This window comes from Armigeres subalbatus, chromosome 1 (genome assembly GCF_024139115.2).
Source record: "Armigeres subalbatus isolate Guangzhou_Male chromosome 1, GZ_Asu_2, whole genome shotgun sequence".
NCBI classification, from domain to species: Eukaryota; Metazoa; Arthropoda; class Insecta; order Diptera; family Culicidae; genus Armigeres; species Armigeres subalbatus.
In genome coordinates, this window is record NC_085139.1 from 91,359,287 (window position 1) to 91,503,465 (window position 144,179).

General features: G+C 42.8%; 6 protein-coding genes and 1 long non-coding RNA gene across 8 annotated transcripts; 2 read left to right on the forward strand and 5 right to left on the reverse strand.

The window, feature by feature from the left end:
- Positions 1 to 3,748: 3,748 nt before the first annotated feature.
- On the reverse strand, positions 3,749 to 12,785 carry LOC134202287 (muscle M-line assembly protein unc-89-like). Its single transcript, XM_062677320.1, has 3 exons — positions 12,374 to 12,785; positions 11,668 to 12,153; positions 3,749 to 6,314 (listed from the first exon to the last, which is right to left on the reverse strand). Exons 1-3 carry the CDS (start codon positions 12,689 to 12,691, stop codon positions 3,855 to 3,857), a joined length of 3,264 nt encoding a protein of 1,087 aa, XP_062533304.1. The 5' UTR covers positions 12,692 to 12,785; the 3' UTR covers positions 3,749 to 3,854.
- Positions 12,786 to 29,121: 16,336 nt separating this feature from the next.
- Positions 29,122 to 31,563, reverse strand: LOC134202317 (uncharacterized). Of its 2 annotated transcripts, none has more exons than XM_062677348.1 (3): positions 31,440 to 31,563; positions 31,086 to 31,321; positions 29,122 to 30,042 (listed from the first exon to the last, which is right to left on the reverse strand). In XM_062677348.1, exons 2-3 carry the CDS (start codon positions 31,296 to 31,298, stop codon positions 29,365 to 29,367), a joined length of 891 nt encoding a protein of 296 aa, XP_062533332.1. In that variant the 5' UTR covers positions 31,299 to 31,321; positions 31,440 to 31,563; the 3' UTR covers positions 29,122 to 29,364. The 2 variants fall into 2 exon arrangements, with proteins under 2 accessions (XP_062533332.1, XP_062533339.1); XM_062677355.1 differs by having other exon boundaries at positions 31,436 to 31,463.
- A 298-nt stretch (positions 31,564 to 31,861) lies between these two features.
- Positions 31,862 to 52,926, forward strand: LOC134202296 (uncharacterized). The gene is made up of 3 exons (XM_062677328.1): positions 31,862 to 32,080; positions 32,156 to 32,504; positions 51,672 to 52,926. Exons 1-3 carry the CDS (start codon positions 31,974 to 31,976, stop codon positions 52,812 to 52,814), a joined length of 1,599 nt encoding a protein of 532 aa, XP_062533312.1. The 5' UTR covers positions 31,862 to 31,973; the 3' UTR covers positions 52,815 to 52,926.
- A 376-nt stretch (positions 52,927 to 53,302) lies between these two features.
- On the reverse strand, positions 53,303 to 54,661 carry LOC134202306 (zinc finger protein 691-like). Its single transcript, XM_062677338.1, has 3 exons — positions 54,602 to 54,661; positions 54,455 to 54,535; positions 53,303 to 54,397 (listed from the first exon to the last, which is right to left on the reverse strand). Exons 2-3 carry the CDS (start codon positions 54,511 to 54,513, stop codon positions 53,359 to 53,361), a joined length of 1,098 nt encoding a protein of 365 aa, XP_062533322.1. The 5' UTR covers positions 54,514 to 54,535; positions 54,602 to 54,661; the 3' UTR covers positions 53,303 to 53,358.
- A 12,655-nt stretch (positions 54,662 to 67,316) lies between these two features.
- Positions 67,317 to 67,656, reverse strand: LOC134222628 (uncharacterized). The gene is made up of 3 exons (XR_009982433.1): positions 67,567 to 67,656; positions 67,435 to 67,521; positions 67,317 to 67,375 (listed from the first exon to the last, which is right to left on the reverse strand). It is a non-coding gene; the product is annotated as an uncharacterized LOC134222628 (long non-coding RNA).
- Positions 67,657 to 82,594: 14,938 nt separating this feature from the next.
- LOC134222681 (sodium-independent sulfate anion transporter-like) lies at positions 82,595 to 84,944 on the reverse strand. Its single transcript, XM_062701860.1, has 3 exons — positions 84,689 to 84,944; positions 83,966 to 84,621; positions 82,595 to 83,909 (listed from the first exon to the last, which is right to left on the reverse strand). The coding sequence occupies exons 1-3, from the start codon at positions 84,729 to 84,731 to the stop codon at positions 82,779 to 82,781; spliced, it is 1,830 nt and encodes a 609-aa protein (XP_062557844.1). The 5' UTR covers positions 84,732 to 84,944; the 3' UTR covers positions 82,595 to 82,778.
- Positions 84,945 to 100,798: 15,854 nt separating this feature from the next.
- LOC134222742 (sodium-independent sulfate anion transporter-like) lies at positions 100,799 to 141,011 on the forward strand. The gene is made up of 4 exons (XM_062701924.1): positions 100,799 to 101,091; positions 139,051 to 139,706; positions 139,767 to 140,522; positions 140,582 to 141,011. The coding sequence occupies exons 1-4, from the start codon at positions 101,031 to 101,033 to the stop codon at positions 140,939 to 140,941; spliced, it is 1,833 nt and encodes a 610-aa protein (XP_062557908.1). The 5' UTR covers positions 100,799 to 101,030; the 3' UTR covers positions 140,942 to 141,011.
- The last annotated feature ends 3,168 nt before the right edge of the window (positions 141,012 to 144,179 follow it).

Consider the following 144,179-nt stretch of genomic DNA (forward strand, 5'->3'; position numbering starts at 1 on the left):
TGTTAAAAAAAAACATGTAAAATGTGAAATTATACTATGTTCAGACGCTCTGATTAAGATCTTGCATCATTGTTTACTATTCGGATGAATTTTTGTATGATTTTAATAGCATGTAAGTTTATATACGGACAATCCAAAAAATATATACAACGGATTCATTTAGCAGAAGTAGTTTTGATCAATCTAACTAAGTGTTTCTATAATATTGTTGGCGTAGCACCAACTTAGAATTTGGAAGTCTAGACTTCCGAACCGAACTTTCTTCCGATAGTTTTTATCTTTCAAACTAACTGATGCCTTGTTTAACGCATCTTTAGGCGAATCCAGCGCACTACTTCCGAATTTGTGAAATTTGTCTGTATCTGCAGATGGAGAAAAATCCAACAAAAGCGTTCTAACTTTGATCCAGATAGACGATATTTTTCTATCGAAACGCGGAATTAATTTTGAAAAACATCTATTGCGAGAGTAGAGAACGGGAATAATGTAGCGAGTAGGGTTAGAACTAGATTAATGAGTAAACTATTCATAGAGTGCATAATTGAGTTATGGTAATTCGATGATTCATTCTAGAGTGAGTAAACCAGAGACCGATTCGAAGTCTAAGAAAAGAACGAGAAGTTCGAAAAATGTTCATCGGGTCACACAAATTTTGAAATTGAAAATCGAAAGGGAGAGAGGGAATGCTAGTGCTACAGCTATTGTTTAGCGGTAGAAAGAGAAAGAGACGGTTAGAGAAGGGGAATGCTATTCTCCAAGCCGTAAAGAAAGGTCGAAGTCGTCATTCTGTTCACTAAATTCCAAACGAACGCACGTTTTCGACATCGTTGGAAAAAAAATGGTAGGGAAGCGGCCGAAGCACGACACCCCTCTTTCAAATGACTTACTCATATCCACTAAAATCTCTTCCTTAAGACAGACAATATTTGATACAAATTTGGTTCAAATCAGTCATGAGGCTCAAGATTTACATTGAGTTGATCGATTGCTAAATAATACCCCTCCCCCATACTCTCTCTCTTTTGTAAAGAGCATTGCTAACCACCTATCGTCGTCTCCTTATGATAATGAATTTGTGTTCCGAATTTGTTTGAAATCAGCCAAGGGGTTCAGAAGTTACACTGAGTTGATCGATAACTAAGCAATACCTCTCCCCCACACCCTCCATCTTTTTCAAAGAACATGCTTAACCCCCTATCGTCCCCTCTGTAAGATAAAGAATTTGTGTTCCAAATTTAGTTGAAATCGGCAAGGGGTTCAGAATTTACACTGAGTTGATCGATAACTAAGCAATACCCCTCCCCCCATACTCTCCCCCTTTTCCAAAGAGCATACTCAACCCCTCTATCGTCGTCTCCTTAAGATAAAGAATGTGTGTTCCAAATATGGCTAAGATCGGTAAATGGGTTCAGAATTTACACTGAGTTGATCAATAACTAAACAATACACCTCCCCCCATACCCTCCCCTTTTTCAAAAAGCATGCTTAACCCCATATCGTTCCCTCCTTAAGATAAAGAATTTGTGGTCCAAATTTGGTTGAAATCAGCCAAGGGGCTCAGAAGTTGCACTGAGTTGATCGATAACTTTGCAATACCCCTCCCTCTTTTCCAAAGAGCAGGTTCAACCCCCATATCGTTCTGTAAGATAAAGAATTTGTGTTTCATATTTCATTGAAATCGGTCAAGGGGTTCAGAATTTACACTGAGTTGATCGATAACTAAGTAATACACCTCCCCCCACACCCTCCCCCTTTTCCAAAGGACATGCCTAACCCCTCTATCGTCGTCTCCTTAAGATAAAGAATATGTGTTCCAAATTTGGTTAAAATCGGTAAATGGGTTCAGAAGTTATGCTGGAACATACATACAAACATACAAACATTGAGTTTTATATATATATATATATATATATATATATATATATATATATATATATATAGATATAGATATATATATATATATAGATATAGATATAGATAGATATAGATATAGATAGATATAGATATAGATAGATATAGATATAGATAGATAGATAGATAGATTATTTTAGGGCAGTTTGGAAAAATCAATGAAAAAACGGGACAAACCGAGGATTTTCTAGATTACGACGGGACAGCACAATAAGGTCTAAAAAACGGGACTGTCCCGTTAAATACGGTACGTATGGTCAGCCTAGCAGGGATTGACACGAGTGGTACGATTTTCACGGAGTCCGCCCAGTTATTTGGTTTCGCCGACGACATTGATATCATGGCACGTAACTTTGAGAGGATGGAGGAAGCCTACATCAGACTGAAAAGAGAAGCTAAACGGATTGGACTAGTCCTCAACACGTCGAAGATGAAGGAAGGAAGGAATATAGAAAGAGGCTCAACAGAGGACAATGTAAGCCACCCACACTGAGTTTGTATCGGTGGTGACGAAATCGAGATGGTTGAAGAACTCGTGTACTTAGGCTCATTGGTGACCTTCGATAACGATACCAGCAGAGAAATACGGCTGGAAATCGTACGTACTTTGGACTCTGCAAGACACTCCGATCGAAGAGAGTTCGCCGCCGTACCAAACTGGCTATCTACAAAACGCTTATTAGATCGGTCGTTCTCTACGGACACGAGACCTGGACGATGCTCGTGAAGGACCAACGCGCACTAGGAGTTTTCGAAAGGAAAGTGCTGCGTACCATCTATGGTGGGGTGCAGATGACGGACGGTACGTGGAGGAGGCGAATGAACCACGAGTTGCATCAGCTGTTGGGAGAACCATCCATCGTTCACACCGCGAAAATCGGAAGACTGCGGTGGGCCGGGCACGTAGCCAGAATGTCGGACAGTAATCCGGTGAAAATGGTTCTCGACAACGATCCGACGGGAACAAAAAGGCGAGGTGCACAGCGGGCAAGGTGGATCGATCAGGTGGAGGACGACTTGCGGACCCTCCGCAGACTGCGTGGTTGGCGAAGTGCAGCCATGAACCGAGCTGAATGGAGAAGTCTTTTATGTGCAGCACAGGCCACTCCGGCCTTAGTCTGATGATAAATAAAAATAAACACCTGTGCTCACACTCATCGCATGAAAATCCAACTAAAACAAAATCGCCTCCTCAAAATGATGATGAACTTGGATTACTTACACCCCACTGATGAACTGCATGAAGAAGCTGAAATCGAACTTATCGACGACTGATTCTTTTTGTTTGCAAATTGAATATCTTTTGGATGCTTGATTTGTCCAATCGTCATATGTGCTTTAATGTTTTAATGCCCACATTGTAGGTATATTATTGAGAACTTCACACTATATGCCCCCAACAACAGGCTGGGAGGATTTGTATAGAGTGTGAATCAATCACACTCTGCTGTGCCGAAGACTTGCTTGGCTAATTTAGTTTAAAACAGCGAAGGCAAAAAACACACGCATGAAATGGAAGCATGTCGTTGTCGCTGTTTAAAAAGAAGTTAGATATCGGCATCGAAATCAAAGATTAACAGAGAGCGAAGAGGCAAATCAATTGGTCTGGTCCACGTGGAAGATGTCAATCCTGTTTGTTCCGCGCATCGCCTAATACCGTGGTTTTCATAAAAATCAGAACCTGGCTATCACGGACATCACATTATTTGGTGAAATGTTCAAACATAATATATCACCTTATATCGTTAAGGTAAAGTTGTACCTTATACCTCAATGTAATGTTCATAAACTGGAAAACGAAAGCGAAAAGGAAGTCATCATTTAAAACTTCTCAAAACTCAATCGTGGAGCAAAGAACTTGTGCATTTATTTACATTAACCATAGAATAAAAATACTCTAAAAACAAGCAAATTCAAGAACTATTTCTAGCTAAAAAAATTCCCTAGCGCCAATTGCCGCCATAAATTGCCAATCGTTGCCGGACCAAAGCGTAGTCCATGCCGTGTCGCTTGCGCAGATGTTTGACCAGCCGTTTCTTCTCTTCGAACACCTTATTCGGGCAAAACGGACACTTCCAATCTTTGGACGAGACGGGCGTTTTAGCCCGTTCCAGTTCCTGTCTTTTCTTCGGTTTCTTAACCGGCACTGATAGTGTCAACGGATCTAGTGCAATTTTCGCTTCAACAGACGTCGAAGCGGTTGTTTCTTTCCGTTTGTCAGTGGCTTGCACAGCGGCCTGCTTGGCTTTCTGCTGAGGTTGCTCTTTAGCTTTTGGGACCTTCGACGTAGAAGCTTCCTGTACCTTTGTCTTGGGCGAATCTACTCTTGGAGATTTCGACGGAGGCGGTGCATGCGGTTTTGGTTCCGGTTTGTTGTCCGATTTTCGCTTCGCTGCCCTGACTCGTTGCGTGTCTTCTTCAGGCTTTGCAATCGCTACATCCGATCGTCTAGTCACTCGCGGGGGCTCTTTTCTGGGCGGGTCATTTTCTTTAGGTTTGCTCTTCGGCACCGTTTCCTTAGTAGTTTCGGGTTTCTTCGTAACTTTTGGTGTATCAGCGGTGGGTTTTTCATCGATCACGTTTGATCTCCGAGTAACGCGAGGACTCGGTTTTTCCGTTATTTCTTTCGATTCTGCTAGTTTTTTAGATTTTTCCTGGGGTTCTGTTGCTTTTTGAGTTTTTTCCTTGGATTCTTGGGAAGGCACAACGGGCGCAACATCCGGGTCCGGTTTAATGGTTACGACTTTCGGCATGGGGAATCCCACGGTGTTTTTGAACTTGAGCGGAACCTTACGGACGCGTGACGATCGCGGCGAAAGTGATTCTGCAGGAATCGTGCGTGTTGGTGCAGTTTCAGTCACATTATTGTCTTTTTCTTTTGGTTTTGAGACTGGTTTCGATGGTTTGGGCTTTTGGGCAGATGAAGGAGTAGCAAGCCTGGATAGAACAACCGCCAAACGATTGAGTTTAGGGGGACCAACTTTAACGTTGGAGCTATCTTTTAGCTTCGTTTGTACAACTGGCTCCGCGGGTTTAGACACTGGAATAGGGGGAGCAGTTGAAAGCTGATCGCTTAACTTCGCGGTTGGCTTCGGGGAACTGATTGGAACAATCCTAGGAGCAAACGGAGTATCTGAGATACTGTTTTCCTTTTGTTTTTCTTGTGAATCCGTGAGGTTCTTGGATTTCGGAGTTGAAGTGGGAGTGGAAGGCTTCACTCCAAGTTTTTCTTGAACAGGTTGTTGAGTTTCTATCAGCTCCAAATCTGGTGAAGGTGTTGAACTTATTTTTGCAGTGTCAGGTTGCTTAAAGGCTGACGGTGAAGGTGATGTAGATTGCAATTTCTTTGCCCTATGAATCAGATTGTACAGCGATCCTGGGATAGATTTTTGGAACATACGTCCTGCGGTTTGCTTGGGAATGGTTCTTACAAGATTGCTACGCATACTGTGCTCAGCGAAACGACCACTCGTTACCCCTCTCGTCAAGGTGTTGACAGGTTTAAGAGACGATTTCTGGCTGGCAAGGGCTTTGGCTGTAGCAGATGGGAGTAGCTTTACAGCTTGCAGTACGCTTGGAGCATTCTGCTTTTTCCTCTCGATGCTACGTAATAGCTGGTGAAGGGGTTTGGCTCTGATGATGTTTCTTGCCGGAGAAAATCCGACATTAGTATTAACAATTTCAGGTGGCAGTAACTCAGCACTAGGTTCCTCTTCTTTCACTGTTGCATCGTGTAGTTGATCTGTTGCTTTGACACCACCCTGGCCTTCATTGGGTGCTTTAGGTTCTGCGTATTCACCCTCAGATATTTCCTGCTGAACGCGGATCAGTGTGACGGGAACGACACGACCATCCAGTTGAACTCCTGTCGGTGTAGAAGCGCCTTCCGAATCCGACGAAAGCTTCTGTTCGCCTTCGGCACTTGCGAGTGGATCATCAACGGTGGCATTGTCGGTGACGGGTCGTCGGTAAGGAACGGGATACAGAGTGTCTTGTACTCTGTTGGCGCGCAACGGTTGATTTCGTTCGATGGTTTGCTGTCTCCGCTGATATCGTTCAACGTTTTCAACACGTTGAACCTCTAGAAGCGGATCGTCTCGTTGCGGAGTGGCGGGAGATCTTTGAGTTGAACTGGGCGGGGTGGACGTTACTGGTCGAAGTGGTGTCACCTTGAGAGTTGGTCTGTTTGAAACGATGCCTGTAGTTATCTTCCGGATGACACTATTCCGCCTTGGAACCGCCGGTAGGTTTCGGCGGTTAGGGTTGGTTGGTTGCGGCGCTACCAGTACCCCTCGAAGGGATTGGTTATTCAGTTGAACCAGTTTACGGAATTTCACGTAATCCTGCACCTTTGTGTAGCATGCCGTGCATATCGATGAAGGAAAATCGCTCTCAACGGAAATCTGTGGAAAGATGAGGATATTTTTGTAAGTTATTTATATTGATTATAGGACCTAACCTAAATTAGCCTAGTCATGCGCAGGAAGCATACGGAACTCATTCCGATTGGTAAAACCGTTCTTAAGCCTTCATCCAAACCGATTTATGTGAGCCTAACCTAAGTTATATTTTGTGCTTGAATTAAAATGACAATAAACCGGTGTTGTAAATTGCTAAAAGAAAACGACCGCGTGGAGGACGTCTTTAACCGAAAATATTGGGAAGACTTAAAATTCCGTATGTTGGTATAATAACAGAATAACAGAGAGTTAAAATTCCATAAACTTTATCTGGCAAAGTTAAAAAATTATTTTAGTAATTATTGCTGCTATATATCGTAGAGGACTTCCTCCTGCAAAACCCTTGAAAGTTTAACAAGAAATTCCTCCGGAAGTTCCTCCAGAAATTCCTCCGAAAGTTCCTCCACGAATTCCTCCGGAAGTTTCTCCACGAATTCCTCCGGAAGTTTCTCCACAAATTTCTCCGGAAGTTTCTCCACAAATTTCTCCGGAAGTTTCTCCAGGAATTTCTTTGGAAGTTCCTCCAGGAATTCTTCCGGACGTTCCTCCAGAAATTCCTCTGCAAGTTCCTCCAGAAACTCCTCAGGAAGTTTCTCCAGGAATTCTTCCGGACGTTCCTCCAGAAATTCCTCTGCAATTCCTCCGAAAGTTCCTCCAGGAATTCCTCCGGAAGTTCCTCCAGGAATTCCTCCGGAAGTTCCTCCAGGAATTCCTCCGGAAGTTCCTCCAGGAATTCCTCCGGAAGTTCCTCCAGGAATTCCTCCGGAAGTTAATCCAGGAATTCCTCCGGAAGTTCCTCCAGGAATTCCTCCGGAAGTTCCTCCAGGAATTCCTCCGGAAGTTCCTCCAGGAATTCCTCCGGAAGTTCCTCCAGGAATTCCTCCGGAAGTTCCTCCAGGAATTCCTCCGGAAGTTCCTCCAGGAATGAAGTTCCTCCGGAGGTTCCTCTGGAAGTTCCTCCAGGAATTCCTCCAGGTATTCTTCCGGAAGTTCCTCCAGTATTTCCTCCGGAAGTTCCTCCAGGAATTCCTCCGGAAGTTCTTCCAGGAATTCCTCCGAAAGTTCCTCTACGAATTGCTCCGGAAGTTTCTCTACGAATTGCTCCGGAAGTTTCTCCAGGAATTCCTTCGGAAGTTCCTCCGGAAGTTTCTCCAGGAATTCCTTTGGAAGTTCCTCCTCCGGACGTTCCTTCAGAAATTCCTCTGCAAGTTCTTCAAGAAGTTCCTCCAGGAATTCTTCAGGAAGTTCCTTCAGAAATTCCTCAGGAAGTTCCTCCAGGAGTTCCTCAGGAAGTTCCTCCAGGAGTTCCTCAGGAAGTTCCTCCAGGAATTCCTCAGGAAGTTCTTCCAGGAACTCCTCAGGAAGTTCTTCCAGGAACTCCTCAGGAAGTTCCTCCAGGAACTCCTCAGGAAGTTCCTCCAGGAACTCCTCAGCAAGTTCCTCCAGGAGCTCCTCAGGAAGTTCCTCCAGGAACTCCTCAGGAAGTTCCTCCAGGAACTCCTCAGGAAGTTCCTCCAGGAACTCCTCAGCAAGTTCCTCCAGGAACTCCTCAGGAAGTTCCTCCAGGAACTCCTCAGCAAGTTCCTCCAGGAATTCTTCTGGACGTTCCTCCAGAAATCCCTCCAGGAATTCCTCAGGAAGTTCCTCCAGGAATTCCTCAGGAAGTTCCTCCAGGAGTTCCTCAAGAAGTTCCTCCAGGAGTTCCTCAGGAAGTTCCTCCAGGAATTCCTCAGGAAGTTCCTCCAGGAACTCCTCAGGAAGTTCCTCCAGGAACTCCTCAGGAAGTTCCTCCAGGAACTCCTCAGGAAGTTCCTCCAGGAACTCCTCAGGAAGTTCCTCCAGGAACTCCTCAGGAAGTTCCTCCAGGAACTCCTCAGGAAGTTCCTCCAGGAACTCCTCAGGAAGTTCCTTCAGGAACTCCTCAGGAAGTTCCTCCAGGAACTCCTCAGGAAGTTCCTCCAGGAACTCCTCAGGAAGTTCCTCCAGGAACTACTCAGGAAGTTCCTCCAGGAACTACTCAGGAAGTTCCTCCAGGAACTACTCAGGAAGTTCCTCCAGGAACTATTCAGGAAGTTCCTCCAGGAACTACTCAGGAAGTTCCTTCAGGAACTCCTCAGGAAGTTCCTCCAGAAGCTCCTCAGGAAGTTCCACCAGGAACTCCTCTGGAAGTTCCACCAGGAACTCCTCCGGAAGTTCCTCCAGGAACTCCTCCGGAAGTTCCTCCAGGAACTCCTCCGGAAGTTCCTTCAGGAATTCCTCCGGAAGTTCCTTCAGGAATTCCTCCGGAAGTTCCTTCAGGAATTCCTCCGGAAGTTCCTTCAGGAATTCCTCCGGAAGTTCCTTCAGGAATTCCTCCGGAAGTTCCTCCAGGAATTCCTCCGGAAGTTCCTCCAGGAACTCCTCCGGAAGTTCCTCCAGGAATTCCTCCGGAAGCTCCTCCAGGAATTCCTCCGGAAGTTTCTACAAAAATTCCTCCGGAAGTTCCTCCAGGAATTCCTTCGGAAGTTCCTCCAGGAATTCCTTCGGAAGTTCCTCCAGGAATTCCTTCGGAAGTTCCTCCAGGAATTCCTCCGGAAGTTCCTCCAGGAATTCCTCCGGAAGTTCCTCCAGAAATTTCTTCGGAAGTTCCTCCAGGAATTCCCCCGGAAGTTCCTCCGGAAGTTCCTCCGGAAGTTCCTCCAGGAATTCTTTCGGAAGTTCTTCCAGGAATTCCTCCGGACGTTTCTTCACGTATTCTTCCAAAAGTTTCTCCAGTTGGCCAGCAAATCCAATAGGAGTTACTCCAGAAATTCACATGAGAATTACCGAAATGACAGAGCAAAAAAACGTATTTGTACTTTCTATAACCCAATTTAATGGCACATGACCAATGCTGCCTATCTCAATGCCGTCGTAGATAGCATTTCGAAGGATGATGTAAAAATCAGTATGGGCGACTTTAATGCGAAGATCGGATCCGAAAACTCGAACTATGAGCGCATCATCGGAGAATCAGCTTAAACGAGGCTCTGTTCGCAGAATGCTGTGGTAACAACGGCATGGTGATGTGAGGATCTTCCTTCTCCCATCGACCGGTTCATTTTCCGAAGATTAAATCGACCTCATTTGCGTGGTTCGAATCCTGGTTCTTCTCCGTGCTGATTTGAATCATCCCAACGATAACGCAAACTGCTTCCGACAAAATAATTCTGTACGCACTCGAATGGCCATTAGGAAAAGTACGCTGTTATACTTCCTTCAGTTACGTTTCATCTTGGGCGCAGTTCCCTAGACTGGAGGACTGTAATTTAGTATCCAGGATATTGCCGCCAGAAAACACCTACTACTGCATTTCGAGTCAACGACATTTGGCAGGGTCCTAGCAAGCGCACTGATCATTTTAACCGAAAATTCGACATGGATGTAGATATCTCAGAGTACGCTCTGACGGTATATTGTGTCCTCCGACGGTTATCTGCATCTGCTGAATCATTTTGCAGTTGCTGACCAACATCACTTCCGTTTTGTGATGAGCCAGTTGCAGATTGACTCCATTCATCCAGGTTTCAGCCGTGTCGGTCGTCTTTGCCACTGGCATTTTCACCTCTTCCAGCGACTAATCAGTTATTGTTAGGACGACAACGTCCGAGAGCTCGAAGAACTCCACGCCTTGAAGCAACTTCAGCGTCAGCACAGCAACCCGTTATACATCACGTACTACAACGTTGGGCTAAGTATGGAGCCTTGTGGCACGCCCGACGCAATCCTGATTGACTTCTGCCCTGAATTTGTTTCTGGTTATGAAACGGTTATGGACGTAGCTCTTGAGGGTCCTACACAAGTAGTCGCGGACCCGCATTCTGCATAGCACTGCAGCGATGGCCTCACAGCAAGCACTGTTAAACGCGTTTTTGACGTCAATCGTTACAACCGCGCAGAATCTATTGCCGCACCTCTTCTTCTTGGACACCCTCTCTGCGACTTTCACTATTGTCCTGAATGCATCAACCGTCGATCTGCCTATTCGAAAACCGAATTTCTGTTTTGATAAACCGATATCGCTTTCCGTGAACTGCATCAGCCTATTAAGGATAATCCTTTTCAGTGTATCCAGCCGGCATACGATGCTGGATTCCGAGGCGGTTCCCTTGACATCAGTGTCTGGATCTTCTACGTATTCTGAAAGTAACCATCTACTAAACACTTCTGCAACATCATCCTGAACAAATCTGAAAACGCCAGTATCGTGGTTTTTAGAACCACATTCTTCATCTTCAAACCTTTCGTCACAGCTCGGCATTAGAAACTTGCATACTTGCAATGGTTACTTGGTTTTCATCTTCGTACAGAGTAGGCGGCCTCGTTGTAGAACCATGCTGCGGGAAAATTGAATTGCCAGTCGATTGAATGCCGCGAATATTGAACTAAAGACACACAAATTTGCATGATTTTGCGTAGTTTACCCCCTTATAGTGGTAAAATCCAAATAAATGTACGATTTAGGCAGGTACGGCGCTAGTTATTTCTGGATGATGAATATGAAGGGTAATTGTTCTAAGTGTCTATTTGTCCCATAATAAACTGGCTTTCAAGATAAATTTGGCCTTCCGACCAACTTAATAGGAAGTATTGTATAGATATACGAAAAATATCACCCTTATTTTTGTTCACGGACGATAAATTCTTTCGAGTGAATTTGTTCGAAGCATTCGAAGCAGAATGTGCACAAACTTTCGTACAAAAGAGCATTTGAACGTAAACAAGAATAAAGGTGAAACATTACTTCTTGAAGCACCCACTTTTTTCTGCTGTCTTCCAGACGCATTTTGTGATTTTCTAAACCACAAACCATTTTCCGGCAGTCTTCCATACGCGCCTTGTGGTTTTTCAAACCACAAATCTTTCTTCGGTGATCTTGTAAACACGATTTGTAGTTTTCTAAACTTGAAGGATTTACCGGTTTTACCCCATATTTAAGAGGAAAGAAATATTTCTTGAATATAAACTTTATCCTATGTTTTAATGTGTTCAAGGGAAATGTTTGGTTTTTCTTCTTGTAACTTAGATTCGAATGAAATTTATATTTTCATTAAGATTGCTGCCTCTGTTAAATATGAGTACCAGTTTTGGCAGGAAAACAAAAGAATTCACCACACCCCAGGAAACAGAAAGAGAAATCACCGTTTCGTTTCGATCTCACTCGTTAATCTTTCATGGTGGATTAGTGTGAGTGCACTAAATGCCACTCATCTGCATACCTACACTGAACTGTCACAACTTCAACACACTCAATTTAAAAACAAATCCCAAAACTTACCATCACTTCGGTGCATCCATAAATTTTGTCAATCAGATCGGGCTCGATGAGCGTTTGGTCCCCTGTGAAGATCGGTTCCAAATCTTGCTTTTGGAAGCAGAGTCTGCAATACTGCAAACTCGGTGCGATCGTCCGTCCTCCAATGCAGGTTGGCGTTGAATCGGTTTGAACGCCCCGGGAGTGTCTGACCCGGATTGGAGAACCACTTGGCGCCCGTGCCATCTGTTGTGGGTTAAGGTGGGTGGGTCTCATAGGTAGCGGGGGTGGCATACTGCGGTGCGCCATGGCATTATGGCGCAGTTGATCCACTTCCGTCATACCCTCTGGCAGTGTCATTGGCCAACGGTCCGTCAGAGGTGGCAAAGCGGACATATTCAATGGGGGCATATTGAGATGCGGGACCACTCCTTTCTTCACAAGCAACTGTCGTTTGTACCCCGGAGGAGCAGAAATGAACTCCTGAAAGTCTTTAAAATCATCTGGAATCTACAGCAAAAAATAGAAAAACAATCAATCATCCTTATAAAATAGATGAGTCATTCTCAGGTTTGAATATTTTTTAATAATCTTGTTCTGAACACCGTAAAAAGAAAATCACAAAAATATTTCAAAACAACATTATTTCATCGTAAAACTGATTAACCGTGTATCGATCGCCATCTTGAATCGCGATACAAAAAAAAAACAACACATAGGGTAAACTTGCCGTGAAGTGTCGCGAGCAACAGTAACTGCGCTTTTTATCACGCATAGCTTGCATCAATGTCAACCACACGAAGCGCCGTTCGGGATAGTTATGAGTGGGGACGCACACAAACAGCAACTCTGGGTTGCGCAAACTGTCCGAGTTACAATTGCGGACATCGCAAATCTTCGGTCGGATACGGACACCGATTGGTGGCGGAGGTGGCACAGGAACCGTTGGCAGCGATGGTTCAGGTAGCGACGCAACCGTTGATTGCTCATCTGATCCCACTGTGGCCGCCATCGGCAGTGGTTCCATTTTGGTTTCATCAACACTCATTAGAGCAATCAATATTTTTTCCACTCCGATTGACACTACGTTTGACACATCCGAACGAGGGAAATGTACCACCAAGACTGAGGCGAGGTAGCCACTGTGACTGACAGCTTGGTCACGAGTGGGGAATAAACGGCAGCAAATGTGGTGAATTTCTCGACGAATGATTTGGTTATGAAAACGGCCGCTACGAGAAAAATAGATGGCGCAAGTGTGGTTATCGGTAACTGACAGATTGACAGAACAGTAATTTGTAAATGCATTGGAGCAATGAGTGCCGACTGTGCTATATTTACCTTCAATGATGGTAATGTAAAAGAAATTTTATGAAACATGAAAGAGATAGAAAACCCAAAGGCAAACTTTTATTCTGGAGTACTTTGCTGTTTGGGCGTGATTTCTAGATGATTTGTTTCATAATGTCCTTGCAAGAATTTTTCTCATAAATTATATTAAATAGAGAAACATTTGCTTTATTGGTTGAAAATATGAACTGGTTTTCTCATTTGCTGTAGCAAATACTTGTTTTGATAGTAATTTTTTTTTCATTTGGGATGTTAAGCTTGATGTTAAGCAAACGAAGTTCCTAAGCTTAAATAAATCTACGGATAGAATACATTTTTCTGATTTACATTATATTTTCAATTAATTTGTTAAATTTTATTTACAATAAAAAATGAAACCCTAAATCATTTTTATCATAGAATGTCACTATTTAACATTTATAGAAATAAATTGCCCCATGTAGAATAATTCAAAAAGGAAATAAGAAATAGTTCTACGGTTTAAAACAATTTGAAAAAGTTCGAATCGGTTTTTAAGCAGAACAGGGGTCGTACACATATTACGAAAGCACTTATGGGGGGAGTGAGGGTCTGTCGGTTTTTTACGCACCACATAATTAAAAAATCATTTGTATGGGAAAAAACTAACATAGGGGAAGGGGGGGTCGAAAAACCCAGCAAAATTGCTTACGTTATAAGCGTAAAAACATCGATACTCGTAAACGACCTAAAAGTATGTCAAAAACTCATACATAAACCGCAAGCTCCCATGATAAATAACTTCGTCAGTAGTTGCAGAAGAGATAAGCGCGAACGTGAAAAATTCTATATCAGCGCAAAACGTAAACAAACTCATACATAAATCCCAAATGGCTCAATCACGAAATTGACAGATTGGGACATTTGTATGTGTGCCTGAGTGCTGCGCTGCGGAAAGAGTCGCTTTTATGTTCTCAAGCGAGTAAAAGAATGTTTTTGAATCAATCCTATATGCAACATTATTTTGCATTTACTCAACTATCAAACATTTCACGTTCTTTGAATTTCTCTTTTCATTCTGCATGAGGGAACACAAAAAGAGGTTATTAAAACATAATGTTATAGAGAAAGATTCCCAACAAACAATTTAAGCTGAACAAGCTAGTTTTCTAACAGAAGAGGCTTATTTGCCACGAAAAACCTTCCAATGTTTGTTGGTTGTCGCTTCAGCTCCCTTTGTTCTGCTATGTTTGAAACTTTTTGGGTAGACAACTGTCAAACTGAATAGATTTTTCATTGTCTCTATATCACCCAGCGAAAGATGTTCCGAACAGCGACAATCTTTCTCCAAAGGTAGTTTATAACCTCTTTTGGGAGCACAAATGTGCTAGATTTTACATGATTTTACTATGGTTTGCTTACATTCCCGCTTCAATCAGCTGTTGGATCTCGTGACATTTCGCAACAAATGCTTCTTAGAGCTGTATCATTTCCCTAATTAAACGCAAATTAAACTCAAAAGTGACAGTTCAATAATTCGGCACCAACATTTAAGGGTCTGTCTCATTTGGATAATTAAACTGAAATTAAACTTAAAAGTGACATTTCAATAATTATCGAATAACCCTGCTCACAGAGCAAGATTACTTTTGACAGATATCGAATCATTTTGCATCGATGTCTTATTGGAATTGCTGGGTAGCACCAGCCATTCTTATGACCGGGTTATTTGCTAATTTTCGAACTGTCACTTTTAATTTTAATTCTCCAAATGAGACAGACCCTAAAATGGGCGAAACTGTTTTTTGTAAACAAAAGCTGCCCCGCCGCTGATGAGCCATGGTGAGCTAATCTATGCCCAGCGCAATCTAGCGACATTTATTGAAAGAAGAGGATTCGCTGTTTCCATCAGTGGTGTTGCATTTCGTAGATGAGAATCACTTGTTTACAAAAGTAGAATCGCCCTATTGGAAAAGAGGTTATAAACTACAGTCGTGATTTGCTGGTTGGGATTTTTAATCATTTTAATACTGATTGTGCTGATTGTGCTATCGCCCAACTAAAAAGCAACCATTGGGGTCTCGCTGACATTTCTCACCAACACGAACGCACGGTTCGTGGTTGCAAATAAGGGACCGTTCACAAATTACATACCGTTATAGTGGGAGGGAGGGGGTCAAGCCGAGCGTTACGGTTCATATAAATAAATTAAATATTCCATACAAAGTGTTACGAGGGGAGGAAGGGGGTCTCAAATTGCTAAAATTTGCGTTACGTAATTGATGAACGGCCCCGATTCCCATTTCATTTTTCCGTTTGAGCCCTCTCTCGTGGTTGAATAGCGGGCTTGGTAGTCATATGGCTACTGCTTCTGCCTCATACGCAGGAGGTCGTGGGTTCAATCCCAGGTCCGTTCCATTCTCTTACTTTGTATCTTTCTCTTTATTTCTCATGTTCTAGCAATCGCTAGAACTGGAAATGGACTTTCATACCGTTTCCATTACTATTCCTATACCTTCAACTTGAGTATTCTATCAGTAATCTGATAGAATTGGAAATGAACTATAGAGCTCGTTTCCTACATCCAATTAGAAATTCCATCAGTTACCTTCTCCTATCTATCACATTGGCAGCTCGTTAACCAAGACGGACCTCTGCATCTCCAACCTAACCCAGAAATTCCAACAAATTCCGCATGAACTCGTGGCAAATGCAGAGTTATATTCGGCTTGCAGTGGGCGAGTGATTGCATCATGATTTCCTCCCCCTTCCCTATATTGACTTGCATTCTGACGTGGCAGGCGCCAGTATGACCTAACAAATGAGATCACCAGTACTTGTACATTGAAGATGTGTGCTAGTCCCAAGCAAACATCTGTTGGTTCCCTGTGCAAGAACAGCTGATCTGGTCATAATGGAGTAGCAACTACGAGCAGTCAATCAAGCTCAAGCTCAAGCTCAAGCTTGAGCCCTCTCTCGTGGTTGAAAACAAACTGAGTAAAAGTGTGAGTGAAATGTGCTTGTACGTACACGCTCGCAGAAAGCCTAATACAATACGTCAAAATCGAGCCGGTGTCAAGCTCGGTGTCAACATCATCAATAGACATAGACCGCTGTCATCATTGAAATGCAGTATGAAAAACAATTATAGCCCAGGACATCATAAAAACAAATTATATACTTCATATGCGTGCTAGAAAGAGAAAGATAATTAGACATTAGCAAACTTGCATTAGTGTTTGCACTGTCCAAACAAATTTACACACACAAACACTCCATCTCAGTGTTTCTGTGACCCGATGAGGGCGCTTCGAATGTGTTGACTGAAAAAGAGAGGGAGTTGTGTGTCTTGTTATTAGCCACGCTTTCTTGCTCCTGCGGGGTCGTAAGCAAAAACCATCTTTGCAGAGTTGCTTTCCGGCGTTCTTGCAACATGTCCTGCTCATCGTACCCTTCTAGTTTAGGTAAATATCTTCTTGAGGTTCGCCGTAGAGTTGGGCGAGCTCATCCTTCGCCGCCACACACCGTCTTCTTGCACACCGCCAAAGATGATCCTAAGCACCCGTCTCTCAAGTACTCCGAGTGCTTGCAAGTCCTCCCCAAGTATGGTTCAAGTTTCATGTCCGTAGAGTACCTCGTAGAGTACCACCGGTCTTATGAGCGTTCTGTACACGACACATTTAGTGCGGGTGTGATTCTTTTTTGGTGGCAGACATTAAACAGATGATGCGCCTTCGTATTTCACGACTAACATTATTATCAACCATTAGCAAGGATCCAAGGTACACTAGCCGTTGGATAACTGCAACATGTTTACGTTGCAGTTATCGAATGCCGTTCGATAACTACAATGCATTCTAGACGTCAAACAGTTGTCAGTCGACGTCAGATGAAACAAAAGTGCATCAAATTGTGCAGTGCAGTATTGTCATCGACTTTGTCAACGTTTTGAAGTTTAGCGGTCCGATAACTGCAAAACTGTTGCAACTGTCGAATTGCAGTTAAAAAGCATTGCAGTTATTGAACGTCTACTGTAGACGAATTCATCGAACACCTATTTATGAAGAGAAAACCCCCGTTTATCGTAACACTGCTTCCCGGGCGGGCCCTGTCGCCCTCGGTTCCGCCCTCTGGCATGTCCTTTGGCTTCAAGGCATTCACCACCAATCCATTTTTTTTGCTTCTCGTTTCAGGCGAGTGTACAGTTATTCCACCTTTGCAAATGTTCTTTGCAAATATCATCCGCGAAACAAATAAATTGACTGGATCTGTCGAAAATCGTACCCCGACTGTTACACCCGGCTCGCCACATGACACCTCCTAGCCGAATGTTGAACAACAGGTACCAAAGTCCATCCACTTCTTAATCCCTGGCGCGATTAGAACGAACGGTAGTGTTCTTGGTAGTGTTCGTCCGAAATCTTTACACAGTTTTGCACACCATCCACCGTTGCTTTGATCATTCTGGTAAGCTTCCCAGGAAAGCTGTTCTCGTAGCTCTACGCGGGTGCGTTGGGTGCTGGTATTTACGGCATTTTTGGTGAATTTGCCGCACAATAAAGATCTGGTCCGTTGTTGTGCTGCCGTTAACAAAGCCGGCTTGATAACTTTCCACGAACTCATTCACTATTGGTGATAGACAACAGCTCAAGTAACCCAAAGTTCCTTTAAGAATACGTTTTTCGCTTAATCAGATTCACTGAGCTGATTAAGCGAAAAACGCACTCTTTAAGGAACTTTTGGTTACTTGGGAGAAGATGATCTGGGATATCACTTTGTAGGCGGCATTAAGGATGGTGATATGTGATCGCTCGAAAGTTCTCACATTCCAGCTTGTCGCCTTTCTTGTAGTTGGGGCATATGATCCCTTCCTTCCACTCCTTCGGTAGCTGTACTGTATCCCAGATTCTGACTATCAGCCTGTGCAGACAATTGGCCAGCTTTACCAGGCTCATCTTGATCAACTCAGCTCCGATACCGCCCTTAACTTCCCCCATGTTGTAGGCTGGTTGGCTTCCATCGCCCGCTGAATTGACGTAGTCATCTCCTCCGTTGCCTTGACTCTCACTGCATCTACTCTCCTGCTTCCACCTTTCGATCACCACAAGTTCGTCCGGCAAGATGCTCCCATCCTAATCCCTACATATTTTGGTTCACGGCACGAAGCTTTTGCGGGATGCGTTGAGTTTCTGATAGAACACACGCGTTTATTCTCCTGTCTCTGTCTCCGCCTATAGCGTTCCACGTTCTGCCGGGTCCATTGCTGCAACACGATCGCCCGCGCTGCGTCCTCCTCCTCCAGAATCTGTTAGCACTCTTCATCGAACCAATCGTTCTACCTAATTTGTACCACTTACCCGAAGTAGCTGTCCGCTGCGTCGTTAATGGTTGTCTAAACTGTATATTCCAGCAGTCCTGCGCGTATGCAGTGTCGACATCAGGTTGCTCCAGTCGCTCTAGGTCGTACCGCGGTGGTCGTCGGCACCGAACATTGTTGATGACGGATAGTTTTGGTTTCAGTTTCACCATCACCAGATAATGGTCAGAGTCAATGTTAGCGCCACAATATGTCCTGACGCCGATAGTATCGGAGAAGTGCCGTCCATCAATCAGAACGTGGTCGATTTGTGATTCTTTCTGCTGTGGTGATCTCCAGGTGTACGGAAGTCTGAGTTGGAAGTAGCTGCTGCGAATAACCATATTCTTGGAGGCGGCGAAATAAATTAATCGTATGCCGCTTTCGTTCGTCAGCCGATGAGCGCTAAACTTCCCAATAGTCGGTCTAAACTCCTCCTTTTGGCCAACCTGAGCGTTTAAATCTCCTATGATTATTTTGACGTCGTGGCTTGTGCAGCTCACGTTCCAGCTACGCGTAGTTTGCGTTCTTATTATCACCAGTGCTTCCGGAGTGTGGCCTATGTACGTTTTTTATACTTGAGCAAGGGTAAACGGAAATCTGCAAACAGTCACCTGAGGAGGTGAACTCAGGTAGAGTGGGGATGGGCTCACCCAACCCACTAAAACCAAAACCAGTCCGTATCTCCAGGCCCACAATTAAGCAATACATCAGAGGAGGACTATTGAGAATGCTCACAACTTCGACTTCAAGGGTGGTAACCTCACCACCCGTCGATCGCAAGCTATGATAGTAACCTATCGGTCTGTATCATAAACTCGCGAACACCCCGACAACAAACACCGCGCGGTAACCGCAATGACCTCTATATCTACATACGAAGGTCACCACAGACCACCCGCGACGTTTTTGTTGTCGGGGTGAGCATGGTGCTCACTGCATCACAGTAGACTCTACTACAGCTGCTGGTTTTGTTTAAGACGCCACCAGCGCTGTAGTTTCGACATAATCTGTTGAGACGCTGTGTTCATCGCATTCCATATAACCTCTTCCCGACACATCCTCTAAACGAGGTTGTCCGGGGTTGTATCAATGCCGCTGACAAGCAGCATGGCATTGCGTTTAACATCGAATGGCGGGCATGCAAACATTACATGCTCTGCCGATTCTACCTTACCTACACATCCCGAGCACTCCGCAAAATCAGCGAACCCGAACATATGCAGGAACTTTTTAAAGCAGCCTTGTTCAGATAACACCTGTTATAGGTGGAAGTTGACCTGACCATGCTTCCTGCTAATCCAATTCGACACTTCCAAAATCAGTCTGTGGGTCCAACGACCTTTGACTGCAGTGTCCCATGCTCATTGCCATTTGAGCAACGAAGCTGCTCTCTTGACACGTTGCACTTGCACCGAGACCCTGTCGTTGAAGCACTCCACATCTTTCTCTTCATTGCTCCAGAAGTATGTCTATCGGCATCATCCCAGCAATGACGCACACCGCCTCATAAAATATTGCGCGGTATGCGCTTGCAACCCGCAGACACATCAGCTGGTGTATCCTGATTAATTTCTTAACATTGCACCCGGTCTCTAGTGCTTTGCACCATGCTGGTACACCGTATCGGATAATAGACAATGCTACACCCGCTACTGGGGTGAAGCCTTGATGAATGCAACGTACGTACAGAACCGATTGCCATCACGGTCTGTAGATACCACTCCGTTTGAAAAGTGATTTGATGAGAAACCTTCGTTGCAGCATTTAAGAGTATTTGGAAACTCGCACAAAATCACAAAAGCTGGTATTTATCGGATACTGTCGCGATCGCAAGGCATATATATATATATAGGTTTGTGGATCCGACGACGGATAAACTAACAATAACTCGTGACGTTGGATTTATCGAATTATCGAATAGTTCCTATAAGCACCCGAGAACAGAAAGCAAACTCAACAATAGCTTAGTTGAGGTCAATGTCGAGAACGAGAACGCAAGGGGAGCCAGTGATTGTTGATGCTTTAATTCAGGAAGAGCCACACAACAGCAGCGACGACGAGTATTACGATGGAGAGTCTGCTGAAGAGTAACCGGAAGTAGCAGAGAGCTACAAGCGACGTACAAGAAGTGTACTTCCGAAAAGGCTGAATGACTACGTAGTGGATGTAGCGTTGGCCGTTGATGAACCGAAGAATTACGAAGATGCAATTGGTGGTCCTGGGCTGCGAAATGGTGAGTTGACACCCGGGAAGGGGCGCCTAACATAGCTCTGGTCCTCACAAGTTCCAATACTCACGCTTCCATGGGTCTTCCGATGACAATTGACCGCCAGCTAAGGGTTGCGTACTTAGCTGGTAGAGCAGCCTGGGCACTGTTGTCCTTCTGACATCAGCTAGAGTGAGAGGGTGCGTACTGTGGGGTCTGCCTAGGATGTGGTGGGGTTCGACAGTGGGCTCTGTTGAATTTCTATAAAAAGCTGCATGTGTCCCCAAGCAGGCCCTATCAAAGCGACCGTGTGCCGCTCAAAGCGCACTAGCCTAGTCCTGGTGTAGGGTGGGACTTTAAACAAATTTGACCCGACTGATCGAGCGTCTGTTCACCAAGGAGGTGCGGCCCCAACAGCGTCTGTTCTGGCATCCAGCGGCTGAGTATGGAATGCTTTTCCCCGGAAGCTATACCTAAGATGGCAGCCCCATTCCGGTGGATAGGGAACCTTGGGCCAACAACCTACTGTTCCCGAAACATCAATTTGTTCGAGAATCCGATAATGAAAGAATACGGACTGATTTTACGGCGACGACTCTTAGCGCGAAACAACGGACACGAATAGGAACATGGAACGTTTTAACCCTAGCCCAGCAGGGTAAATTGGCACAACTTGCCAATGAGGCACGCCGCATGAAGCTTGAGATCCTGGGACTGAGTGAAGTCCGTTGGCCAAACTTTGGAGAACACAGAACGCCGTCGGGACAAGTTCTGCTATACTCTGGTTTACGAGGTGAACACGCTTCCCGGCATCGCGGAGTTGGCTTCCTACTAAGCGCTCAGGCACACTCTGCGCTTATGAAGTGGGAACCTATAAGTGAAAGGATAATCGTTGCCAGATTTAGAACACGGGTCCGAAACCTTACTATAATCCAATGTTATGCGCCAACCGATGCTGCCGATCTGCAAGACAAAGAGAACTTCTACAGTCAACTCAATGCCGTCGTAGATAGAATTCCGAAGGGTGATATCAAGATCTGTTTGGGCTACTTCAATGCGAAGATCGGATCCGACAACTCGAACCATGAGCGCATTATGGGACGCCATGGTCTCGGAGAAATGAGCGAAAACGGAGAGCTGTTCGCAGAATTTTGTGGTAATAACGACATGGTGATCGGGGGATCGCTCTTCCCTCATCGACCGGTTCACAAGGTCACGTGGGTCACGTGGGTGATGGCTTTACAGAAAATCAAATCGACCACATCTGCATCATCCGAAAATGGAAACGGAGCCTTCTTGATGTACGGAATAAACCGATAGTGCCGACATCGCGTCTGATCATCACCTCCTCATCGGCGAAATACGCCTGCGCAATGCGCGGATTCGTCGGCAGGAGGAAAGAGTTGGACGACCCAGCAAACCAGCAATCGTATATGAATGTACAAAAAAAGTCATATATGTTCGCAGACCAAATCGCAATCATATATGAATCAAACAAATGTCATGGAAAATTGTTCAAAGGTCACATATAATGCAAACTTACGATCAAATTATAATCTACATCATTAGTTGTATGAAAGGTAATTTAAAGTCAAAACAGAATTATATATCACGGATACTTCAACAATTGTATATAATTACAACTGAAGTTATAATGCAATTGAGACTTGATTGTAAAGTACTTCGTAATAATGAATTCATGTATTTTTGAAACCATCAACTCTGCTATTTAAAGTGTTGATTTTTAGCACGATTTTCAATACAATACTTACTTTTATTTGTCGTTGTATCAATGAGCGTATTGATTGTTTATTTTTGAGCATTTACTGAATAAGCAGGAAAAAACAGAGTTGCCAGAGTTCCACTGGTTATCACTAAGTAGAAGCATGATAATCAACAAAAAAAAACTGCCGTGCGATAAAATAGTCTATATAGGATTTCGTTATTGCTAACTAGAATTAACAGCCCATAGTGGACTCCCAACTCGATACGGAGAAAGGTTTAAAGACCCGATTTAACACATCCTAATTTGATCTGACTCCGATTTTGTCCACCCTCATTTTTATTATCTTACATCCCACACCCCTCCACCCATTCCTATTTTTACATTCCCTATGGCGAGATTTGTAAACTTTGAAATAAACCTGTAAACATCTAATGGTTTTCACGACATCATTGTTATCATCTGTTGCTTATTATGAATCATTCCAATATATTAGCCAAAACCATTGACTGTCTAAATGGTAAACAAAAACAAGTACCATTCAAACAATTGCAGATTCAATCTATAAATTGCTTTAAATATATTTGTGAAATGCGAACAAAATTTCAAATCCAAAAAAAATCTATCTGTCCCTCCCTATTTTATCACTCCAAAATTCACCACGATAAACTTCGAGTACTTCTGTGAGTTATATACATACTCGTACAGAACGTAAGGAATTTTCTCACATAATAACAGAAAAATGAAATTCAGTTACAATGTTCACTATCAGTTCTTATACCCTAAAGTTTTTTATGGGTTTTAATCCATAAAATCATAGAGTATACACAGAAAGTTTCAAAAATAAAATATCTATGGTGTAGTGTTTTTGAAAAGGATATTTTTTAGAGAAATTCTCATAGATTGGCAGCATTGAAGTCTACAACTGAGAGATCGTTTAAGCGGTAACATAAAGTTATATATGTGTTCAATCAAATCGCATATGTTCCTTGATGTAACCATCAAAATAAAGTTGAATAAAATGCAATGCGTTGTCTGTTACAGATTATATTCGTAGATCCTATATTACCATCAAGTAAAAGTTATGGATTTACAGCTGCGTGAACGTGGAGAAATGGATAGCGTGTAGACTATAAATTAGAAGGTCCGAGCATCGATACTAGTAGCTGGAGGTCAAGTTTAGAATATTGATATATGCATTATACTTACTAAAACCCACAACATTTTCCATGATGATAGATTTCAGTTCTGATCCAAGAAATATTTTTGATTGCATACAAAATAACATGAATTTCTTTTTTGATAATATGACTGATATATTAGGAAAGCTATTTTCATTAGAGAATATATTCTAGATTTCAAAGTTGTAACAGTCTTGTTATGCAACTGTATGACTGCACATATGCGATCTCTAAGGAAAAACATTATGATTGTATATAGATTCAATTGAAATCAGAATACGTCGTATATCTTGTTTTACCATAATACTAATTTGTACGTATATGGCCTCCACTTTTGTTCACATAGAAGGAATCTATGCATTTTATACAATCAATTTATATCGTGTAAGAGTGCACTTAACAGAACTAAAAGTTGATTATGTGAACCAATTTGTTGGCTGGGGACGATTCAACACACGCCGACTGGAAAATGTCACGGTGAAACGGTCTATCGTTGAAAAACTGGAGACGCGTTCTGCAGATATTCCGGAAGGTGGCAGCGTGGAAGACCAATGGACCGCCATAAAGAATGTCTTCATCGCCACCAGCGAGAATAATCTGGACGAACTGCGCACCCAGAGAAAACAATGGATCACCGATGAGACCTGGAGGAAGATAGAGGAGCGAAGAGAAGTCAAAGCCGCGATAGAGCGATCGAAAACCAGAGGAGCCAAAATCTTAGCCCGTCAACGATACGCGGCTCTTGAGAAGGAAGTAAAACGCTCATGTCGACGGGACAAGCGAGCGTGGGCAGACTCTGGCCGACGAAGGAGAGAGAGCCGCCGCAACCGGAGACATTCGCCTCCTCTACGATATCTCACGAAGCTTAAGCGGGGCGACAATGAATGCAACGATGCCTGTGAAAGACGCGAATGATCAGTTATTGACCGACCCAACTGACCAGCTGAAACGCTGGTTCGAGCACTTCGAACAACTATTTCAAGTGCCAGCCAGGCCATCACCACCTCGGCATGATCTGCCTAGGATCCGACGTATAACACGCGTCAATACCGAAGCTCTATCACTGCTAGAGATTCAAACAGCCATCCAAAGCATGAAATCGAATAAAGCCCCAGGGGTCGACCGCATATCAGCCGAGATGCTCAAAGCTGACCCCATGACATCCGCTCAACTACTGCATCGTTTATTTCGTAATATCTGGGACACCGCAACTTTCCTGGTCGACTGGATGCAAGGTATCTTAGTGAAGGTGCCCAAAAAGGGTGACCTGACTGTATGCGATAACTGGCGAGGCATTATGTTGCAGTGTACCGTTCTCAAAGTTCTGTGCAAAATTATCCTAGCCCGGATTCAGGAGAAGATCGATGCGACTCTCCGGCGGCAGCAAGCCGGATTCCGTACCGGAAGATCCTGTGTGGACCATATTGTCACGCTCCGCATAATTCTGGAGCAGGTCAACGAGTTCCAAGAGTCCCTTTACTTGGTATTCATTGACTACGAAAAAGCTTTCGACCGTCTCAATCACGAGAATATGTGGGGCGCCCTGAGACGCAAGGGGGTTCCTGAGAAAATCATCGGCCTCATCGAAGCACAGTACGAGGCCTTTTCGTGTAGAGTGCTGCACGATGGGGTCCTGTCTGACCCTATCCGGGTCGTAGCTGGTGTGAGGCAAGGATGTATTCTATCACCGTTACTGTTCCTCATCGTAATCGATGAGATTCTGGTAGATGCGATTGACCGTGAACCAAACCGCGGGCTGTTATGGCAGCCTATAACCATGGAGCACCTAAACGACTTCGAATTGGCTAATGACGTTGCACTCCTCGCGCAACGGCGCTCTGATATGCAGAGTAAGCTCAACGACCTTGCCGAGCGCTCCTCTTTGGCAGGTTTAGTCATCAACGTCAACAAAATCAAATCGTTGGATGTAAACACGGTGACCCCTTCCAGTTTCACAGTAGCCGGGCAACCAGTGGAGAATGTTGAAAGCTTCCAATATCTTGGTAGCCAAATGGCGTCAGACGGCGGTACCAAGATCGACATAGGCGCACGGATAAAGAAAGCAAGGGCTGCCTTTGCGAGTTTCAGAAATATCTGGAAAAACAGGCAGATAAGTGAACGCACCAAAATACGAATTTTCAACTCTAACGTGAAATCTGTGCTGTTATACGCTAGCGAAACATGGTGTGTATCAGTGGAGAACACTCAACGGCTGCAGGTGTTCATTAACAGATGCCTGCGGTATATAATTCGGGCCTGGTGGCCTCACAACTGGATCTCAAACAACGAGCTCCATCGTCGTTGTCACCAGAGGGCGATAGCAACAGAAATTCTTGATCGGAAGTGGGGCTGGGCCGGCCACGTAGGGCGGAAACGAAATCTGTAAACAAGCATTAGACTGGAACCCAGCGGGACATCGCAGCAGAGGCAGACCCAGAGGCTCATGGCGGCGAAGCCTCAACAAAGAAATAAAAGAAGTCGACCGAAATCTAACCTGGCAACAGGTTAAAGCGATAGCCGGGCAACGCTCAGGATGGAGATCTTTCAAGTCGGCCCTTTGCACCACCAGAGGTGTACAGGATCCATAAGTAATTGGTGGTCCTGGAAATGAGAAGTGGATAGTGGCTATGAAGGAGGAATACAGTTCGTTGGTTGAGAACGGAGCGTGGTCGCTGGTAAAACTACCAAATGATCGAACACCTATCGGCTGTAAATGGGTGTATCGCAAGAAGGAAGATAAGACTGGGAACGTATCGCGATTTAGAGCCAGGCTCGTTGCTCAGGGGTTCCGACAGCGGCAAGGAATTGATCACGATACCGTATTTGCGCCCGTAGCCACTCACAATACTATTCGGATTCTTCTCACGATAGCGGGATATAAACATATGATGGTGCATGAATGATGATGTACTTAATGATCTACGTCGATGACATGATTGTAGTGAGTCCTGAAGAAAAAGAAATTGCGAAGGTGGTAGCTGCACTACAGCGGTCGCTGAAGATCACGGCACTATAGGCGAAGTGCGATTCTTTCTGGGAATTCGCATTATAATATAAGAACGGTTTCTACAGCATAGATCAAGAAAGCTTCCTGAAGAAGATAGCTACAACCCATGGTTTGTCGGATGCCAAGAGATCCAGAGTGCCACTTGACACTGAATACTATAAAAATCGTATTGAAAGCAAGCCATTACCGGATAACAACCAGTACAGGAGCCTGGTAGGGGCCCTCTGCTATACCTAGCTGTTAATACGCGCCCAGACATTGCAGCAAGCGTGTCTATCCTCAGTAGGCAAGTCAGCAAGCCAACGGATTGTGATGGGACAGAACTCAAGAGAACGGTCAGGTATCTTATGAAAACCTGCGATTACCGTCTGACGTTGATCAGCAGAAGAAGCGAGCATTTGGTTTTGAGCGGATATTGCGATGCCGACTGGAGCGGCGACCCTGCAGATAGGAAGTCTAACTCGGGATATTTGTTCCGGCTCGGTGATGCCACAATTTGTTGGACAAGCCGAAAGCAGTCCAGCGTTTCTTTATCGAGCATGGAGGCAGAATATTTTGCTCTGTCAGAGGCGTGTAAGGAAATTATCTGGTTGCGGCGTTTACTCGAAGAAATGGGATTGAAACTTCTTGACACCACAAAACTATTCGAGGACAACCGTAGCTGCATTGAGTTCATCGGGACCGAGCGCCAATCACGGCGATCAAAACACATCGATACACGTGTGTGTTTCACAAGGGATCTACTGGAGAAAGGAGTGATCCAGCTACTTTACTGCCCCTCAGAGGAAATGACGGCAGATATTCTCACCAAGCCGATTGGTGCCATCATACAATTGAAATTTGAAGGAGCGATTTGGTATCCGTAGTAGAGGAAGATTAGCGTAATATTGAGGAGGACTACCAAACATTATACTGGCCCGTTTGGAGTCATCCAGTGGCACTTGGTCTCAACATTCGTTTTCTTTTTAAATTCTACAACATTTCATCACGCTTGCCCCCCGTATTAGTCATATGTAGTCAACGAATGCTTGACTATTACTATACTAAGTATAGTAAAAGACCGGAAGTAATCATGGAGCCAGCCACCACCAATAAACGCGATGGATAAAATAAATGCAAAAAAAGTAGCCCTTATGCAACGAACAATTCCTATATCCTATGTGGTGGTATGACTGGTGTCATGCCATTAGGCAGGCCGAAGGTCATTAGGCCAAATGAGCAAAAAGAAGCTAAGAGTGAAAAATGAGAAGCTTTTCCTTTAGCTTACTATTTCTTTCTTCTCTCTTCTTGCTTCTTTCTTCTTTTTTCTTCCTTCTTCATTTTTCTTCTTTGCGCTCCCTTCTTTTTTCCTTCTTTGTTACTTATTTCTTCTCCGTTCTTCCTTCTTTCTTCTTTTCTCTTTCTTCTCCCCTCTTCCGTCTTTCTTCTTCATTTTTCTTTCTTCCATAATTCTTCCTTCTCCCTTCTGCCTCTTCCTTCTTTATTTTCCCTTCCTTCTTCTTTCTACTATCTTTTTCTTTCTTCTTTCTTTTTTCTCTTTTCTTTCTTTATTCTTGCCTCTCAATTCTTCTTTCTTTTATCCTTTTTTTGTTCGTTTTTCTTCTTTCTCCTCTCTTCTTCCTTCTCCCTCATTCCTTCTTTTTTTAAACTTCTTCCCTTTTTTCCTTCTTTCTTCTTTCCTCTTTCGTCTTCCTTATTTCTTTTCGTTCTCCCTTCTTTCTTCTTCCTAGTTCTTTCTTCTTTCTCCTTCCTTCTCCCTTCCTCCTTGTTTCTTCTTCCTACTTCTTTTCTCCATCTTCCTTCTTTCTTCTTCCGTTCTACTTCTTCCTCTTCTCGCACTGCTCACTCCCCACTTCTCATTCAGCCTAATGGCCATTCGACCTAATGACCCAGCATCGGTATGGCTATCCAGCTTTCCACGCTCGGTAATGGCGGCTAGTCGATGTGTAAAAATCAATCAGTCACTGTACTTTTTGACACGCGAGCTCGCATACCGCAATTTTTTTTTTCGAAGAGTGATTTACGTTTATCTTTTTTAGAGAAAAGAGAGTTGAGTTAAATATGTTTTTTATCACGTGGAAAAAGGTATACCGAATACCAATAGAGGTACATAACAGTTCGCTTCGCTAACTGAGCGCTTTTTAACTGACTGTTTTTTGACTGGGCGTTCGTTAACTGGGCCAAAGCCCAGTTAAAAAGCAGTTGTCCGTCAACAAACAACCACAAACACTCGGTGACGAAGGGATTCTGAATGGTATCAAGTAGAACTTCATGTAAAACACGATCACAACAATGCATCGCGATTTCACACGTCAGCCCATTTAAAAACGGCGCTCTTTAACTGGGCTGGTGTTTTAGCCCAGTCAGCGAACGGTTGTTGTAATATAGGTAATTAATAAATCATAAGAGAAGAATGTCGCTGCGGTTCTCTTTGTTCTCGTTCCCAGACATGTTGGGTACACAACTATCAAAACGTATACTAATTTTTCGTCTGGTCCTCTGGGACATTTAGCACCTTATCCTCGCCAGCAAACTATGTTTCATTGTTTCACCAGTGACGACATCGACAATCTTCCTCTATTAATATCCCCGAAAATTGTTTGATATCGTCTCATCGAAACGAAAAGTACGATCCCTGCTCATAGTTATTTAAAAAATGAGATTTCGAAGTAAAGTAAACGAATAAACGGAAAATTGCGTTAATATGCTTATTATGCGACAATAATTAAAGAACCCACGACAATCTGGTTTAGTCACAAGAGAATGGCAAAACCCCTCTTCGCACTGTCACATGATGATCACATTTTTATGTACTTACTGATCTAGAAATACATTTTTCGTGGTTATCAATTCAAATCAGAGTTTTCAGTTCAATCTGAAAATGCTGATGGAAGTATCCAGTTAACATTTAAGAAATAAATCTGGTAAATAGTCGAGTTATTCTATCTCTCTCTTTGGCTCTAGCTTAACTCTCCCACCAATAATGTCTGATTGTAGGGTTTGTGGATCATATTTAACATCCTTCTCTTTGTGTTCGTTGGAATTCAGGAATATATGCTCTATTTCTACCAACTTGCGTTTGTACTTTCTCTTTCCGGTTTGCTTCTTCGTCGTATTACTCGCCATGAACAACCGATTGTTAGTTCTCGTCTGTAGCCGAAACTGATAGGCTTGTTCGACTTGTTGCAAGCAATCGCAACAGATACAAGAATCCTCTTCCTGATTGGCGTTGAGCAATAGCCCCACGGTAACATAAATCTTCTCCATGAGGCTTGCGTATACGGGTTGCCGGCTTTCGCTACAGAACATTCGTATTAGGTTGAAATCCGGCGTCTCTTGGAGACACATGCGGCACTGTGGTTTACCCCACGGTGGTAAGGCAGAATCCTGCTCCTCTAGCGGTTCCGTTTCTACGTCATCCGTTTGGGTGGTGACCAGACGATGGTCAAGGGTAGTGGCCGCGTTATTGTGTTTGCAACATTTGCACTCACAAGGCGCAGGTTTTTCGATTTCGTAACCATGGTAGCTGAAGGTACCGGTTCTGAGGTTTCGCCATGGCAGGATTCCTGGGCGGAGTCGAGTTCTCCCAATGTAGTAGCAGAAGTCAAGTTTTAGCTGAAACGTTATATAAATTATGGATTATACTACTTCCGGTATATTTGATGCTTTCTCGTGGAATAAACTTGTAGCGAAATGCTCCAACTCCAACTTACTTAAAAAGCGAACTTGTAAGAGTATCGAAGGCCGGGACACAGCAACACACGTGTTCTTCGGCATTGGCATTACACCCCCACTGGGACATTTCCACCTTGCAGCTTAGTGTTCATTAGGCTCTTCCACAGTTATTAACTGCGAGGTTTCTTAGTCAAGTGACCATTTTTGCATTTGTATATTTCCTAAAATGGATTGGGAATCGAACCCAGCCACCCTCAGCATGGTCTTGCTTTATAATCGCGCATCTTACCGCACGGCTGAGGAGGGCAACACACATGTTGTACCAACCAAATCAACGTGGTATAATCGTCATAATTTTAAATCAAATGTCTGTCTGTCCATGTGTGCATGTGCGTACTAACAAAGAAGATCCGAAAATTATTGGCCAACTTTATAGTACATATTTAATATTTCATAACAGATTTCTTCCGCAATGCAATAAGTTGCATTTGATAGGGTGCAAGTGCCAAGCTTTTTTTGAATTAGTCAAAATTTTCAGTTGTCCCACATTTAACGAAATTTGAATAAACCTCTAAAAAAACAGATGGCAATAAATTTGACGCTGAGTAAATGAGTGTGGGCAATAGTCTCCTGTGTTTAAAAGTTATTATTTCTCAATAACTTTCTAACGTAATGATCTATCGTTATCAAATTAAATAGTGAACTAGGCTTTGTCCCCTGTCGAATGTAACAACCGAGGATTACTGTAGTGTGCTGTTTTACCACGTTTTACTATGCTTTCGAGTGCACACACACACATACACACGGACAGACAGACATTTGCACAGTTTATCGAGCTGAGTCGATTGATATCATTGATATATAACACTATGGGTCTCCGAGCCTTCTAGAAAAAGTTCGTTTTTGCAGTGAAATGGTAGCCTTTCGGCACAACTTTTTTGTACGAGAAAAGCAAAAACAATAAAATTCATATTTGTACTCACATCAAAATGGTTATCGCAAACATAAAAGCGCTTCGATGCCGGAACTGGATCGTTTGGTTTAATGACCCCAATGCGGACAAGCCATTCTTGGCGAGCTTCCGGTTCGACGGGAACGGTTAGAAATTTTCCTTTGTATGTGTCCCGGCTGGCTCCACAGGCCGAGCAGTGAGTCGAAGCACTTGAACTGGCCAGCGGATCGATCAAAGGATTCATCTGAAATCTTAGATCTGAACAATCTTTTTATTGAAGAAGAAAAAAAAGCGTTTAAATTGCGCGAATTTTCACTGAAATTTATATTCTTGTTTACAAAAATAATATTTATGTTTTGAAGGTAGAGTGACATATTCTACCTACACTGACAGTTGTAGTTTTCAAGCTTTAAACATGGCTGACCTAAAGAGACTGATCGGCAAAGATGCGTGATGTCCTCTTTTTTTTCTACGTGGCAAAATGAATAAAAAAGTGCTGCCCAATGAGCAGCTCGAAGTTATTCCCGTCCTGCTCGTTCTTTTTTGTCAACAAATGGGCACGAGAGGGATGCGAATAACTTCGAGATGCTCATTGGACAGAAATTTAAAATCCATTAATATTTAATTAATTTGATAATTCAATTTAGAAATTTATTGCATTAATACGATCAATTTATTTTGGAGAAGTACAGATCATAAAATTTATTATTCGATGTTTTTTAAATATTTCAGTTTATTTTACATGTGAATGACATACGTCAGATATGTCAACGAACTGTCATCTCTAGCTGTCACTGTCATTATGTCAAAATTGAAAATACTGTCAGCGTCACTAACAACTGTCAGCCATTGGTGAAAAGGAAACATCACACGTAAAAGTGAAAAATTTAAGTGTCCACAATCGTTTCGTTTTCAAAAAATGCCGCCCAAAAAGATGCAATGTGAAGTCCGCGGTTGCGAAAAACGTTCGAAAGGGATCGATGCCAACTCGTTAACCCTTCATCGATTTCCGTTGGAAGTCACCGAGTGAGTATTGGACTTTGTTCGTTTCGCACTATGAAATCAATATCAAACAAATCTAATGCATCACCTTATGTCCAGGGCCGAGCAGTGGAGCCGCTTTTCGGGAAGTGCCCATGCGCTGGACCAGTTCCAACAGTTCGGTTCCGTGGGCGTTCGCAAGTTGTGGATGTGTTCGCAACACTTCGAGCCGCACTGCTACAAGGCCATGGGTTCGAAGGCCAATCTTCGGTACGGGGTAGTACCGACACTGAATGGGCCATCGGATGAACCGGAGGAGGACGACACGACGGCGCCAAACGAAACCGTTGGTGGTGACTGCGACGCAGAGGGCGGCAAGAAAAAGACGGCGACCGTTAGCGAAGAGGGCAGGGATTCGTCGGATGCAGGAACCGAACCTCAACAAAGTGCCGCGAAAAGGAAGAAAACGGTAGGTTTTGGGCCTTTATGATGCATGCTTCACAGGTTTAGGACTCGAGACAAATACCTAATCGGCAAAATGCCTATTTTGAAAATTCAGTTAAGCTTTGATCAGATTACCCCAGGTTGTGGGTGTGGTAATGAAAAACTAATTTGAACTAATTTATTTCTATTTATGTTTCTCACAGTTTTAAAAGATTTTCGCAAGAAAAAACAAAAAAAAATGTGGCCATGGCCATGATTAATTAAAATGTAGGTATTATTTAAGAATTCTGTTCCTGTTGTTCCTATTTGCTGAGTTCAGGTTTCCGTAACAACGAACAAAGTTCACATTTTTATACTTCGTATCGTGAAAAGTAGCCAATATAGGTGTTAGACTATTTATAGACACTAAAATAAAAAATCTTGCTTTTGACACATTCCAGCGTAACGCGACACCATGAGGAGCCGACTTTCAGCGAGAAATTCGGTCTACATTCGAAAATTAGCCTCGGGGGCATATGATTAAACAGGTGTAAAATTATCCCCACTAAATCTCCTTTCTGATAGAATATTCATTTTGAGATTTTTCGCTTTGAATATGATAAATATAACGCGCTGCATTTCGTAACGCGACACCATCGCTGAATTGCACTTTTTCGCATTTTAAAATGCAAGTGCGTTTTTAGCTCTGGTATACGGTTTGGAGTCTCGATTTATTCTAAGCATTTCTCGTATACATCAACAGAAATGAGGCTGTGAATTAAAATCGCGGGAAAGAACGGAAATTCTAATGAAAATAACTCAATTGATACGAACACCGCCGCGTTACGCTGATCGAAAAAACAGTGTTTTGCAAATGGTGTCGCGTTACGCAAACGTGTCGTTGATAGAATACGTAATTTCAGCCGATTTCGACGCTACATCTTGTATTCGACACAGAATATTATCACATTTATCTATTGTTGAATGTAGTTCGAGTTGGTGGTCACGATATGGAGTTTCGGCTATTAAAGTTTGAGGCACTAACCGGCACAAATTTAGAGCTGAACCAATTACAATCCTTATCACATATCTAGTTTTAGGAACGAAATAAATGGTAATGGGTTTTCCTATTTTTATATTAATCACACCCAAGTATGATCCGGATCAGTTTTTAAGTACGTGGTCAGACGATCGATTCCCTTGAAGTGAGTTTTTTTACGCTGAAAAGTTATATGTTGCCTTTTTTCTACGTTAACCATTTTGAAATGTGATGATGGTTCAAGAAGCTCAGGAATAATGACGAGGAATATTTCTGTCGTTTTTTACTCTACGTTTCTACTGGAACGTGGTCTGTTTTCAACTTTTTATTTAATTCCGAAAAGATTGGTTTACGTCTCATGTCTCAACCTATGTTTATCACAAGAACGTATGCGTCGTGCCCTGAGTGCACTACTTTCAACTTCATTTTAAATCTTTACGCTCTCATCAACACTACTCAGAAAAAAATACCCAATTTTGATAAATTTTCAATTTATCATTCAGCAACTCTCTGTAAACCTTTTTCGATAGGCCCCTAGGCCGATTTGATAGGCCGTTGTTTCGATGAAGTTTTCTGCCTGATGCTATTCATAATATTTTCGTCTGCCGGCAACCAAAACACTTACATTATTTCACCGATATTGACTGTGAAAATTTCTGTTGAAGTTTTTTTTTTTGGCTAAAATTCAGTTTTATTTTGTCATTATATGTACAGTTATTTACAATTGTAATTCAGCGTTTTCAAATCAATTTAAATCTAATTGGAACATTAAAGCGTCTACATCGATTCTATCGTTACACTCGTTAACAAAGCCGATGTACTTCACAAACAAGCGGAGAGTTTCCACTCGCGCAGCTCTTCCAATTCCTGGCAAAATATGTCTCGTGAGGTCCTCGAACGACAGTCGCCTTCAACCATTCGTGTAGCCGGCTAGCCTCTGCTGTAGGACCGTCCAGGCCGGGCCGACACGAGTGCAGCTACAGAACTTGTGCTAGAGCGTGCTGCGATGAGGAAAGCTCTTTCATCCCAATATTTTGCCACGCGCGTGGCCAAGTCAAGTCAAGCGCTGGACTGTTTTGTTCCACATTTGGCAGTTTGCTTTGCTGGACGAAGTGCCGGTGGATCAGATCGGCGGAAGGGTTTTGTTGGATATGGTGGGGAATTTGGGATAAATTTGATAGGATCGATTTTAGGTCAGGATTGTATATAGAAATTGCGGGGCGGGGAATTGCGTGGAATAGAAGGGATTTATAATAACGAATGGAGTCGATCTCTTTCAAGTGTCTGTTGGTGGCCAGACTACGGCTTTTGCATGCCAAAACATGCAAATATAAACCGCCGTGCTCCTTCTTGCGTATCGACTGCATAATGGGAACGCGCGCAGGTATTCCTCTCCACAGGAACGTCCCTATCGTTGCTGTTATTTTCGCTGTGTGGACACCAAGCGGAGGCAGTACAGACAAAAGCTACCACAGTCTCGATGTGCCAAACGTGTTCAGCATAATCACCCTCTGGTGAAGAGTTAATGTGCGCAAGGACTGCAGCCACATTTGCTGTGAAAACTTGCCCGCCAGCGCATCCCAGTTGAGTATAGTCATCAGCCTAATCGAGTTGGCGAAGGTAACACCCAGAATCTTGACTACGTTGGCTGTTTGTAGCCACTGGGTACAAATTTCGTTACCTTCGAAAACGCCAACGTCCACTGCAACCGTCTTCCGCAAATTCAATTTTGCGCCGGCGGCAAGCCCAATGTGATGAAATATTTCATTCATCGCTTCTATTTGCCATGATGACGTCACAACCACGCTGATATCGTCGGCGTAGGCAACGAGTAGATCATCCCCACACACTTGCTCAAGCCTACACACCAGTGGATGAAGATAGAGCACGAACAGATGCATGGACAACGGGTCGCCTTGCCGCACCGACCGTGTGATCTCAAACGATCGAGAGAGGTGCCCATTGATAAGCAGCCGGGATGTGGACCGACTGGCTATGTTCGAGAGAAGAGAGATGAGTTCCTCGTTGAACCCGAGCGACCGCATGGTTTCGAAAAGGAACGAGTGCCGCACCCGATCGAAGGCGTTCTCCAAATCGAAGCTGATGAGCTTACCAGCGCGACGGTGATGACGGAGACTGGCGATCCGATCTTTCAAAGCGAGAGTGGCCTGGAAGATGTTTCGCTCTGCGTTTGAGCATTTCTGTCCGTTGCTTAGGACGCGGTGGGCCTGCATAATTCGTTCCATCCTGTTTTTCAGGATGCGGGAGAGCAATTTATAATCGCTGTTGAGCAGCGATATCGGGCTGTGTTGTCGCCTCCCTTCTTCTTCACCAACACGATGACGCCCTCCACGAAGGCATGGGGGAGATTTCCGTTGAGTGCTTCATTCATAAGCATGTTCAACTCACGGTGGATGACATCGAACATCCGGAGATAAAATTCTCGTGGAATTCCGTCGGCTCCAGGGGATCGTTTGGGTACGCTGCCCTGATAGCAGACAGAATTTCTGCTGTTTGTATCTCCTCCATGCACGCTTCGTTCAGTGGGTCGTTCGGTGGGATAACACGTTCGCAAACGAAATCGTCCCCGTTGTTGGCATTGCCGTCATTTTCTGCTGTTTCTTCTGAGTAGAGGCTCGAGAAAAAATCAAACAGATTTGTCTCGATCGCTTGAGGCTCGACGATGATTTCGTCTTCTCCCGTCTGTAACTGCGTGATCGTGGTTTTTTCCGTCTTATATCCCCCAATTGGAAGATTGACATTGGCTCCCCTGCCACGTACGTCTCGTTGATGCGGATGAACATGTGGGAGAAACTACGCTGCAGTGCCAACATTTCTCCTTGCCGGCGGTTCGGTCTTTCGATCGCAGCGCGTTTGCTGGCTTTCTGAATATATCAACCAAGACCACTTCAGCGGTCTGTGGTTGTGTGCGCAACGACGACGATGTGCTGCGCGCGATTTGTGTTTGCAACGGGTTGGGAGACACCGTTCGTGCAATGGGCGCAGTCGGCTGGCTTGCAGTTGGGTTTATTGAGCCAGACGGTTCGGTCTTACTCGACGGCTGTGGCATCTCGGGGAAAGCCTCCAGCGATGCTGGTGGTGGAGCAACTGAACGCTGACCGACCGGTTGGGCGCTCGAGGGTTTTGCACCACTCGACTTCTTCGGTGGTTGTCGTGGCTCAGTTTGCTTCGCCACGTTCGCATAGCTCTTCTGGACTAGCAGCTTTTTGTTCTGGACACACGATATGCCAGTATGCGCTTGCTTTTTGCAGTATTTACAAGAGACGATCTGTCCCTTGTAAACAATGTAGGCCTGCTGTCCATCGATCGTTACCCACGAATCGATGTTTCGATGGACTAGCATTCGGGCCGACCAAATGCCGAGCGGTATCCCACCGAACTCGAACCCTTCTCCCCATGTTAGCTCTCGCAGCGAAAACACTTCACCGAACGCACTCAAGAATTCCACGATTTTTTCTTCGGGGACGTTTTCTGGCGGGTCGTGTGCTTTAACCTCTACACATCCATCTTCCATGGTAATGCGAAGCTTTTTTTTTTTTTTTTTTACAAGGGAGAATGCATTTACACACTAACCCAGTACACGTGCATTGTAGTTGCCAAACTACCACACGGAAGTGTACTGGAGTGTCGGACTCGACCATACCGGTAATACCGACTAAACTCCCTTGGGCTCCACCATCGTTTCCCCAGGAACTACCTCGCAGTACTACTTCTGGGGGGACGGCAGTACTAAGCGTACTCGCTCATTATCGCTCACACAGGCACTCGTCCCACGCGAGACTGACTTGGGTGCTCGCTCTATCGCACCCTCAAACACACCCTACATACTCTGTTGCACCTCTGTCATGCCGTGCTGGTCTAACTTGTGTGCCCACCCTTCTCATGCCATGTGGGTCTAACTTGTATGCCCACCCAAACCCTTGATTCATGCTCATACGCTCCATGCTTGCACACACATTAACGCTCCTATGGGTCTGACTTGTGTGCCCACCCTTCTCATGCCGTGCGGGACTAACTTTTGTGCCCACCCTTCTCATGCCGTGCGGGACTAATTCTATGCCCACCTTTATCGTACCATGTGAGACTGCTCACCTCTTTCATTCAGTTCGCGCTGACACATACTACTCGAGTCATTCGACCTAACACTCCCCTGGCATCCCTTGTGGGACTCTTCGCTTAGGTTCCCACTGCTGGCATACCATGTGAGTCTGACCCACCTCATTCATGCCATATGAGACTAGCTCAACACGACTCAACTCATTCCTTTCGTACCATGTGAGACTGACTTGGATGCTCCCCACACTCCTCTGCCACGCCACGGGGTATCAGTAGTCGTAGGAACCAACATTCCTGCGCTACTCCCAGCGCGGCGTGTGCAGTCCATACATACACCTATTCATTCACCCTTCTGCCATGCTTCGAGGTGACGATCTCGGTTGCCACCCGCTGCGCCATTACCTCTGCATGGGCAGACCATTCACACACTTCTTCGCGTTCGGCACTTTCGCTCTAACTTACCAATCATAAGTTAGTCATGCTTGTCGATTGTTGCTCGGCGCGCCAGATTCTCTGCAAGCTGCAGGCAATCTGAGTGGTTGCAGTCGAGACTGCGTTCCACTTCTCCACCGCTTGACACATCCTTTGGATAAGATTATCCGGAGTTGTGTCCCGGCCGCAAACGTCTAGCATTGCTCTTCTTTCGACGTCGAAACGAGGACATACAAACAGTATGTGCTCTGCAGTTTCGTCAACACCTGGGCAGTCAGGGCACACGGGGACCTCCGCGTGTCCAAACCTGTGGTGGTACTGTCGGAAACAGCCATGGCCTGACAGGAATTGTGTCAGATGGAAGTGAACCTCCCCATGGGGTCTCCCCACCCAGCTTGATATGTTAGGAATCAGCCGGTGGGTCCACCTACCTTTCGAGGAGTTATCCCACTCGCGCTGCCATCTGGCAACCGAAGTCACCCTGGTACGCTCGCGGGCTCCTCTGGTGCCACGTAGGTCAAAACACTCCTCGTCCTCCCGGATGACCAGCCCGACTGGCATCATACTCGCTATCACGCAGGATGCGTCGCGCGATACCGTGCGGTAGGCCGATATCACCCTGAGACACATCAAGCGGTAGGTGCTCTCCAGTTTCTGCAGGTAACTGGTTACCCCAGTGCTTTTGCCCAGGACGGGCCGCCGTACCTAAGAATAGATGCGGCAACGCCTGCCAGTAGCCTACGTCTACTGGCGCACACCTTGAGCTGTTGGACATCATCCTCGATAATGCCGCCACAGCAGTCGAAGCCTTCTTGCACGCATATTCGACATGGCTACCGAAGGTAAGCTTGTCGTCTATGATGACCCCAAGAATCTTCAGACTCCGCTTTGAAGTGATCGCGACGTCTCCCACGTGTACAACTGCATGTTGTGCCGACTTACGGTTGCTGACGATAACCACCTCCGTCTTATGTTGAGCGAGCTCAAGGCCTCTCGCACTCATCCAGTCCGCCACAGTGCTGATCGCGTGTTCTGCGGTTAGCTCTACTTCGGGGATTGACTCCCCGTAGACCTCTAGGGTTACATCGTCAGCAAAGCCGACGATCTTCACACCAGGAGGGAACTTTAGCTTCAGAACCCCGTCATACATCAGGTTCCATAGTACCGGACCCAGGATTGACCCTTGCGGGACTCCTGCGGTAATAGGAACACTTTTCTGACCGGCATCGGTCTCGTATAGCAGCACACGGTTCTGGAAGTAGCATTCCAAGATCCGGTACAGTCCCACCGGCAGGCTAAGCCGGTGTAACGAGAGCGCGATGGCATCCCAGCTTGCGCTGTTGAATGCGTTCTTCACGTCCAGTGTCACCAACGCACAGTATCGAATTCCTTTTCCGTTGGATCGCTACCTCTGCAGTCTTGAGGACTGAATTGATAGCGTCCACCGTGGACTTACCCTTCCGAAAACCAAACTGGTTACTCGACAGGCCATCCGTACCCTCTGCATACGGGGTGAGCCTGTTGAGGATGATCCTCTCGAGCAGTTTACCCGTCGTGTCGATCAGGCAAATTGGTCTGTACGCCGATGGGTCACCCGGAGGCTTCCCGGCCTTCGGCAGCAGTACCAACTTCTGCCTTTTCCATCTCTCAGGGAAACAACACTCATCCAGGCATCTCTGCATAGCTAGCCTGAACATGTTCGGGTTCGCTATGATCGCTGCCTTAAGTGCACTGTTTGGAACTCCATCGGGGCCTGGAGCTTTGTTCATCGCAAGGGTGTTAGCCACTGCGAGTAACTCTTCGTTCGTCACCGGAGCCACCATTTCGGCCACACTCCCAGCGCCTTGCAGCGCAGGAGGAGGCCAGGGACTTGTGGCTCGGGACGGGAAGAGTACTTCGATAATCCTCGCCAACCGGTCCGGTGACCGTTCGGGGGGTGAAGAGCCCCTTTGGTCTTGGCCATCACGATCCTATAGGCGTCACCCCACGGATTCGCATTGGCACCCTCGCACAGGTTGTCGAAGCACGCTCTCTTGCTGCTCTTGATGGCCTTGTTAAGGGCCAGTCTCGCAGCTTGAAACACTTCCCGGCGGACCGCACTTACCTCCTCGTTGCGGGCTCGTCGCGTCCTACGTCTAGCCTTGAGGCAGGCTGATCGTAGGGCTGCAGTTTCGGCACTCCACCAGTATACCGGGCGTCTGCCATTTCTTGGCAGGGCTTTCCTCGGCATAGTAGCGTCGCACGCGCGTGATAAGACAGCTATCAGCGCATCCCCGCTTAGACTGTCGGTGTTGGCCTCCAGTCCCAGGGCCGCGGTGAAAACTTCGCTGTCGAAGTGAGTGGTCTTCCACCCACGGACCTGACAGGGATCACCCGCCCTCGGACGCTGCACACCATAATTGATCTTGAAGCGAATTGCTAGGTGATCACTATGGGTGTAGCCCTCGTCTACCCTCCAGTCCAGGTCCGAGACCAGACTAGGGCTGACAAACGTTACATCTATCCATGACTCGACCCCATTCCTACGGAATGTGCTACTGGCTCCGTCATTGACAAGCACTGCGTCGAGTTTTGCAAGTGCCTCGAGTAACGCTTGTCCCCTCTGATTGGTGCAGCGGCTGCCCCATTCCACTGCCCAAGCATTAAAGTCTCCCGCTATAACGAACGGGCTCCGACCTACTAGGTCGGCCGATAGCCTGTCGATCATCTGGTTGAACTGTTCCATTGGCCACCTTGGTGGGGCGTAGCAGCTACAATAGAACACCCCGTTGATCTTGGCTATCGCGACACCCTCCGCGGAGGAGTGTACAACCTCTTGAACGGGGTACCTGCCCGTTGTGCAAATTGTCGCCGACCTAGACCCGTCCGCCACCCAGTTGCCGTTGCCGGCAGGGACGTTGTACGGGTCGGACAGGAGGGCGACATCGATCCTCGACTCCGAGACCGCCTGCCACAGCAGCTGCTGGGCAGGTGCACAGTGATTCAGATTCAGCTGTGTTACTTGCACGGCTTTTTCCGATTGGCTTCTCCGAAGGGACACGCAGGCCCGCCCATAGCATGGTTCCGGGCCTGCTTCTTACTGGCGCAGATAAGGCACCTAGGTGCCTTGTCGCATTCCTGTGCTTTGTGTCCCTCCTCGCCGCAGCGACGACACATCTTGCTTCGGTCTGGGCCCTTGCAGTCATAAGACTTGTGCCCGGACTCAAGGCACCGGTAGCACCTGTCCACTGAAGGTGGCTGGAGCACGCTTACTGGGCATACTGACCAGCCGATCTTCAGCTTCTTTTCTCGATGACCTTTTGGCGTCAGCCACCGGTAGTCTGAGATAGGCTACCTGCGTACCAAAGAATCCCCTCTTAGACGTACAGAGGACCGCTCAACCTCTGTGCCGCACTGCTCTTTGACGGCAGAGACGACGTCTTCCGCGGTCGTGACCTCATCCAGCTGCTTACACTGGAGGGTCACTTCCGCACCCAACGACCTAACCTGAGCGCCGTCACCCAAGACCTCCTGGGCAAGCTTTTTGTAAGCCACCCCGCTGGATTGCGCGCCACGCTTCAGTACCAAGATCATTTCACCGTTCTTGGTACGTCTAACGCTGCGCACGTCCTGGCCCAGGGCCGATAGGCTATCGGCCGCTCGCAGCGATTTAAGGACATCGGCGTATTTGTCCTTGTCGGTTTTCACCAACAAGGCCTCGCCTCTGTCTCTCACTTTCTTCATTGGTCGAGGGTGTTCGACTTCCGCCCCCTACTGACCAGTTGCCAAGGATTCGCATCCCCTTCGGCGGGTACCGATGGCTGGCTGGGGCCAGCTTGTGGCTCAGCAACTTGTGCCTGTTTAGTGCCTTTCGCCTTCTTGGGCATACGCCCTTCAGGCTCCGGTGCACCATCCAGGCGACGCTTCGCCTTAATGGTAGCGCGTTTGGGTCGCTTCTTACTTGGCGTTTTCTTGCCCTCACTGGCCGTAAGGGCGGTCGCCTCATTCGCCGCAGTAACACCGCTAGGGGAGGAGAGGGCCTTGGTCTGCGTACCTTTGGCTATCCTCTCTGCTTCCGCTACACGCCTGATGTAAGCGACCTGTTCTTGTCTTGCGACACGAACAGCTCGCCGGAGCACCAACAGGCTCTGCTTAAGCTCCTTGTTGGTGTTCTGCCTGCCGCTTACGAACTCGATGATCTCATCGAGTTGCTCGGCCACCACCCGTATCCCGGGTAGTGGCTCGTCAGGCGTGCAGGCAGGGCTACTCCCCACCACCGCTGGAGACTCTTCGGTGCTGCCAATAGCAGCAGCCGTCACTCCACTTGCCCCCTCTTTAATAGGGGACCTCGCTAGGCCCCTTTTGGCAAAGGGGTCCGTCACCTCCAACTCCAAAGATAGGTTTCGTTCAGTACTCATTTCTTATGGGTCCCCCTTGCGGCTGCCGCCGAATCCTACTGGAGTAGTCGCCTTTAGTGATCCCATGGTTATCTATGCCTGCCTTGCGGCAAGCAGGGAGGCCATGCGAGGGTTGACACTTGCGTGTTCAGAGCCAGATCAGCGCAAGTCAGGAAAGGGCATCTGAGCCTACTCCCACCCAGTAGGCAAAACTGGATGGCAGGATTGGGCAGCGTGCTACAAGGCCCGCCACGGTTTTATGGGACGGAAGACAGCCTAGCCATTAGCCCACTCGCCGTTTCGAGTCAGTGTCACCTGACCCTACTAAGAGAGTAGAATGTCAGACTGCCAGCCCTCACTTCACAATATAACAATATCCAAATACGAAACCAGTACACGCAACCAGTATGCCATAATCAGGGTCTTACTGATATCAACCCTGATGTGCCAGTGGCACTCTCTGGGCTTGTGCTTTTGAAGCGGCACACAGTCGCTTTGATAGAGTCTGCTTACGGGCACTTGTGGTTTTTGGGAGGGATTTTAGCAGAGCCCACTGCTAAATCCCACCACGCCCTAGGCAGTTCTCCTGACTCACAGACAGCTGGGGAGGGGTCGTCAAGCCCTTGGACATGGTCCCTGCTGCCCCACATTAGAGGCCTTCTAGAATAAAATCATAGTGGACCATATATCAAAAAGCGAGATTCAAATGAAATTGTGGCCTGACCCCTTTGATAAGTATCGATAGGAACCGATTTTAAAGAAATGGCCATATCTCACTTGATTCTGATCCGATTCAAAATCTCTATATATGGTTCTGTTCAGCAAGAGCCCTACTTCATTTGTGGTTACTAATATGATTCAATTTTAAACCACATCTAATCCTAATATCCACCTTAAATCTACGGTTTTGAACCTACCTCCAAAAAACCCGGAATATCTCCGGAATCCGGTGGCCGTAGTCGGTTCCATGGATATAACGTGAAACTGCATTAGTTTTCTAGTTCAGGCATGTCTGAATTGTCAAAATCGGATGATAACTGACATAGTTACAACATCAAATTTTACTCAAAATTTGCCTATCCTAATTATTTTTCCATCCCCTGTATGATTAAACAGGTGTAAAATTATCCCCACTAAATCTCCTTTCTGATAGAATATTCATTTTGAGATTTTTCGCCTTGAATATGATAAATATAACGCGCTGCATTTCGTAACGCGACACCATCGCTGAATTGCACTTTCTCGCATTTTAAAATGCAAGTGCGTTTTTAGCTCTGGTATACGGTTTGGAGTCTCGATTTATTCTAAGCATTTATCGTATACATCAACAGAAATGAGGCTGTGAATTAAAATCGCGGGAAAGAACGATATGGAGTTTCGGCTATTCAAGTTTGAGGCACTAACCGGCACAAATTTAGAGCTGAACCAATTCCAATCCTTATCACATATCTAGTTTTAAGAACGAAATAAATGGTAATGGGTTTTCCTATTTTTATATTAATCACACCCATGTATGATCCGGATCAGTTTTTAAGTACGTGGTCAGACGATCGAGTGAGTTTTTTTACACTTAAAATTTCTATGTTGCCTTTTTTCTACGTTAACCATTTTGAAAGGTGATGATGGCTCGAGAAGCTCAGCAATAATGACGAGGAATATTTCTGTCGTGTTTTACTCTACGTTTCTACTTGGACATGGCCTGTTTTCAACTTTTTATTTAATTCCGTAAAGATTGGTTTACGTCTCATGTCTCAACCTATGTTTATCACAAGAATGTATGCGTCGTGCCCTGAGTGCACTATTTTTAACTTAATTTTAAATCTTTACGCTCTCATCAACACTACTCAGAAAAAATGCCCAATTTTGATAAATTTTCAGTTTATTATTCAGCAACTCTCTGTAAACCTTTTTCGATAGGCCCCTAGGCCGATTTGATAGGCCGTTGTTTTGATGAAGTTTTCTGCCTGATGCTATTCATAATATTTTCGTCTGCCGGCAACCAAAACACTTACATTATTTCACCGATATTGACTGTGAAAATTTCCGTTAAAGTTTTTTTGCTAAAATTCAGTTTTATTTTGTCATTATATGTACAGTTATTTACAATTGTAGTTCAGCGTTTTCAAAGCAATTTAAATCTAATTGGAACATTAAAGCGTCTACATCAATTCTATCGTATCACTCGTTAACAAAGCCGATGTACTTCACAAACAAGCGGAGAGTTTCCACTCGCGCAGCTCTTCCAATTCCTGGCAAACATGTCTCGTGAGGTCCTCGAACGACAGTCGCCTCAACTATTCGTGTAGCCAGCTAGCCTCTGCTGTAGGACCGTCCAGGCCTGGCCGACTCGAGTGCAGCTACAGAGCTTGTGCTGGAGCGTTTCAGGTGCCTTTATGTCACAGTGTTGACAGTTCTCGTCCGCCACCCGTTGCATCACGTGCAGAAGCTTCCGATGTTCGATTTTCCCATTCACCAGCGATAAAGTTGAGATCGCTGCGATGAGGAAAGCTCTTTCTTCCCAATATTTTGCCACGCGCGTGGCCAAGTCAAGTCAAGCGCTGGACTGTTTTGTTCCACATTTGGCAGTTCGCTTTGCTGGACGAAGTGCCGGTGGATCAGATCGGCGGAAGGGTTTTGTTGGATATGGTGGGGAATTTGGGATAAATTTGATAGGATCGATTTTAGGTCAGGATTGTATATAGAAATTGCGGGGCGGGGAATTGCGTGGAATAGAAGGGATTTATAATAAGGAATGGGGTCGATCTCTTTCAAGTGTCTGTTGGTGGCCAGACTACGGCTTTTGCATGCCAAAACATGCAAATATAAACCGCCGTGCTCCTTCTTGCGTATCAACTGCATAATGGGAACGCGCCAGGTATTCCTCTTCACAGGAACGTCCCTATCGTTGCTGTTATTTTCGCTGTGTGGACACCAAGCGGAGGCAGTACAGACAAAAGGTACCACAGTCTCGATGTGCCAAACGTGTTCAGCATAATCACCCTCTGGTGAAGAGTTAGTGTGCGCAAGGACTGCAGCCACATTTGCTGTGAAAACTTGCCCGCCAGCGCATCCCAGTTGAGTGTAGTCATCAGCCTAATCGAGTTGGCGAAGGTAACACCCAGAATCTTGACTACGTTGGCTGTTTGTAGCCACTGGGTACAAATTTCGTTACCTTCGAAAACGCCAACGTTCACTGCAACCGTCTTCCGCAAATTCAATTTTGCGCCGGCGGCAAGCCCAAAGCGAGGAAATATTTCATTCATCGCTTCTATTTGCCACGATGACGTCACATCCACGCTGATATCGTCGGCGTAGGCAACAAGTAGATCATCCCCACACACTTGCTCAAGCCTACACACCAGTGGATGAAGATAGAGCACGAACAGATGTATGGACAACGGGTCGCCTTGCCGCACCGACCGTGTGATCTCAAACGATCGAGAGAGGTGCCCATTGATAAGCAGTCGGGATGTGGACCGACTGGCTATGTTAGAGAAGAGAGATGAGTTCCTCGTTGAACCCGAGCGACCGCATGGTTTCGAAAAGGAACGAGTGCCGCACCCGATCGAAGGCGTTCTCAAAATCGAAGCTGATGAGCTTACCAGCGCACATAGGAGTACGTAGTGTAAAAGCGTGGCCAAAACTATGTCAATCATTTGTCCTCTTTAAATGCTTACAATAAGCAGTAAAGCATATTCTTTTTTATTTTTGTGCTCTTTGTATTGATGTAGCAGTGATATATGACCACTGGCGGGATCAGTTATTGTTATTTGATAGAGCACCACTTGGCACAAGTACGCTGCCTTTGAGAACTACAGCGTGCTTGCGACGAGTGGTGCCTACCTCTGACTCCCCCAACGAGTATGATTTTTATGATAATCTTCATTCATCATTTATTACTCACTAAATTTCCCGAAAAGATGTACTTTGTTTGTTCACTTCGAGTATATAAATTTGTCATCGGCTAATGTTACAGTCCCTGGATAATGCATCGATATTACACTGGAGCAGATCAAATAAATTCGAAGTGGGGACGTTTTCTGGCAGGTCGTGTGCTTTAACCTCTACACATCCATCTTCCATGGTAATGCGAAGCTTGTATTTTTCCCCGCGTGCTCCACTTCATGCTTCTCGTCATGTTCTTGCACTATTAGTTGTGCGAGCGCCAGGTTGTCAACCTTGACGAACGCACATTGTTCACCTCTGTGGCACTGTTGTCTCAACACTTCTTCTTTCTTCAGGTCGAGTACCGTGCGGCAAAAGTCGTGAACCTTTTCGAATGACGGCTTCACCGGGAAACTCGAATAGTCAATACGAAAAGTATTTTCTCGCCTCATCGCGGATCACTAAAACATGGCACAGACGGAATCGAACTTTAACCACTGTAATCGATCACTTGACTTTCCAAGAGCGCAATCGGAAACACGTCTGCACGTCTCAGAAGCTGAGCGGTAACTGAAGTTCTTAAGCTGAAATATCGACTAAATTGACGTATGTTTACGGCAGCTTCTTTGAGCGCTGTAATAAACAAACATTTTTTCAGCTGGGATATCAGCAAAAAATTACGGACCGAGACTCGGCTGTGACGATCTCGGTCAAAGAATAAAAAATGCCGAGCTAGTGAGTGCGAACGAAAAGAAAATTAACTAATCAAATAAAATAGAGAAAAAACTTAATTCACCGAGTGATGATATTACTTTTCTCGCATTTAGTCAAGACACCAACCTTATATGTCGCTTATATGGCTCGGTTCGATGTACCATTTTCTTTATAACTTTTAAACGCAACGGTCGATCGTTATCAAATTCAATAGTGATCAACTAGGCTTTGCCCTCTGTGGAATAAAACTTGGCATACACAACACCAAACATTTGTAATTTCCCACCACTTCGTAAAATTTTTTGTATGGTAACCCATTTTTTGTATTATGGACAGTTACCAAATGACACACCCCGTTACACCCCCCATTTTGTTACGCTATTCATGTACAAGCCCTTATTTACTTAAAAGAAACTTTTTTCTGAATTTCTAAGCCATTATGATACTGTATCAATAAACCGAAAGCTTTTTATCCCTTATTTCAGAAGCACATTCAATTCGCGTAACGCGACACCATATTTTTGTACCTAGTGTTACTTCATGAAAAATGCTCCGATTTTGGATCTTAATACACGAAAAGAAGGCTCTTGACGAGTACTAAGAGAATCCGTAGTAATTCTTTTCCAATGGATGTATAGTATCAATTATACCACTATTTTCGTAACGCGACACCATTTCAATGTCACTGTTTTTAAAATACAAATATTTCATGAAAACTAAAATCTTCGAAGCAATAAAATGTGCCCACGAAAAGGTAATTAAAAACTGTATTTAATTACGTATTCACCAATACATTTGCACCCAAATAGGTACGATGGAGCACATTTGTAAAAATTTGATTAGGGAGTCTTTTTTTCGTACTAAAAGTCTGCTACTTTAATTGGGTTTTAAACAATGTTCCCATTATTAAATGGAAAAACCAGATTAATCCACCTAGCAGTGATGATGCCTTTTTCGTGCATTATAAAATATATTGAAAGAATCACATTAGAAAGGTCAAAAAAGCTCTTTAGGAGAATAGATCACATTTTTTTAATAATTTTGCATGTTTTTGCATTAGTTAAAATGTATTGCCACCATTTTCGGAAAAAAAAAATGTTTTCGGTTTTGAATTTTTTTTCCATGGTGGTACCCTTGGGAAAAACAATGATTTTCAATAATTCCGAAATGCAATGTCCGATCGAGCCAATTTTCAATGGCAAACAATGGAACCACGTTCCCTGTCGAATGCAGCTTGTTGCGAGTAAATCGGATAATGCTAAGTTCCAAAAGTGTGTCTACAAAATCTGTACACATACACACATACACACATACAGACATCACCTCACAGATATTGGATCCCAATTTTCAGTTTGAAATTTGGATCCCTTGTCTTTTATCAAAGGAGGCGTATCACTAACAGTCACAGCCGGTGATGGAGCTTATTATTATTATTACTTCGCGGGCGCAAAACATGTTCTTCATGAACGCTTGCAACCAAGATAATCTTGATATGATCAGGTAGGTGAAATGACGGCTTCGGCAGGTTTTCTTCTATTATTGTCAGGGGGTTTTCTATAACTTATTATGCTCAAATTTGCATATCAAAGAATATTGTTGCCAAATTTAATAAAATTTGGTCAACAAAACCCCCCTGATAATAATAGAACAAAACCTTCGAAGCCGTACTTGGGACGTCGACATTGTAAATTTTCTTTTTTGAATTTAATTTATAAAAATTCAATTTGAATTTTGAAATCGTCACTTCTTAGCTTACGGGCACGATTCAGCTGTTGTTCAAGTTTTACCGATTAAAACTAACTGATTAGATTAGTGTTCAAATTATGTTCTTACCAATTCACTGCCGCAAGAACAAAAAACAGTTCAGTATTCTCTCAATTGGAAACTAATTAATAGATTTTTTATAGAGGGATGAACGCAAATTTACAAACAGACACCTGAAATTGTCACTCAGGGAGTGGGGTTGACAGAAGGCCGACCCTGGCAGAGTATCTTAATTCTCTTGTATACATGGATGAGACAGTGTGCCATGAGCTACAAAAGCTCACGTAGCACCGATTCAGTGCGACGAGAGAAGCTAGCGCGCATAAAATAACTGAGTGAGCGTGTCTCAATGTACGTCTCATGAGACTCATCTCATGCGCTAGGAATGCATAGCTGGCATAGCTGCATAGCGTTACTTAGGCGACGATTTTATTGAATGAAAATTTCCCGCCCAACCTGTTTTACGCACCTTCGCTGTTGTTTGGAAAGGTTTGCCATGGCATATAGCGCATGAGCTGATCGCATTGAGATATCTCAATGCGACTCACCAATGTTAATGTGAGGTACACAAACTTCGTGAGACTCGCGTGCGTTAAATTTTATGTGCGCGTAGCAGTCGTTGCTCAATCTCATCATTTTTTGTACGCGTGCATGATGTCTGCACCCTGGCACTCCTCCAAGCTCTGACACACCATGTGGGACTTACTTGGGTTCTCACTTCTGACATACCACGTGAGGCTGAATTGGATGCTCACTCTCCTCTGCCATGCCTCGAGGAATCTATTACGACTTCAAGGAGCTTCAAACTTTGCTTTGATGCGATCGCGACTTTATCCACATGTATCACTGTCTGTAGAACCGACTTGCGGTTGTTGAACCACCTCCGTCTTATGTTGAGCGAGCTCCAGGCCTCTAGCGCTCATCAAATCCACCACCGTGCTGATCGCGTGTGCTGCAGTCAATTTTACCTCGAGAATTGATCCCCCGTAGACCTCCAAGGTTACGTCATCGGCGAAGCCGACGATCTTAACACCAGAAGGGAACTTTAGCTTCAGATCAGTTCTTGTCTTACGACTCGAACAGCCTGGCGGAGCTTCCGAAGGCTTTGCTTCAATTCCTTACTAAAGTTCTGCCTTGCCTTCGCGAACTCGCGATATCGTCGAGTTGGCCCGACGAGCGTGCTGATAGGACTATACCCCATCACTGCTGGAGAGACTCGGGTGCTGCTAGCTGCAGCCTCCGCCACTCCGCTCTCCGCCTCCCTGAGAAGAGACCTCGACAAACCCCCCTTGGCAAAGGGGTTTACCACCTCAATGCTTTACGCATCGTCAAAAAATGTTTTTTGCTTCACTCATTGTGGTTGGGTCCCCCTTGAGGCTGCCGTCGAATCCTACTGGAGTAGTCGCCTTTAATGATCCCATGGTTATCTTTGCATGCCTTGCGGCAGCATTGGACAGCGTGCTACAAGGCCCGCCACGGTTTTAGGGGACGGAAGACAGCCCAGCCATTACCCCACTCGCCGTTTTGAGTCAGTGTCACCCGGCTCTACTAAAAGAGTGGAATGTCTGCCAGCCCTCGCTTTCACAATATTACGATATCCAAGACAAGGTCCGTTAACACGCGGCCAGAATGCCATAATCAGGATCTCGCTGACATTGAGCCTAATGTGCCAATTGGCACTCCCTGGGCTCCTGTGCGCTCTGAGCGGCACACGGTCGCTTTGATAGGGCCTACTTCTGAACACATGCAGCTTTTTTGTAGAGGTTTAACAGAGCCTACTGCAAAGCTCCACCACGTCCTAGACAGGCCCCTTAACTCGCAAAGGCCGTGGGGAGGAATCGTAAAGCCCTTGGAAATAGTCCTTGCTGCCCGTATCCTCAACACACGGATCCGCCCACTAATGGACCATCCTTTCCTTTTTCACCGCTGCTGTTTAATAGATGTTGTACTTAAATGCAATTTTGGTCGTGGGATTAAATCTGCAGTTCACAGGCAGACGCTGTTTGAGTCGCACCTCGCACCTTCGCCGCTCGAGACGTACCTTTAAACTCTAGCTGATGTCCGAAGGATAACAGTGCCCAGGCGGCACTAGCAGCTAAGTACGCAACCCAAGCAACGCAACCCAAGCGTGACATAGGAGCTTATGGGGGATCAGAGCTGCATTGAACGCTGCTTGTCTGATGTCAATTTATATTCGAATGCTCTTTCGAACATAAATTGATGCGCCAGCAAAATCAAATGGGAAAATCATTCTGAACGAATTGGATTCGTTAGAAAGTTACGTTCGCCTCTAAATAAACATATGGGACAACTGGCCTTGAACTTCGACCAGCTCGTGTTTTCTCCGTTAAACAATGAAATCGGGCTTTTTAGGAGCTGCTGTTGAAAAATGGCTTGCGGTGGTTTGGCTTGATCGGACTCGATGCGGATGTTCATGCGTATAGTCCCTCGAGTCTTACATACTTCACTTCTTGCTCTTCGAGTTGCTCTTTTCAGCGTATTCCAATGCTTCGGCCTTTATCTTTACCTGAGATATTGTCGGCGTAGCACCAAATTAGAATTCGGAAGGAGTACTTCCGAACCGAACTTTCTTCAGAAGTTTTATCTGTCAAACTAATTGATGCGTTGTTTGGCGCACCTGGCGAATCTACAGCACTACTTCCGAAGTTGGGTAAGTTGCATGTATCTGGAGAAAAATCCAACTTCGGCATAAAAAGCGCACTAACTTTGATCCGGATGGACAATCGATCAACTCCGGCGTCCTTCATGCTTGTAAATTATAGGGAGGGTGTCCCTTAAGAACAATAAAAATTGCTTTAATTTAACAAATTCTCAAAACAAATTTGATTCAGAATCAATTCACATAGCCATGGAACACAATTTCAACAGATTTTCAACTGCAACCCTTTAACGTTTATCTTTCCAGTATCTCGACGATCCATTTTTCGACTTCCTCAAAGACAATGACGGCGACTCGAGTGGCAGTGAGCAACCGCTGGTGCAGCAAATACCAAGCAAACCTCCCGCAGATAAACCGTCGTCGACCGTGCCTTCCAAGCCTAAAATCCGGCGAACTCACGCGCCTTTTTGCGTTTGCAACATCTGCCGCACTAACCGCGCCGCCAAAGCCATGGGCCAGGGTTTCTCGCCGAACAAAGCCATCCAAACCATAGACAGCGGCCCGCAACCGGATGCATCGCCGGTCCCGGTGGGCACTAGCCAGGATTCGTGTCGACTGTGCTTCAGCAACGAACAGCTGGAACCGCTTTGCTCCGGAATGATCGTGGTGCGGGACGAGATGCTGGACAAAATCTACGTTTGCACCGGAATATTGATCATACCTCGCCCGAAAGTGTCGATGTTCATCTGTACGCCATGTGCACAGCTCATCAACAGTTTTCATGCCTATCGACAGCAGGTTTGCAGCAATAATCGCGCCCTTTTGAAGACGATTGAATTGAAAGCCTCTGCGACGACGAAGGCTGCCCCCAAGATCCAAAAAGTTTCACCGCTTCCGCCTTCCACAACCCCACTAGTCAAGCCAGTATTAAAACCCGTTGTGATCAAGCGAAAACCTCCGGTGGGACTTGCACCGGTGATTGACGTATTCAGCAGTCCTTCGCCAGCACAATTTCGTAAGATTGCTCCCAAGATACCCATGGTGGTGCAACCGGAAATACAGGTTAATACGCCTATCAAGGATGAAGCGGATGACCCCCTGGAAGGATGTGGCAGAATGACTCCGATTCCGTCGGTTGTGATGTCGCCCGTAGCAAGAAAATCGAACATACTGATAAACTTTCAACCAAAGCCCATAGCCACTACGAGTAAACCTCTGGCGGTGCCTACACAGCTGTACATGGAGGCGGAAGAGGGCCAGGAAGGATTGCCGGAGGGAGAGCGTTGGAAATGCTGGCACTGCGAAAATTCTTTCCCGTTCCAGTTCGAGTGTGCGAAGCATCTGCTGCAGGTGCACGAGGAGAATGTGGGCTCGATCAAGCGGCGCTTGAACTTGGACGAGCTGAATGCCAACATGCTGCAAATGATGAGTATGAATCAGAAGAAGTAGGGCGGCAATGAAGGAATTATAAGATTATTGATAAGGTTAAACTATGATTCAAAGCACTGATTTAAAATTTTGAAATTTAATAATTATCACAAATAAAGAAGTTCAGGACATATTTTCTTTCATTTCTTTTGGCTTTCTGCTGATCTGTGTAAAACTGTACTCGAGAAAATATCGACACTTAGTGCAGCTAGAGACTGAATAAAAATGTGTTTTGTTCAATATGAAACTTTTTCAACTTTTGTGTGCATAGATAGAATATTTATCCATTATGTAGGTACCTACCTGTATTCCTGGTTGGTTACGCGTCGTTACACACATACAGAGCTTGTTCCTTTTAGGTATCCTATATTAAATAGGATTTCTAGTTCCTTTCACAATAACTTTTGACATGTTAATCTTGCCATTTTTTTTTCTGAAATCATAATTCGATACTGTTCCACAGCTAAGGGATTGGCTTTTCTCTTCAATAATGTTTGGCAAGCTTCGACTATCTTCCGAATGCTTTATTTCCTCACAAAAAGTGCCTAGTGTTCTAAATCGCAGTTCAGCGCGGATCCAATTGTGGCAGATTGGCCAACTGATGCTTGGCCAAGCTGTCCAAATTCAGATTCTCGGCATTATGGCTCGGTGCGTGCCGTCGGTAGTCCTGTAACCGGGAGAAAACGCGCGGGCAAAATTCACACTTGATAGAGGAGTCCTCTGTGACGATACCGGTCCGGGTGGCGATCAGTAGCTGTTCCGGGCGAAGTTGATGCTTCGCCTGGTGTCGCTTCCACTGGATGTGCTGCGAGAAACTTTCCTGACATAAATCACACACATATGGCCGCTCACCAGTGTGAGTTCGGATGTGATACCGTAAATGATGGCTGTACTTGAATGACTTGGGACAGTGAGGACACTTTCGGTCTCGCACTTCTTCGTGGACGGCTTTCATGTGCCTGGCGAGCGATCGCTTTTCTCGGAACTGAGCGAAACACTCTAAACATTGGTAGGGCCTTTCCTCGGCATGATCTCCCAGATGAATTATCCAAGTCTCCCGATCAGGGAACACCTGACTGCACACCATGCAACGGTGTTCTTTGTTAGCGTTTGCCGCTATCGATGCCTCCATCTTGGGGAACACCATTTGATCCATGGTGCCCGAAAATGATCCCATCAGTTCTCCAATTCCGTTAAGACTAGCTGTAATGGCGTCTGCTATAATACTATTCCCTGTTAGACAATCCGCCTGGGGATACTCCTGTTGCGGCATTCCTTCCATTACTATTGGTCTGTCTGTTCCGTCGTCCTCCCTCATCTCCACCTTAACATGTATCTGCGGTTCCAGAACATTTCGTTTCGCTTGGATCACTTCGTCACAGTGTTTACTTCGGTTCTGGAACTGTTGAATTTCCTCGAGAAATGCCACACAAGACTGACAGATTCCGGAAGGGTAATCATCGCGTATGGAGATCTGCACTCCAGCACAGGACTGGATCTTTTCAGTTAATTCGCGGATGTAGCTGCCATCCGCCGGGAATAGAGGAACGATGTTTTCCTCAGAAAAACATAACCGACAGAATGATTCCGGATTTTCGTTGGGACTGGAATGGAATGGAATTATGTTTAGATGGATAAGGTAAACAAAACTTCGTACTCACACGTCATCAAGTAGTTCTCCTGTTGGGGACGATTTCTGTGGTGATAAAGTTGCATCCATGCTCAGCTTGATGTTAAACTTTCTTCAAATTAAATAAAGCGCAAGTACAGGTAAAAATAACAATAAATTAAAGTAGTTATTTGTATACTCAGACGCTGATCAGATTTTATTTCCAAACACTCCACTCCCTCACTTTTCAAACCCCTGATGACCCTGATGACAGTGGATGTCAGCAAGGAATGGTGAGTTTCTTCCCTCTAAGAAATCTGAGTCCGACAGGAGCTTGACATCAAAGGCCCGATCAGTGAGACAGAGCCTGATCTGAGAGTGAGCAGAGCAAGAGGATCCGCCTTACATCTCGCGATTCTGCACCGTTTGCGTCGAGCCCGTCTGACTTCGAACATGCGAAATGGGTTTGACGTTTCAGTCTGACGTGGGTGCGATGTCTTGCTATGGAACCTCAAGCCATGTCGAGCTCCTGATTTGGGGTTCTTCTTGTTTTTATTTTTCTCTCATCAATTGAGCTTGCTGACATCTAATCATCTTTCTCTTTTAGCACATAGATCGGATAGGATTTGTTTTCACCTGGAATCGCGATGGAAACAAATCCTGTCCTACATCGTAAAAATAACCTTATATGTTATGGCAAAAAACCATTCGAAAATACTTATACTCTCCATTATGCCACCTAATGAATGATACCATATCAAAAAGCTAATAACATTCATAAGTTAATGAAAAGTATAAGTTTCCGAATGTATGTGACTAATGCGATGTATAAGTTTTTTCTTATACATGTCATTAAGCGCCTGCTTTGGCAAAAAGTATTAGAAATATTAATAATAAACAACATTAGTTTTTTTACGTGTACCTAGATGCATGAAAGAGAAAGATGATTAGACGTCCGCAAGCTGTGTTTTTGTTTATACAATGTTTTTGACTCTGTTTTATTTATATTTTTATTCATTAGATATTTTATAAACATGTTTTTCTTTACGAAACGTATTTTCGTTCGTATACGCAATGTGTTTAATATAAATGTAAAGGCCCAATTTATAAGGCTCTTCCGGGATCTGAACCAAGGAAAAGGAAACTTGAACCATGCCAAAATAATCTAACGGGAACGGTTCTTCCGTCGGGAGAAGGCTGAAAATATGTGACAAGCTTTTCGGTGACGCACTGGAGATCCGGACCAAGAAGATGATAGAGCCTTTCTTCTAACTGATCCAGCGTAGAATTGTTTCACGAATGCTGAAAAAAAATATAAATTCAAGATGATAAGTCATAGATTGGGAAATATAAATTTAATGTAGAACATACAATGAAAAATCAACATTCTTAAGGAAAAGTTTTACTTTGATTAAGTACTCTGTAATACTTCTTATTGTGTAAGTATATCTCGAATATTTCTTAAGAAGAATCTGAGCATTTTATTGTTGAGTTGATGTATTACTGCTTAGAATCTCTGATAATCCCAGGATTATTTTTGCAAATATAATCATTTCATATGGGAATCGGGGGATTCCTTTTGGAAATCTTTGAATTGCTTTTGGGATTTCAAAGGTTGCTCCTGAGATACTGAAACTTTTCTGAAGATGTTGGAGTTTCTTTTACAATTCTTGGGGATACTGCTGAGGATGTGTGGATCTCCTCTGCTACTCTGATATTTAAAAATTTTGGGATTATTTTTGGAAACCTTTAGCATGCTCATTCGGAATTTTCAGAACCTTCGTATTTCTTCTGGACATCCTAGAATTCATTATGGGAATCTTGAGATTCCTTCTAAGAATCGTGAGATTCTTTCTCCTTCTGAGAATCTTGGAAATCCTTCTGTATATCTTGGAATCATGGTGTTCCTTCTGCGGGGATTTTTCCGAAAAAAAATCTAAGATAATATCCGGAGGAACACTCCCAATGATTTCCGTAAGAATTCCTGACAAAATTCCTGGATTTTTTTAAAGAATTCCCGTAGGATATTTCAAAACTATTCCAAAAGTATATTCTGAAGCTCCCAGAAGAATTTCCGATGGTATTTCTACAGCAGATCCTTCCAAAAATATCTAACTATATATCCTACACTATTCTATTCTTAAATCCTATTCAGGGATTAACTACAGGAATTCCTTCGGGAATTGCTTCAAACATTTTCCCGGAAGTTTCATTAAAAATTCCTTCCTTCAGAAACTTCTCAGAGAATCCCTCCGGGAATTCCGTCATGAATTCTTCCGGAATTCATTTATTTATTTAGCTTACATCTAAACAGATAACACTGGCCGCAACTCTCTATCCTCGCGAGCGCGCCACGATCACCAAGTTGTTCTGTACCTGGTCGCTCCACGCCGTCTTGTACCTGCCGGATCGTAAGCGAACACCATCTTTGCAGGGTTGCTCTCCGGCATTTTGCAAGAATGCCATGCCCATTGTACCCTTCCGGCTTTAGCTACCTTCTGGTTGTTGGGTTCGCCATAGAGCTGAGCGAGCTCGTGGTTCATCCTTCGCCGCCACACACCGTCAAAGATGGTCCTGAGCACCCGTCTCTGGAATACTCCGAGTGCTTCCAAGCATGGGCCAAGTTGCATGTTCGTAGAGGACTACCAGTCTTATGAGCTTTTTGTACATGACACATTTTGTGCGTTGAGAATCTTTTTTGACTTTCCTCCGGTGACTTTAATACGAACTTTTACAGAATTTACTTTGGGAATTACTTCGTAAATTCCTACAAGAATTACTTCGAGAATTCCTCCGGAGTTGTTTCGTAAATTTCTTGGGAACTCTTTCGGGAAATCCTCCAAGAATTGCTTCAGGATTCCCTCTGAGAACTCATTCAGGAATTCCTTCGAGAAATCCTCCAAGAATTGCTTCAGGAATTTTGCAGAAAATTTTTTTCGAGACTTCCTCCGAAATTTCTAGGGAAATTACTTTTGAAATTGTTCAGGGAATTCCTATGGTAATTTCTCCGGGAACCCCATCAGAATTCTTCTGGGAATACTTTCTGGAAATCCCACAAAAAATCTTCGGGAAATTCTTCAAAAGTTCCTTTGAGAACTCCTCCAGGAATAACTTCGGGAATCTACCATTCTACAGGGAGTTACTTCAGGAACTCCTTCCAAAATTCTTTCTGGAAATCCTTAGTTAATTCCTCCGGAATCTCCTCCAGGAATTCCTCCAAAAGTTCCTCCAAGAACGCCTCCTGTAGTTCCTCCAGAAATTCCTCCGGAAGTTCCTCCAGGAATTCCTCCGGAAGCTCCTCCAGGAATACCTCCGGAAGCTCCTCCAGGAATTCCTCCTGAAGCTCCTCCAGTAATTCCTCCGGAAGCTCCTCCAGGAATTCCTCCGAAAGCTCCTCCAGAAATTCCTCCGGAAGCTCCTCCAGGAATTTCTCCGGAAGTTTCTTCAGGAATTCCTCCGGAAGTTTATCTTGGAATTCCTCAAGAATTTCCTCCGAAAGTTTCTCCAGAAATTCCTCCGAAAGTTTTTCCAGGAATTCCTCCAGAAGTTTCTCCAGCAATTCCTCTGAAAGTTCCACCGGGAATTTCTCCGGAAGTTCCTCCAGGAATTTCTCCGGAAGTTTCTTCAGGAATTCATCCGCAAGTTCCTCCAGGATTTTCTCCAAACGTTCCTCCAAGAACGCCTCCGGAAGTTTTTCCAGGAATTCCTCCGGAAGCTCCTCCTTCGGAAGTTTCTTCAGGAATTCATCTGGAAGTTTCACTTGGAATTCCTCAAGAAGTTCGTCCAGTAATTCCTCAAGAAATTCTTCCGTTCGTTTCTCTCGGAATTCTAAAGGAAGTTCCTACAGGAATTCCTGCTGAAGTTCATCCAGGAATTCCTCCGAAAAATTCTCCAGGAATTCCTCCGAAAGTTTTTCCAGGAATTCCTCCAGAAGTTTCTCCAGCAATTCCTCTGAAAGTTCCAGCGGAATTTTCTCCGGAAGTTTCTCCAGAAAGTCCTCCGGAAGTTCCTCCAAGAATTCCTCCAAACGTTCCTACAAGAACGCCTCCGGAAGCTCCTCCAGGAATTTCTCCGGAAGTTTCTTCAGGAATTCCTCCGGAAGTTTATCCTGGAATTCCTCAAGAATTTCCTCTGGAAGGTCGTCCAGGAATTCCTCAAGAAATTCCGCCGGAAGCTCCTCCAGGAATTCCTCCGGAAGCTTCTCCAGGAATTCCTCCGGAAGCTCCTCCAGGAATTACTCCGGAAGTTTCACTTGGAATTCCTCAAGAATTTCCTCCGAAAGTTTCTCCAGGAATTCCTCCGAAAGTTTTTCCACGAATTCCTCCGAAAGTTTTTCCAGGAATTCCTCCAGAAGCTTCTCCAGCAATTCCTCTGAAAGTTCCAGCGGAATTTTCTCCGGAAGTTCCTCCAAGAATTCCTCCAAACGTTCCTCCAAGAACGCCTCCAGAAGTTGCTCCAGGAATTCCTCCGGAAGCTCCTCCAGGAATTCCTCCGGAAGTTTCTCCTGGAATTCCCAAGAATTTCCTCTTGAAGTTCGTCCAGGAATTCCTCCAGAATTTCTTTCAAAAGTTCTTCTCGGAATTCCAAAAGAAGTTCCTACAGGAATTCCTCCGGAAGTTTATCCAGGAATTCCTCCGGAAGTTCATCCAGGAATTCCTCCGAAAATTTTTCCAGGAATTCCTCCTGATGTTTCTCCAGCAATTTCTCTGGAAGTTCCACGGAAATTTCTCCGAAGTTCCTCCAGAAAATCCTCCGGAAGTTCCTCTACACGTAAAAAAATAACCTTATATGTTATGGCAAAAAACCATTCGAAAATACTTATACTCTTCATTATTTTAAGTTTTTATTATTAAGTTTTTCCTTATACATATCATTAAGCGCCTGCTTTGGCAAAAAAGTATTAGAAATCTTAATAATATATAACATTAAATTTTTTTACGTGTAGGAATTCCTCCAAACGTTCCTCCAAGAACGCCTCCAGAAGTTCCTCCAGGAATTCCTCCGAAAGTTCCTCCAGGAATTCCACCGCAAGCTTCTCCAGGAATTCCTCCAAACGATCCTCAAATAACGCCTGCAGAAGTTCCTCCAGGAATTCATCCGGATGTTCCTCCAGGAATTCCTCCGAAAATTCCTCCAGGAATTCCTCCGGAAGTTCCTCCAGGAATTCCTTGGGAAGTTCCTCCAGGAATTCCTCCGGAAGTTCCTCCAGGAATTCCCCCGGAAGTATCTCCAGAAATTTCTCCGGAAGTTCCTCCAGGAATTCCTCCGGAACATCATCCAGGAATTCCTCCGGAAGTTCCTCCAGGAATTCCTCCGAAAGTTCCTCCAGGAATTCCACCGCAAACTTCTCCAGAAATTCCTCCAAACGATCCTCAAATAACGCCTGCAGAAGTTCCTCCAGGAATTCATCCGGATGTTCCTCCAGAAATTCCTCCGGAAGTTCCTCCAGGAATTCCTCCGAAAATTCCTCCAGGAATTCCTCGGGAAGTTCCTCCAGGAATTCCCCCGGAAGTTTCTCCAGAAATTTCTCCGGAAGTTCCTCCAGGAATTCCTCCGGAACATCATCCAGGAATTCCTCCGGAAGTTCCTCCAGGAATTTCTCCGGAAGTTTCTTCAGGAATTCCTCCGCAAGTTCCTCCAGGAATTTCTCCAAACGTTCCTCCAAGAACGCCTTCGGAAGTTTTTCCAGGAATTCCTCCGGAAGCTCCTCCTTCGGAAGTTTCTTCAGGAATTCCTCCGGAAGTTTCACTTGGAATTCCTCAAGAATTTCCTCCGGAAGTTCGTCCAGGAATTCCTCAAGAAATTCTTCCGTTCGTTCCTCTCGGAATTCTAAAGGAAGTTCCTACAGGAATTCCTGCTGAAGTTCATCCAGGAATTCCTCCGAAAGTTTCTCCAGGAATTCCTCCGAAAGTTTTTACAGGAATTCCTCCAGAAGTTTCTCCAGCAATTCCTCTGAAAGTTTCAGCGGAATTTTCTCTGGAAGTTCCTCCAGAAAGTCCTCTGGAAGTTCCTCCTGGAATTCCTCCGGAAGTTCCTCCAAGAATTCTTCCAAACGTTCCTCCAAGAACGCCTCCGGAAGTTCCTCCAGGAATTCCTCCGAAGCTCCTCCAGGAATTCCTCCGGCAGTTTGTTCAGGAATTTCTCTGGAAGTTTCTTCAGGAATTCCTTCGGAAGTTTCACCTGGAATTCCTCAAGAATTTCCTCAGGAAGTTCGTCCAGGAATTCCTCAAGAAATTCTTCCGTTAGTTCCTCTCGGAATTCTAAAGGAAGTTCCTACAGGAATTCCTGCTGTTCATCCAGGAATTCCGCCGAAAGTTTCTCCAGGAATTCCTTCGAAAGTTTTTTCAGGAATTCCTCCAGAAGTTTCTCCAGCAATTCCTCTGAAAGTTCCAGCGGAATTTTCTCCGGAAGTACCTCCAGAAAGTGCTCCGGAAGTTCCTCCAAGAATTCCTCCAAACGTTCCTCCAAGAACGCCTCCGGAAGTTCCTCCAGGAATTCCTCCGGAAGCTCCTCCAGGAATTCTTCCGGAAGGTCCTCCAGGAATTTCTCCGGCAGTTTGTTCAGGAATTCTAAGGAAGTTCCTCCAGGAATTCCTCAAAACGTTCCTCCAGGAACTTCTCCGGCAATTCCTCCAGGAACGCCTCCGTAATTTCCTCCAGCAATTCCTCCGGAAGTTCTTCGAGGAAGTCCTCCGGAAGTTTCTTTATGAATTCCTCCGGAAGATTCTTCAGGAATTTCTCCGGAAGATTCTTCAGGAATTTCTCCGGAAGTTTCTACCGGAATTCCAAAGAAAGTTCCTGCGGAAGTTTCTCCGCAAGTTCCTCCAGGAATTCCTTCAAACGTTCCTCCAGGCACGCCTCCGGAAGTTCCTCCAGGAATTCCTCCAAAGTTCCTCAAGAAATTCCTCCGGAAGTTTCTACAGGAATTCTTCCGGAAGTTCCTCCAGGAATTCTTCCGAAAGTTCCACCAGGAATTCCTCCGGAAGTTCTTCCAGGAAATCCTCCAGGAAATCTTCCGGAAGTTTCTCCAAGAATTCCTTCGGAAATTTCTCCAGAAATTCCTCCGGAAGTTCCTTCAAAAGTTCCTCCGGGAAATTCGGAAATTTCTTCGGGAATTCTTCCGGGAGTTCCTCCGGAGGAATTCTCAGAGGAATTCCAGAAGCAATTCGCAGAGGAATTTTCAGAGGAATTCTAAGAAGAATTCCCAGACAGATTTCTAGAGGGTGTTCGTTAGAGATGTTTTCCGGGAGTTCTTTCGGAAATTCCTTCGATTTTTCTTCCACGGAAAAAGGGGAAGAAGAGTCCCCCTCGATTTTTTTTTTAGCTTTCCTTCCGGAGTTCCTCCTAGAATTCCTACGAGAATTCCTCGGAGATCTTTTTGCGAATACTTCCGGGAAGTCCTCTAAGAACTCCTCTGGGAATTGCTTTAGGAGTTCCACCGGGGATTCCTCTGGGTATTCTACGAAAATTCCTCTGGGAGTTTCCGCAGAAATTCCTCTGGCAATTTTTCCGAGAATTCTTCAAGTTCTTCCTGGAAGTTTCTCCAGGAATTTTCCGGAAGTTCCTTCAGGAATCCTTCGGAAGCTCCTCCGGAAGTTCTTACGGAAAATCTTACAGGAGTTCCTTTGAGTATTCCTGCGAGAGTTCCTATAAAAATTCTTCCAGGAATTCCTTCGACCAATGCTCCGTTAGTTCCTCCGGGAGTTCCATCAGAAATTCCTCCGTGAAGGAAGTTTCTCCAGGAATCCCTCCAGAAGTTCCTCCGAGAGCTCCTCCTGGAGTTTCTCCGGCAGTTCTTCCATGAGTTCTCATGGAACCTCCGTGAATTTTTCCAGGTTTTCTTCCTGATATTCCTTTTGAAGTTTCTCCAAAAATTTCTCTTGTAGTTCTTTTGAAAATTGATTCGTGAGTTCGTCCGAGAATTCGAAATTTTCTGAAAATTCTTGCGGAAAATTCGACGAAAATTTCTCCAGGAATCCTTACGCTTCCCAAAGGAATTTCCGGAAGAATGTCCGAAGGAACTCCTGGAAATATTCTTGAACGAACTACCGAAGGACTTCTCAAAGAAATTTGCGGAAAAGTTCTTTAGGGAATTTTCGGCTGAATTCCAGAAGGTGCTCCCGTAGAATCGACGAGATTCTGGTAGGTGCGATTGACCGTGAACCAAAACGCGGGCTGCTATAGCAGCGTATAACCATGGAGCACCTAAACGACTTCGAATTGGCTGATGACGTTGCACTCCTCGCTCAACGGCGCTCTGATATGCAGAGTGAGCTCAACGACCTTGTCGAGTGGTCCTCTTCGACAGGTTTAGTCATCAACGTCAACAAAACCAAATCGTTGGATGCAGTGGCGTAGCCAGAAAATTGGTCTGGGGGGGGTTTTCTGAACATTTTTTTTTTCGAAAAAAAAATTTCTTCTAAAAATGTTGTCTCTGGGGGCGGGTTTATGCCCAAAACCACCCCCCTGGCTACGCCACTGGTTGGATGTAAACACGGTGACCCCTTCTTCGAGAAACTCCCGGTGTATCTCTTCGCTCTCCATAAATTACATTGGCACTTCATCTTTGAATTCCTGACTTAAGAGAGAGAAATTCACTAAGAAAATCCGTTGATATTGGCTGTGTTTAGTCAAATAAGTAAATTTGGTAAATATCAATCGTATGTCGAATATCGAATATATATATGCTTAATTGCAGAATGGATTTAAAATTAGACTCAACATAAGTTTAAATAAATAACTAATTGATAATAAATAAATTGATAAAATTTAAGCTAAAGCTAAATAAAAGCATATAAAATGGAATAAAAAATAAAAATAAAATAAAAATTTACTTGCCCGGTCTACACCAGCTGTTCCAGCAATGTCCTTGCGGTCAGAATTTTCTTAGAGCGTGACATCCGTGTAGCCTATGTATCAGTTGGAAATAGGCATAGTACCTACATCATTTTTATCTTTGAAGCATCTTTTTTGCCGCTGGTGGAAAACATGCATTCTGCGGACTGCTTCTGCACCGTCACATCGTCCAATTTGAACTTTCATTTCCTTGAACCAGCCAGCAATCAGCTTTGCGAAGAATCAGCTGTAAGATAAAGAGTGTTCTTTAAATTTGTAGAAATTCATGTAAACCAACCAATTTTCTAACTTGAGCACCGTCCATCATTATACTCAATCAAGTTGAAAACCGGAATGGGGGACTAGTGATATTGAATTTTCCCCGGAATCCGTTCGTCAAATCTTACTTCCCTAGCGTTGCGCTAATATAATTAGTCTGGCGCACTTAGCGAAGTTATGTCGGTTTAATGTACGGATTTCGAGAATAATCAAGTCTGACAAGTCTGCTTGTTCCCGATAGCCAACACTATTTAACTGCCGATAAATGCATAATTGTCCTATATTTGCTTGCTACGACATAATGGATTTTAGGCAGTTAATTTTACAATGAAAAATCATTCATTCGGGACACTATTGATTTTGTACTTACAATGATTTAAGTAGGCGGTCCAACATTCATCAGCACTAATCAGCAGCATTATTTACACAAAGTTTCAACTTTAGATGTAAAACTGAATGATGTCCGGACACTATAGCCGCAGCCAAAGTATGAGGTTCAATATGGGTGTGTTGATTTTTTCGACGGGTCGTTGTTTCTCCTGTTTGAAGGTTTGAAGGCAATATTGTTATAAAACGAACCGTTGGAAACTTAGTACAATACATACTTGACCAACTATTACAATACCGGTTCCAACGATGCCACGTAGTTTTTACCGGGATATTCGTCATTTCGCTTCCGCTCGCACTCCGTTGTTGAATCTTTGTCCGGGCCGGTTTTATGAGGGTTAGCCTTTCCGTCCGCGAAGGTGTAGTTTTCCGTCGTTTTTTTTTTAATTTTAATCATATTATAGATCCAGTGCGACAATAATGTTGGGATGATTCCGAAGAGTTGAAAGGAGAAGTGGGTGGGCACTACAGTGGTAGCGCTCTCTGCCCGACGATGAAGAGGCAGATGCTGTCGATGTTGTTCACGGTGCATGCTGCAGAATGGTACAAATAATATTATGGTCTTTCTCCAGATATTACAATGAATCGTTTTGACTTACCTTCAGTAGGAGTAAATAAATTAATAACGCCAAAATGGCAACGAATAAAGGCACTTAAATACTATTTTAACTAACCGAAATAAAAATAAGAAATTACTCCAACACGCAAGCAACAACAGTTTCAACAAAAGTTTGTCGAAGTTGCAGTGTCAAGAGCCAGAGCGAGAAGTAAATTTCGAAATCGCGCATTTTCAAAACTCTGTTGTTTTGTTTCTTTTACTCTTGTAAGCATAATACAAACGTCAAAACACGGCGACCTGATTTTCGATAAAGAAAAAAGTTTCATTTCGCCCAGGCTTGACTCATCGAGGGCGACGCTGAGAGGGTTTATGGGGTGGTGAATTTTGAAATACACGCCAATTTTGTTTCTGTGCTTTACATCGGATTTACCCTGCTTGCTTGATTTTGAAAAAAAGAATTGAAAGTTGAGTACGTTCCAGGGGGAGTAAGCCTGTCATCCACGAACAAATCAAGCCTACCTAAGATGTATTATCCGGGCCTCGCCGCTTGGGAAAGGCAGGTCACCCTGGGCCACCCTGCCTTGGCAAGTGTAACATTTTCGAACTGGAATCTTGTAGGATATTGGTTAACCTACAGTACTGCTGACTAACGAAAAAAATATGGGATTGCTTATTTACATTTGCTTCATTCTAACGAGCCTGGATTAAAAATAAAGAGACGCAATACTCCTACCTTTAACAACCTTGTGCTCGATTGGAACAACTGATTTGACAGCAAATGCGTTGTTCCAATTTTGACACTTCATCTCTTTGTTATGAGTGCAGCCTCTTTACTTCATTCTACATGCAGAGGAGGCGCGATGCACCGCATATTACCCCCCTGGTACGTTCAGATTATGACCTATATCGCCTATATCACTTGATATAGCGAATCTTGACATGAGATGCCATATGCATTATTTCCTGTGAAAACTAGTTGTACAAACACTGATGTCAAGATGCTCTATCAAGTGATATAGCTCATAATCTGAACGTAGTCTAATAGTACGTTCAGATTATGAGCTATATCACTTGATATAGAGCATCTTGACATCAGTGTTTGTACATCTAGTTTTCACTGGAAATAATGCATATGGCATCTCATGTCAAGATTCGCTATATCAAGTGATATAGGTCATAATCTGAACGTAGTCTGAACGTACTATAACGGGGGAGTTTTGGAGTTGGAACCGTTCACGTAAAAAAATTTAATGTTATTTATTATTAAGATTTCTAATACTTTTTTGCCAAAGCAGGCGCTTAATGATAAGTATAAGAAAAAACTCATACATCGCATTAGTCACATACATTCCAAAACTTATACTTTTCATTAACTAATTAATGTTATTAGCTTTTTGATATGGGATCATTCATTAGGTGGCATAATAAAGAGTATAAGTATTTTCGAATGGTTTTTTGCCATAACATATAAGGTTATTTTTTTGCGTGTTCTTTGATTTCCGTTTGGCTTCACTTCACTTAACTACACTGAAAACAGCTTTGCGGTTAAAATTACCATTCTGATGGTTTAAATTAAATGCACAACGCCACTTGATTTGTGCAGACCAGGGTTGTTAATCGTTAATTTATCGTTATCGCCGATAAAGATGATTATGATCAACGTTATCGGTTGCTACGATAACGATGAATCAACTGAATTGTTATCGTAGTTCGATAATTTAACGTAAGTTGACTCGATAATTTTGCGATAATGTGGTTATTAGATTACGCGAATAAAGTTGGTGTAAAATTTTGACTGAAACCGAGAATGGAACAAATTGTTTGCAGCTGGTTGACCATAGTTAATTTTGATTTAAGCGGGGCACTCCAAAATTATTGCTTAATGCATGCTGCTCTACGAAACCATGAGAAGTGAGGTGCTCTGTTGGTGGTTAGCGTTTTTTTAGATGTCATCGACAATATATTCGGATCCAAGTACTAAAAATTTATTTGATGCAGCGATCTGTAGTGCTGCATTCCAGGCAGCACCAGTACCAAGTGAACATTCTCTCAACAGATTGGTGGACTAACCTCGTCACCTATGATTTGGTTAGACTAAGGAGTTTAGTCTAAACTGTGAGTCATAAAATATTCATATAACTGGGTGCTCCGGATCTTCAAAACAGAAGTTTTGTTAATAATGCTAGATTAAACATAAGTATAGGTAGACATTAAAAATGCTCTCAGATTCTCTACTATGGAGAACTACGACTGTCTAAGAACTTTAATGATTGAATCCCAATTTAATTCCAGGATTTAAAGGCGTTCTCGAATATTGTAAGGCGATACAATACTTTTAAAATAGATATTGCAAATCTAGCTTGTGAATATTTGCACTTCAAACTGTAGTACATGTTACAGTTAACTCGATAATTATCGATAAATCAACGAATACTCGATAACGATAACGTTAATTCAACGCTCATTTTATCGTCAACGAAGCATTATCGTAAAAGTGTTATCGTTATCGAAGTTGGCGTTAAATTAACGATGATAATTTATCGATTAACAACCCTGGTGCAGACTACATAGTTCAGTTATTTCAAACGAAAGAAGTTGTAAATTTTACTATGGATGCAGATAATGGGATGACAGCGAAAATACCATGACCATGGTCAGCGGAACTATACTGTATGGTGAAATTGACAATTATCGCGTGTTTATATTGACGATTATTGTGTGGTCAATAGAGAACCAAAACAACCAACTATAAAGTAAAAACCAAAATCCAACCAAATTACGATCTGTTTAAATTTCTTTATTTTTAACAATTACATCTAAATTGCAGTTAATAAATTTGACTGTTGACGAGTTGCGTTCACAATAAGCATTCTGAATATTCCTCAAGCTTAGACCTTCTGTGGTATTCTCAAAACTGCAAATAAATAATAAAAATAGTTATCTCTGGTAAACATAACAGAGGCAATAACCTACCAACTGATTTTTCCGGAGACTTGAGGGTGCGAATCGAAGAATTTTTTTTCTTCAATGATGGTATCGACTGCAATGGAAGAGTATTTTCTGCCTTTATTATTAGCGTAAACAGCGTGATAAGAAACCACTTACCTCAATTCGAGTTACAGAAATCGGATTTTGGATGTGAAAAGCAAAAATATTTTCCTTCTCGAGAGCGCCAGCACCAGCGAAGTGAATGAACTTTTTTTTAGGTCTCTACGACAGCGGCACTATTAATTGTTGTTAAGAATACCATGCATCATCGACAGCATAGTATATTTAACAAATAAGTAGGTAATTTGATCGTTATTTGAGTCGAAATAAATACATTGCAAAATAGTTGCTTTAAAAGCAGCTCCATAGTTACAATTACTACAATATTCATTTCAGTGTAGCTTCACTTAAGCGCCAAGCAAGACGACCTAAATCTCTTGCTTGTGAAGCAGCAAGATAAGATACCCGGCGAGACTCAGGGCGAGTCCTTTAAAATCGTGGAAAAACAGTAGAATGAACCGACCAATCACTCACAACCTTTATGATTTAATCCTCAGTTCACTTCCCATACAATGAATTCTAAAAAACAATCAATCAATCATTCCTTCGCCTAAAACAATCTCCGAGTTAGTTAATAGGAATTTAATTTTCGTTACCAGTCCTATCAATCCTACTTGCATGCAAGTTCCTCTATGGACATGTGCATTCGCACGGCCGTGCTTCTCTCAGTCCCTCAGTCAGTCGGAATATAATAAAATCGACGGCCTGACTGTTTTTTCTAAATTTCTTATTTTCAACATGTATTGGTTACCGAAATAAAATGTATCTAACCTGTCGTGTGGCTCCGGCTCGAGCTCAGGCGCGATGTCCAGCGGTGGATGAGGCGATGGTGTTGGTGAGGCTTAGCTTCGTGGATGGCAGTAGATGGTGCAAACGTTGCGTACGGTGGTGTTGGTGCAGTCTTCGCATATGCGGAATTCCAATGGTGTGCTGATGCTGTCAGTTGGTGACCCAAGCAACCAAAAGTACGGATAAGATGGGATGTTTTGGCTTAATCAGCTCGCATTTTAAGTAACTTTTTGTATGGTGGGAGCGCAGAAGTGAACTTTGAAGTTCCGTTAAGTAGCTTGGAACTCAATATGAACCAAAAGTGAACCAATTGGTTCGGTTAGGAACAAATTTAAGTAAAATCTGAACTTTTGGTTGCTTGGGGAGTCTTCGCTGACCGGTGCTAACCCACGCTATCCGAGCAGTTTCGTTGCCCAAATAGTCAGCTTATATTGCGCTTTTTGCACTTCATAAGAGTTTTGCGAGATTTTTTTCTCACAGTCATCTTTTTCTCACACTCAATACACTCAAAAAAGTTTGATTTTCCGTGTATAATATTTGTGTGTGAGTGCTCAATCTGAAAACAAATAGACGTCAAATCATGGCGGGAATCGATTTAGTGTACACGCTTACATGTGACAAACGAGTAATGGGTTATAATTGGGTAAATTTCAGTAACAAAAATTGATCAACCCGAAATGAGAGTGGGTGTGAGAAAAAGAAGCGGGCAAAACACAATCTACACATAACTCTTCAAATTGGTGAAATCGGCAATACTATCGACAGACATATGATTTCTGTACAGTGATACACGTACCAAGTTGTACGCGTACAACAGCAGGATGACACATATTTTTTTACCATTCGCAGCGTTACTATAGTATTATTTGCGTTACATATATATTTTTCTTACAAAATAATAAAAAATATATTTTCCATTTTTACATGACCTGTAAAAATATTATTAAAATGTAAATAGGGGGAATGACGGCTTTGGCAGGTTTTGTTATATTATTGGCAGGGGTTTTTTATGACTGACAATGCTCAAATTAGGCCTAAACATTCTTTGCATATCAAAGAACATTTTGGCCAAATTTCATAAATTTGGTCGACAAAAAACCCTGACAATAATAGAACAAAACCTGCCAAAGCCGTCTTTCGCCCTACATACTTTATTAAAATCCGGCATTTTGCTGATTATTTTAAACATTTTTATTGTTGTTCAAAGCACACTTGGTGAATTTTTTAATGATGTAAAGAAACACTACTATCTGTAAAATTGCTAAAAAGTAAATTTGTCGTTATCAAAATTATTATATTACAATGTGTACAGCTTTTTTGATTATTGGGATTGACAAAAAACGTAAAATTCCTATTTACGCCCAAACAAAATCCCTATTAAAACTGTTCCCCTATTAAAACTCCAATCGTAGCAACTACCCCGCAATTACATTGCTGAACGCCGCCTACAAGGTACTCTCCCAAATTTTAGGCCGCCGACTAACACCAATTGCAAGGGAGTTCGTGGGGCAGTACCAGGCGGGATTTATGGGTGAACGCTCTACCACAGACCAGGTGTTTGCCGTACGTCAGGTTTTGCAGAAATGCGGCGAATACAGCGTGCAAACACATCATCTATTTAACGACTTCAAAGCCGCATATGATACAATCGATCGGGACCAGCTATGCCAGCTAATGCACGAAAACGGATTTCCGGATAAACTGATACGGTTGATCAAGGCGACGATGGATCGGGTGATGTGCGTAGTTCGAGTTACAGGGGCATTCTCGAGTCCCTTCGAAACGCGCAGAGGGTTACGGTGATGGTCTTTCGTGTCTGCTGTTCAACATCGCTTTGGAGGGCGTAATACCAAGGGCAGGGATTGACACGAGTGGACCGATTTTCACGAAGTCCGTTCAACTATTTGGGATCGCCGACGACACTGATATTATGGCCCGTAACTTTGAGAAGCTGGAGGAAGCCTACATCAGACTGAAAAGGGAAGCTAATCGAATTGGACTAGTCATCATCATCAACACGTCAAAGACTAAGTACATGATAGGAAGGGACTCAAGAGAGGACAATGTAAGCCACCCACCACGAGTTTGTATCGGTTGGTGACGAAATCGAGGTGGTTGAAGAATTCGTGTACTTGGGCTCACTGGAGACCTACGATAACGATACCAGCAGAGACATTCGTAGACGCATCATGGCAAGAAATCGTACGTACTTTAAACTCCGTAAAACGACGCTCCAATCGAATAGAGTTCGCCGCCGTACCAAACTGACTATCTACAAAACGCTTATAAGACCGGTAGTTCTCTACGGACACGAGATCTGGACGATGCTCGTGGAGGACCAACGCGCACTGGGAGTTTTTGAAAGGAAAGTGTTGCGTACCATCTATGGTGGGGTGCAGATGGCGGACGGTACGTGGAGGAGGCGAATAAACCACGAGTTGCATCAGCTGTTGGGAGAACCATCCATCGTTCACACCACGAAAATCGGAAGACTGCGGTGGGCCGGGCACGTAGCCAGAATGTCGGACAGTAATCCGGTGAAAATAGTTCTCGACAACGATCCGACGGGAACAAGAAGGCGAGGTGCACAGCGGGCAAGGTGGATCGATCAGGTGGAGGACGATTTGCGGACCCTCCGCAGACTACGTGGTTGGCGAAGTGCAGCCATGGACCGAGCTGAATGGAGAAGACTTTTATGTGCAGCACAGGCCACTCCGGCCTTAGCCTGATAATAATAAAAAAATGCGGGACATTCTCCGGTCAATTCGGATCAATCAGGCGGAATCAGTGAATCCAGGACTGTATTATTAAAATTAGTAAAAGGATTGATGGAGATATCCGTGCTGTTAAGTATTACTTATTGTAGGCGATGAAATATTCATTTAATTGTTGAGAAATAATTAGTTCAAATATAAATAGAAAATATGTTGACGTTTCATTTTTATAAGAAATATTTACAAGAAACTAAGAAAAAAGATCAGCGTTCCAGACTTGTCTGGAACTCAGAATTCAAAAAAGCTGATAATAGCAAAAGAAAATTATTTAAGGTCATCAAGTATAACCAGGACAAACAGTTACAATATTTTTATAAATATATGCCTACTGAACAAATCATTTAGTAAATTCAGTGATATGATGTGGCATATAAATTTGTAAAATAAGTAGTTTGAACTAAAATGGAATATACAAATATATCGCCGACGAACACGTTCATTGGTCGTTTTCATATTCCAACAAGAAAAAACTCATTTTTCTTATTATGTTTTAACGTCAGTGATGGGTAGTGACCGCAACCAGATGGCGCCATTGTATGCGTTACTAGCATTGCTTGCATTCAAATTTGCTTTGCGCTGTACCTGTAACGTTGTATACAACGGGCGCAGAGCAGGGTACGTATCAGCGTAGAATCATCATTGCTTGGGTAATACCAACGTGATTCTGGGTGACAGATATATGATTTTATGCTGTACAGTGATTTTCGCATCATATATCTGTCACAAGTATTATACTTGTGACAGATATATGATGCGAAAATCACTGTACAGCATAAAATCATATATCTGTCACCCAGAATCACGGTGGTATTACGATAGCACGATGATTTCCGTACCGACCGTTGTATTGTACGAAACAGAACATAATTTGTTATTTGAAATGTCAGCCACGCCGATTGACATATGAAATAAAAACAAACATTTGCAAAGTAATGGAGCAAAATTCGTTTTTTCTGCAATTCCCAGCCTATTGACATCCTATTGTTTAGCCCATCGCCAGATCGTAGCCAGGATGTCCCGGGCTATAATTTTTTTTCATACTGCGTTTCAATGATGACAGCGGTCTATGTCTATTGATGATGATGACCCCGCGCTTGTCACCGGCTCGGCAATTCCGGATTATATTTTTCACAATATTGGCAAAATAACGACTCTGAGAAGTGGGAAATGAAAAGTGAGTAGTACGCAGTACTATTTCAGGATGATGTATGCTTATGCCTTTTTAAGCGTCATTATGTCCTACTCGTCTCCGAAAGGTCAAGGGGGAATAAATACAAAATAAATATAAAAATAAAAAAAAAACAAAAAACTCCTCGGATTTGTTAAAGAATGTTTTGAAGATCCTCTAAATTATTATCCTATTTTCATTTTGTTGCCCCCTCAAAATATTATTTTTTGGCAAAAAAACGCGAAGGGGGGGAAGCAAGGGGTGACCAACTCTAAATTTTCGTTAGTATCCAGAAATACTAACACATACTAGCGAAAAACTTTGTCGTTTATGGTAAGTTGATCGAAGAAGCCTGATTGAAACACAACGCCACCCAGTCAATACAGTTCACCCCGTTTTAGGCAACACATAATTTTCATCTCTTTTAAATTCTTAAAAAATCCCTGTGCAACTGTTTCTATTACTAATATTTTCTGAACAATCTTTGGGGCTTCCGTTTTGGTTTCATGGCATAAAAAATGTAAAATGCGGTTCGAAAGTTTTCTAGAATTTGTAGGAGTTAGAAATCAAATGTTTCCAAAACGGGGGAGCACTGTGTTTCAACAACTTACTGACAAACGCCATAACAACCGAACTAGCAACCGAATCTTTGTTTGAGGAAAATCATGGATACTAGAAACATTACGAAATACTATTGCGGGACAATGAGTAATACTGTCGCAAAGTTTAGAGTTTCTTGCCCCTTGGGGGGAAGTTAAAACTGTTTTTAAATATTTGTATCGGCCTACTTAGTTTAGTTCAATATTTTCGTTAAGCTCATTGGAATTTAAATTAATTAGTTCAATATTTTCATTAAGCGGAATTGTCCGTACAATACTCTAAATATTGTTTTAAAAGTCTAATACTTCATATTAATTATTCGTAATCCCATTTTTTGCTACAATTACGCTCTGAAGATGTATTTTCATTGATTTGCCAGTTTTTGGGTTGTTTCCGGGAAGATCTTCCGTCACTTTTTCAATATAACCTTCTTAGAGGTTTAAGTTCTGTATCGTATGATTTCGATCTTTGTTCAGGGATCCCATGGATTTTAAATGAATTTGAGTTCTGGGGATTGGTGAGAATGCGGGAGCTTTGATTTGACATTGGTCAGCAGCTACTTTTTGAGATGGGAAGAATGTTTTGTATCATTGTTTTGGACAAATTCAAAATTGGATCTATAACCCAATTGAACGGTGCATGCTTTATCCTTCAAAATGTTCAAATGAATGAAGCGATCAATAGAACTACTGATAAACGTTAGTGTGGGGTTCGAGTAAGTTACCATCAGTGTTGATTATAGTGTTAAGGCTCAAATTACCTTTATTCAGTCATTGACGAGAAAAACAGCCACGTGCTCGTACCATCCCCCAGTAATTAAACCACCCACCGAGGAGAAAAAGCAGTCTCCAGCTGGATAAGGGAAGTATTTTTGTTTCAAAACTGCATCATCCAATACCGAAGACATAATTATATCCTGTGGATGCTTCATTTTGTTGTATTTCGCATTAGTTTTCAAAAAAACTGCATTTTGCAACATTTTTTCCTAAGAGGGGACCCGGATAAAAATTTACAGTAACTTGAATGACATAACCCATTAAAATACAATAAATTGTGTGGTAAACAATATAAACTATTGTACGCTTATTGTAAAATGTACACGGTTGTAAAAGATCTTTATTGTACTTACATTAACATATCAATATATTTAAATGTTACCAATACATTCTATTATATTTTTATTGTTCGCTTATGTTTGGTATTGCACATCCAAAAACTAAACAAATTATGAAAGTTTTCGGTTTGGATGATCTGGAAATTCGTCTAATGTAATTGAATTAATATAATTTTGGAATATTTCATGGGTTTATTATATTGTTGAAATAACAATTGAAAACAATAAAATTACAAAGCTTTGCTTATAAAATGAAAAAAAAATGTTATACCGATTCTCAAGTAATATATTTTCATATTGCAAGTCTAGAAATGTTATGCAATAAAAATTGGAATTAAAAAAAAAATAGAGGGAACAAAACTTTTGCTTATCATTTTACTCGGAGAATGGCTGGATTCATTTGAGCGTGTACAGTTTTGTTTATAATTAGTGAAGAGATGAAATTAATAAAACTGTAAGGTGCAGAAAGTGTCTTTTTCATTACAGTTTCTGGTGTTGGGCAACGGTAGATCACTATGGCTTCTGTAGCGTGGTAAGTATCTAAAGTGTTAGAGCGCGTTAGTGCATCATTACTGGGCCTGAGCGCGAGTATTTTGAACACACTCGCCGTGCTGTCATTTTAGATTAGTCAAACTTTTTCGCATTGGTTACTATTTTCGGTTATCATTTTGGAGGCTGCATTCCGTACCGGTAACGTTTGACATTTGGTAGTTCATCAAATAGCAGCGGTGTTATCGCGCTGCCAAATTTGGTTTAGCGCGTTTAGTAGCGACCTGGGAGGGAGCTCTCGATACTACACATCAAATAAACAAATACTGTCGTCAGGCAACAAGAAAATTTTCTACAAGAATAAACAATCAACGTAGGCGCACCTAAAAAGACCAAATTTTGTTTTGTGTGTTATTGTTGTTATATTGCCTTAGAAAATTTTCTTGTCGAGAGTTTTGTTCTCGGCTCGCACTGACATTTCATGACAGCTAGATTTCGGCTCGGCTTGACACATACATTTTTTGAATCTGTTTCTCCCTCCCAGGTAGCGACCGGTAAATTGTCAAGTAATGATACTGGGCTGGCAAACGGCTTATACTCACCACCGGTAATCGTAATCTTATACTAAATACAAAAGTTCAATGTACATAATGGACGCAGTAGTTCATCCCGAACGAAAAATAAATAAAAAAATTATCGTCATAATACCTGATGACATACCTGGTAACATGTAACCACAGAGAAACAGACGTCTCACTCTACACATGTTCCATCGTTCATCTTTTTAACGGTGGATTCAATTTTTTGTAGGTGGTCGATCGGCCACCGATGGCGCTTCCATCGGTTTAAAGGTTAGTATCGTGTTCAAAAGAAATTTCTTTTTCTATCTCAATCACATGTTACATTCCGTTCACTGAATCGGAAAAGTAAAGAATCGAAACAAAATTCTTACAGCAGTATCCACATGAAAAGAACAAGAAACAAAATTGGCATTTGTAAGGTTCCCACGCAAAGGAATGGGAGCTGTCACTTTACTTCCGGAAAAATATTCTGCTCGATTATTCCGAAAGTAAAAGTGACAAATTTCTCCATGCAGATCAGTTGTCAAAATTCCTCTTGGTAATATTGAACAAAATTCCGTAACCTCTCTACTTTTTAAGGCCCAAATTACCGTAATCCAGTCATTGACAAGAAAACCAGCCACGTGCTTATACCACCCCAGAAAAAATCCGCCCACCGAGGAGAAAATGCATTCCCCAGCTGAATCGGGGAAGCATTCTCGTGTTAAAACTACATCAACACATAGTGGTGACTTCAATACATCCGTGGGATGCTTCATTTGGATGAATTTCGTAATATTATTTGAAAAAACTGCATTTTGTAGAAAATATTGCAAAGTTGAAAAAATATTTTTTCCAGGAGGGGAAACCGTCGATTTACTCTCACGCTCTCTTATACTTTGCAGATACTCGAAAATCATCGTTCAGTGTTGCGTGTTGCTTTGTTCTAGAAGTTATGCTTGTTTTCTTAAAGATTTACGTAAACATCAAGCAATAATCTATGAAAATGTTGCTTTTCATGCTATATATTGACATTAACTATAAGATGTGAGCTAGAACTGTAAAAACGCAAGCATTCAGAAGCAACGCAGGTTATTTATTTTTCATAATTCAAGTGTTGATAGTGCTGCTAAAACGGCATCACTTTTCATGTACACAGAGAGAAGACCGATCATATGGTCATGTAAACAATCCATTGAATCTTGACGAACATTTGAGAAGGTAGTCAACTGCATCATAATTTTACATTCATGTAAAATGCATGTAGAAAATTGTGTAATTAGGAGAAGGATGCACATCAAATCAATCTCAGATGCATTTTTGAGGTTGTTTATGCATATCGCCATAATCTATGCGCTGTACAGGTATTGAAAAGACGTTAATATTTTGTGGAAATATATAGAGTTTGATACCTTATGAAATGTTTGCGTACTTTGTTCAAAATCAGATTTGAGCGAATGAGTAGGCTCTCCACAAAAAAAAAGCGAACAGCAAGAAAAGAAGTCGATTTGCTGTATGACATTTGAACCTTAAGTCGATACTGGCCTTTACTTGTGTTTGACGTTTGCTCACTACCGCCACCTGGGTGCCGCTTGTCCACCTACAGTGCATTTAGAATTGGGCGGTACTGTTTTCGTGACGATGGTTTTGATTGCATTTTGATCTAAGTGAGACGTCTGTTTCTCTGTGATGTATCCTAGTTCCTTTACAGAAATGAAGCTTATGATGAAATACTGATGCTTGGCCAATCTCACCAACGGGATATAAAAAGAACTGATGCAGGTATTTTTTTCTTTTCTTCTCGACGAACTTTTTCTAATAAAACTAACATCCTTCTATAATTTACATTTTTCACAGGTTTATAACTACATGTATTGTCTATCCGGAACAAAGTTAGTACGCTTTTATACCGAAGTTGGATTTTGCTCAAGATACAGGCAACTTACCTAACTTCGAAAGTAGTGCGCTGGATTCGCCTGAAGATGCGCTAAACAACACATCAATTAGTTTGACAGATAAAACTTTGGAAGAAAGTTCGGTTCGAAAGTCCCGACAGCAAAGTGATGTAAAATGAGTGAAAATGAAGTTTTAAACTGATTTAAAATAAAATAATTTGTAAAGCAAATAATTGTATTGTACACGCACAAAAAAGTATTGTAAAAACAACAATATTCTGGATCGAATTCAACAATAAATATTGTTAACTCAGGGCTAATAATATTTATCGTTTGAATTAATCCATAATATTGTTGTTTTTACAATCAAAACGTGTCAAGGTTTGAGTCGCAATATTGTAGAATCAACAATATTATTGTTGAAACAATGATCAGCGAATTATTGTTTCAAAAATATTTAAAAATTGATTCAACAATAGAATATTTTTAAAATAATAATATTGGATTTCTCTGATTGTTTTTTTTTGTTTTGAAGTGAAAATAAATAAAACAAATAAATGTACCAGTTGAAACTTTATTGTTACAATAAATTCCATAATTGAATTTTCGTTTTTGCTGTTGAATGTGTTGTTTTTTGCGATATATGGAGATCCTCCTCCTACGCCCTGAAAATAAGGGAATAATTAGTTTTAGAGTGGCTTTTTTGTGAGTGATTTGTTGTTTAACGAAAATTACAAAAAAATTACCTCCAACTTGTTCAAACTTGGAAACTTTCGGATTTCGGAGCTGGAAGCCATCTTCAACGTCTCTTCCCATCTTACCCGTTATTAAGAACACTCTGCAAATAAAAAATATGCTTATTACGATTTTAATTGAATTCAATTTTATCAATTAAACTTACATATTTTGTTGTCAAACTGAATTAATTAGTCGCTTTTTTTCTCCAACTATAATTTTGTCGTTAACGTTTTTATTTTTTTCGTTCTGTTTACTTTCGAATCTAAAAATTATTATTGTTATCTTTTTTGTACACGTAGAAAAACACACGCTGCCTAAAATTTAGGCAAGTTTGAAACAAAAATAAATATTGTTGAAGTTAAATTTATATTGTTGTTCCAATCCGGGATCACTGTAGAAACAATAATCAAATATTGTTGATTCAACAATAAAACGATTATTGAAATCAACAATATTTATCATTAGTTCAACCGTACACAATTTCGCTGCGTGTATTTTTATTGTTATGTTGGAGAATAATGTATTCTAAATCCTGTTGTATTACTATTGTAAAACAATAGAAACAGTAATTGAAAACATTTGAAACACAATGTTTTCTATTATTTTGTCGCTCGAAATCATCCCATTGAAGAACCGTAAAATCAATTGTTTTGCTCAAAATTTTGTATGGAAAATTTTCGATTTTTATTGTAAAGATACATAACAACCCCCTTTTTTATTGTAAAAGTCCCATTTACCATTCATTTTATCGTGGCAAAGCATTATTTCTCATGTGATTTTATTGTCAAAATTCCATTATATTCAATGGTAAAAATTATGTCTTAAATGGTGTTGTAACAATAAAATTTATTATATTTTAATGATATTTTTATCCGGGAAATCGACGATTTACTCTCACGCTACCTTATATATACACTCCAAATAATCTAAACGTTGTTTCCACCTGAATTTTCAGGTACATTTTACGTGCACACGTAGCTGCAAAAGCTTCAGAAAAATTCAGGTGAAACTTACGTGTCCGGTGAATTCTATCCAAAACTCAGGTAGAACTTACCTGATTTTCACGTAGAATGAAAATTCTATCGAAAAATCAGGTAAAAGTTACGTGAATTTCAGGTGGAAAAAATCTACGTACTTTTTCAGGTGGAAATAACGTGCAGATTTTTTTGCGTGTAAGAGAGCGTGAGAGTAAATCGTCGATTTTTCCCTCGTGGGAAATTTTTTTGCAAAAGGCAGTTTTTTTGAAAACTAAAGCGAAATACAACCAAATGAAGCATCCACCGGATATAATTATGTCTTCGCTATTGGATGATGTAGTTTTGAAACAAAAATACTTCCCCCATCCTGCTGGAGACTGCTTTTTCTCCTCGGTGGGTGGTTTTATTACTGGGGGGTGGTACGAGCACGTGGCTGTCTTTCTCGTCAATGACTGGATGACAGTAATTTGAACCTTAATGTGGCGATCGGTAAGCAGCAAGCCATGACCATGCTGCTGTCATGACATTTCGCTCCGGCCATTTGGGGCCCTACAGTTAGGTTTTTGGTGCCGTTTGCTCTGAAACCACTCCAAACCATAATGTAGAGTGATTAACGTCCGCAGAAATAAATGCCCTGTGGAGTAAATATTTGCATGAGCTCACATATTTCTGCTAAAATGTCCGAAGAATTGAATGAATGAACTGCTGACGCGAATTCACAATTTTTTTTAATATGGGGAAATATTGTTTAATACTCAGACAAACTATAGTAACAATTTATGATTTCTACATTTTGATAAAAAAAATATTGTTTTGGAAAGCATCAAATAGATACAACGGTGGAAAGAAAATACGTGTGTCATGTTATCACTGTACACGTACAGCGTGATACGAAAATCATTGTGCGGAAATCATATGTCTGTCGATAGTATTACTCGAGGCCACCGAGAATGGAATGTGGCCGGCGATTAGCTTCCAGCGACGATTCCTGGGAGTTGTGGAAGTCCTCCCTGGCCCGTAGGTGCCTATGTGGTGCCTAAGAGGAATCGGAGTGATCGAGACCTCTCGCAACCTACAATCCGATCTTCAGACCGGACGGAACACCTTCGCGTGAAGGATTTCAAGTTCCTGAGCCTCGAGCAGCCACGACTTATTTTACTAAAATTAGATATTGGTACTAATTTTCAAATACTAAATCGGAAATTCTTGTTCCCGCGCACTTGGGCCTAATAACTTTCTTCCACCAATTTTCGTGATTCTGATAGTAAAGCTTGATTGAACGATTGTTCCGGCTAATAATGGTCACAAACTTCCACTTTCTCAGGGACTACGTCCTCTTCAATTGTCGTTCAACTCAGAAAAGAGCTATTGATTGGCAATTTGTTTCTTTATAACCTTTGGAATCTTAAAGGTAAATAGATTATTAAAAGAAATACTATCTCATCATATTTTTCTGAAAAGAAAAACGGCGAGTGACACCCAAGTTACTTGAGATTCAGTATGTAAGGTAGTTGCATTTTTTGACAACCAGAGGCGCTACCGGTAATACGTATTTGTTCGAATCTTAGTACTTAATCTTACAAGATGATTTAAATCGGCTTCTCATGGCGAGAAGCTAACCAATCAAACTCAATTAAATCTACTAAAACGGTTCCTATTTTGTAACTATGTTACAAAGCGAATCAGATTTATCTGACCCGTATTTTTGTCGACACCTGTCGCTATGCGAGGGCATCAGGCTATTGACATCCTATTGTTTAGCCCATCGCCAGATCGTAGCCAAGATGTCCCGGGCTACCCCTGTGCCACTAGGCGAGCTTTATGTCGGGCCACATTGCCTTCCTTGCGTTTAAATACCCACTTACATCCTATAAGTTTGCTCCTGGCGGGCAGCTTCACAAGTTTCCAAGTCCCGTTCTGAATAAGTGAATCATATTCCTCCTTCATAGCTGACTTCCACAACCGTTGCTCGGAACCCGCCACCGCATCTTCATAACTTATAGGTTCTTGTCCGATAGCCATTGCTTTTAAATTAGCCGTACGTGCGACTATAATGCTATCACAGATCTGATATGCTCTCGAAAGTTTTGAGCGCAGACATACTGCAACGATGTAGTGGTCGAATTCAATATTCACACTGTGGTAAGTGTACGTTCGTGATGTTGGAGAAGAATTTACCGTCGATTAGAACGTGGTCGATTTGGTTTTCCGTTTCTTGATTAGGTGATTTCCATGTGGCCTTGTGGATGTTCTTGCGGGGAAAGAATGTGCTTCGGACTACCATTCCGCGGGAGGCTGCAAAGTTCATGTATCGTTGGCCGTTGTCGTTCGATGCGGTATGCAGACTATCTGGTCCGATGACCGGTCTATACATTTCCTCCCTTCCTACCTGAGCGTTCATGAGCCGATGACAATTTTGACGTCCCGCCGTATAGGCATCCATCGTATGGCTGCTGCAGCTCGTCTTTCTCTTTTTTCTTTTATAGTAAAGGCCGGGCTGGCTGCTGCTCTGCTCGCTGTGTTCGTTACCGCGTCCGAATAGGGAATGAGCTTGCTCGTCTCTTTTCTTTTATAGTAAAGGCCCGCTTACTCACGACCAATCAGAAGGCAGCTAGAAGGATCTCGATTTTAGGCCACACCCGAAGTAAATTTTCAACGGTAAAGGGTGAGACATCAAACCAATTAACAACTTTTGTGATTAATTTCAATTCATTCATTACTAATAATATGTTTATTATTCTTAAGCGACACATCAGATTATTTTATTTATTTCATTCGTAACATTATCTTTATTCTACACTACTTGGCCACGATGAGGGTGATTACTCCGATGGAAGTGGTGACTTCTGCCAGATGATCTTGAGCTGCAGACTTGGCAGTAGGCGATAATAGACGTTGTTCCTCAGTGCGATAGCCACACCTCCTCCCCTGGAGTTAGATCGTTCGAGTCTCATCACACGGAGGTCCGGAAAATATACACTCACCTCGGGCTTCAGGTGCGTTTCCGTGATGAAGGCCACGTCGATCTCTCTCTCGTCGAGGAAACCAGCCAGCTCAATTATTTTGCTCTTAAGCATGAGCAAGCGTTCCAATTGACCAGACCCACCCTAGCAGCCATTTTCAATGACGAACATGCCCAGGATGAAGATCTGGTCGAAGCGTGTTTTGCACCCGCGTAGTGTCGTTTCCAGTTGGGTAAAAAACGGAACTAGTTGCTCCGATATGTAGTACGGTGGGTCGCCTTCGGCCGGAAGGGGCTCCTTGTCCTGACGACCCAGCGGGAGGAAGGAGGAAGGGAGGAGGGAGGTGGGTACTGCGTGACGTCGGGGTGTACTGGTCGATATCGCTCCCAGTCAACGACGGTGTAATTTATAACGCCTACCAGCTTCAGGTCCTTCCACGTGGTGGAGCCGTGTTCCAGGTGGACCAGGTAAAGCTGGTCGCAATATCTCCTCGTCTTGTCGTGACGAGCGATTTTGTGCAAGGCAACTGGCTTCAGGTTGCAGTTTCCGCATTTCAAAAAATGCGCGAGCAAAAGGCACGTCCGTACGCGCTGCTCTCACGAACTGGAATGCGTGCTCCGCTCGTGTGTGTGTGCGCATGACTTTTATGTGGACTCAGTTGAAGATTTTTATACTTAGTACAACCCACAAAAGCAACTAAAGCCTTTAACTCGTATGATCAAAAGTACTGTAAATTAATATTTGTCTTTATTTAAGACGATTTATACTATTATACTATTCCTCCTTCCAATCAAAAAGCTATTGGCGAGAAAATAGATCGTTTTCCAAAAAGTTTCACTAACAACTCACTTTAACTAAAAACCAACTTATGCTGGAAAATCACGCCAAAAGCTTTCATCAGCGACCATAAAAAACGGAAAAATTGTTAATTTTTTTTCTTTTCTCCTCGTCACCACTGAAATAACTAGCACCTTTGCTAAAATGGATTTTCTTTTAAAGAAATAAATACACGTCTGAGTTCGTGGTCAATCAAACAAATTCTGATTTTATTATCATCATCGCTCAAGCACAATACTCTCTAGCTATAACAATATGCTGAGAACCCTTCTGGATGGGTTCCGTCAATTTTCCGAACAGTAATCTTTCGCTTAGTCATTATACACATACAGGTTAGAGTTACACACCGATCTCCCTCGTTACCTTCAATCAGAAGTTTCCTTGAGATAACCATCTGACGATGCCTTCCATTGCTGCACAGCTTCAACAAAACTTTCTGCATTGCTCAGCAATGTTCTAAATCCATCCCTAAGACGTACCATTCCACCTGCCGTACTCTTATTCCACCTCCACAGTATCAATCCTACCTGCCTAGAACTCAGGTCATTCTCCAAACTTGCCACATTTTTCACCACCGTCGTGTCCACGAAATTGACTCTGCTTCCATCCAGAACGACCAGATCCACTTCATTTTCGTAGGTTTTTACTACAGCCTGCAAGACTCGATCCCTCAGGTACTCTGCCGAGGAGAACGTCAAGTCGATGGCTGGCCTTATCAGAAGTACTCGGATATCTTCAACCAGTGAAAAGGCGATATCAATCTCAGGGGCTGACACCAGGTATAGCAAAACGCAGCTGTTGATCGCGATTCCGATGAGGATGCCCAAATCAAGTCCCAGGAACACGCCAGCAATCACCGTTGCAATAAACGGGACCATGTCTATTTTTTTAACGCGCCAGATTTCCGCCATCCCTCGGTAGTCCACCATGAAGATCATGGCCGAGATCACAACCGAAGCGAGTGTGGTTTTGGGGATGTAGTAAAATGCGTCCGCCAAGACGGCCAAAGACAGCATTAGCAGAGCGGCTGTTACGGCACATCCGAGGGATGTTTTCACTCCACTACTATTGTTAATGGCGGTTCGAGTGAAGGAGCCTGCTACGGGAAGTGGTGAAAAAAATGCCACGGCTAAGTTGCACATACCCAGTGCGAACATTTCCTGCGTAGCGTCGATCATTTTGTCCTTGGAAAAGGCTTTCCCGATGGAAATGATCTCCAAGGTTGACACCAATGGAATTGTGATGATCGACGTTCCCATTACGGAGATCATGTCGGAGAAGGAGTAGTAGGTTCCGTTGTTTGTTATGGAGAACGGTGGGACACGGAACGGTGGAAGTCCAGATTCCACATGGCCGGTCAGAACGAATGGTTGTGTGCCGCTACGGGAGAATCCATAGGCTAGGCACGCGCCGATTATCACGATCATGGCGTTGCGCAACAACGCAAGGTACTTGAAAAACGTTTTCCAGTGTCCCTTACCGCAGTCTTTTGTTAGCTGAAAAATAAAAGTATTTTAAGTGAAGTTTACGCTAAAACAAATTTCCGACCTACTCGAAGAATAACAAGAAACGCGATTGACGAAAATCCCAACAAGGCATCCCACAGCCGAGTTTGGCCAATGTTCAGAACCACATTCTCCCATGCGTCGATAAAGTCGCTACTTTTTCCTGGACTGCTAATCCCAAGAAGCGACCTTAGCTGTGAGGTACCGATGGTCAAACAGGCAGCCGTTATGAATCCTGTAATAACCGGCATCGAAATGAATCGAACCAAAAATCCCAAATGAAACAGGCCGAACAAAAACGTCACTCCGCCGGCCAGCAATGTCAGCAGTGCTGCACCATACCCTAGTTTCGCGACGATTCCTTGAACCATGATCGCCATGATCGATGTGGGCGCCACTGTAACATCCTTTACGCTTCCGAATAGAAAGTACATGAAACATCCTATCAGGTTGGAGTAGATGCCATCCTGCGGTTGTAGATTGGCCAAGATTCCATAGGCTATGCTCTGAGGTATGGCTGTCAACGTTACCGTTATTCCGGCAATTATGTCGGACAGTAAGTAGTTCAGTGGATATTTGGGTAACCACTCGAGTACGTGGATACGTCTTCGCAGGCTCTTGGTGGTACAAATCGATCGAATATGTGGAGCAACTGCCGAATAAACGTTCGGTAGACGTTCCTTGAAGTCGGTTTCAGTTCCATCTGCGAGAGATAGCGACATCATTACTTTAAATTCCATTCGCACCACAACAACTAGTCATATACAAACCACTATGATTATGATTGCCTCCTAATTCGCTATTTGAATTCATCGTCGCACAGCTGGTATCAACTCGTTTTCAATTTCACCGTACCCGGACAAATTACACCGTAACGTAAACTATATTGTAAGTAGCCTGCTAGAGCTGATAACGCCAGACCCAACAATGTTGCTAATGAAGGCACGCTTTGGTTGACCCAGGCCCAAAAGTGGCATCTGAGATGGGAGGGTAACCGCCGGTTGATTCGAGTGTTACATTCAGACTGATAGTGGTGCAGGGTTGTTAGTCGTCTGTCTATGGAGAGCCGCTATCAATCAACACAGAAGCTGGGTAGAAGAGAGGGAACGCTTGATAGTGAATTGAGTGGAGTATACAAATTACAAAGTATAATTCAGGATTATTGAAAATTGATAATTCATGGGCAATTGTATACAATCGTGTATAGAATCAGAGACCTTCAATAGATCAGTGGAAAGAAGCACGGCTTACAAGCAAGATCACGACTGAGTTCGATCATTGACTAGGCTTGGAAAAGATTTTGTTTGTAAACCTGCTCGATTTTCGTGGACTTAAAATATATTGTGTCCACGTTATACGGATGCAAATTGATCGAAATAATCGACTTAAGAAATGAGAATATTTCTTGAAAAGGACCTAAGTAACATTTTTTTCATGAATTAATTTGAATACTGCAATCAGTAGTTTTCATGTTGTTCTGTTGATTGTTATGTTACTTAGGTCCTTTTGAAAAGTTAAGCGAGATTTCATGGGAAAATATCAAAATAGTCAATGAACAAGCCAATTGGCGTATTTGCAACATTGCAATTGAAAATGACAAAGTATCAGTTCTGATAAGCTGAAATGCTGCAATGCTCTAGTTGTGGGATGCTATGCCACTAAAGAGTTGTAATCAGATGCACGTAGACTATTTAGGGGAAAGATGTCAAAAGTGGGACTTTTCAACGATTTCGATTCTTTCGTTTAAGGACAAATGAACGATTCGATTACAAGCGTTCAACGATAACGGTTATAAGAACTAGTCATAATAGGAGAAACCGCCTCAGCCATAGGCGTTGATGGGCATGCTTATGCCTTCTTACTCATGTTGTGCTGATCCAGTTTGAACAACATATTTTCGTGATTGGCAGTTGCGTTTAGTTCAGCCTTCTTTGTCGAAAATAATGCTGAAGGGTTAAGGCAGGTATTTTCGTCTTTTCGTCATAGTCTCGAAAACCAATAAAGGAGACACTTTTTTGACAAACTTATTCGTATCAAATCTTAAGCTCAGGAGATACGTTCTGCTATAGTGGAGCTCTAGCGAATGGATGTTGCTTTCGATGGTTTTAGCTCCTATGACGATGGACGGAAATACCTGCCGTGTCCCTATTCACATTTTTTTTTGACGAAAAGTAGATTTAAAGATAGTTATGCAATTTACATACTTCGTTGACTCGATGTTCAGAATTACTTTCTCGACAACGTGGCTTGAGAACGCTTTTGCCAACAGCCTCAATGCTCATCTCGCCTTTGTGAACCACAACATTACTGATTGATGGGTTCCAATCTGTCTGACAACAGTGCCTTATTGTGTTTCATGTGGACTGTTGCTTCATAACGTTCCAAGCCGTGTTGCTGTTCAATTCTATTGACGAAGAAACATTGCAAAAACTTTATTCGTTTTACTTACTTTGGCAATCTAACTCTTAGAAATAAAAAAAACAAGTTGACCATGACTGATCGTTTTCAAGTTCAAACAGTGAAATTGTTCATGTTGTACAGTTGACCAGTTTCCCCTACGGATAAGGTTCTATCAATCATTTGTCAATGATAAAGGGATCTCGATTTATTGCCAAATAATAGGAATTTTCCCTTTCTCGTCTGGATGGTAACAGAACCTCGAACAGAACATTAAATATTGACGTAGATCGGGCAGGACAAAAACATGGAAAAACGAATATATGTACACTCGTTCCGTTCCGTATGGAAGATTTAGTTTATGTGTACTGGAGCCGTAACGCTCGGCCTGACCTCCTCCATTCCCCTCAAGCGTTACGTAATTTGTGAACAGCCCGCTACAATAATACCACATACAGTGGGTCCAAAAAGTATTCGTCTATCTGCATATTTTTTACTATAATGAATATAAAACGAAATCATAAAACTTTCTTCTAAATTCGGTAGAGGACTTATCATTTCGTAAGATCCAAGAGAGAAAATCCAATTACTATTGTAATCAAGTAGGAAATGTTTGAATTTTCGTATTTTCACTCGCTCAAAAAGTATTCGTCTATTGAAACGTAATCTCGTAAAACACAAATTTAATATAATAGTTATTGATATTGGCATGTAGTGACACTAGCATATTTCAGTGGTGCCTAGCAACAATTTACTCAATACTCAATGACAAATTAATCAGTTTGATTGTTTTGATTAGACCTCGGCGCGGAAAGATAAAGGCCCCATGGGTCGGAAAGGTAAAGAGACGAGCCCTGCTGAAAAAAAAGTCATCCTATACGGCTACATAATCAGTGCAAGTTGGCCTACGAAATTGCGACAATTGGGGGTGGAGCCCGTACGATAGTTGAATCAGTGATTGTTCGCATCAGCGCCACAAAAACCTTGCAGAAAAACAACGGAGTGGTCGTGCGCGGGCATTATCTGATCTTGATGATCGATTTATTGTGCAGGAAATCATAAAAACCTCAAAAACAAGTGCACCTAAGTTGTCAATTAAGTTGGAGAAAATAGGTACTAATTAGTAGGCGGGAATCGAAATTTTACTGTAGGGGAGACTGGGGAGACTTGATCTCCTTTTCTGATTTTCGATGTATTACAGCTAAAAATAAATAAACATACGCGATACAGACTCTCTAAGAAATATAGTATTTAACTTTACTGATGTATGACAGTCCATTAATTATTTCCAAGCACTTGCTTTGATGAATTTTTTTAAATTTATTTTAAATATTTTTCCTTCAAAATACGCGGAATTCTCGAAATGATGTGCGTATACGTGAATGATTTTTGTTATTGAATTCAACAGCAGATGCAATTTTAAAATTTGGGGAGACTGGATCCCTTTTCTATGATATCTACGCAATACATATTTTTTCCTGCCAACCCTTCATCAAATCTGTCAAATCTACAAAAAAAAAATAGAAGTCTGAGAACAGATTTACATTTTTTTGAATTTGTTCGACAAATTTTTGTATGTGTGACTAATGGGGGATCAAGTGTCCCCATATTGAGGCAACAGCTTCAAATCCAAATATTCTAAAACTTTGATGTAATGTTGAAATTTTCATCAGTACAGATCATTTAGCATCCCGCATAATTAAAAACAACATTACCATGCAGTCAAAATTAAATATGCGTTATAAGATATCTTGTCACTATTCACTTAATGTTAGCATGCAATGTTAAGCTTGATTCACCATACCAACCCTACATCAACACTTACTGTTAATACATAACATGCTGTCGATGTGTAATTATATAGTTATTCAATTGTACATCTACCAACTGATATATGGTACATCGAAAATTTTGTTCTGAAAACGACCGGATTTAAATGTTAATTATACTTAACCGCCCATTACTCATATGGTCGTTTGGTCGTTTACTATCTGAGCCACTGTTGAAACAGTACATGAGACTGTCCATTTATGGTTAACTACTATTAGTGAGACCATCGCTACAATAACACTTATTCTCTTCAATTATAACAGATGCGGTCTACGAATGGTCCATGATTATGCGGGATATTTATTAGACCTCTTCATATTTTCAAAAAGTTTCAAAAAATTCAACCGGTCAGCCCAGAGTCACAATTCTTATGCTAAAATAAGTCTCCTGTCAAATTTTCAGCTAATTCGGATAAAATTTCAGGTGGCTCAAGTCGATTTAGTGTTTTTGTGCTATTTTCAATTTTGGAAAAAATAACAACTGATATAAACGTCGAAAACTATCGCAACAACCTCTATACGGAAGCTTTTGGTGTGATCTACAAGTCTTGTGAACATTGCGATTCGTTTCGTTCACGTTTTGTCCATGTTAAAGTGATTTTAAAGCTTTTTAGTGCGTAAAAATACTGTTTTCCCAAAAGTCGTTGTTCTACAAAATTCTTGAGTTTATGACAAATAATTGTTAATTTATTATATTATTATTCCTCTTTTTTCCCTGGAAATTTGAGTAATATAATTGCCCATGTGTGATTTATCGTTAAATTCTTAAAAATCAGAAGCTGAACATTTGTCAAAAATTTGCACGCTGAGATTTTTTCGAACAAGTTGTTCAAACAAAGAAGCTTCGATTTCACTTGTTACTACGATGCACTCAATGTTAAAAGCATGCAGACATATGGTGAAATTAACAAAATTTAGAAGTCATTTGTTGTAAGCATCAAATATCATATGATTTGATTTATGTTTTGTTCGAACAACTTGCTTAAAGAAATCCTAGCGTGCAAATTTATGACAAATGTTCAGCTTCTGATTTTTAAGAATTTAACGGTAAATCGCACATGGGCAATTATATTACTCAAATTTTCAAGGTAAAAAGAGGAATAATAATATAATAAATTTACAATCTTTTGGGGGAAGCAGTATTTTTATGCACTTAAAAGCTTAAAAATCACTTTAACATGGACAAAACGTGAACGAAACGAATCACAATGTTCACAAGACTTGTAGAGCACACCAAAAGCTTCCGTATAGAGGTTGTTGCTATAGGTTTCGACGTTTATATCACTTGTTAGATTTTTTCCAAAATTGAAAATAGCCCAAAAACACTAAATCGACTTGAGCCACCTCGAAATTTTATCCGAATTAGCTGAAAATTTGACAGGAGACTTATTTTAGCATAAGAATTGTGATTCTGGGCTGACCGATTGAATTTTTGATACTTTTTGAAAACATGAAGAGGTCTAATATTTATGGCTTTGTGCTGTGAAAAAAACGAAAGCATTTGGTCATTGTCATGAAAAGTTGTTCAAATTTTGCGTGGCCAATAAACAAATCTTTAGGAAGGTCAAAACATACAAATCGCCCTGCAGAATAAATAAGGCTGTCAATCCAAAAAATAACTCACCACATAAAGGTCTTTTGTCTAGAGGATCTATACTGAAAAATACGTTAGAACAAAACTACTTTAGTTCTCGATAAAACAGGGGTGATCAAGTCTACCCAGCTTCCCCTACCCTCCAATACATTTTTCGAACTAAATCTCTTATATGTTGTGCAATTGCACAAATCGAGATTCAGACATAGTAATTAATTTCCACCTTGAGTGGATAATACCCGGAATATAGGCAATTAACTATGATTGTGTTCAATTTAAATTCAAGTTCAAACCAAAGCGAATTCAATTCAAATCTTATCTAAATCCAATCCAAATTCAATTAAAATCCAATCAAATTTAAACCCAAAACAAATTTAATCCAAATCCAATTCAAATCCAATACAAATCCAATCCCAATCCAATTCAAATCCAATCCAAAACCAATCCAAACTCTTTCCAAATCCAAACCAATCCAAATGCAATCCAAATCCAAACCAATTCCAATCCAAATGCAATCCAAATTCAATCCAAATCCAATCCAAATGCAATGCAATTTCAATCTAAACCCAAATTCAATCCAAATCTAATCCAAATTCAATCCAAATCCAATCCAAATCCAATCCAAATGCAATCCAAATCCAATCCAAATCAATCCAAATCAATCAAATCAATCCAAATCAATCCAAATCAATCCAAATCCAATCAAATCAATCCAAATCCAATCCAAATCAATCCAAATCCAATCCAAATCAATCCAAATCAATCCAAATCAATCCAAATCAATCCAAATCCAATCCAAATCAATCCAAATCAATCCAAATCAATCCAAATCTAATCCAAATCAATCCAAATCAATCCAAATCAATCCAAACCAATCCAAACCAATCCAAACCAATCCAAATCAATCCAAATCAATCAAATCAATCCAAATCCAATCCAAATCAATCCAAACCAATCAAATCCAATCCAAACCAATCCAAATCCAATCCAAACCAATCCAAACCAATCCAAATCAATCCAAACCAATCCAAACCAATCAAATCCAATCCAGTCAATCAATCCAAATCAATCAAATCCAATCCAAACCAATCCAAATCCAATCCAAACCAATCAAACCAATCAAATCCAATCCAAACCAATCCAAATCCAATCAAACCAATCCAAACCAATCCAAATCCAATCCAAATCCAATCCAAACCAATCCAAACCAATCCAACCAATCCAGTCAATCAAATCCAACCAATCCAAATCCAATCCAATCCAATCAGTCCAAACCAAACCAATCCAAACCAATCCAAATCCAATCAAACCAATCCAAACCAATCCAAATCCAATCCAAATCCAATCCAAATCCAATCCAAACCAACCAAACCAATCCAAATCCAATCCAAACCAATCCAAACCAATCCAAACCAATCCAAATCAATCCAAATCAATCAAATCCAATCCAATCAATCCAAATCCGATCCAAACCAATCCAAATCAATCCAAACCAATCCAAACCAATCAATCAAATCAATCAAATCAATCCAAACCAATCCAAACCAATCCAAATCAATCCAAACCAATCCAATCAATCCAAACCAATCCAATCCAAACCAATCCAAATCCAATCAAACCAATCCAAACCAATCCAAACCAATCAAATCCAATCAAATCCAATCCAAATCAATCCAAATCCAATCAAATCAATCAAATCGAATCCAAATCAATCCAAACCAATCCAAATCCAATCCAAATCCAATCTAAATCAATCCAAACCAATCCAAATCAATCCAAATCAATCCAAACCAATCCAAATCAATCCAAATCAATCCAAATCAATCCAAATCCAATCCAAATCAATCCAAATCAATCAAACCAATCCAAATCAATCCAAACCAATCCAAATCAATCCAAATCCAATTCAAATCAATTCAAATCCAATCCAAATCAATCCAAATCAATCCAAATCCAATCCAAATCAATCCAAATCAATCCAAATCCAATCCAAATCAATCAATCAAATCCAATCCAAATCCAATCCAAATCAACGGAGCAGACACAAAACAGGAGACAGTCTCCAGGGATGAGCTCCCTGGGGCCGCTCAAAACGCGGAGGTTACTACCCCGAACAAGGGTAGTGGGGCTGGGAAGCTGAACCCCGGTCAGGTACCTCCAAAACCGGGGAGGAAGGACCTGGAAAGGTCCGTCCACTCAAACAAGACGGTGGTAAGGGGTTATGGCAGGCTGAAAGTTCTCAGCCGCACCAGACCAGGGAAATAGAGGGGATGACGCCTCCTGGACCCTGGTCAAGAACAAGAGGAAACCGAAGACGTCAAGGGCCGAAAAGAAGGCCCAGGCGAATGAGGGTAGCAAGAAGTCTAGGGTAGGCGCCAATCGCTCCAGGTGCGATGCCCTAGTCATCACGGCGGACGAGGCTAAGTACTCAGACGTTTTGAAGGCGATGAGGAGTGACGTCAAGCTCGGTGAACTCGGCGCCGACGTACGTCGAATAAGACGTACCCGGATGGGCGAGATGATGCTCGAGCTGAAGCGGGGCGGCTCGCAAAGGGCGCCGCCTACAAGAAGTTGGCGGAGGAGGTCCTAGGCGAGACGGTCAAGGTGAGGGCACTCACGACGGAGGTGAATCTAAGGGTTAAAGACCTGGACGAGATCACTGAAGTCGAAGAGCTCGTCACGGCACTGCGGCGACAGTGTGAAGTGGAGACGCCCACCGCAGCCGTTCGGCTACGGAAAGGTCCGGCAGGGACGCAGGTAGCATTGGTTCGGCTATCTGCAGCGGACGCCTCCAAGGTAGTCAAGTTAGGGAGCGTCAAGGTGGGATGGTCGGTATGCCCTGTGCGCATATACGAGCAACCCGAAGTTTGCTTCAAGTGCCTGGAACCGGGGCACAAGCAATGGGACTGCAAAGGCCCTGACAGAAGCAATCTCTGCCGACGCTGCGGATTGGAGGGACATAAGGCACAATGCTGCACGAACCCTCCCAATTGTTTGATTTGTTCCAGCAAAGCTGTGAACAGCAAGCACCCCTCGATGTGCCCGGCGTTTAAGCGTGCTGCAAAATCAAAGTGCAGGTAAAGCAGCTGGCTTGCTCGGCTTCGCCCGAGTGTTTGGTGTGCGCAGGTTTAGAGGAAACGGCGGAACACGTGTTGTTCGTGTGCTCACGTTTTCGCGCAATGCGTGACCACATGCTTGCCACATGTGGTCTGGACACTACCCCGGACAACCTAGTCCGGAGGATGTGTAACCGTCGTTTTATCGGCTATCGCCCAAATCGTCTCGGAGCTACACAGAAGGTGGCGCGTGGACTCGAGGGATGGCTAGTTCAGGCGCAAATAAGAGGTGGCCCAAGGGATCGGAGTCGGCTTCATGGGTCATACCGGTGGTCATGCTCCAAATCCAATCCAAATCCATTCCAAATCCAATCCCAATCCAAATCAAATTCAATCCAAATCCAAACCAAATTCAATCCAAATCGAATCCAAAACAAATTCAAAATTAATCCAAATCCAATCCGAAATCAATCCAAATCAATCCAAATCAATCCAAACCAATCCAAATCAATCCAAACCAATCCAAATCAATCCAAATCAATCCAAATCAATCCAAATCAATCCAAATCAATCCAAACCAATCCAAATCAATCCAAATCAATCCAAACCAATCCAAATCAATCCAAATCAATCCAAATCAATCAAATCAATCCAAACCAATCCAAACCAATCTAAATCCAATCAAATCAATCCAAATCCAAATACAATCAAATCAATCCAAATCAATCCAAATCAATCCAAACCAATCCAAATCCAATCCAAACCAATCCAAATCAATCCAAACCAATCCAAACCAACCAAATCAATCCAAATCAATCCAAATCCAATCCAAACCAATCCAAACCAATCCAAACCAATCCAAACCAATCCAAACCAATCCAAACCAATCCAAATCAATCCAAACCAATCCAAACCAATCCAAACCAATCCAAACCAATCAAATCAATCCAAACCAATCCAAACCAATTCAAACCAATTCAAACCAATCCAAACCAATCCAAACCAATCCAAACCAATCCAAACCAATCCAAATCAATCCAAATCCAAATCAATCCAAACCAATCCAAACCAATCCAAACCAATCCAAACCAATCCAAACCAATCCAAACCAATCCAAACCAATCCAAATCCAATCCAAATCAATCCAAACCAATCCAAATCAATCCAAATCAATCCAAACCAATCCAAATCAATCCAAACCAATCAAATCAATCCAAATCCAATCAAACCAATCAAACCAATCCAAATCCAATCCAAATCAATCCAAATCAATCCAAATCCAATCCAAATCCAATCCAAATCCAATCCAAATCCAATCCAAATCCAATCCAAATCCAATCCAATCCAAAGCATTTTCGGTGCCGTTTCTCAGAATCCCAGCCAACTAAACAATAATAATTATTGTTGAATTATTGTCACAGCGCGCGCCAGCGGGTGCCGGTTTGAGAGAAGCGATTGCTAACACTGTACACTGGAGTCGGTTTTTACGCTGGGGATACGTACCGCGTAAATCCCAAGATCCGTGTGAAAAAGCGGGTGGTCCCAAAAACTGCGTAAAAACTACTTCAATGCGGTTTTCACGTGTTTCTCGATCTTTGAAAGGCGAGTAAGCTTCGGTACCTCTTACATATGATGATGATGATGGTCCTGCCACATATCCCTACAAAAATAAATAAATGCAGTTGAGTAATTCGTGCGGAAGATCTGCAGATTTATGATACGATCTTGTAAGTTTGTCAAATCTACAAAACCCTGATTAATCCACCTAGCGATGATGGTGCCTTTCTCGTGCATAAAAAAATAGTATTTTGGCCATTTCTTCTGATCCCATAGTCCGATCCCATAGTCCGATTTTCAATAGGAAACAATGGGAGAGTATTCTGCGTTGAATGCAACTTGTTGCGAGTAAATCGGTTAAGGATAAGTGCCTGAAAAATGAATGACATTTTTTTTGGGTGGTGCACACATACACACACATACATACATACATACACACATACACACACATACACAAACTGGGGCAGCAGGGACTTTGTCCAAGGGCTTGACGACCCCTCCCCATGGCCACTGCGAGTTAGACCGGGACCATCGTCCCTAACCCCTAATCCCAAGGCGTCAAGCGACCCGTGCCGAGGGGATGCATGGCCAGGGGGTAAAATAATAAGCTAGGCCTTTAACGGAGCCTGTGGGGTACCTGGGCACCCTCCACAGTAATTGTCCCTTACCGCGTTATGCTGGGCTCTGGCGTGGTGGACCTCTTTTCCCGAGCAACTCGTGGGACCAAAATGGAAAACCAAGTCAATTCTTCAATTAGTGGTAGTAGTGTAGGCGACAACCCCTTCGCAAGAGGTGGGTTGTTCAGGTCTCCGCCTAGGAGGCCAGAGGCAATAGTCGGCAGCTCAGTGCGCAGCGCCAGCGTGGGTCACTCAACCTTCCTCTCGGCTATAAAAACGCCGGAAGGGTTATTGACGGCCCATGGCTTGTGAAGGCGATGAACCGCAAACGCGATGGGCTTTCGGCCTTCGAGGTGGCGACGGAACAGCTGGACGCCATCATCGACTTTGCGTCATCGAAGCATAATATCAGCAAGGACCTCGAGAGGAGCTTGCAGAAACTTCGAAAGTCGATGCTGGACGCCAAGCTGGAGAGGGCGATCGGGACGGCCAAGTGTAAACCCGTGAAATCGGTGGAGTCGAGGTCTATCCAGACTGAGGCCCAAGGATTCGCGGACTCGGGCAAGGTCGAATCGACCGAAGGCGTGCCAGCTAAGACGGTGGTGCCAAAGTCTACCCAGACTGAGGCTCAAGTATTTGCGGGTACGTCAGGGGTGACTGCTCCAACGGAGCAGACACAAAAACGGGGGAGACAGTCTCCAGGATGAGCTCCCTGGGGCCGCTCCAAAACGCGGAGGGTTACTACCCCGAACAAGGGTAGTGGGGCTGGGAAGCAGAACCCCGGTCAGGTACCTCCAAAACCGGGAGAGGAAGGACCTGGAAAGGTCCGTCCACTCAGGCAAGACGGTGGTAAGGGGTTACGGCAGGCTGAAAGTTCTCAGCCGCACCAGACCAGGGAAATAGAGCCTCCTGGACCCTGGTCAAAAGCAAGGGGAAACCGAAGACGTCAAGGGCCGAAAAGAAGGCCCAGGCGAATGAGAGTAGCAAGAAGTCTAGGGTAGCCGCAAACCGCTCCAGATGCGATGCCCTAGTCATCACGGCGGACGAGGCTAGGTACTCGGACGTTTTGAGTCCGATGAGGAGTGACGTCAAGCTCGGTGAACTCGGCGCCGACGTACGTCGAATAAGACGTACCCGGATGGGCGAGATGATACTCGAGCTGAAGCGGGGCGTCTCGCAAAGGGCGCCGCCTACAAGAAGTTGGCGGAGGAGGTCCTAGGCGAGACGGTCAAGGTGAGGGCACTCACGACGGAGGTGAATCTAAGGGTTAAAGACCTGGACGAGATCACTGAAGTCGAAGAGCTCGTCACGGCACTGCGGCGACAGTGTGAAGTGGAGACGCCCACCGCAGCCGTTCGGCTACGGAAAGGTCCGGCAGGGACGCAGGTAGCATTGGTTCGGCTATCTGCAGCGGACGCCTCCAAGGTAGTCAAGTTAGGGAGCGTCAAGGTGGGATGGTCGGTATGCCCTGTGCGCATATACGAGCAACCCGAAGTTTGCTTCAAGTGCCTGGAACCGGTGCACAAGCAATGGGACTGCAAAGGCCCTGACAGAAGCAATCTCTGCCGACGCTGCGGATTGGAGGGACATAAGGCACAATGCTGCACGAACCCTCCCAATTGTTTGATTTGTTCCAGCAAAGCTGTGAACAGCAAGCACCCCATAGGGGGCTCAATGTGCCCGGCGTTTAAGCGTGGTGCAAAATCAAAGTGCAGGTAACGCAGCTGGCTTGCTCGGCTTCGCGCAAGTGTTTGGTGTGCGCAGGTTTAGAGGAAACGGCGGAACACGTGTTGTTCGTGTGCTCACGTTTTCGCGCAATGCGTGACCACATGCTTGTAAGATGTGGTCTGGAGACTACCCCGGACAACCTAGTCCGAAGGATGTGTAAAGACGAAGTTGGCAGGAACGCCGTTTTATCGGCTATCGCCCAAATCGTCTCGGAGCTACACAGAAGGTGGCGCGTGGACTCGAGGGATGGCTAGTTCAGGCGCAAATAAGAGGTGGCCCAAGGGATCGGAGTCGGTTTCATGGGTCATTCCGGTGGTCATGCTCTGTGGTCGAACTCGATCCTTTTATCGAACAAGTGGCCGCGCGAAGAACAACATGGTATCGTCGCTTTCGCGGCGTCGGTCAACCGGGCGGGTTCCGAGCCCGAGGACGGAAAGGGGCCCTCGTCAAGGCTGGGGCAGGCGTAGGCACCGCGTCGGCAAGTCCCTCTGTGTGCTGGCGAACAGGCCCTATCGCAGAAAGGTCAATTTGGGGTGCACGCGGCATCATCATTCTTGATACCAGTCGTGCAGAGGGAAGCAGGCGCGAAGTCGACCCTGCCCACCTTCCGAGGACATAGGGCGTGGTAAGGCCACCTGGCAAGCCGGCAATGCGCTGGCCAGATCTCATGGTGTTCTTCTCATATCGCGAGTCACGATGTTCGATGCTGCAAGGACACGCAGCTAACCTCGAGGGTGCGTCATGCACTGGCCCCCCTTTGAAGCATTACTTTCTGGTTGTACCGAAGGGACGATGGGCTTGGCGGCAATGGAAACGGTTTAGCTGGTCGGGGATGCAGCCCTGCCTCCCTCATTGGAGGTGGCCCCTAACCCAGCACTTCCTGGTCAACCCAGGATGTCTGTTGAGCAGATTCCCCCTCCATTGTTTAGGAAGAAAAAAAAAACACACACACACACACACACAGACATCACCTCAATTCGTCGAACTGAGTCGATTGGTATATAACACTATGGGTCTCCGGGCCTCCTATAAAAAGTTCATTTTTGGAGCGAACATATAGCCTTTACGTATACTTTGTATACGAGAAAGGCAAAAATATTCACCTGTGAACAAACTTATGCGTTTTGCCTTTCTCGAACAACAAAGTTTTATGATCACTCCAAAAAGAAATTTTACGTAGGGGGCTCGGAGACAAATTGCAAATTGTGTAGACGCACTTGTTGGAACTTATTTTTCGAACTATCCTGTCCCATTGTCTGCCATTGAAAATTAGCCAGATCGAATTATGGGATCAGAAGTTATGGCCAAAATACTATTTTTTATGCCCAAAACGCGCTAAAAAACTAATTTTTATCTTTTTTGGTATTTTTTTTCTGCACGAGAAAGACACCAACACCGCTAGCCTCACCTAGCCATCACCTCTCGCTCTCTCAGCCTCGTCATCGTCGCCTAATGTTTTTCCTGGTAAAGCATACCGCCAATTCATCATATTTTTATTTGGCTCTTTATTATCTCCATTATATACAGCCATGCAAAGACTGAAGTCAATTATACTTATTGAACAATAAAACCTAGCAAAGTAATTCTGTCACTCCACGAAAAGTATTGTTATTGCATAATGATTTTTTATCTGTGTTTAATTTCTGTCGGCCTATTTGCTGACGAGTGACAATCAAAGACGTCGAACAGATGATTTTCAGAAAGGAGACCCTCATAACGTACCCATCAACATGTGCCGGCTTCTACGGCTATACTTCCTCTCCGAGGCAAGGTAGGAAGAGCTATTTTTTCTCTTAAAAGAACTCAGTCGGCCCGAGTTTGATCTCAGATAAACTGGAATGGGAGGCAGGCACGATTACCAATCATCTACCAGCCTCGCCTGGATGCAATAATAGTTTATGACCAATTGAAATGCCGGTTTTGAAAATATGTAAAAAAGTAATTTAAAAACTTGTCGATAACTAAACATTGTGGATTTTTGTAGTTTTTAATTGGTGTTTAAGTTGCCAAAATAATAGCTCAGAAGAATCAGTGTTATCTGTTCCTATTGAAATAGGTTTAAAACCGGGAACATTAGCCCGAGATAATGGATGTGTATGCAGAGTACAGACACGTGCTGCCGATTGCTGGTCTGCTCCAGTTATTTTTTTTGTAGGAATCTTGTATTTCTTTAGTTATTCTAATATAATAAGTTTCACCAATAGATGCAAATATAGTTTCACCAATGCAATGATGTCTCGCTTAACTTTGCAAAAGGACCGAAGCAACATTTTTCATGAATTATTTTGAATATTTCAATCAACAAACTAATATGAAAGCATTTGATTGCAGTACTCAAATTAATTCATAAAAAAATGTTACTTAGGTCTTTTTGAAAAGTTAAGCAAGATGTGATTAGAGCATGGACAAAAGCAAAGTCTGCTACAGTGGCCTGAATTGCCTCAATGAGAATAGGCTTTCGACAGCGGATTGTAAAGTACACAAAACAGTAATAAAACGTTGTTGTACGGGAAAGGCAAACAGACAACCTCTCGGCTCGGTTTTCAAATATAGTTGAGAAAATAAACAATTAGATATCTCATTAGCGTATTAGCGTCCGCTGCTCAAACAAAATTGTATTCCCAGTACCAACTGTGACGTTCAAGATAAGAGTCATATCTAGAAATATCTTGTTCCGCTCATTTAAGATTCGCCTTCTACAGCATAATTATCTAATTTCCAAAACAATGATAATCAATTTCGTCGATGATTGTCGCCACCACGCCAATCTGTTTCGATGACAGATTGATTGTCTGTTTTGCTCGCAATTTTTAAATGGTGATTGTAAATGGGAGCAATAGAAATGATTGTAATGGTTGTCAGTCTGTCGTTAATAAAGATTAAACAGCTATTGAAGCGCGCATCGTTGCTTTCCAGTCATGTCAATAAACTTGCTGGCGCACTTATGCACCCAAGGTTGGCATGGACATACAAGATTTGCACTTTAACTTAACTTTAACTTAACTTTAACTTAACTTTAACTTTACTTTAACTTAACTTTAACTTAACTTTAACTTAACTTTAACTTAACTTTAACTTAACTTAACTTTAACTTAACTTTAACTTAACTTTAACTTAACTTTAACTTAACTTTAACTTAACTTTAACTTAACTTTAACTTAACTTTAACTTAACTTAACTTAACCTTTAACTTAACTTAACAACTTAACTTAACAACTTTAACTTAACTTTAACTTAACTAACTTAACCTTTAACTTAACTTTAACTTAACTTTAACTTAACTTTAACTTAACTTTAACTTAACTTTAACTTAACTTTAACTTAACTTTAACTTAACTTTAACTTAACTTTAACAACTTTAACTTAACTTTAACAACTTTAACTTAACTTTAACTTAACTTTAACTTAACTTAACTTAACTTTAACTTAACTTTAACTTAACTTAACTTTAACTTAACTTTAACTTAACTTAACTTAACTTTAACTTTAACTTTAACTCAACACAACAACTTAACTTTAACTTAACTTTAACTTAACTTTAACTTTAACTTAACTTTAACTTTAACTTAACTTTAACTTAACTTCAACTTTAACTTAACTTTAACTTAACTTTAACTTAACTTTAACTTAACTTTAACTTAACTTTAACTTAACTTTAACTTAACTTTAACTTAACTTTAACTTAACTTTAACTTAACTTTAACTTAACTTTAACTTAACTTTAACTTAACTTTAACTTAACTTTAACTTTAACTTAACTTTAACTTTAACTTAACTTTAACTTAACTTTAACTTTAACTTAACTTTAACTTAACTTTAACTTAACTTTAACTTAACTTTAACTTAACTTCAATTTGTTTTGCGGACGCTTTATGATATCAGTGTATCTTCTTTTAATGCCGGTAAAAATAGATAACTTATCATTGATGCAAAATATTTCTATCCCACCTCTCCCGCAACGTTTGCGCGCTCATCGCTTCCACCGCACCGCCGCCGCGACGCGAAATAGTTATGCAACAGGTGGTGGCAGCCGAGAGGAATGTACCAAACATAGTAATAGTACGGACAGTTCTCTGATCCACCACCATTCACTTTTCAACAACAGATGAGAAATTTGGTGGAGACGGCGCAGTTCGGTTCCAGCTTTTGCATACGGTTGACACTTGCGGCTAGTGGCTTGTCAGTGACGAGAGGGTGGACTTTGTTTGGGCCACAAATCGAAGTTTAGTTAATACGTGTATTTGCGAAACAAACTCCAACGTGATCTGAGATATAGAATTTTGTGAATCAGGCGCTTAATCCAGCCACGTTGGATCCGCAGCAGTTGGCTAAGCATGGCTAAGGAAGTCATCATAACCGATCGAGAGCTTTATCCAAGTCATCAGATTCCAGACGGTATGTGACGTACAGCAAAATAATAGTGCATTTACTGTTTTATTTTCAATTACGCTTCGCTATCAGAAAGTGCTGGATTGCGGTTGTGCTTCCGGAAGGTTTTATCTAGACGGTGTGTTTACAAGCCACATGCATTAATGCAGCGTGTTCCAAACCATGATATGGCGACCCATTCTCATTGCAAACACAAGGCAAACCAAGTGACTACTTATTCGCCCTTTTCGTATTGTTTTCCGTTGGGAAACCTCGTAGAATCAAGTTTATTATTATCAGATTAAATTTTATTTCAATGACCAACTTACTCATCAACACAGGATTCATGTTTCAATTAAATTAAGTTGATGCGTACAAGTGAACAGTCCAGTCCATTCGCAAACGTTTTAACCCAAAGGGATTGAGAAACCCAGCCTAGCGCTGTAGTGACGGAATCATGATTCATTGCTCGGATGGGTTCTATTTCATCAGGAACCGAAGCAACGAACAGTTCCACCGTTATGGCGGAACGGTTGCTTATGAATTAATACTTTTCCGGGGCTTTTTACAATCTTGACGCATACATCATTTGCATTCTCGTTAGATTTTGCGTACCATGAAGTGATGTGTTATTAAACATTCCGTGGCGCAAAGGGAGATTCCGTTTCGTTTTTCTTGGTGGGGGAGCATGGTTCAATATGAACCTTCTTATTTTGTTCGATATTTTACAAATTGTGCTTGAAAAGTTGACCTTATGCAAAACGGAATTGTGGGTGGGGTACATTTTAAGTTTCGCATTGCTAATAAATGTATAGCGAACTGAACGCATATCTGATGAGTACAACGCATATCCGATAGTAGAATCGTTGAATTTTGGTTAAAATCGAAGTAATGCTTTTAATACGTCAAAGTTATTCGGTAAACTACAGGTGAATTGTTATCGAAATAGGCGATCCAAAATTTAGTGTGAATGATTCAAGGAGATATTTTCACCATGATTGCGTTTTATGCCATTCTCTGATGTTTGCAATCAATATACAATAGATCGAAACCCTTAGTTAGCAGTTAGCGATGAATTGAAGATTATTGTGAATAGTTCAATTAAAAAAACAATTTTCGATTCATTTACAGAATTTATTCGCCACGTCCTGTCTGACGGATTAGGACTAGGGACACGGCAGGTATTTTTGTCTGTTCGAAAACCAATAAAAGAGACGCTTTTTTGTAAAACTCATACGTACCAAATCGTAAGCTCAGGAGAAACGTTCTGCTATAGTGGAGTTCTAGCAAATGTACGTTGCTTTCGTTGGTTTTAGCCCCTACGACGATGGACGGAAATACCTGCCGTGTCCCTATTACACGTTTCTGAAAAATCATTAATTCAAAATGTCGTGTGAAAGATGTTTTCTTGAAATTACCATAAACTAATATTTTCAATCCCTGTTGGTATGGTATGCACTGAACTAGAAACTGAACTGGAGAAACGTGGATGCAAAATGTATAACACTGCAATACCTAAGTCAATTTGAACAAATATGAAAATAAATAAAATGTTGATGAAGGATGATGTAGGTAGAAAGCTTCCAGGCCGTTGTCCGAAGTGCTCACATTCATTAACATAAAGCAACAAAAAATCCAATGACCTAAGCACTTTTTCCTTCCAAATTAACCATTGATTTGCATAAATCTATCCAGGCTGTTGTCGAAACTGGATTTGGATGGAATAAATTAATGAAAATCCGGTTTCGGTGCTGGATGATTTGAACACAGGTCAAACTGAACGCGTGATTGTTTCTGTTGGTGAATCGGTGCTCGTGATCAGAAGGATGCAAGCGGGAAGCCCCAGCGCTGAGTATTCTCTGATTAATTTCTTTAATATTAGGGGAAGAGGTTCGGTTGTGGGCACCGTTCGGTTATGGGCACCCCTACGTATCTTTTGACAGATAACAGATGCTGTCATTCTGACAACCGTCATTTGTTTGCTATAGTAACAAGATGTTTTGTGCTCAATATCAAACCAAATAGACATCTCTACTTTGAACTACGAACAAATCAATTTTTTTCACAAGAAAAACAATACGAAAGTTTTTTTTTTACCTTTTTTAACGTGTCATAAATTAAAGTGATTCAAATGGAAAAATGAGTTCCAATGCGTATTTATTAGGGTGGTTCAAAAAATAGATTTTGCTCCACAGTGCTCATCTGATTCTTTACTAAGTTCTGAGTGGCCTTTGAGCTCATTTGATTTAAAACTGCTTTAGCACAAGCCGTTTCAAGTTTTCACTGAGTGAAACCTGTTGAGTATTGAGTAATTCTCGCTGAAACCGGGCCACTATTTGCACGAGGTTCTCAAAATGCCTAAATTTATGTTCATTCGAAAGCTTTCGGCGAGTATATTAAGGATCCGAGTTAAATTCATCAGAAATATGAACCCCTCGTTAGTTATACACGAAATCATTTGTATGGACCCCTCGATTTTTGTCAATTCTTGACTCATCAAAACTGTCATAACTCCAACATTTCTCAACCGATCATAGAGATCAGCATATCGTTGGAAAGAGGAAGAGTGTATCCTCGATAAAAATACATGCAGCCATATTGATTTTGGCCGCCATCTCGGATTTCTTTTTAAAAACCATTTTACCGCCAAGTTCGCAACCACTGATTTTGAATATTAACGCATCGATAGAAAGCTTAGCTTATTTTGTGCATTGTGACCGAAAATCTCGAGTGTATTATTTTCTATCAAAAGTTATGTACGATTTACCAATACAAAAATTCTTGAATTATTTAATACAATAACTTGAATACGGCTGAATTTTGGTCAAATCGGGCTATGGGATCAAAATTTATGGCCAAAAAATTATTTTTTTATTATGAATGAGAAAGGCACCATTACCGCTAGGGTGATTAATCAGGGTTTTTAATACAATATTCGTGAACCAATGAAGAAAATGAAATCCATTTACCTACAGTGTAGTTTAAATCGTTTCTTATGTGATTGTTTTTTATATCCTCCCTAATGCACGAGAAAGGCATGATCACTGCTAGGTGGATTGATTTGAATTTGTTAGTGCCTCCTGGCTATTTTTCAAGTTATACGCCACAAATGGATGCCCACTTTCGAACCTCCTCTTCTAATGACTTCGGTCTAAAATTCTGAATTTTGGGAAAATCATTGCTTTATTTTGCTCTCATGCATGTATACAGAGAATACAATACTCGGTTCGCAGCAGCATCGCTCGATCTTAGGCTGCGCCCTTGCTCACAGCGCCGCACACCTTTTTTATTTACCAACTGGATCTGAAGCAAACGACATCGTTGCAGGGTTGCTGTCGTATACTTCCCATCCAGCTCTTACCACCTTCTGAAAACTGGGTTCGCCGTAAAGTCGAACAAAATCGTCGACCTTCATTCGCCATCACACACCGCCAAAGTTAGGGTAGAACGGTCCAAGATGCACCCCTTAAGCTTTTCCGATGTTTTCGCCCATATAAACAAAAATACCCAACCATTTCAACGTATAGGTGCAAAATTTACAAACCCAGCTACATTTTACAATGATCTCCTATTCAAAACAATAAGGTTTTCATGATTTTCTAACGCATTTAAAAAATGTTTTAAAAACAGGCCTGGGGCAAAATGCCCGAATGTGGGTGTAAAATGACTCAATTATCTCAATTGCATGTAAATTGATGGTGAACGCATGGTTGTTTGTTTTTTCTTAATGGATTGAACTACAATTTTACGGGTGTGGTGGAAGAATAGCAAATCGTTAAATTTGAGTGAATATGAAAGGGATTTTGCTATTTTTTTTTTCAATGGAGCTCAATGATGGACAGCTAATTATGAATTGTAATGGTAAGACCGCATCGTGCTTTCGTGCTGTGCGGTTCTATTTTCTCTCTTTGCTGAAGGAAGTTTTCAATACTACCCGAAGCTATTTTAATTTCCACAGTGATTCTCAGCGCTATTTGTGCCTACTGATCCCGTTACGATCTTTGCTTGCACTCGTGCTTTCGTTTTACGTGGGACCCATTTGCGGAAGTAAAATTCCGACAAGCAGTGGTAATCCTGCAGGGACACAGTTCTGAAAAACAAAACTCTTAAAAGGTCATGTCTCCACGGTCAGCAATGAGCATTAATAAAAACAAGAGGGCGGGTAAGTCTCTGAATTCTTCACTTCCTTCTAGGAAACAAGGTTTCAAGACCGTTCTTAGCATTTTTTTTACGAAATTCCTCCGAACATCCATCTTAAATTATTGCCAAGTATTTCTCCGTTAATCCTTCCAAATATACCCTAGAAATTCCATTATTTTCTCAGTACTTGCTTGAGCAATTCACTTAGGAATTCTCTAAGAAATTTCCACATCTCCTTTCCTAGAACTTCCACCAGAAAATCTTTCAGAAATTTCCATGTAAACTCCTCCTGGCATACTCTCTGGAGTAACTCCAGAAATTCCATCAAGATCTCTTCATTAATTACTTCGAGGTCTTTCTAGAAATTCCCTTTGAATTCATTCAGAAACTCACGTGGAAGCCCTCGATAGTCACCTCCTACTCACGCCCCGGGAATTCTTTCGAAAATTCCTCCAAGAACTCTCCCAGAAAATTGTTCCCAGATTTATTTCTTCGGGAATTCTCCCGGAAATTCCTTGCAAAATTCGTCTGCAAATTCATCTTGGTCTGTGGTATCTATCTCCGACCAAATTCCAGTCCGGCTCTTTATTTATCTCACTCAGCGACCGTATCACAGATTTGCAATCAAGCCCAGGATTCCGACATAATTGTCACCGTAGGTGATTACAATCTTCCTGAGTTGACGTTGTCATTCGACGAAGACATAAGTACTTTACTTCCAATTAACGCCTCATCGGAGCAAGAGATTGCCCTTGTCGAATCGATGGTTGCCTCTGGATTGCATCAGATCAACTCCCTGCATAATTCAAATGGCCGTATTCTTGACCTGGCATTCGTTAACGAGCCCAACATAATTGAATTTCTTAAACCACCTACTTCCCTACTTCGTATCGACAACCATCATAAACCGTTTGTTCTTCGGATCAGTGTGAATGACAACAACAGAACTACCGATTTTCCGAATCACGACGACGGATTTGACTTCCGACACTGCAACTTTGCTGATCTTAACAACGCCATTTTGTTTATCGACTGGACAGACTCCTTCAATGGCAAGAACACTGATGAAACCGTATGCGTTTTCTATGACAAGCTATATGGTATCTTAAACCAGTACGACCCGCGGAGGCGAAAGCCAATTCCCTTCAAACATCCCTGGTGGACATCAGAGCTGCAACAGCTCCGGAACGCACTACGGAAAGCTCGCAAACGATTTTTTCGCACACGTTCTGCAGACAACTGGAACAGCCTCCGCTCAATAGAATCAAGCTACACCGAACGGCAAGAAGCCGTATTCCGTGACTATGTCGCTCGCCTGGAAGAAACTGCTAAACACAATCCGTCCTCGTTTTGGTCGTTCATACGCAATCGTAGGCAATCAAATGCCATTCCTACCAACTTGACCTTCAAAGATCGTTCAGCTGATACACCGGATGATTCTGCAAACCTTTTCGCCGATTTTTTTTGATGGAGTGCATAGTTCTTCTTCGCCGAATTTTGCTCCCGAAACTCTACGAAACGTCCTGCTTTTTGATGTTAACCTCCCACTTAAAGTCGTTTCGCAAAACGATGTCCTCGCAATATTGAAGAAATTAGACATTTCAAAAGGACCTGGTACGGATAGGCTATCGCCGATGTTCATCAAGGAGTGCGCTGTGTCATTGCAGGCACCGTTGGCAGTGATCTTCAATAAGTCACTGCATGAGGGATCATTCCCTGAACTATGGAAAACGGCCGCCATTACTCCGATAATTAAATCGGGTGACAAACACGAAGTCGAAAACTACCGAGGTATATCTATTTTATGCTGCTTGGGAAAAGTCTTCGAAGAGCTTGTCCATAACGTATTGTACGCCGCATCCCAGCCACTGCTATCCGATTTTCAACACGGTTTTGTGAAGAAGCGATCGACCACATCGAACCTAATGTCGTATGTGAATTATATCTCGAAAGAGATCGAGGCTCGACATCAAGTAGATGCAATATATTTCGACTTCTCTAAGGCCTTCGACAAAGTTCCCCACGAGCTCACTATCCAGAAATTCAAATATCTGGGTTTTCCCGACTGGATAACGCAATGGCTGCACTCATATTTAAGTGGAAGAAAGGCCTTCGTCAGATTGAATAACTCTCGTTCACACGCGTTTACCATTACGTCCGGTGTCCCGCAAGGAAGTGTACTTGGACCTTTAATCTTTGTACTGTTTATAAACGACCTATGTAGTCGGCTAAAATCGGGCCATTTACTGTATGCTGACGACCTAAAAATATTTAAAGTAATCTCATCGCATCTCGATTGTTGTGCGCTTCAAGCCGATATAGACGAACTCCAACTGTGGTGTTCGGAAAATGGAATGGCTCTCAACATAAGCAAATGCAAAGCTATATCGTTTTCTCGCCGAAATACACGTATCGAAAATGGGTATACGATAGGTTCCACTCAATTAGAACGTGTAGATTTGATCCGCGGCCGTGGGGTGACCATTGATACCAAGCTTCGTTTTAATGAGCACATCAGCATGACTACCGCGAAAGCATTTGCTGCATTGGGTTTCATTCGTCGAAATACAAAGGACTTCACGGACATCTATGCACTCAAAGCACTATACTGTTCAACGGTGCGAAGTATCTTGGAGTATGCAGTATGTGTGTGGTCCCCATACCACGTGACACAATCTATCAGGATTGAAAAGGTTCAACGATGTTTCATCAGATACGCCCTCCGTCGGCTTCCCTGGAATGATCCTGTAAACCTCCCGGACTATTCCAGCCGCTGCAAACTTATAGGGCTGGAGACACTTGCGCTTTGTCGGACTAATCTGCAAAGGCTGTTTGTTTTTGATATTTTACGTTACGTTTTACGCTCCTTCTCGGCATCTGCGTGAACGCGATCTTATTATGATTCAGCGTCACAGGACGTCATATGGTTTTAACAACCCTCTGGAAAACTGTTTTCGGTCGTTTAATAGTGCAAGTGCTGTTTTGATTTTAATGTGTCTAAACTAGTTTTTAAGAATAGAATAAGAAATATTAGATAAGAAGCAGTCTGAGGAGTTTTATAATTCAAGACGAAGAAATGAATAAATAAATAAATCTGGCTATTTCTCCAGATATTCTTACAAAAACTAGCAGACCCGACGAATTTCGTTTCGCCTAAAATTGATTTATTCTCTGATAAGTTCTCGAGTTATGCAGTATTTTCTGGCTTATTTGTATGGGAGCCCTCCTTTCCAGAAGGGGGAGGGGTTTCGAACCACCACAAAAACATATTTTCCCTTCTAAAAATCTCCAGATGTCAGATTTGGTCCCATTAGCTTGATTAGTTCTCGAGTTATGATGAAGTTAATATTTCATATGTATGGGAGCCCCCCTTTCCAAAAGGGGGAGGGGTCTCGAACCTTCTTAAGAACCTCCCCCGGCCTCATGCATACAAATTTGCACGCCAATCGGTTCAGTAGTCTTAAGGGTCAGACAGACAGAAATTCATTTTTATGTATAAAGATTTCATCAAAACTATTTCGGAATTACCTACAAAAAATCCCCTTGGAAATCCTCTGGAAATAATTTAAGGAATTCTCCTGGAAGATTCTGCAGCAATTCTCAAAACTGCACATACTTTTCTTAAAATTTCTACAAAAAAATCATTCAAAATGCCCTTCAGGATTTTTAAAGATTTTTTTCCAGGAATTCGCAGCAATATCTTAAATTACTTCAAAAACTCCTCCAGAAATCCCTTTAAAAGTTCCCCCGAAAAGTTCTTCAAGAATTATTCGGGAATTCGTTTCGGAATTCCCACATTAATTTCTCAAGCTATTCTGCAGAAAATTTCTCCAAGAAGTTCTTTTTTCAGGAAGAACTTCCGAAGGAACTTTCGTAGAAGTATCCGAAAGGATTTCTGAAGAATTTCCTAAAGTAATTCTTGAAGAAATTCGCGATGGAATTCCTGGTTTGTGTCCCAGGGGGATTTTTATGAAAAAAAATCTTGATGGATTTACCGATGGATTTCCTGGAGATATTTTCGGAAAAAAAAACTAGAAGAAACAAATCTAGGAGAAATTTTAGAATAAGAAGTTTCGTTTTAATGAACTTCCTAAGGAATTTTCAGAGGAAAATATTTATGAATGTCCGAACAATTTTCAAATACAGTTTTGAAATAATTTCAGACTGAAATACAAAAGAATTCTAAAGAGCAATTTCAGGGGGCGTTCTTGGAGCAATTCCTTAGTTTCCTGCAGAACAATTCCCACATTTTTAGATAAAAAACATCTTTATGTTCGGCTGAAAATTTGTTGAATAAAAAGGGATCTATTGGGCATGTTGCTAAATAGTAGTTTGTGCAACTAGTTGCAAAAAGATGATTTTTTCAGCACGAGTTGTACGTTTATCCAACGAGGCTTGCCGAGTTGGATAAATACTACGAGTGCTGAAAAAATCGAGTTTTGCAACGAGTTGCACACGCTATTTTTTGCAATGACGAAAAATGAGCTTTGTTATGATAAATCTGTACCAAAATAGTAAAGACCGATTTACTCCACATGATAATTTTTGCCAATAAATAATGTTGCTGCAGATAACAATCAGTGTCTATGTTATCATGCCGCATCGCATAGCTCTAAAAGCCTTGAATGATAGATGAACTCGTCTTTGGAAAATTCTGATGTTATGTCCATCAAACTATTTCATTTATTACGCGACGCAGAGAATACACTATCTGAACACTATCCCAAGCTAATTCAGCAAAATGTAGTCATGTAACTACTGTTCCGATGTAGGATTTTTATTATAGCATCCAAATGAGTGCTTTAATGGATATTATGCAACCCATTTGAGTTGCATAATGTTCATTAAAGCACCCATTTTGTTGGTATGGAAAAGTAGGCCGTTTTATCACTCAAAGACGAACTGTAAGCCAGGTATTATGATCAGGAATTGCAAAAAATTTGTTCCCACGTCGCACTTTTTGGCCAGAGAACAGCTCCACGCTAGTCGCAGTTTATGAGTAGATCGTCATCCAATGATTGAGATTTGAAGACTTGATCGACAAACACCACCTCAATTTGTCAAGCTGAGTTGATCGGTTTAGGAAAGTCGGCCCTCCAAGCCTCCTATCAAAAAATCGTTTTTGAAGTTTTTAACCTTTTCGTTACACGTTGGTATACGAGAAACGCATGTTGCCGATATACTCATATATTTTTAGAGCTTAAAGGGAAGCGTTGAGGAACGGTTTTCCATGAAAGTTACTGTTTTCTTAGTAATTTTCATACAAACTTAAAACCGCGCGTGCTCACTCAATTTACATCCAAATTAGCTAAAAATGTAGGTGGGTGAATAAAAAGGAAACTGCAATCGTTTAAGCATCGGGGGGCAAAAAAGTCAAAATTTGGATCTCTCTATTGCATAATTATGTATGATGTGTAACATATCTTTAAAATATTACTTCTACAAATGTCACGTACTTTATGGAATCCATAATATGGATGTTCCGAAGCATTAACATACACTATTTTGTAAAAACAATAGCCTCACATTTACAAAGACGATGGTTTTGCTCAATGCTACATGTAGGTACCATTTCAAGAAAAATCCAGGTCATGCTGGTCCGTTGTGTACTATATCAAATATAAATATGCTTAGAGTACAGAGCCTTCTATCGAAATTTTGGCTTCCGAGCGGTGTTATAAACATTCTACCACTCCAAAATAAACAGAAATAAAAAAAAAAAACCCAGATTAATCCACCTAACGGTGATGGTGCCTTTCTCGCGCAAAAAGGTAATAAATGTAGCCTTTACGCTTACACCTCGATGATGTACAAGAAAGGCAAAACAGTTACACCGTCTAATGTTATGATAAAAAAATAGTAAACTAGTAGACGACAGATGGCGCTGCCAAAAGTTTCTCGAATTTCCTATGTTCGAATTTTGACTTTCGGACAATTTCATAGTACTATGAAACTGAACGAAGACCATACTTACGCCTAAATGCGTGCAACACGAGCATCTTTATAGTGCGATGAAACTCTTAATGGGAAGCCACGGATAAAATATTCATAGATGCAAGGCATTTTTCATAACACATTATTGTTCTATGTGACTATGTCTCATCACTATTTTAATATTATCTATTTTTTGCAATTTGCAATTATTATGAAATTCAATAGTGATCAACAGCATTTTAGTCTCTGTCGGATGCAACTTGTTGCAAGAAAATCGGTTAAGAGTTTCTATGTGAAAATTTGGCTAATGTTTTTTATGGCATTTTGTGCACACACACGCACACACATACACACACACACGCACACACGGACAGACAGACATTTGTTCAGCTCATCGAGCTGAGTCGAATGGTATATAACACTATGGGTCTCCGGGACTTTTATTAAAAGTTCGAATTTGGAGTGAAATGATAGCCTTTCGGTACAATTTAGTTGTACGAGAAAGGCAAAAAAAATTTGCACTATTTTTTTGCTTTGATAGTACGTACGTTTCGATAGTATGTACACTAAAATCACGCAGGTGTACATACGTACTATCGAAGTTGGGATTTTCTCGAAATTCATATATGCTAATCCTTACTGTTAAATAGTGGTGCGGATAAAGCGCTCTGCTTAACTAGTTTAGCACATCACTATGGGCTTTGTAGCCGTGAGGTTGGCGAGGCCAATCATCTAGACGCATGTGCTGTGGAGTGTGGGTTTGATTCTCAACCGGTTAAGAAGAAAACTTATCGTAAAAAGAAAAACACTGGAGACACTGGACCACTGGGTGTTGTGTAAATGTCGTGTCCGTTGTCTAATGCTAGATGTTAAGTGTTCAGTTTGTGCGACCCATGGTCGAAGACGGTGATTCTGTCTTTCTAAAATAGATGATTTTTGTGTGTTCAACTTTAACTTCAACTAGGGACACGGCAGGTATTTCCGTCCATCGTCATAGGGGCTAAAACCAATGAAAGCAACGTACATTTGCTAGAACTCCACTATAGCAGAGCGTTTCTCCTGAGCTTACGATTTGGTACGTATGAGTTTTACAAAAAAAAACGTCTCTTTTATTGGTTTTCGAGACTATGACGAACCGACGAAAATACCTGCCGTGTCCCTACAACATCAAAAAATGACAAATTTATGGATGTATCCAGTTTTCCGCGAGCGGTAATGGCCGCTAGCTTGCCTGCCGGCTAGTCTTTGATTTGACATTTTTGAAAGTCAACTGCACCCACCGTTCCCTGCATTTTGATCAATGTGATAAATAATAAGGTGTGCATCCTCTTCATCAGCACATTGCTTATAATGCTGGGAACGGTGGGTGCAGTTAACCTCCACAAATGTCAAATCAGAGACAAGCACGTGCATGCCAGGCAAGCTGGCGGCCTTTACCGATCGCGGAAAACTGGATAAGGTATTCTCAATCCAGTTGAAAACCGGAATTGGGTGCTAGTGAAGTTGGATTTTTTTCACAATCCGTACGTTAAACCTAACTTCGGAAGTGGTGCGCTGTTTTCATATCGCGAAGCGCTATTCAGCGCACCACTTCCGAAGTTAGGCTTAACGTACGGATTGGGAGAAAATCAACTTCGCTAGCACCAATTCAGTTTCAACTGGATTGAGTATATTTAATATTAAATATGTTTCCTTAGTAAGGGAGCATCCATAAATTACGTAACGCTTAGAGATAGGATGGGTGGGGGTGACCGAAGTGTGACAATCCATACAAAATTTTTAAATGATTCATACAAAAAGTGTGACATAGGGAAGAGGGGGGTTGAAAATGGACATTTTTGCGTTACGTTATTAATCGATCTTCCCTAATTCCAAAGGCGTTCGAAAAATGCAACAGGTCAACTGCACCCACCGTTCGAGCATTTGGATCAATGTGGTATATAAAAAGGCTTGAATTCACTGAATCAGCATCTTCTTATACGGCACATTGGTCAAAATGCTTGAGGCGGTGGGTGCAGTTGACCTCCACAAACGTCAAATCAGAGACTAACCCACAGGCCAGCTGGCGGCCTTTACCGCTCGCGGAAAACTGGATACACATCTGTGGAGGTTATTTTCAAATGTAACCGTTGAAATCATTCGAGCTTTTTCAAAAAGCTCATTTCTAACAATTATTGTTGAAATAATAATATTTTGTCATTGATATTATCTTAACAAATCTTGTTGGAACAATAAATTTAAAATTATTTTCAATAAAATGTGACAATTTGAAAACAACAATCATATTTTTTGGTTCTATGGTAACATTTTTCTGTCCGTGTAGAAAAAACTGACGTAGTCCTACGCCAAAAAGGATTGAGGTATAAATTAGGGTCTCGCCGACATTTCTCACCAACATGAACGCAGGTTCGTGGTTGCAAACAATCCCATTTGATTTTGCCGTGACAGCTGCTCGTGGTTGCAAACAAACCGAATAAAAGTGTGAGTGAAACGTGCGTGTACGTACACGATCGCTGAAAGCCTAATTAGGCTAAGTTTAGTTTAAGCACAGACAAACAGACGTAACACCTTGAACATTTTTCTGAAAAATCCATCGCTCAACTCCTCTACCACCGTCTTGCGAGCATGTTACACGAAACGATGTTTCGTATGACATCGTCACCAGAAGGCGCTGGAGTGAAATGTCAAACCCGTAGGATTTCGGCATTAGCGCCTATAGTTGTGAATTGCGCAATCAATCAAATTCAAATTGATCGTTGAAGTCATGGTCGATGGTAATTTCTCTAGTGTTACGTCTGTTTGTCTGTGGTTTAAGTTTAAACAATGTAATTCATATACGGATCAATTCAACCAGAGGAAAAATCCTAACTGCCAAGGGCAATTGATATGTCTAGATCAACATTTGAAAAGGGCGTAACAGTCAAAATTTATTCCTTCAGATTTTTCGTCCACATATTATTTTTTTATTTTATTCAGACTAAGGCCGAAGTGGCCTGTGCAGTATATAAGAGTCTTCTCCATTCGGCTCGGTCCATGGCTACACGTCGCCAACCACGCAGTCTACGGAGGGTCCGCAAGTCATCTTCCACCTGATCGATCCACCTTGCCAGCTGCGCACCTCGCCTTCTTGTGCCCGTCGGATCGTTGTCGAGAACCATTTTCACCGGGTTATTGTCCGACATTCTTGCTACGTGCCCGGCCCACCGCAGTCGTCCGATTTTCGCGGTGTGAACGATGGATGGTTCTCCCAACAGCTGACGCATGCACAGCACTTTCGAAAACTCCGAGTGCGCGTTGGTCCTCCACGAGCATCGTCCAAGTCTCGTGTCCGTAGAGGACTACCGGTCTAATGAGCGTTTTGTAGATTGTCAGTTTGGTACGGCAGCGAACTCTATTTGATCGGAGCGTCTTGCGGAGTCCAAAGTATGTACGCTTTCCAGCCACTATGCGTCTCCGAATTTCTCTGCTGGTATCATTTTCGGCAGTCACCAGTGAGCCCAAGTACACAAATTCTTCTACCATCTCGATTTCGTCACCACCGTGGTTGGCTCACATTGTCTTCTCTTGAACCTCTTCCTATCATGTACTTCGTCTTTGACGTGTTGATGACTAGTCCGATCCGCTTGGCTTCCCTCTTCAGTCTGATGTAGGCTTCCTCCATCTTCTTAAAGTTACGTGCCATAATATCTATGTCGTCGGCGAAGAAAAAAACAGCTAGACGGACTTATTGAAAATTGTACCACTCGTGTTAATCCCTGCTCTTCGTATTACCCCTTCCAAAGCGATGTTGAATAGCAGACACGAAAGACCATCACCTTGCCGTAACCCTCTGCGGGTTTCGAAGAGACTCGAGAATGCCCCTGAAACTCGAACTACGCACATCACCCGATCCATCGTCGCTTTGATCAACCGTGTCAGTTTATCCGGAAATCCGTTTTCGTGCATTAGCTGCCATAGCTGGTCCCGATCGATTGTATCATATGCGGCTTTGAAGTCGATGGATAGATGATGTGTGGGCACGTTGTATTCGCGGCATTTCTGCAGTACTTGGCGAATGGCGAACACCTGGTCCGTGGTGGAGCGTTCGCCCATAAAACCCGCCTGGTACTGCCCCACGAACTCCCTTGCAATTGGTGCTAGTCGACGGCATAAAATTTGGGAGAGTACCTTGTAGGCGGCGTTCAGCAATGTGATTGCGCGGTAGTTGCTGCAATCCAGCTTATCGCCCTTTTTGTAGATGGGACACACGACACCTTCCTCCTGCTGCAAAATTTCCTCCTCCCAAATCTTGGTAATGACCCAGTGCATCTAGCCAGTGCCTCACCACCGTGTTTAAATAGCTCTCCTGGTAGTTGGTCAACTGCAGGGGCTTTGTTGTTCTTCAGCCAGCCAATCCGGTAGAATTATGTCCTTCGCACGTTCCCCCAGGTCTATCACTATACCGCCATCTTCGTCTGCCACATCGCCATTCAGGTGCTCTTCGTTGTTGTGCCGCCACCTTTGGATGACCTCACGCTCGTTGGTAAGAAGGTTCCCGTTTATGTCCTTACACATATCCGGCTTTGGTACGTGGCCTTTACGTGGACGGTTTAATTTCACATAGAACTTTCGTGTGTTATTAGCGCGGTACAGTTGCTCCGTCTCTTCACGGTCTCGATCTTCCTGCTGACGCTTTTTCCTTCGGAAAATCGAGTTTTGTCTGTTCCGCGCCTGTTTATATCGTGCCTCGTTCGCCCTCGTGCGGTGTTGCAGCAATCTCGCCCATGCTGCATTCTTCTCTTCTACTAACTGCTCACATTCGCCGTCATACCAGTCGTTTCTCTGATCCGGGGGCACCGTGCCAAGTGCAGCGGTTGCGGTGCTACCAATGGCGGATCGAATATCTCTCCAGCCATCTTCAAGAGACGCTGCGCCTAGCTGCTCTTCCGTTGGGAGTGCCACTTCCAGCTGCTGCGCGTATTCTTGGGCTAGTCTACCGTCTTGTAGCCGCGGCGTCCGACTTCGACGTGTGTTGTACACCGTCGAGAGTTTTGAGCGCAGGCATACTGCAACGAGGTAGTGGTCGGATTCAATATTCGCACTGCGGTAAGTGCGGACGTTCGTGATGTCGGAGAAGAATTTACCGTCGATTAGAACGTGGTCGATTTGGTTTTCCATTTCTTGGTTAGGTGATCTCCATGTGGCCTTGTGGATATTTTTGCGGGGAAAGAAGGTGCTTCGGACTACCATTCCGCGGGAGGCTGAGAAGTTTATGCATCGTTGGCCGTTGTCATTCGATACGGTGTGCAGACTATCCGGTCCGATGACCGGTCTATACATTTGCTCCCTTCCTATCTGAGCGTTCATGTCACCGATGACGATTTTGACGTCCCGCAGTGGGCATCCATCGTATGTCTGCTCCAGCTGTGCGTAGAACGCTTCTTTCTCGTCGTCGGGTCTCCCTTCGTGTGGGCAGTGAACGTTGATGATGCTATAGTTGAAGAAACGACCTTTAATCCTCAGCTTGCACATCCTTGCGTTGATTGGCTGCCACTCAATCACGCGTTGGCGCATCTTACCCAGCACTATGAAGCCCAGCTCATTGGTGGTGCCACAGCTTTGGTAGAAGGTAGCCGCCCGATGCCCGCTTTCTGTCCTGTCCAGCAAATCTCCTGCAGCGCCACGACGTCGAAGTTGCGGGGATGTAATTCATCGTAGATCATCCTGTCGCAACCTGCGAAATGTTCCAAGCTTCCAATCGTGATCCTTTATTCGTCGCCTAGGTCTTTGCCGATTATATCGAGTCGCATTATCTCTTATATTGTTCGTAATGATTGGTTTTCCAGGCGGCTTATTGGGCCTGCGCAAACCTCCTGTCTCGCCGGAGGGCCGTCGTGTCAGGGCTGTTTAGCGTCCCACCTAACACCAGGACTTGGGCTTGTGCGCTTTGAGCGGCACACGGTCGCTTTGGCGGAGCCTACTTGCGGATACATGCAGCTTTTTATAGAGGTTTAACAGGGCCCACTGTCAAACCCCTTTAACTGCGTTAAAGAATGAAAACCAGATGAAAACCAGGGCGAAATTTCAAAACTTGTTGGACGACGTCGCGACAGTCATGAATCCGGATTTGTTTATGTTTATTTTTTCAACCATATATGGGTAAATGCGATTACTCAAATATGGGTAAAGTCGATTTGTTCAAAATATCAGTAAATTTTACTGATATTTCAGGTATGTTTTACCAATATTATAGGTAAAATTAAATTTACCCATATATGCGTAGAACAAGTACCCATAAATAGGTAAACCAATCTAAGCGTGAAGGCAGGAGCCACAACTCGCAGATGGCCTGGGGAGGGATCGTCAAGCCCTTGGACATAGTCCCTGCTGCCCCCATTACATAGCCAATATATAGACGAAGAATCAGAAAGAATATGTTTTGGCTGTTACGCCCTTTTCAAATGTTGGTCTAGATGTATTAATAGTAACTAAAAATGTATTATAGCAAATAAGGATAATAATGTTAAAAAAACACGGAACACCTAGTTTATGTATTAGATGTATGTATTAGATAATTAGCAAATAAATTAGTTTACAAACAAAAACCGCCAATAAAATTTTTACTTAGCGTTTATCTCTGTTCAGTTGGCTTCGCAAAAGTCAAGACAGTCCAAATCATCATCACTCTCAAAGCAAATCGGTGTTGGCAAGTTGACATAGGTGGCTTGACAGGTTATATTATCAAACATTCCGCAACGGCTGGTTCGTGCACCAAAAAAAATCAAGGAGTCGAGAATTGCTATTAGACACTTTTTTTTCTAATTCTGTTAGACCATGCAAGCTGAACCCATCAAGCAGATCAGCACAGGATAGAGAGATGCTTGAAATCAGTGGTGTCGAAATTAATGTTATCTATGCTTTCAGTATGAAATTGTATTTTGGTCATAACTTTTAATTCCACAGTAGCTTGTGTAAGTAGCATTATAATTTTTTATTCCAAAAAGATGAGAGCTCTCAAGTTTAAAGCAAACAATCATGTACAAAATTGTATTGTTTAGCATTTTCTTCATGATTTTTTTTTAAATCTTTATTTAGGTGATTTTTTTAATTTTCTCCCTTCTTCCTTTTCCCTTCTCTTCTTCCTTTTTCATCTTTTTTCTTCCTTCTTTCTATTCCCCTTTTCCTTTCTCATTCTTCCTTCTTTATTTTTCATTTTTCTTTCTTTCTTCTTATTTCTTCCTTATTTCTCCTTTCTTTTTCCTTTTCTTTTTTCTATTTTATGTAGGTTTTCTTCTTCTTCCAGCGTCTTTTTTCATCTTCCTTTTTATGCCTTCTTTCCACCTTCTTCTTCTTGCTTCTTTCTTTTTTCTGTAATTCTCCTTCTTCTTATACTTTCTTAATTTTGGCTTATTACTTTTTCTTTCTTTTTTCCTGCTTCTTCCTTTTCTTTTCTTCTTCATCGTTTCATTTTCCTTTTTTTTCTCTTTCTTTTTCCTTTTCCTTCTTCCCCTCCCTTTATCCTTCTTTCTCTGCTAGCTTCTTCCCGCTATCATCTTTATTCCTCCTTTTTTCTTTTTCTTTATTTCTTGCTTCTTTTTTGTTTCTTCATCCCCCTTCTTTCTACTTTTTTTTCTTCCTCTCTGATTTTTTTCCTTTTTTCTTCTGCCTTATCCATTCATCTTTTTTCTTCTTCCTTCTTGCTTCTTCCTTCTCACTTATAACTTCTTTTTTACTTCTCCCCAGGGTTTGGAGAAACTGCTCTCAATAGATAACGAATAACGATAAAAGAGGTCTCTCGGCACAAATTTCTTCAAATCATAACAAGCCATGAACACAAGTTTATCAAACTTGTATACAAGTGCGAATCGGATAGGCAGCCTCCACTGAGGAAAAAGTGTGTCTCACATTTTTGTACACATACATACAGACATCACCTTAATTTGTCGAGCTTAGTCGATTGGTATATAACATTCTATCAAAACTTTGGTTTAGGAGAGATCTCATAGGGTCCTAAATATAGCTTTTAAGCATACCTAGTATACGAGTTAAAGGTTAAAAGTTAATAATTAAAATCGAATAAATTCAAAATCAAACAAAATAGTCAATATAAAATACAACACCGTTATTCAACCATGATTCAATAATTTGCCTACCAATTATTATGATCTACTACTTACTTGCGAAGAGAATGTGCAATGTCATCTTCGAAATAAAATTCGCCATCACCGTAACCTACATGCGGTTGGTAAACTCAAGGTTCGTCTTAGAGTTGAATTGCACAACATGTTGCGAGTGTCAGTGAGGAATTGCATATCTTTTCTTTCGCACCAATGTCGGCTTTTGTGTTGTTGTTGCATAACGAATTTTGGGGAAAGATAATATCGGCTCAAGTTTCGTACTATTCGAAGTGTGTCAGTATAGTTTTGCCCCACTTGTGCATTATGCGTAGAGTTCAATAAATCCACAGAAAATGATCATAAATAATTACAGTACGAATAATCGAATTGTCGATATTTACCAGTTGTTAACATGGGCGATTGAGGGGTAAAGGGGTGTATATTTGTATGGTGTGTTTATGAACATGTCATTATCGAAAAGAACTTGAAGCATTGAAGCTCTTTATCTCGAAATTCGATTTTCAGCAAACAAATTACGTACTAGCTCACGTTTTCTATCTCACATAATTTCGATTAGCACCTGACCTAATTTAATGAGTAACAATTTTGCGGAGGCTTGTCAAATTAGTAAGTAAGGCGTAAGAAGCTGGGTCTAGGGGGAGAGATTGGGCCATCGCTATCACTGACTTTCTGGAGGTCGAATAACAAAATCGTTCAAAAAGGTCTGTTACAATTTAGTTTTCTTGCCCTCGAATACATCCAAACTATTCTACAAGCATTCACCCTCATTTGATCCATTGTTACCCTCAATAACGGATCTCAAAACTTGTAAATTGTCTAAAATATTGAATTCTTTACAACTACGCCTTTAAAACGTGCTAAAACTATTACATATTTATATCTAAAATCGCCCAATCGATAATGAGAAAACAGGTCCGAGTGGTGGCATTATTCTTAAATTAGAAGAAAAAAAATCGGTGTATAGTCCAAAAACACAACTATTGATATAAAAAAGCTAAAAAAAATGAGCAAAATGATTCATAACATCTATACCTTGATGGATTTGGCGGAGATTAAAAATGTTGTCGTAAAATATCTTCTAATGTCCTTATTATGCTTAGGGTGTTTGGAGGTCTAATTACCCTATTTTTTGTTACATGGTCGGGTATAATGCATTAGTGCATCCATTAGAACTATAACCTAAATTGGTATATTTAGCTCATCATATCGATGAAAAAAGTTGTGAAGGTGCTTTTCAAACAACGTACGTCAATAACATGATCCTTGAAGGTCACATCTGGTGTCGATAAAAATCCCCAAATCTGACTTTTGCAATCCACGCTGCTAATGCTCATCCTCAATAGCGTATTCGAATAGGTGGGGCGACTTTTTGCGACCAAACAAGTATCCTTTCGATTTGAAATTGTGATTGTAAAGATAAGAGCAATTTAATTTTTTGATATTAAAACAAAAGCTTTCGATAGTTATTTATGCAAAGAGTTTTAAGAGAGGATGTCCGCGCGTCTTGCTATGTTGCGCTACATAAGGCCAAGAGAAGTAATAAACTATAGAAAAGGATTATCGCTGTCGTCACTGGCGAAACATCTTTTGCTGGTTAATTACCTTTATTATAAGACCCCATGGCTATAGAGAGTTCAGGCGTATTGTCTGAAGCTCTGAGCTAGCTCACGTGAAATTAAATTCATTTCAAGCATCTTCGTAAAGGCACTAGCTACTTCACAATTCTTGGACGAATAGTTTTGATAAATCCATTCTTTCGATCAACGAATTTTGTTCGCTTTTCGATTAGAATCGGTTGATACACAAAATTGTTGAACTCACTATCCGCTCGCTTTGAAAAAAGTCTCAACCATATTCCAAAGCATGACGGCAGACATCCTGATTTAAGCACGTAAGCAGATTTACGGTTCTGTTTTCGTTTCATCTTCATTATGTGAACAAAATAAATTTGAATATCACGATGACGGTTAACGATGGCCATCATAATCCACTTAAAAACTGCATTTCACCTCTGCAATACGATATGCTTGGTGTTTTGTTGGCGCTCTTCGCATCACCTGACGATAACTGGTTCTGAGTTCAATTGCGCGAAGTGGGCTTTCCCCATTGTCAATTGATTATGTACTTGACTGATGATGGTGGTCGAAGCGTTTATCGCTAGACTGCTTTATCGTTTTCAGTTGATCTAAAATTAAACGTAGGGAGAGTATTTGGACGCGCCCCTGTACTCTTTCAGTACATGATTAGTATCAGGCTGTTAGTGATACACACAAAAATGAAGTAATTTGATGGGAATGAGACAAGAAAAGAGTGTTGGTCAAGTTGACATTTTCCTGTATAGGGGAACTGTTCCGTTTTCCATCTCACTGAACATATATTCATCAACTAGCTTTATGTACCCGGCCTTGCTCGGAATTGCCAGTTTGATTTTCAGTTTTTTCACAATCAGAAAAGATAAAACCAATTGGTCAACAGGGTAATTGTGTTAACTTATTCATAATTCATCATTTGATTAAAAGAAGGCTTGTGGAAACATCGACTGATCTTGGAGAAGGGATCGTTGGTTTGAATAGCTTTATTCCGGCCCAACGTCTATTGCCAAAGAAGGAAAACATCCACCGATGCTTTATTCCGGGCAAACGCCCATTTTTAAAGAAGGGATCACACCCACCATTGCCTTATTCCGGGCAAATGCCTACTTTTAAAGAAGCAATCACATCCACCATCCAGAAGGAAACACATTAATCATTGCTTTTCACTGGGCACACCATGATTCCGATGAAGGGTAACAATTATCATTGCTTTATACCCAGCAAATGCATGCTTTCTTTGAAAGATTTTTCTGATGCTGTTCATAATTATCCCAAATGCCTTTCATGTCGAATGACCTTAGGGCAAATAGTGTTATGTTTATGGCCTGCTTTAGTCAGGGAAATGTCATATTCTGGGATATGTGTATCGGTAAGAATCATGTTTGGGAAATATAATTTTCGTTCAAGTCATTTTTGAGAAAATGTTATTACCGGGTTATTGTCGAGGATTTGCTATTTTTGAGGAATTCGGGAAATTTGTTTTCGGAGCATTGTACAATGTCAAAGAACCTCGAATGAACTAAATAAGAGGAATTTTAAATTAAGTCGTTTTCTGAAAAATACCCAACCCCAATAACCTCCCGCATTCCAAAAGTCCCTTCCAGCCTCTCTGTAATAGTTTCCTTTAGGTAGAGAATACGTGTTTACACATTTAGTTTGAATTGACCCATGCGATAAAAAGGTATACTAAACTGTTCGTTTAAAGAGTCATCTCACGGAATCCAAGTTTTAAAGTGCTCGCGTTTTCGGGGGCACACCACTCGATACGGAAGCAACGCACAACTGTCATTTTTATTATTGCACGCGTGCGGCGACGCAGCAAAGATAGGTCAACAAAACTGACAGTTTTGCGCCGCCTCCATATCGAGTTGTGTGCCGCCGAAAACTCGAGTACTTTGAAACTTGGATTCCGTGAGGAGGACTCTAATAAATATACCCTCTCTCTCATTCAGCTATGACACTCCTACCTAGTCTGATATAGTCTTCCTTAAATAGAGAATATAAGGAGTTATATGATGATGGATCGACTGTAATTTAGATATTTCGGGATTTTCTTGGCATGTAGTCTTCATTCCAGAGTCAAAACAGGGTTTTACTACTGTCCGACGTTTCGGCAATTGTATTTTGCCTTCTTCAATGGGAGAATAGTGGTCTGTTTTTCGTCAAAATTGTCTGTCCTAACATAAATCCGTCTTTGGGTATTCGGTTTCGTATCAGTGTCATTTGGGTAACTTTCGCCTATTTGTCCTCACTATTTCACTGTTTATAATCTGTACTGCTTACTGTCTGTTACTTTGTAATCTAGTAACATACAAAGTAACAGACAGTAAGCAGTACAGATTATAAACACTATTCTCCCATTGAAGAAGGCAAAATACAATTGCCGAAACGTCGGACAGTAGTAAAACCCTGTTTTGACTCTGGAATTAAGACTGCATGCCAAGAAAATCCCAGAATATAAGGAGAATCCAAATTTTTTGGACATCGGTTAATGGGTTCAAAAGTTATGCTGAATTGATCGATAACTAAACAATACCCTTTTCTCACACCCTCCCCCTTATAAAATGAGACAATATTTGATACAAATTTGGTTTAAATCGTTCAAGACTTACACTGAGTTGATCAATAACTTAGACTTACACCTCCCCCCAAACCCTCCCTCTTTTTTAAAGAGCATCCCTAACCCTCTATCATCATCTCTCAAAGATAAAGAATGTGTGTTCCAAATTTGGTTGAAATCGGCCAAGGGGTTAAAAAGGTACACTGAGTTGATCAATAACTTAGCAATACCCCTCCCCCCACACCTTCCCCTTTTCCAAAGAGCATCCTTAACCCCCTATCGTCATCTCTTAAAGATAAAGAATGTGTGTTCCAAATTTGGTTGAAATCGGCCAAGGGATTAAAAAGGTACACTGAGTTGATCAATAACTTAGACTTACACCTCCCAAAACACCCTCCCCTTTTCCAAAGAGCATCCCTAACCCCCTATCGTCGTCTCCTAAAGATAGAGAATGTGTGTTCCAAATTTGGTTGAAATCGGCCAAGGGGTTCAAGACTTACACTGTGTTGATAGATAACTAAGCAATACCTCTCCCCCCACATCCTCCCTCTTTTCCAAAGAGCATCCCTAATCCCCATATAATCGTCTCCTTAAGATAACGAATTTGTGTTCCAAATATGGTTGAAATCGGCCAAGGGGTTCAAAAGGTACACTGAGTTGATCGATAACTATACAATACCCTCCCCCCATACCCCCCCCTTTTCCAAAGAGCATCCTCAACCCCCCTATCGTCGTCTCCTTAAGATAAAGAATGTGTGTTCCAAATTTGGTTGAAATCGGTCAATGGGTTCAGAAGTTATGCTGGAACATACATACAAACATACAAACATTGAGTTTTATATATATATAGATAGATAGATAGATAGATAGATAGATAGATAGATAGATAGATAGATAGATAGATAGATAGATAGATAGATACAGCACCAATCTCGTCGCTTCTTTTTGCTAACATGCCTGCTCCCTGGTGGAAAAAAATCACAAACATGAGAAACAAACCAAATTCCTTTTCATTGCTTTGTTTTTGATGGGATGGAAATAGGAGCGATTAGATGAAGTGCGGAACCGTTCCCCTAAATGTGATTAAAATAGATTCCATCCTTCAGTATCCTGGATGGGTCTAAGCATTTAGTAAATCAAATTTTCAAAACGACTTATCTGCTTTTGTAAACAAAGATTCAATCGTCGATCAGACGAATCTGATAGCACTCCCTCGAAAATCAGCACCATCGACAGCTAACAGAAGCCTCCACCTACGTATTGATGGTGCTGGTTTGCGTGGGCGTGCTCTCAGATTCGTCGACGTTCGAATCTTTGTTTATGAAAACAGATAAGTGGTTTTGAAAATTTGGTATTGAAATGTTGTAATACAGCTTTTTAATACATTTGTTACCTATTCGATATGGAGTAAAGTTCTAAATTGGCAATTTGATTTAGAGATTGAATTTACAAAATGGACTGGATTCGGATTTAGGTTGGATTCGATTAGGATTGAATTTGAATTGAATTTGGAATGATTTTGAATTGAATATGGATTGAATTTGATTAAGATTGAATTTGGATTGCATTTGAATTGCTTTTAATTGGATTTGGAATAATTTGATTGGGATTTGAATTTAAATTAGATACAATTTGGATTGAATTTGAATAAAATTTAAATTGGATTTAGATCGATTTTGGATTGGATTCAGATGAGATTTTAATGTGCATTGGATTTGGATTGGATTGGATGGATTGCAATTGATTTGGATTTAAATTTGGTTTTGATTTGGATTTTGATTATACATGTGTGTATTTATATTGGATTTGGATTGGAATTGCGTTGAATTTGGATTTAAATTAGATTCGATGCGGATTGAATTTGAATAAAATTTGAATTGGGTTTAGTTCGAATTTGGATTGAATTGCATTTGAATTTAAATTTGGATTCGATGTGGCTTAAATTTAAATTGGATTTGGATTTGATTTGGATTGGATTTGGGTTGAATTTGGATTGATATTAGATTGGAATTTAATTGGACAAATTGTCTTCTTCTTCTTCTTCTTATTGGCATTACATCCCCACACTGGGACAGAGCCGCCTCGCAGCTTAGTGTTCATTAAGCACTTCCACAGTTATTAACTGCGAGGTTTCTAAGCCAAATTACCATTTTGCATTTGCATCATGAGGCTAACACGATGATACTTTTATGCCCAGGGTAGTCGAGACAATTTCCAATCCGAAAATTGTCTAGACCGGCACCGGGAATCGAACCCAGCCACCCTCAGCATGGTCTTGCTTTGTAGCCGCGCATCTTACCGCACGGCTAAGGAGGGCCCTTTGGGCCTTGGACAGATTGTATTTGGATCAAAAATGCGCTTGAGTTGGATTGGATTTTGATTGGATTTGGTCTAGATTTGAATTTGGATTTGGATTCGGATTGGATTTGGATTGGACTTGGCTTGGACCTTGATTGAATTGGATTTGGATAGGATTTGGATTGGATTAGAATTGGATTTGGATTGGATTTTGATTGAATTTGGATTTGGATTGATTTGGATTGGATAGGATTTGGATTGGATTCGAATTGGATTTGGATTGGATTGGATTTGGATTGGACTGGATTTCTTTTTTTTTTTTTTTTTTTTTTTTTGGATTTGGATTGGATTTGGATTAGATTTGGATTGATATTAGATTGAATATTAATTGGACCTGACTGGATTGGATCCGATGTAGATTGAACCTGGACTAAGAACGCGCCTTGAACTGACTGTACCTGACTGGACTGGGTCCAGACTTGAGACTGGATCTGGATCCGGACTGGATCGACTGGACCTGGTTTGTCTCCTGATTGGGCTGGACTTGGACTGGATCTGGACATGATTTGGACTGACTCTAAACTGGATTTGACTGGATCTGGACGAGACTTCGACTGAACCTGACTGACTGGACCTGAACTGGATTTGGACTGGACAGGATTGATCAAGACTGGACCTGATCTGAACCTGACTGATTTGACTGATCTGGACAGGATCTGGACTGGATCTGACTGACCTGGACTGGATCTGGACAGGACCTGGACTGGATCTTGGACTAGACTGGACTGGAAACGGATCCGGACTGGATCTGGACTGGACTTGGACCGATCCAAACTGGATCTAAACTGGATCTGTACTTCAGATACGGATCAGACCTGGACTGACCTGAACCGACTGGACCTGGATCCGATCTGGACCGGACTAGCGTTAAACCTGAACCTGATCCGAACTGGACCTGACTGGACTTTGACTGACTTGACCGACTCATACTGAATCTGGACTGACCTTGACTGACTCTGGACTGTATCTGACTGACCGATCTGAACCGGACTATCTGGACAGGATCTTGACTGGATTTTGACGGACTTGACTTGATCTGAACCTGACTTCCAAACCTGACCTGGACTGACCTGGATCGGGACCTGAACTGGATCTTGACTGGAACCGATGGGACTATTTGACCGATCTGGACTGACTGAGACTGGATTGACTGACTGGACTGATCTGACCGATCTGGACTGACTTGACTGGACTGACCTGGACTGATCTGGACTGACGACTGGATCTGACCTGGATCTGACTGACTTGGACTGGATCTGACTGACTTGACTGGATCTGGACTGACCTGACTGGATCTGACTGGATCTGACTGGACCGACCTGACTGGATTTGGACTGGATCTGGACTGGATCTGACTGGACTTGACCTGATCTTGACTGGACCTGACTGATCTGACTGGATCGGACTGGACTGGATCTGGACTGATCTGGACTGGACTGACTTGGACCGATCTGGACTGGACTTTGACTGACCTGACTGGACTGACTCTGACTGGACTGATCTGACCTGACCGACTGGACTGGACTGGACTCCTAAACTGACTTGACTGGATCTGACCGGACTTCGACTGGATCTGACTGGACTGACCTTGATCCGGACTGGATCTGGATCCGGACACTGGACTGGACTTTGACTGATTTGATCGGACTGAACCTGAGCCAGACTTGAACTGGCCTGACTGAACCTGACCTGATCTGGACTGGATCTGGACTGGACTCTGACTGGATCTGGACGGACTCGACTGGACTGGACTGGACCTGATTAGACTGACCTGGACTGACTTAAACTGACTTGACTGACTCTGGACGGACTCGACTGGATCTGACTGGACTGACTGGATCTTGGATCCTGACCGACTGACTGGATCCTCGATACTGGATCGACTTGACTGACTTGACTTGATCTGAACCTGGAGCCAGATCTTGAACTGGGACTGACTGAACCTGGACTGCATTTGACCTGGACTGGACCTGGACTGATCTGACTGACCTGGACTGGATCTGACTGGATCTGGACTGGATCTGGACTGGATCTGACAGGACTGGACTGGACCTGGACCTGACTTAGACTGGATCTGGACTGGATCCGGACCGACCTGGACTGGATCTGGACTGAACCTGACTGGACTTGATTGATCTGGATTGATCCAGACTGGATTGACCTGAACTGAACCTGGACTGACCATACCAGATCTGGATTGATCTTGAACTGACCTGGTTTTGGACTGATTTGACTGGATCTGAACTGGATTTGAACTGGATTTGTATAAGATATGGGTTGATTTGGATTGATTTGAATTGGATTTGGATTGATTTGGAATAGATTTGGATTGATTTGTACTGAATTTGAATTGATTTGGATTGATTTGGATTGATTTGGATTGTATTTGACTGGATTTGGATTGGATTTGGATTGAATTTGATTGATTTGGACTGGATTTGGACTGTATTTGGATTGATTTGGATTGGATTTGATTGGATTTGGGTTGAATTTGGATTGATATTAGATTGGAACTCAATTGGACATATTGTCTTCTTCTTCTTCTTATTGGCATTACATCCCCCACTGGGACAGAGCCGCCTCGCAGCTTAGTGTTCATCCACAGTTATTAACTGCGAGGTTTCTAAGCCAGGTTACCATTTTTGCATTCGTATATCATGAGGCTAACACGATGATACTTTATGTCTAGGGTAGTCGAGACAATTTCCACCCGAAAATTGTCTAGACCGGCACCGGGAATCGAACCCAGCCACCCTCAGCATGGTCTTGCTTTGTAGCCGCGCATCTTACCGCATTTGGTTAAGGATATCCCTTTGGGCCTTGGACAGATTGTATTTGGACCAAAATGCGCTTGAGTTGGATTGATTTGACTTGATTTGGTCTAGATTTGAATTTGGATTTGGATTCGATTGATTTGGATTGACTTGGTTTGACCCTTGATTGAATTGGATTTGATAGGATTTGATTGGATTAGAATTGATTTGGATTGGATTTGATTGAATTTGGATTTGACTGGATTTGGATTGGATAGGACTTGGATTGGATTCGAATTGATTTGGATTGACTGGATTTGATTGACCGATTTCTTTTTTTTTTTGGATTTGGATTGATTTGGATTAGATGTGACTGATATTAGATTGAATATTAATTGACCTGACTGGATTTGGATCTGATGTAGACTGAATTTGGATTAAGAACGCGCTTGAACTGACTTGTATTTTGACTGATCAGTCTAGATTTGAGATTGATTTGGATTCGACTGGATTTGGATTGACCTGGTTTGTCCTTGATTGGGCTGGACCTGGACTGGATCTGGACATGATTTGACTGGATTTAAACTGGATCTTTGACTGGACCTGGACGAGACTTCGACTGAACTCTGGACCGACTGGATCGAACTGGATCTGGACCTGACAGGACTGGATCAAGACTGATCTTGGATCTGAACCTGGACTGGACTGGACTGGATCTGGACAGGATCTGACTGGATCTTGACTGGATCTGGACTGGATCTGGACAGGATCTGGACTGGATCTGGACTTAGACTGACCTGGAACGGATCTCGACTGATTTGATTGATCTGGACTGGATCCAAACCGACTCAAACTGGATCTGGTATCAGACATGGACTAGATCTGGACTGGATCTGAACTGGACTGGACCTGGATCCGACTGGACTGGATTAGTGCCAAACCTGAACCTGATCCGAACTGGACCTGACTGGATCTTGACTGACCTGGACTGGACTCTATACTGAACCTGGACTGGACTTGATCTGGACTGGATCTGACCTTGGACTGGATCTGACCGATCTGAACTGGACTCTATCTGGACAGACTTGACTGACCTGACGACCTTGACTTGATCTGAACCTGATTTAAACCTGACCTGGACTGGACCTGGAAACGGGACCTGAACTGACTTTGACTGGAAACTGACTGGTTTGACTGACTCGACCTGACTGACTGAGACTGGATCTGACTGATCTGGACTGGATCTGGACTGGATCGGACTGGATTCTGACTGGATCGGGATCGACCGACTGACCTGACTGACTTGGACTGACCGATCGACTGACTGATCTTGGACTGGATCTTGGACTGACTTGGACTGATCGGACTGACCTGACTGACCTGACCGGATCTGACTGACCTGACTGAATCTGGACTGACTTGACTGGATCTGGACTGACTGGACTGACTGGACTGGATTGACCGACTGACTGACTGACTGGATCTGGACTGATCTGACTGGATCGACTGGACTGACTTGGACTGACTCTGGACTGGATCTGGACTGATCTGACTGATCTGGACTGACTCCGACTGACTGGACTGGATCTGACTGACTGACCTGGATTGACTTGACTGATCGACTGACCTGGACTGACTCTAAACCGATCTTGACTGATCTGGACGACTCGACTGACTGGATCTGGACTGACTGGATCTGGATCTGGACTGGACTGGATCCGGACATTGACTGGATCTGACTGGATCTGATCTGGACTGAACCTGGAGCCAGATCTGGAACTGGGCCTGACTGAACCTGGACTGGACCTGGACTGGATCTGGACTGATCTTTGACTGACTTGGACGGACTCGACTGGACTGGATCTGGACTTGATTAGACTGGATCTGGACTGGACTTAAACTGGACTTGACTGATCTGGACGGACTCGACTGGATCTGGACTGACTGGACTGACCTGGATCCGACTGACCTGGATCCGGATACTGGACTGACTTTGACTGGACTTGATCTGGACTGAACCTGAGCCAGATCTGAACTGACTGGACCGAACCTGACTGTACCTGGATCTGGACTGACTGGACTGGACCTGGACTGATCTGGACTGACGGACCGACTGGATCTGGACTGGACTGGATCGATCTGACTCTGACCTGGATCTGGACTGGACTGGACCTGGACCTGACCTAGACTTGACCTGACTGGATCCGGACTGGACCTGGACTGGACTCTGGACTGAACCTGGACTGAATCTGGACTGACCTGACTGGACCTGACCGATCCCAGACTGGACTTGAACTGAACCTGACTGACTTCACACCAGATCTGGACTGATCTGAACTGGATCTGGCCTTTGACCGGATCTGACTGGATCCGAACCGACTGATCTGAACTGACCTGTATTAGATATGGGCTGATTTGGACTGACCTGAACTGGACCTGACTGGATCTGGAACAGATCTGACTGGATCTGGTACTGAACCTGAACTGACCTGGACCGGATCTGACCGACTGGACTGGATTGACCTGACTGGATCTGGACTGGACTTGATTGGAACCTGGACTGGATCTGGACTGACTGACCTGGACTGGATCTGGACCGACTTGGACTGATCTGACAGGATCTGGACTGGATCTTGAACTGATTTGGACTGGATTTGACTGATCTTGACGGACTTTGACTGGACGTGACTTGATTTGAATCTGATCCAAACCGATCTGGGGCTGACCTGGAATGACTCCGAACTGGACCTGACCTGGACTGGACTTGACTGGATCTGGACTGGCTTGACTGGACTTGGACTGGATCTGGGACCTGGACTGATTTGAACTGGAACTGGCATCAGATCTGGACTGGATCTGGACTGACTAGACTGGAACCGACTGGCCTTTACTGGACTGGGACTGGACCTGATCTGGACTGGACTGACCTGGACAGGATCTGGACTGGACTGAACCGACCTGGGACTGACTTTGACTGACTTTGACGGACTCCTGACTGGACGGATTTGATCTTGAACCTGATCCCAAACCGGATCTGGGGTTGACTTGAATGGACCGGAACTGGACCTGACCGACTGATCTGACTGGATCTGGACTGGCTTTGGACTGGATTGACTCTGGACTGGACTGGATCTGGACTGGATCTGAACTGAACTGGCTCAGATTTGGACTGGATCTGGACCTGATTTAGACTGGAACTGACTGGGTTTTACTGGACTGGGACTGGATCGGACTGACTGGACTGGATCTGGACAGGATCTGGACCGATTTGACTGGATTTGACTGAACTTTGACTGATCTGGACCGGATCTTGACTGGATCTGGACTGGATCTGGACTGGACCTGGACGGGACTTTGACTGAACCTGGACTGACTGGATTTAACTGGACTGGATCTGGACCAGATCTGGACTGGATTTGGACTAGACTTGATTGACTTGGACTCTTTAATGGACTGGGACTGGACTGATCTGGATCTTGACTGTGTTTGGACGGACCTGGACTGACTTGGATCGTGCCTGGACCTTGGATCTGGACTGACTTGGACTGGATCTGACTGACCTGGACTGGATCTGACTGATCCGACTGGATCTGGACTGACTTAGACTGGATCTGGACTGGCCCTTTACTGGACTGGGACTGGACCGACTGGATTGGGACTGACCTGGATCGACTAGACTGGACTGGATCCGACCTGGACCGATCCGGATCTGACTGGACCTGGACCTGACTAGACTGACTGGATCCGACCTGGACTGACTGGACTGACTGACGGACTGACTGGATCCTGACCTGACTGGACTGGACTGGATCTGACTGACTGACCTGACTGATCGGACTGGATCTGGACTGACTTGACTGGACTGGACTGGACTGACCTGGATCTGACTGACTGATCGACCTGACTGACCTGACTGGATCTGGACTGACCTGGACTGATCAGACTGGATCCTGACTGGGATCTGGACTGGACTTGGATCGGATCAGACTGACCTGATCCTGGATCTGGACTGGATCAGATTGGATGGATCTGGACTGGACCTGGATCACTTTGGATCGACTGACTGGACTGGACTGACTGGATCTGACTGACTGGACTGACAGGATCTGGACTGATCTGAACTGGAAACTGGCTTCAGACTTGGACCGATCTGGACTGGACTCCATACTGGATCTGGACTGGGTTTCATTGACTCGACTGACTGACGTGACTGGACTGGATCTGGACAGGATCGGACTGGATCTTGATTGAATCTGACTGGACTTGGACCGACTCTTTGATCGACTGATCTGACTGGATCTGGACTGACCTTGATCGACTGACTGAACCTGACTGACTGACTCTGGAACCGGACCTGGATCGACTGATCTGGACTGGATCTGGACCAGACCTTGGACTGACGATCAGACTTGACTGACCTGGACTGACCTGGACTGACCTGGACCTGATATGGACTGATCTGGACTGGACTGGACCTGGACCGGATCTTGACTGAACCTTGACTGGACCTGGACCTGACTTTGACTGGATCTGGACTGGACTGACTGATCTGGACGACTCGACTGAACCTGGACTGGACTGGATCTGAACCTGACTGGACTGACTGATCTTGACCTGACCTGGACCAGATCTGGACTGGATCTGATCAGATCTTGACTGGATCTGGACTGGCCTTTGAATGGACTGGACCTGACCTGGACTCAGACTGACTGGATCCTGACCTGACTGGATCTGGACCAGCTGCCTGGATGGACCTGGACTGGACTGGACTGGACCTCGACTCTGATCTTGACTGGATCTGACTGGACTGGACTCTGGACTGGATGGACTGGATCTGGACCGGACCTTGACTGAACCTGACTGACTGATCTGAACTGGACTTGACTGACTGGACCTTGGACTGATCTGACTGGATCTGGACTAGATCTGGACTGGATCTGGACTGGATCTGGACCGACTTCAGACTGTACTGGACTGGATCTGGACTGACTTGGTCCAGATCTGGGACTGGACCTGGATCCGGACTGGTTTGGACCCTGACTGGACTGGATCTGGAACCGATCTGGACTGGATACTGACTGGATCTGGACGGACTCGACTGAAACGTGGACTGGATCTGATCTGAACTGGATCTGGACTGGACTGGATCTGGACTGAACCTGGACTGGATCTGGATCAGATCCGGACTGGACCTTGGAACTCTGACTCTAGACTGGATCTGAACTGACCTGGACTGGATCTGGACTGGATCTGGACTAGACTTGGACAGGATCTGGACTGGATCTGAACCGATTTGACTGACTGACTGATCTTTGACGGACCTGACTGGACGGATCTGATTTGAACCTGATCCAAACCTGATCTCAGCTGGATCTGGAATGACCTGAACCTGACCTGGATCTGGACTGACTTGACTGGATCTGACTCCTTGACTGGACCTGACTGACCTGGACTGGACCTGGACTGACTTGACTGGATCTGGACTGACTGAACCGGGAACTGGCCTAGATCTGGACTGGATCTGGACTGGACTCAGACTGACTTGGACTGGCCTTACCGACTGGGACTGGACCGGACTGGATCGACTGACTGACAGGACCTGGACTGGATTTGACCTGACTGACTTGATCGAACTTTGACTGGATCTGGATCGGATCTTGACTGGACCTGACTGGATCTGACTGGATCTGGACGGACTGACTGAACCTGACTGACTGGACTTGAACTGGACTGGATCTTGACTTGACCTGGACCAGACTTGGACTGACTCTGGATCAGATCTTGACTGGATCTTGACTGGGCCTTTAATGGACTGGGACTGGACCTGATCTGGACCTGGATCAGTGCCTGGACGGGATCTTGACTGGATCTGGACTGTGCCTGGATGACTTGACTGGACCTGGACTGGATCCGGACTGGACTCTGGACTGATTTAGACTGGATCTGGACTGGCCTTTATTGACTGGGACTGGACCTGACTGGATCCGGACTGGATCGGATTGGATTAGACTGGATCGATCCGATCTGGACTGATCTGGACTGTGCCTGACGGACCTGACTGGATGGGACTGGACCTGACTGGATCCTGACTGGACTGGACTGGATCTGACTGGATCCGGACTGGATCTGGACTGACTAGACTGGACCTGACTGGCCTTTACCGGACTGGGACTGGACCTGACCTGGACTAGACTGACTGATCCGGACCTGACCGATCTGGACCAGCCTGGACGGACCTGGACTGGATCTGGACCTGACTGGACTGACTGGATCTGACTGGATCTGGACTGGACCTGGGACTGATCCTGAACCAACTGACTAGACTGGACTGACCTGGACTGACTTAGACTGATCTGGACTGGCCTTTACTAGACTGGGACTGGACCTGATCTGGACTGGACTGGATCTGGACAGGACCTGACTGGATCCTGACTGAACCCTTGACTGACCTGGACCGGATCTGATCGACTGGACTGATCTGACCTGGACGACATCGACTGAACCTGACTGGACTGGATCTGAACTGGATCTGGACTGGACTGGATCTGGACTGATCTGGATCAGATCTGGACTGGATCTGACTAGATTTTGACTGGATCTGGACTGATCTTGACTGACTTGGATCTGATCTGACTGGATCTGGACTGGATCTGACCTGACTGGATCTTTGACTGAACCTTGACTGGATCTGGACCTGACTCTGACTGACCTGGACTGGATCTGGACGGACTTTCGACTGAAACTTGACTGGACTGACTTGAACTGGATCTGACTGACTGACCTGGACTGGATCTGGACCAGATCTGGACTGGATCTGGACTAGACTTTGACTGATCTGGACTGGCCTTTAAATGGACTCAGACTGGATCTGACCTGGGATCAGACTGGACTGGATCCGATCTGGACTGACCTGGACTGTGCCTGGACGACTTGACTGACTGACTGGACCTGGACTGGACCTGGACTGACCTGGACCTGATCTGACTTGACTGGACTGACCTGGACTGGATCGGGACTGGATCGACTGACTCCTGGACTGGACGGACTGGATCTTTGGACCGGACTCGACTGAACCTTGACTGACTGATCTGAACTGACCTGGACTGACCTGGACTGGATCTGGACTGATCTGGACTAGACCTGGACTGACCTGGACTGATCTGGACTGACTTTAGACTGTATCTGGACTGGATCATCCAGATCTGGGACTGGATCTGGATCCGGACTGGTCTGGAACCCTGACTGGACTGGATCTGAACTGGATCTGGACTGGATACTGACTGACCTGGACGGACTGACTGAACGTGACTGGATCTGATCTTGAACTGACTGGACTGGACTGACTGGATGGACTGAACCTGACTGACCTGACTAGATCCGACTGACCTGAACTGACTTAGACTGGATCTGGAACTGATTTGACTGGATTCTGACTGGATCTGGACTAGATCTGGACTGATCTTTGACTGGACTCTGAACTGACTTGGACTGACCTGACTGGATCTGGACTGGACTTTGACTGGATTTAGACTGATCTGAACTGGAGCCGAACTGGAGCCGACTGATCTGGACTGACCTTGGTTTATATTTGGACTGAATTTGGATTGGATTTGAAATGGACTAGGATTGGATTTGGATAGGAGGATGATTGGATTTGGATTTGATTTGGATTTGATTTGGATTTGTATTAGATCTGGATTGGATTTGGATAAGATTTGAATTGGATTTGGATTGGATTTAGATTGGATATGTCTTCTTCTTCATCTTTTTATTGGCATTACATCCCTTACTGGGACAGAGCCGCCTCACAGCTTAGTGTTCATTAAGCACTTCCACAGTTATTAACTGCGAGGTTTCTAAGCCAAATCACCATTTTTGCAATTGTATATCATGAGGCTAACACGATGATACTTTTATGCCGAGGGAAGTTCAGACAATTTCAATCCGAAAATTGCCCAGACCGGCACCGGGAATCGAACACATCCACCCTCAGCATGGTCTTGCTTTGTAGCCGCGCATCTTACCGCACGGCTAAGGAGGGAGGAGATTGGATATGTATTAGATTTGAATTGGATTCGAATTGATTTGGATTGGATTTGGATTGATTTTGATTGGATTTTGATTGATTTGGATTGATTTGAATTGGATTTTGATGTGATTTGGAGTGTATTTGGATTGGATTTGGATTGCATTTTGATTGGATTTGATTTGGATTGGATTTGAATTGGATTTGGATTGGGTTTGGATTGGAATTTGATTGGATTTTGATTAAATTTTAGATTGGTTTTGGATTGGATTTGGATTCATTGGATTCAAATCATTGGATTTTGATCAGATTTGGATTGGATTTTGATCAGATTTGGATTCGATTTGAATTGGATTTGGTTTGGATTTGGATTGGATTTGGATTGTGTTTGGATGTGGATTGGATTTAGATTTTATTTGAATTGGGTTTTCATTGGATTTAGATTTGGATTGGATTTGGATTGGATTGGATTTATATTTGATTTTGATTGGACTTGGATTGGATTAGGATTGGATTAGGATTGGATTCGGATTGGAATTGTATTTTGTTTGGATTGGATTTGGGTTGGATTTGGATTGAGTTTTGATTTGATTTGAATTAGATTTGTATTTGGACTGGATCTGGTTTTGAATTGAAATTGGATTGTATTCGGGTGGGAATTGGATTTTGATTGGATTTGGATTGAATTTGTATTGAATTTGGATTGGATTTGGATAGGAGTTGGAATGGATTTGAACTGAATGTGGATTTTTTTTGTATATAATTGTAGTTTGATTGTATTTGAATTAGATTTAGGTTGGATTTTGATTTGATTTGGATTCCATTTGGGTTTAACTTGGATTGGATTTTGATTTGAATTGGTTTTGGATGGTTTTCGATTGGCTTTGGGTTGGATTTGGATGTGATTTTGATTGGATGTGGATTGAATTTGGGTTGGATTTGGATTGGCTGGGGTGTGTATTGAAATTTGCCTATGTTCGGACTTGAATTTGATTGGTTGTGATTTAAATTTGGATTAGATTTGGATTGGATGTAAATTGGATTGGGGTTTTGGTCTGTTTTAGGTTTGATCTGGAGTTAATGCTACGTACACACCAGTCAAGCAGTTCGACGAACATTGACTCCACCCCCAAGAAAACGCTTCAGTTGCTGCTTTGTTGGAACGTGTGTGAAGTTGTTCGAACAACCATTTGACATTTGACAGAAATTAAAACGGTTTGATTTTGGTTTGAGTTGTCGGGGGTGGAGTCAAGGATCGCGGAACATGTGTGAGAATTTGTAGGGAAGTTGCACAAACCCCATATTTTTTTGATGGTTGATGCTCAAGTTAGCGCTCCGGTCGTTCGTGTGTGATATTGTTGGTCGAATAAAGTGATTGTTCGTGCCGCTGTGGGTAAAACTTGATGGATGTTGGAACAAACGAGAGGTGGAGGCAATGTTGGTCAAACTGCTTGACCGTGTGTACGTTCCATAAGATGTATTCAATAAGAATTTTGATCGGATTTGGATGGTAGTTGGAGTGGATTCTGATTGTGATTGTGTAATAGATTTGTACTCTTCGTTGGTGTGAAAAAAAAAACAGAGCATGGATGCTCTGGAGCTCCTTTATTGACGTTGAATCCTTGGAGATGTGGATCCAGTTTAGATCGGGGTATTTCATTTTGCTGTTGTATCTTCTTATCTTGAAAATCTTCCCTGGCTTGAGGAATGAGTTTCGCCACAACCTGGCCCGGATTGAACCGGAATAGGGCTCCAAGGCCCACTATCTCCAGGGCCATGGCACCCGAAATCCCTCGAAAATCTGGATTTGGTTACTATTAAACTTTTCAATTCATGCTTGATCATTACCTGGATAAAAATACAATAGAGTTGCAATAAAATATCATAAAAATACAATATATTTTATTGATGAGCATTAAATTCTATTGTTTTTTTTATCATATCAATTGAAATATCATATTGTTGTTCCAATAGACGTACATTAAAGTCTATTGCCAGTAAAAAGTTTGCAATAAAATTACAATAAATTCAATTGTAAAACCATTTGTTTTTTTGTAAATATATAGGGTAAATCACTATATGGGCCTATGGACCCGATTCCCGGCTCACTGCACAGAAAACTAAGGATTTATACTTTTTGGAAGTCGTAGGTTTATGGTTGATAATTTAAAAAAAGTCTCCCATTTATTTCGCAGAATACTCAACATTTTTCAACCATTTATTTCACTCCTAATTGGTCCAATTATAGAAAATAAAAATGTAGATTCCGAACATTCGCTCTCCATTACTACACCACTGAGCCGGAGTGAATCTTTCCACTTTTACAAAACGGTATTTTCATGTAAACACCTACCTTAAAATCGTCACAGTTCTCGATACAATTATTGCTTGAAGCTGTTAATCACCACACAATAATTCTAAACTCACGCATTTTAATCTTTTCTATTTGTTCATTAAGCAATTTGCCGCGCGACTGATAGAAACTGTTTTTTCTTTCATTTACCAGAACACAACTTGGACTACCGGGAGCAGTTTCCGGATATACGACCACTGCTGAAACGCCAGTTCCGTGGCATTTGGACCCGGGAGAATGCCCTCCGTCGATTCCCGTTCCTCGTATGGGGACCGCAGTACAATCTCAAAAAGTTACTCTCCGATGCCATAGCTGGCATTACGGTGGGGCTGACTTCGATCCCGCAGAGCATTGCGTACGCCGTTGTGGCGAACCTGGAACCCCAATATGGCCTGTACTCCAACTTCATGGGATCGTTCGTGTATGCGTTCTTTGGTAGTGTGAAGGAAATAGCGATAGCCCCGACTGCGATCATGGCACTGATGGTTCAACAAGTTGTCCTGGATTTAGGACCGGCTGGAGCTATTTTGGCCTCGTTCCTGTCCGGGTGTATATCTTTATTGCTGGGAATGCTCAACTTTGGCTTCCTGGTTCAGTTCATATCCATGCCGGTCATTACGGGGTTCATTACGGCAGCAGCGATCACCATCATAAGCAGTCAGATGAAGTCACTGATGGGAATCTCTAGTCCTGGGAAATCTAGTGGATTCATCGATTCATGGGAAAATGTGGTGGAGAATGCTTCACAAACGAGGCTGTGGGACGCTGTGTTGGGATTTTCGTCGTTGGCGATTTTAGTTTGTATCACGGTGAGTATCGCTGTGCTGCGATTCAGTTCAAAAGAATGACATAATTTTGTACTCTTTCAGCTAATCAAAGGTCGAGGCTCCGGTCATTGGCGAACTGCTACCAAGTATCTGTGCTTACTCCGAAATGCCTTAATTGTCATTAGTGGTGGTGTTATCGCCTATATTTTTTCGACAAACAATCAGTACCCATTCCGTTTAACGGGAGATGTAGCTTCCGGCTTCCCTGCGGTTGAGCCCCCTCCGTTTTCCACCACGTTCAACGGAGAATTCTATGACTTTTCACAAATGCTTCGAATCCTCGGATCATCGGTGATCACCATTCCATTGATTTCGATACTGGAAGTGGTGTCGATTGGTAAAGCTTTCTCCAAGGGAAACCCGGTAGATGCAACACAGGAAATGATTGCTTTGGGCTTATGCAACATTGCCGGATCGTTCACGGCGTCAATCCCGACTACTGCGTCGTTTGCCCGAACCGCAATTAACAGCAGTTCCGGAGTTAGGACACCCTTTGGAGGAGTGTTCACGGGATTGCTGGTTCTCTCAGCATTAGGGTTGCTGACGGAATATTTTTATTTCATTCCAAAGGCAACACTGGCAGCGGTGATCATTGCTGCCATGGTTTTCATGATTGAGTACCGAGCAGTTGCGGAGATGTGGAGGATCAAACGAATCGACATAATTCCGTTCCTAGTGACGGTGATCGCCTGCCTTTTCTTGGGACTGGAATACGGAATCCTGATAGGAATCGCCGTCAACTTGTGCTTTCTTCTGTACCTGATATCCAGACCAAGGATTGAACATAGACTGATTGTGGTAAGCAGCCGTTCTGTCGTGTTCCGAATTCCGTTTATCTCAATTTTATATTCTTCCAGATTCATCACGCTATTGCCTTAGTGTTACGTCCCACGAATGACTTAGCTTTCTCATCAGCTGAATATTTCCGCGAAAAAATTCTCAGCATGGCAAGCAAACATGATGCCGAAGTAGTGGTGATCGATGGAGAGATGATCAAGTACATCGACTCTACGGTAGTGAAAAACATTTCCAGCACGGTGGATGAATTGAAACTACAGGGGCGTCAAGTTCTGCTCTGGAGGTGGAACAGGGAAGTACAGTGCTCGCTCTACCGGTACAAGAAGGATCAATTCTTACCCTTGTTCAGATCGGATGAGCATGTAGAACAAGTTGTGGAACGGTGGAAAGCGTCAAATTTAAATGAGGGTTGCGTGTGAGGTATGATAGTTGTGATATGATTAGTAAGCTAATATTTAGAAGATAGATAAGTTAATAAAACTCGACTAATCTCGAACAAAACTTTAATGACTAACAAATGACTCTGCTTATACATAAATCAGTATTTATTTTTTTCCTTCGAAAAACCTATAAGTAAATATATCTTGAGTGCATCCAGAAATGTTCGGGCTAACCATTTTCTCAACTTCCCTCCGTGGTATTTCCGAGAGCCTACCATTGATGAGCTTCAGTTGCTTTTCAGGTGAGAACATTACTCATCAAGAAAGTACCATTCGCGTTTATTTTAACAGTTTTCGTACTTATCGGATTAACTGCGTACTGATGGAACCAAATATCACTATTTGCTACCATGGGCTGAGGTGTGCGCTGATCCGAAATTCGTCAGAATTTCCTTTGAATTCCCACGGGAACTCTTCTGAAATTTCTAGAAATTCTTTCAACCTTCCCACAGTGCAAAAAAATGCCCACACTTGAGGTGTTCGGACTATATTTTCCGTTAGCAATATTTCAACTAAATTAACATTTTTATAAACCCAAAATAATCGGCAGCTCAGAAATTTACCAAATCTTACCACAGATTATTGATCGGACGCATCTATACTCTGTAATCGTCGGTGGAAGGACCAACGGTTGGTCACTTTAAAGGGACGTAAATCGCACAATAACAGTGCTCAACAATGATTTTATTACTGTTCTTTCTTAGCAAAGTGCCAAAAACCTATTTCAGAGATGATGGAAAACGTGATGCAGTTAATATTCCTAAATATGTTCTAGGTTCTCCAAACCATTCTGGAGTTTAGACGGTGGCCGATCTACCCGATCATTTTCTTTTCTTACAAAAACGATGGCTACCCATCATGTCCAAACAGGCCGCAAGAGAACGTATGCGTATGTTTAACTATTTAGATAGTCCAAACCGAAAGTTTTGAGCTCCCCAAATCTGCAGAATGATTTTAGATATGTCCAAACCGGATGTCCTAAGTGTCGTGTCAGGGGGAGACGGCTGCATTCAAATCAGCCATCTCCAGCTGCTGCTCGATCCGCAGCAGCTCGGAAGCACTACTACTTCCCGCGAAAAACATCACAAAACTGAAGGCTAACTCCGCTCATCTGTCACCGTCACATTTGGCACTCATGACCAATGTAAATGCCCTCTTACTCAGTTTATATATATTTTATCATACCATTCTCAATCCCTACACTAAGTTCTCCGTCAATTATTCTGAACTCTGGAATTCAGAATAATTAACCTGCCAAGTGAACTAGGTATGGTACAAAACCAATAGCACCGTATGGTGTCCATACAGGCCCCTACAGACCATGTGTAGGCTACTGGTTGCGGAAGCCAAAACTTGAATGGAGCCAGGAAGGTTGAAGATCAGCTGGTCAGTATGCCCAGTGAGCAAACTCCAGCCGCCTTCAGTGGACAGGTGCTATAGAGTTCGGGGTTCGGGCACAAGTCCTACAACTGTAAGGACCCAGACTGTAGCAACCTGTGTCGTCGTTGTGGTGAGGAAGGGCACAAGGCGCAGGAATGTGATAAGGCACCAAAGTGCCTCATCTGCGCCAGTAAAAAGCAAGCCTGTAACCACGTTACCACCGGATTTTCGTGTCCCATCGGAGAGACAAACAAGAAGAAGCCGTGCAAGTAATACAGCTGAATCTTAACTATTGCGCAACTGCCCAGCAACTGCTGTGGCAGTCGGTCTCGGATTCGAGGGTACGAGTCCTGTCCGACCCGTACAAAGTCCCTGTCGATAACAGCAATTGGGTGGCGGACGGGTCTAGGATGTCGGATATTTGTACGACGGGACGGTACCCGATCCAAGAGGGTGCCCAAGTAACATTTCAAGTTTTATTCCGCTCTAGGAATGGTTTTCAAGATCAAATTAAAAGATCTACTAATAAAACCGCCTTTTAAATGACAACCTTTTTAATCAAACCACTATAAGATTATGATATGACCAAGTGGCCCTCTCTAGATAACCACTATAAGCCTTCTATAAGAGTAAAATGAAACCCTTTTTAAACCACCCGTAAAAAGGGAATTTGGCTGCGGCAGCTGTCAAAAATGTGCTTTGAAAAAAGAGAAACAGATTTGCAAAAAAAAATAATAACAAGGAAAATAAATTGTTGATGCCAATCATGATAAGAATGACTGCCAAATATTATTTTTTCAGGTTTGTTTTTGGTTGTACTTCAATCGAAATGAAGTGCGCGTTCCATTTCATGGTGAAAGCAAGTGAAAAAAATAGTTTGAACACCACGCGCCAGCGGAATTATGTAGTTCTGGGCAATGAATTAAAAATAATTACCATAACAATTTTATACAAGTCAACAACTATTGATATTCCACCACAAAATATTTGTAATTTAAATCAATTAACTAGAAAGTGCTTAACGCGGTGAAAATATCGTTTAATCATGAATTCCAGTGATAAATTTCACCGACTTGAAAATGCTTCTCCATTTTCAACATGGCCATCATGAATTTCGATCAGAAAAATATTGCTCTTATTTTACACCGTTATAAACTCTTCGCAATGCAAATATTCTTATTGGGGTTGTTCATTTGACCACATTATGACTAAAAATTGTAGCTTTATTCGTGCTTTGAAAATAGGATATATTAAGCTCTTCATTGCAATAGCAGAGCTGCTTATAAGATCAATCGGCATATGACGTTTGAAGTTTTTTCAGCGGATTTATGAATGGTTTATTAATAGCAATAAGATCGCTAATAAAACTAAGCAACTAGCCACGGTAATTGCTTTCATAAACCCGTTATAAGAATTAAATAAATCCAACCAGCATGGAAATTGTTACTTGGGTGTCGCGATAGCCAAGATCAATTGTGTACAGTCGCGATTTGCTGGTTGGGCCACGACCTCGGCCCAACTAACGAATTCGGTTTTTTAGTTGGGCCAACTGACAGCCATTTGAACACGTGTGTTTCGACTTGAACATCACAAATGATGTCCAGTGACGCCCAATCCCGTTTTCCGTGTTTACATTGAATTTTGACGTACGGTTGCTTTTCAGTTGGGCCATGGCCCAACCAGCGGAGGCCCAACTAAAAAGTGACCCAAGTATTAAAATCCCAACCAGCGAATTACGACTGTATTCTATTGTAGCCGCCTTCAAATAGGGACACGATAGGTATTTTCGTCTGTTCGTCATAGTCTAGGAAACCAATAAAAGAGACGCTTTTTTGTA

What these genes read in the sequence shown, in the direction of transcription:
- LOC134202287 (XM_062677320.1), bottom strand. Translation starts at nt 12,691, where the DNA reads ATGAGTGTTGATGAAACCAAAATGGAACCACTGCCGATGGCGGCCACA. An exon ending in GTTGCTCGCGACACTTCACG is followed by an intron (nt 12,154 to 12,373) that starts GCAAGTTTACCC and finishes TTTTTGCTGTAG; the next exon opens with ATTCCAGATGATTTTAAAGA. An exon ending in ATGGATGCACCGAAGTGATG is followed by an intron (nt 6,315 to 11,667) that starts GTAAGTTTTGGG and finishes ATCTTTCCACAG; the next exon opens with ATTTCCGTTGAGAGCGATTT.
- LOC134222742 (XM_062701924.1), top strand. Translation starts at nt 101,031, where the DNA reads ATGGCTAAGGAAGTCATCATAACCGATCGAGAGCTTTATCCAAGTCAT. An exon ending in CGATTTTAGTTTGTATCACG is followed by an intron (nt 139,707 to 139,766) that starts GTGAGTATCGCT and finishes GTACTCTTTCAG; the next exon opens with CTAATCAAAGGTCGAGGCTC. An exon ending in TTGAACATAGACTGATTGTG is followed by an intron (nt 140,523 to 140,581) that starts GTAAGCAGCCGT and finishes ATATTCTTCCAG; the next exon opens with ATTCATCACGCTATTGCCTT.
- LOC134222681 (XM_062701860.1), bottom strand. Translation starts at nt 84,731, where the DNA reads ATGAATTCAAATAGCGAATTAGGAGGCAATCATAATCATAGTG. An exon ending in AGGCAATCATAATCATAGTG is followed by an intron (nt 84,622 to 84,688) that starts GTTTGTATATGA and finishes TATCTCTCGCAG; the next exon opens with ATGGAACTGAAACCGACTTC. An exon ending in CGTTTCTTGTTATTCTTCGA is followed by an intron (nt 83,910 to 83,965) that starts GTAGGTCGGAAA and finishes TTTATTTTTCAG; the next exon opens with CTAACAAAAGACTGCGGTAA.
- LOC134202317 (XM_062677348.1), bottom strand. Translation starts at nt 31,298, where the DNA reads ATGAATCCTTTGATCGATCCGCTGGCCAGTTCAAGTGCTTCGACTCAC. An exon ending in TTTGCGATAACCATTTTGAT is followed by an intron (nt 30,043 to 31,085) that starts GTGAGTACAAAT and finishes ATAACGTTTCAG; the next exon opens with CTAAAACTTGACTTCTGCTA.
- LOC134202306 (XM_062677338.1), bottom strand. Translation starts at nt 54,513, where the DNA reads ATGGATGCAACTTTATCACCACAGAAATCGTCCCCAACAGGAGAACTA. An exon ending in GGAGAACTACTTGATGACGT is followed by an intron (nt 54,398 to 54,454) that starts GTGAGTACGAAG and finishes ATTCCATTCCAG; the next exon opens with TCCCAACGAAAATCCGGAAT.
- LOC134202296 (XM_062677328.1), top strand. Translation starts at nt 31,974, where the DNA reads ATGCCGCCCAAAAAGATGCAATGTGAAGTCCGCGGTTGCGAAAAACGT. An exon ending in TTTCCGTTGGAAGTCACCGA is followed by an intron (nt 32,081 to 32,155) that starts GTGAGTATTGGA and finishes CCTTATGTCCAG; the next exon opens with GGCCGAGCAGTGGAGCCGCT. An exon ending in CCGCGAAAAGGAAGAAAACG is followed by an intron (nt 32,505 to 51,671) that starts GTAGGTTTTGGG and finishes TTATCTTTCCAG; the next exon opens with TATCTCGACGATCCATTTTT.